The sequence below is a fragment of the Myzus persicae genome, unplaced genomic scaffold, assembly GCF_001856785.1.
Source record: "Myzus persicae strain clone G006 unplaced genomic scaffold, MPER_G0061.0, whole genome shotgun sequence".
Classification (NCBI taxonomy): domain Eukaryota; kingdom Metazoa; phylum Arthropoda; class Insecta; order Hemiptera; family Aphididae; genus Myzus; species Myzus persicae.
This window is the reverse complement of record NW_019104189.1, coordinates 454,231-584,442: the sequence shown is the minus strand read 5'-3', so window position 1 is coordinate 584,442 and position 130,212 is coordinate 454,231. Positions and strand designations below refer to the sequence as shown.

Below are 130,212 nucleotides of genomic sequence, written 5' to 3'. Positions count from 1 at the left end.
ATCTACCAACTAAAATATAACTTGGTCAAATTCACCCAGACTTCAGAGAAAAAAATTATTAATTTGTATCTCATCATTCCTATCGGAATAATACAATCCATAATATTTATAATATTTATTCACAATAACCGTAGTAACTATGTTCAAAACAAAATATTATAATATTTAATATGAAATATTTCAGACTTCGAATACGTATGCACATAAATACATTGTAAATACAAAATTGGTTTAGTACCAATTCACAATATACGATGATAATTTGTGTGTGGGTGGGCACAATATAACTTAGCACGCTTTCTCTAAATTAATTTCCAACACCTATTATTGTGATACATTATATTGGTATATTATTATTTCGGTGCGCGAGTGTCGTGTCACTATCCTCAGAGGACGGCTGAGATCAGTATCTGAAATTTGACAGTATCGGGAATGTACCTGTACCGATTCATCGGCTAATTAGTGGACTATCTTGAGGTAGGTATAACGGTGCTTGCCCAATAAATTAATAACAACGATATAATGAAAGAAACCCGAAAACGGCTGTGGGTTTCTGCAGGTGGTGAGGACGGGGGCCGCGAAAACGCCATTGTCACAGCAATTTTAAATCGGTCGACACTCATCGAATGTACAATGTGTCTGCCCCGCGCGGACGGTTACAAAATAGGACACCGTGAAAAGGGGTCATAGTAGATAAGATAATAATATTATAATAATTCGTGTCCTTCGCCACCGGGCCGAAAGCTGCGGCGATCGCCATGTCATCGACGACGACGATGGGCACGTACTCGTTCAGCCTTCTTTGTACATATAATATATATATACCTAATATAAAACTGTATGTATCGGTGCCTTATAGATTCCTTCAAAGGTCAGTATAACAGCAACAGTGATAACCGTACTGGATTTATGCGTACATAATATGCAAAACAGTCAATAGAGAAAACTGACTTAAGGGGTATACTTGAGGCTAGAAGCCGCTAAACGGAAAACTCCTTATCTGCAAGTAAGTGGATATAACATAATATCTAATAATGCAGACCTTAATATTGTCCATCTATGAGTGGAGAAAAATAGAAAAAAAAAGTTATGATTGAATGCAACGCCTACTTTTTTACTTACACTGACTTTACACCACTACTTCAACATCTTTAGAGTACCTAACCCTCATTATATTATTATAGCTATTTTCCCTGTGTATTTAAGAAAAAAAATATTATTCTTCTCATAATGATTTGTTGCAGTAATATTATAACACGATAGTGTGATACATATTATATTAATTTTAAATATAGACACATTTATAAATATATTATATTATACCTATACTTATTTTGTGGCATCACAAATATCAATCATTGTCGTGGGTTTGCCCAAGGACGACCTAAAAAAACATCATGGGCGGGTGATGGGTACTTGGTAGTCTTTAAAATATTGCCGATCAAATTTTGAAATGCCGAATTTTTTATGTCTAGCAAATTCACCGAGTGCTGATTACAGACTGAAAGTCTAACATTGCTGCCGTCCGTATAGCAAATATGCTGAGAAAATTGCAAATATAAATAGTACCTCCTTACATGTACATTACACTCGATATGCATACCACACTCCGTGTAATACCGTAACTAAAAAAAGGCGGAAACTATAAGTGCATATTCCATAACGATTAAATAAAATAGAAATACTCGATGTATCGTTGGTTCCACGTTGCATCATTACAGGGTAAAATTTCGTCTTGCAAATTAATAGATACTAAGTAACTATTACAACTATTACTATCTATAAGTACAAAGGAAAACACACGTATCACTTATTATACACATAGATATCTACCTGTTAATTATTAATTATTAACGATACGTCAATACGTTATATTATATTATGCTCTTCGGATAAATGTTTCACGCTGGACGTTTAAACATGGGCGCGCAGCATTACATCAGCAAGTAAATCATCAATAGACAATTATTTTTATAATCACTGTGTATACAAATACAAAGCAGGCAAGTGGGAACTATATACTACAGAATACTACTGTACTGTAATAAGTATAAATCAGTCACTGCATCATTGTCTTATATGCGGTGATAAAAACTGATAAATGATAATGGTATTTTAGACATTTTAATACTATTGTTAAGTTTAGTTAGACTGTAATTATTGTACGAGTTATACAACATTATTTGCAATTCAATTATAAATTCAATTACTCATGACGACGAAGCCGTCGGGTATTGAAATCGTACACTCAAATAAATCGTATTGTAAAGTTAGGTTACAGCTTTATAGATTACCTAATAATAACTACTAATTGTTAGTCAATTTATAAAGACGAATCCCCGCGGCGTATGGGTATATTTCGGTACAATAAATATGTACATGCATAATGTGTACACTTACAGGCATCTAAACTGGAAAATTACTCACTGTTTTGTCTAAATACTTTTTTTACAGTGAAAATTTGAAATCGGTCACAATATATTTACTTTCAGAGAAGGTCACACGTGTCAAGTATAATGTAAGTTTTGGAGACTTCCTCCGTTCAACACGTATAAATAACGGTTGGCATTGGATTTAATTGGACAATTAATAAAATTTGAGTATAATTTAACGAGGATTGCGGAGAAAACAACACATTAGTTCTAAATGCGTGAGGAGATGTTCCGGGAAGAATAGAAATAATATATTTTTTTTCAAAGCAAAAAGCGTTGTAAGATCTATTGCATAAAAGATTATACACACATTTAATAATGTCTCTCGAAGATTTGGTAGAGATTTGGTAGGTGAAGATAACTATAAATAAGTGGATGATAATAATAAAAAAAAAAATACTCAGATAGTGAAATTCACAGACCACACTATGTTTAAATTATAGAAACTAAAAAAACAATAAGTATTATTTTTTCTTTTAAATGTCACTGACCTAACCATTATAACCATATAGAAATTAATAATATGTTAATAGTTTTACAAATAGTAAAAAACAATTTCCGAGTGTGAATGGGTGGGCGTGGAATAAATTTAACATATTTCACAGAACTTTAAAATAATAGGGCACCACTACAAAAGTATAAGAACAATAATATAATAGTTCAACAAGTAATAATAACATATTAACCTCAAGAATGGAAATCAATTATTGTTTTAGGGAGGTGCGGCTTTCTCGTTTCTCTTTATGTCGAGTCTATGTTTTCTTTTCATAATAGGTGAATAACTATAATAAGTATCCTCTTGTTCCTGAACTAAATGCATGTGAATTTCGTGTATAGATAAGTTCATTTTATTTCATCGTTTTCAATTATTTCCAAAGAAATATTCTTTTAAATAATATGATATATGCCTACCTATAGTTAGTAAGCGTTTATTGTAGAGACTTATTTTTGTGGCAAATATACATGTTACATTCATACAATTGAGTAAGTTAATAATTTGCATTATACATAAGTCACAATCAACCATTGGGTACATAATGTATATTATTTTATTTTATCAGCACATTATACATTTTAAATAGAGTGCTTTATTTTAACTCATAACTAATTAAACAAATTACCTAAGTTAAATTACCTCTAAAAAATTAACACTTGGGCGACTATTTTGCATTATGCGACAATGTAAATATAATACGTATAGGGGGTTGAGCTAGTGTCAGGGTGAATCATGGCCGTGTGTACTTGAATTATATACAGTTTTTACCTATGCATTATACATATTTTTTGTTTATTTATTACAGCTTCAACAATAAAGCAATTAGCCAGGTGAACAATTTACATTTTATACTTTATGTTATAATAATATTATACTCAATCGTCCTAAGAATCATACAAAGGTAATTAGGTAATAATAATAATAGTAGTAGTAATAGTAATAGTACGTTTGTGAAATACGAGTACTTTAATTCGGTTGTACAAATTGGTTTTTTGAAGGAAATACATTAATAAAGTAAAACTTCTTATGGATAAAATATCTTCTAGAATCGTGGGCTATGGAAAGATATTTTTTTTACATTTTATAGTACCCATACAAATCGAATCCTATTTAATATTAAAATATGTAGGTTCCCCTTACCTATATTATGTAACTAGTGACTATCAACATTATTCGAGCTTATGACTGTGCCCGCTATTGCAGTAGATTATATAAATGATAATAATATAATATAGATTGTCTTTTTCCTAATGTCGAAAACAATATAATACATATGTTTTCTCGTCGACGATTTTTATCGTCCGGCAGCAAATGTTGTGCTATTTTCACTGTCAGTGTCAAAAGTCCAACAGGTTGACGCCGAGGTGGAGATAAAAACGGGGTCGTCGTGGTGAATTCTTCTATAACAATATAATATTATTATCGCGAGCTTGTGAGTGTACCAAAATATTGACACCTGTTATAAACAAAAAACCGTGGTCCTATTGTTCGCTAGCGTCGGTTCGATCCATATAGGCCTGGCCGTCGGACTGCGACGACACGCGATTAACGAAATATAAGTACAATAAAAAACTAATTTTTTTAATCGTACCGAGATAATAATATTATTATGATCGTTTTAATTTCTCGGCGAAGTACGACGTCCTTGTAAAACGATTTCGGCCGACATCGCGGCGCTCTCATGATCGTAATAATATGATCAACATAATGTACGCATACCTATAAAGGTACGCATATATTTAAATATTTTACGCTCGTACGTTTATCGTCGAATCGATCTACGATAACTTGGGAACAACATCGAACCGTCGTACATCACACATGTAATACTATATATATTATACTATAAATTTAATAAAATATAATAATATTAAGTTATGCTTTAGGTAATGTGCAGGGTGTCTGTCCTTCTGCAGCGGTCCATCTGTGAGGACGACGCGAAGGGCGTATTATGCATAATATATATATATATACCTATTATTAGGATAAAATAGGAAGTCCGGACGATCAGCCAAATTTTAACGATAAATACGCGTGTAATCGTATTTTATTTTTTACGTGCGGACCGTGTCTGATAACCTAACGATTTAGGGTATAGCATAGATCGTAATCTGCAAAAGTTTCTACGCAGAATTCACGGCGGAGACGATCGTCGCGTATTACATGATATTATTACATTATTGTGTTATACAATATAAAGGTATATTATACATATAATATTATGTTGTCCTCGGCATGAACCGCTCGGACGGCGCCGCAGAAGAACCCCGTGATTTGATTTAGAGTCACCTGCTGCAGTGAGTGTATATTATGTTTCACGGCAGCAGCCGATAATAATACGGTTCGTCAGTTCTCGGGTACCTATACGTATATATTATGTATGTACGAGACCATCGAAATACTTTATATTAATATGTGCACGTTTTAAAATAATAGTACACATTATATCGTAATTTAAATATTTAATCTGTAATAATTATATGCGCGCGAACGACCATATCATTAGGTACGCACTATATAGGTGTATCATTATTATTACTATTACTATTATTGTATTGTCTTTGCCGCCGAACGCAACAACGATAAAATAATATCGGCACTGCAGTTATATTCTCTCGCGCAGTCGCGGGTTGTCGTCGCCGCTGCGATCTGTGCGCGTCCATTAATCACACACGTGTCGGGTTCGCAGTTCGCAGGTCCTCAGGATAGGCGCAGGACGTGCCTATATAGGAAGCGCGCAGTCATTTTGTTTACTCGGGTTCTAGGCCAAAACGATTAACCGCCACGATAACACAACGCAATTATTGTTGTTGTTGTTGTTATTATTATCATTATCGTCATCGACTTCAACCGTACTGTAGAGGTATACCTATTACCAGGTTATGCGTCCCGCTGCAAATGTATAATAATCTTATTATATATACGCACAATGTATATATAATATATAATGTATAGGAGGTACTCGGCGTAGTACACAACACTTAGAGTTTCTTTGCGTTGCCATTATGCAGGTAGGTATGGGTAGGTACTTGCTGTTATTAAAATGTATATTATGTTTTCAATAGGTAGGTACCTATTACTCCATCACGCCTACTACATCATGATACTTGTGCGCTGTAGTGTAGAGTAGTAACGTATTACAATATAGGCAGATACTCGTTATTTTCGACTATCTATGTGTACATAGTGATGTATACCATGTATACCATGAACATACTATTTAATGTACACGCACGTCACTGTGCACCAAAGGAACTTTTTGGAAACAATCCGTGGTCTCCAATGAAAATGGGTGAGGTCGAGTGCCGGACATGCGTCATCGATTATCGTTAGTGTAGGTGCTAATATACTAATTATATAGTTATATATAAAGTCCGGTAAATAATAGAGGTACGTGAGTAAGACAATAACTTACATATTGTGAAAACGCTATTTTCTTGCTGCTGTTGTGAACGATTTTAAAATTCGTGCTTAACTCAGAAATCCTATCTCTACACTGCACTACTGCAGTAGACACCAACTATGTTTATCTGATTACCAACATTACATATATATATATAGTTAGATTGTTATATAATAATTAATAACGATAGTATAGGTAATAATAGATGACGATAACTGAAACTTAAAATTAAGACTTGGATTTAAAATATTGTTTTATTTGTAAGTACTAAACATAAATTGCATATTATTATGTATTTCAGTCAAGAAAGAAATTATGTTGAAGTGGGTTATACAAAGGGGTGTCATTCATTTCGACTAAAATAAACCTTGATCAAATAAAAAATGAATAAAATAAAATAAGAGGACGAAACGAAGCTTAGCATTTCTACCCCCTAGGCAAAAATTATTATTGATATCTCATCCAAATAAAACCGTCTTGATGAATCTTTATGAAGATTGAAATTTGTATTTATTATTGCCTGAATGGTGCATTTGATTACGTTTAGTGTTTCTAGATGCTGTCATTAAATTATTATGATTAATTAAATTAATTACTCATCTACACAATAAAAATATTTTTATTATTACTAATTATTCATTAGTCATAAGTCATTACAGATACTTATATTTTATTTCAATGTACGTTAAATAATAATTTGTACTCGATATTACTGTGTCTTCTCTATCCTTATTGTCATAAAAATGACAAAATCTTCTCATATTCCCTTATTTGGTATTAATTTGTCTCTATAACTGTAACAGATAGGTATACCTAACGTTTTAATAATTACCATATTTCATTTTTATCTATTCTTCAAGAAGATAAGCCACGACAGTAATAATATAATATATTATAACGACGATGGATGAAGAAATTATAAAATAAATTTGAAAAATAATGCAAAAATGTTGTCATCATCCGGGTATCGAACCACGGGCGTTCATTACTTGTTGATTAAAAGTGACTAGTTTCACGTAGAACGGATTTAATAGCCATTTTTTCGAAAACTTACTGGACATGAAATGTGAAAAAGAGATGTGGGCCTCTAATCTAACTCTCCAACGGCACTTACACCTCCTACTACAGTTGGCTTCAGAGGGTTTAGCTTTCGGAGAGCTTATTTAGTATCAACACCACATCTTTAGATCGACGACGCCATCGGACGCACAAGTGTTTTAGCTATTTTTTGAGTTTATAAATACACAATTTGTTTGTTCTCCTGGCAACAAATTAAAACGATTTACTTTAATATGTATCTACCCGGGAGTATAATATATTATCATAAAATGATAATTAAAAACATATAAAGTATAATAGTAATAAAAAAATATTATGAATATCTGAACTTTCTATAGTTGGTACTTACTTTTGGGGGGTAAAAATGATATTTACTCGTTGAGTAATGTGAAAATTCTCAAGAATTTGAAAACGTGGTATTTAAGGTTATTTCTATATATTTTGAGTTCCTAACTGCATTATTAAAGGTGGTAAATGATCAATATCTGGACAGTTCACCATAATATGTCAACTATTATGCCTTATAAGCTTAACATTTTATTGAAATTGAATAATGGTTTTATTTTTATAATTTGTTCACAATTGAAAAAATCAAATTATTTAAAAAAAATACTTAGTCCAGTTGTTCTAGTTGTAAATTAAAAAAAACTGCATTACTGGCCGAAAAGGGAACCACCTATACAAAGCAACGTTTATTGGATTTAGCTTGGTATTACATAATATCTTTACCCTCATAACTAATAACAAGCTGGACTGTCCGTGCAGCGTAAACACAATCATATACCGTGTGGAGGTCAGTCACCGGAAACGGATTTCCGTGACCAAAAACAATATAATCTAGGGTACCTAGTACTTACATCCTTAGAAAAGCGCATAAGTCACAGGCGTAGCTGCGACAACATATAGCCATATAGGTACGCCACTTAATTAACGCAATATATCTAGTACATCTATCAATTTGGGAGGAGGCCGATTCCGATCTCAAACGTCTTCTAATAAGTATGTAAAAGTTATCTCATTTTTTTAATGCTCACGTACATGCAATTATATGAGTGTCGCTCTTAGTGTCGTGCAAATTACTTTTTCGACCTTTATTTATTTGTAGAATTTATATAACATTAAAGTAATCACACAATTTTGTTCTTCCGCGTTACATGTAGCTACTTGCCATTGGACACTCAAATTTATATGAATTTTGAAATATACGTAAAATAAATTGACCGTGAAATAACAGTGTATTATGATATAAATATTCGCACCGGGATTTGTACTTCGTGACTTAAAAATGGAATATTTTCTAGAACCGTCAACAACGTTATATTAGATATATGCTATGGTTATATTATTTTAATATAAAAATGCTTTATATAATTAATATGATCCACATGATAAAGATAGGTATTTACTTTATCTTTATGACAAGATCATTGAACACGAAAGAATTTTACTTAAAAAATAACTTACTTTTTTTTTTTAAACAGTGGCATATTATACAAGGTGATTCACCAAGCATGCTCGCCCCCATTTTTCCTTTAATAATGAATTTATTCAAATTCTGATTTTTGGAATTTTTATATAGGTATACTCAAAGACCATATTTTTTTTTAAATTGATGCATTTTTTGTACTACTTATTAGTAATTAAGGAGTGTCCTGTGGAGGTACAAACTTCTATTTTTCAAATGAGAATCCCTCTCTTTTACTGCAAATTAATTAATGAATAATTTTTCGAACATTTTTATGTATCACATTCAAAATTTGAAGGAGTAGTTTTTTAGTTATTAAAATGTTTGTATTAAGGAATCTTAATAGTCCTTAAAAAACTGGTTTTGAGTACATATAAAAAAGATGTGAAATCATATCTATAGTGTTTATTATACTTGAGCAATTTTTAGAAACTATTAATATCGATAGATTAATATAAATGACTACAATGATTTTCAAATCACCATAATCCCCATATCTAATGAACTCATTCTTGAGGACCTTTTATCCTTAGAACACAAAGTTAAATAACTTAAAAACTACTAGTACGAATTTTGATTTTGATACCAGTCAACAATATCAGAAAAATGATCTACTGAATAATTTATATTTGAATAGGGGTGTTATCATTTGAAAAACAGAAATTTGTATCTCCACACTCCTCAAGTATTACAAAAAATATCAACAGTTTGAATGTATGGGCTTACAAATAAATTTTAAAAAGGGGTTAAGAATGCTTGTTGAATCACTCTGTATACGTATTTTTTTTAAGTAATTATCTGTACTAAACGTATATTTTAGAAATATTTAAATTAAAAATAAATTGTGTATTGCAGTGTTGCAATATTTTAACAAGCCAAAAATATTTGTGGGGTTTTAACAAAATATCTCATAATGTATGGACTACAAAATAATATGTTATATTTAACACATTATTGTAACTTGTGTTTTATAGAAAACTGAACGCTATTCATTTTTTATATTAATATATGATTATAAAACACATAGTAATAATATTGTCAATAAATAATTTTAATGAATTCAAATTTCATTCAACAGTATAAATAGGTATATGATGTTAGTGTAATAAAAAGATTATCATGTAACGGGGTAGATTTAAAAACAAACCCGTTAAAATTAAAAGCATCTACAACAACAGCATAAATGTAATATTATGTCATATGTTTAAAATGTAATTTATAATGTTAAATGTGTTATATTATATTATATATATGACGTACAGTATTGTGTAGGTATTCATTCAATCATTATATTTTTTTAATTTACTTTTAATATACAGTAGTGTTTTAGTTATTACTTATTACTTTTAGTATTAATATGTCATGGCTCAAGTTCATCAAATAATTGTAAACATAATTTTTTGTATCTAATTATGAATTAGTTTCTATGTAAATAAATAAATGTGTGTAATAAATAAGAGTATAGCTCCTATACTGAACACACGCCATACCTACATGAAATAAGTTAAGAATAATAACTTCCAAATGAGTTTTTATAAACATGTATCAGCATATAAGTATATAGATACCGGTCTCATAGTCGTATACAATTTATATGAATAAAGTTGATGAATGATATGTTTATTGCTCAAACAATTTTAGGTAAGTTCAAAATATATTTCGACCGAACAGTGAAGTAAATTTTGGTGCAGTTAGTCGGTGGCGACCGATTTTTTAGTATAAAATATAAATGTAATTTATGTGTAATAACACATGACTCATTCGCATTTACTACATATTATTAGGTATATTATTAGTAATTACCATTATCTGCACAGGGTTATTACTTATTATGCGACCTATGTTTATCCACAACGATAACTCATCAATTAATTGTTATTATTAATGAATTAATAATATTATTCTAAACTATGATAGTTATATTACTTATACAGTTTTGCAAATACTAATTATAGTACCGCAACTAAAACGTAGGTGTAGGCAGTGCAAGTTCTATCGCATCAAATAATATGGACCTTATATTTATATACCAAAGCCTCGGTTTTATTGTATCCATTTGTTTTTTATAAGTATTTATTATATAAAATATACAAATAGCCAGCCATTAAGTTAAAGAAAAATTGTGTACCTATATTTCAAAAATGAATAGTTTCTAATAATAAATTCCTATTATTACCTATTAAAATATTAAATATTACGAATGAAAGTATACAATGTAGGCATACTCGCTCAACTATGCAGTATATTATACAAGTAACCTATAAAATATTTTTCGTTATAATATCATCGGAGGAGTTCAAGAAAAATAAATGTTTAAAATCATAATAGAAAAATCGCTCAATACATCATTTTGTCCAAGACATTTATATGAAAAAACTTACGAACAATATTACAATATATGTTACAAAAAATAATAACCACAAATATGCCTGCCCATATAAAAAAGTCACACCATAGCATTCGATAAATATAACTCTGGTTCTCGTGTATATTTATAAGTTGACAGAGTGCGTTTTTAAGCGTGTAAGAATACCTCTTAAATAAAACAACATACCTATATTGTAACTTATATAAACATCGTATACGGAACCCTAAATCGCACACCTGTCGCCGACCGAAACATGTGCGTTAATGTCTGCGTTGTAATTTCTTTACTTGTCGTAGAAATTATACTTTTGTTGTTATAAGGTTGATAATCTATTAAAAAATAAAGCGAAAAAATTATTTGTTTTACTCCCGAGTAACCATATTGTTATGTTTCTGGAATTTCAAGGTGTGTATATTTGCTAAAAATGGTAATTATTACAGAAATAATGCGTATTATATTGTATACGCATTGTGCAACAGTACAACGTACTATAGTATGCAATATAATAATATATATAGTTGGTAGTCTATAATACTATAGGACGCCGACAGGATAGGCACACATAAAGTACGACGTACGTGGACATTGGATAGTAGATGAATTGAGACACTAAACGCCATTCAATTAATCATAAAATTGTATAGAAATATAGTACGCCGTATACCTAAATCCGTGAGATAAAAGGTCGAACGATCATAGGTATTATTATAATAATAATATTATGAACGACCGTCACGACGGAAGCGCACCCGATGGCTGGAAGTACCCACATAATATAACAATTATTATTATCCATTAAATAAAGTATAATATTATTATCTTTGATATTATGCTTTTGATTTCCTATATTACATATATTATTCTATGGGATCGTCGGATGTACAATATAATATATAAGTGTGTCTGTGTTTACAGTGTACATCGATATAAAATCGTTAAGATATAGATGTGATGAAAAATGTATGAACTCGAAGGTCGTGTTCGACACGATTTAATTGGCCCTGGAGGCAGTTAACGCCACACAAGGCACATAAAGTATAATATTATAGCACTACCGCCGCGTACTCGAAGAATACATATTATATTGTTGTATAATTGTCACATGACGATTTTTAGACGTATTAAAATTTCATTATACGAGTACGTATGAGAAAAACTATTACATGTGCACGCAGTGCGTAATTAATAATTGTATACATCATCATATTATTGTCTTAGTCATCCGCACCATGCCCTATTTTACCGGTATATATTATGGATTTAGTGTTATGCTTACTACGACTTAAGAGTACCTTATTACAACTGGGAATTTTGATCACTTGGACGTATAGTTATCGGTATTTCAATCAGTAGTGCATCAGTACGCCGCAACAGAGTCGGATCGGATGATTTTCACCACCCCCACTATCAATGAATACGCATATTCGACTAGAGCAATTCACACTATTAATCCCATACGAATATACAATTAATACTACCCTCGAGTTTTATCTATGAAAAAATTATAATATTTATTTGATTATGCTATTCTATATACTTCTTATATTTATACGACCTGATACTGCTCGCATTCACACAAAGCTAGTCTCATATAGAGTTGGCATTTTATAACGGGCAACGAAGTGCACGAGATCAGCTAGTATTTATATAAAAACCATACTTTGTCTATTTATGTAAAACTTACAAGTGTTTCCATTTTACATAAAAATAATAAAAAATAATTATTATAAGGTGTGTGTTTTGTTAGTTAATAAAACACAAGCAGCATTAGGTTCATCCATCAATGTAGTGTTCCTTTGTTTTTTAATCTTATTCATAGTATAAAATAAATGTTTGCAACTGTGCGTCTGTGCCTATATGTTGACGCGCATATTGGGTGTATATTTATGTTGAAAGCGAATGAGCCATTTTTTTCAAAGTACTTATTAAATAAGTCTGGAAATGAGTTCCAACTTAGATATTTTATAATAAGCAATTTTATTATTTAGAAATAAAATAAAAATATTTTCCGATGTCATTAAAATTTGGCTTATGTGTTATAAGGTTCTGAGCTAATGGCTATAGTAGGTATATGATATAAGTATGTAATATGTTTATACATGCATCCATCGTGATATAAATTATAAAGTTGCACAGCTGTATAGCAGCATACGTATTTTTGTTTACGTACAGACATCTTAACTGCAGTAGGAGGTATTTATACAAAAATCGAAACTAAAATTGTTATTTCGTAATTATTTATTTAAATTTGTAATTCTTATTTTAAAGTCGAAAAAATAATATTTCGATTTTAAGTATCCTAGTATCGTAATCGTATTATAATCAGGTACATAATATTAAGAGTACATTTTAGAAAAAAAATATGATCGGGAATTTAAATCTTAAAGTAATACAATTAGTAATTGAGCCTTAGAAACTACAGGAACCGTGGCACAATTCATAAAAAATTTAAATGTTATGATTTTATAAGGAACAAAATATACTACAACGGTTTGTTGGACCGGATGTGGAGTGGGTTGAAACTCGGAATCATTGGATTCTGTAAAACCCTGAACCCGGCCGTCTTCAAATTCGGTTTGAACTCGTCCGTCTTCAAATCTGGTTTGGTATCCTAATATTATATAAAAACCAACACCAAGCATTAGAATATCGATAACGTAATAATTATTTAATTAAATATTAATTGGTATTCTTCAGGCACCATGGATACCATGGCATCAACTATGTGTGCTAGAGACAGAGACTATACTAAATATTATAGGCATCACAAGAATTAATTATGAAAAAATTGTAATTATGCGTAATTATTTTTAGTAGTTGCACATGCGACATCATTGTTGATTCGAAGGAAAACTATCTGTATGTGTGCATAGTAGTTAAAGAGCACAAGGTTAGGTCATAAGTAAATTAACGTGTGGTGGTTGCTTGAAATGGGAAAAAAAAACAATGGAAAACACGAGTAGTGGACTGCAGTAGTGGAGCTAGCATGTGAACATATATTATTATTATGGAGGACAGAATGATAGGTTAATATTATTATGTATTGTTTTTAATTAAAATAAAACAACCGTAATTTACTTAAAATAATGAATGCAGCAAATGGATTAAAAAATATCAATGTATCATTATATCATCCATTATCCAAAAACTAATATATAATATGTTTATGACAAAATTATATTTTATTTTGATATAAAAAAGTATAATATGAGTATTGAGTATACTTCATTATCATCGGACCCTCGGACAGAATTGAAAAATGTATTATTATACTATCTGGTAATGATATGTCAATTGGAAAAAAACAAAAAAATAAAATACCCATACAAGCCGAACGAATGCAACTGTGGGTGAAACAACTGCAGAGCCTGAGTATTGAAAGGTTATATAAATCAGGTATGGTATAGTGTGAAGATTTCAATTCTTGTGTATTTTAAGACTAAGCGGTGCTCAAATGTTGAAGATAAGAAAACTGATAAAATAAACTTAATTTCTGCACATGTCGATCTACATTATGACCGCATATCACCACTTTAATAGCCACAAAAAAAAGCAACTAACATGCATGAACATCGCTTACCAATTGTGTATGTTCCTTTTTGACTCCAGCCGATTTCCCATACACTCTTAGCGACTTTTCCCTGTTGACACTAGTCCAGTTGGACACTATGTTGTACATGGTGATTTTTTCTTCTTCGGATGAGTACTCAATGTCGTCTAACACGCGCAAGAACATTTCGTGCAGGTAGGTCGTTATCTTGGTGTCTTTGTGATTTTTTCCCACATAATAGTTGTTGAAGACACGGTATAAGAAATAGTACACCTTCCTAGAACAACAATCTCACACTCAATACAATAATTCATCATCATATTCATTATGCATCCCATGCGAGATGTATAAAATCTGTAGAACATAATGTGTATAATATAATATTTATATAGATCGAATTCATCAATCTAGTATCTGCATCGAAGTGTATGAAATACAAGTGAATAAAATAAGAACGAAATGTATTTCGATAAAAACGCTGAAACTACAAAAGTGTTAAATCTTTCAAAATTAAAATATCAACGTGCAATACGTTTCACGAACGAGAATCATTGCTCATCATGCTATCTATTTACTTCAGCAGCTTATTCCAATACACTAAACATCTGTAATCATAGTATAATATCCGTAAAATACTTTTTAAGAATTTCAAAACATATATTTTATGAACCATATATTGCTTTAATAGTTTTTGTTTTTAAATTAAAAGGTTCTTCACTCAGAACTATCAGCTTTAAAGCTTTAAATACGGTCATAAATAAAAGAGCATTTCAGTACCTATACTTGAAATTCGTAAGTCCGCAATTTTAGAAAACCCTTTTAAATAGATCAACGTTTTTCCTACATATTTTTTTATCAATTATGCATGTTCCCATAAGTGCCTACATTTTCGTAAGGTAAACATGTAGTAAAATAATATGTGGGTATTCACCTGAAGTCTATGACGTTGTTTGTGGCGTCCGGGAGCGTCTCCGGCGGCGGCGTACACTCAGACATGATCAGAAACGCGCTGGAAAAAAGTTTGAACTTGTCGTACTTGGACGGGTCCCTGTTGTAGAACATCTCCAGGTACTCCATCCACTTGAGCAACACGTCCTTGGGCTTGGTGCCACCGGCCAGGAACAAGTCATCCATTTCATTGAGATTGACGAACTGCATAACCTTCATGTCCGTGCACTCGATCTCCTTCCGACATTCAATTTCAAGTTGACGCAATTTAAACTGCACTTGTTTGAGCTTTTTGGTAGGCACGTGTCTAGTGATACATGCCAGGTTACTTATGCCATACATGTCGATGGCTTCGGCCAGCTGGAGCTTTTCATCTTCAGTCCAGCCTTCATGCTGCAGGCAGCCAGTCTGCCAGGCAAAAGAAAGTTTTGGATAAGAGAAGAATAATAGTTATGTAGTTAGGTATTTCGCATTTGGCCATATAATAAATGTAACACAAACAACACAAAAACTGTGACACTATAGGGTAGACAACTTTTCAATTATTATTTTGTGTGTGGCGTATAGACGAATTCATTGGTTTTAAGGGTTAAATAGGTGTAATAAAAAAAAGTATGGGTGAAAATTTAAGGTCGAACGGTGAGGGGTGAAAAAAAATGCTTAACGTGTGCTTATAGAAGAACATAATAGTATTAATATGCGTATGTGTATAGGTACTAGGTATCATGGCATACATTTGTACTTGCTACACAGTTGACGGGTATTATGTATGGGCGTGTGTATAGTTGGCTCACCGATTTTATTTCTATCAAGAGTCAAGACTAATATGTATTAGGAAGTATATTATAGAATGTTTCAGTAGCACTTTATTTATAAGTACTTCGTGTAAGAACATTCTATACATTAAGAAGGGTCTAGACATCGATGTACGCAACTATACAATTATATATAGGTATAGCTAGAACAATATAATATACATACAGTGTGCAGGTCTAGGGCCAAATGTTTGGGTTATAGGCTTATAACTGTTACATATTTAGTTCCAATAAATGTAGGTGTGTATGGCTAATGCAGCTATATTACTACTAGAATATTTGAATATACAACTAAATGAAAACCCATAATTCAAGTATTAAAATATTTACGAACATTGGCTATCAAAGAGTCTTAGCCTAACTTTAAGCTTGCTGATATTAATATAACAAAACACAAAATTGTATTTCAAAATTATCGAATTCAAAAAAATTGCATTGTTTATGTTTATGTAGACAAATACAGTGAGATGACTTCCAGAGCGGTGGTACATTGTATAATATATATGTAGTAAACTGCGAGGTTGTTAATTTGATGCATTCTCTTGGTTTTTTTTTTTTGCTTTGGAAAAGAAATTGAGTTTCATCGAAATGTGTTATGTATATTACAGCTAAAGTGTGCACACAAAATCATTTCTTATGTTGAAAGGTGTAAACAAATAACTGCAATTTTTTTTCAATTATTTTGTTTTAAGAGACCAATAACCGAACGTGTCCACATAGACTTCGAATTACAAACAAGTTTGTTTCTTAAGCGATTAATGAGTTGGTAGATATGTAAATCAATAAAATTTAAAAATGTTCATAATTTACTTTTTTCATAATTAATTACTTTATGGACCTAACCAGACATATAAACATTGATAATGATCTTATACCATCATGCCTGATAATAAGACATCGCAATTCACTTTAAATTCCAATATTAAAGATAACAACACACTGCCATTGGTTCAGCCGAACATAAATTTGCAAAGTTTTTATTTGAAGTTGTCGTTTTAAGCATAATATTTTTAAATTATTGTTCACTTTGATAGGTACATAGGTATATTATAGATGTTATATTTTGTATCATTTAAGTCATATACAAAAATATACATAGGTACCTACTACCTATATGTTTATACATATTTTTAGAAAATAATTGGAACCATTTTAGAACACATTTCTTGACAGTTATTTATAGATTCCAACGTAATGCATTAAATTCTCAACCCTGCAGCTTGCACTTGATAACTCTACAATGAAATGAAGAATATTATACATACGTGTGAGTCGTAATATTATATAGGTTTGATAGCATATATATATTTTCATGGCCGAGTGCAATCTCTGTGATAATGTGTTGTATCATTAAAATTCTACAAAAATCTTAAAGTATATAGCATCATAGCTATACACAACGGTGGCAAATGGCAATACAATTCGAACGTTATCAGGTTTATTGCGATTTACGAAACGCTCAATCGTAAATTATACGATTAAGCAACGAAACGAACGTCGCAAGTGTAAGAGGAAAATGTGCTTAATATAATATGTAGTAGGTAACAATCACAATAATAATGAATGCGTATTATAGTGCACGCATATTATGTATATAGCGAATATATTAGAGATTCGTAAGTTAAATTTTATGAGCGAACAAAATTTGAACTTGGCGATTAAAACGATATTATATACGGTCTAAAACGGGTGCGGCAAAATGTGTCGTAAGAATTAGGATTATAACAATAAATACCCAAGCACGGTACATCGCATACGACACCTTATTATTATTATTATTATTATTATTACCATCTTTAACTTACCCATTTTATTCGTAAGTACAATGCGGTGGTCGTCACGGTTGTCAGCCTTTTCGAATTGACATTTAATATGAATAATAAATTATAACGAAAAACCCCTCACCATTTGCAAAATAATATGACTCGTATAACTTAACGAGTCACTGGCGATACTACATAACATATTGACCATAACGAAAAATTTCAAAAGAAATTTAAACATCTATCAATACGTATTGAGTTTAATTCTATAAAATTAAAAAAAAAACAAACAACTACCTATAGATGTATTGTATAATCATTTGTTGGTTGGTGACAACAATTCAAAAAACAATCATTTTATATGTACACAACAAATTAATAATCGTATAAAATGTTCAAGATTTAATTTTTAAATAGCTTTCAAGTTTGCAAATAGGTAGTCTGTTTTGATTAATGGGTTTCGTCACCAGATGGGGGTTTAGGGTTCTTCCAAAATCAACAAATCACATTTGAAATTTTAAAATTTGCTAGTCAAAAAACAAATGTATACTCAACCCCTTTCAACCCAAAATAAAAATGTTTTTCCTGTCCACGGTTTTGGATTGCGAAGAACATTAAATTACTAAATCTGATATTCGTTCTTGTCCCGATAAGTTTCTCAAGTCAATCTTATATAGTTACCTAACTTTCAACTCATTATAAAACTCAGATTTTTTGAGTGAGGCCGTGCATATGAGCTTTAGTTGCAGATTGTTGACACTGCTGAGTTATCCCTTAGTATAATATATTGTATATTGTTATATATAAATACAAATATATACCTTATATAATATGTGTATTATAGAAGAAATCCAAAATAAATATTAGGTGAACATATTGATATTAATGAAAAAAAAATGTACAGATACTATTTGAAAACAATCGTAAAATTTAACGACATTTATAATGATAGGTACCGGGTTACACTTGAGGACACGTCATGCATATTTCAATGGATCACAATAATAATTATTATTATTACGAAATATTATTATATTGTTTTTAACGTACATTTCCGGTGAAGCGGTAGTAGGTACTTAAAACGCTCAACAAATTTAATTTACTAATAATCTCAAGCGGAACTCCAAAGTCAGGTTTGAATACGATGCTCTCTATAGGAGACCGAATTCGATTCTAATTATTATTTATGAAACAAGGGATGTCCATCGAATTTTTGATACAAATTTACAAATCTTGTTTGGTATTCGATGCCGAATTACCGATTGCAGGGAACTATTGAATTAGGTATTTTATAATATATCTTTCTCGCAAAAAATTAGACACCAAATTATGTAATCAAACTGCAAAACTGACGAACTTTTCAAATGCATTTATTTCTTGTATATCCATTGTGTATGATTGCAAACTATATTTTAAATAAAGTATTAATAGTATTAAACGATAGAGGTATTACACTTTAGGTAAGGGTATCTAAATAAACTGCCTTCTAGAATAAATCTCAAAATTCATTCAAACGCCCCCTTCCCCAGACAGAAGATATACAGACTATAAAAACTGTTGAAAATCCAAACCTGCCGATCTCGGATAAAACAATAAAACTATGAAACGTAAGTACAACATATTATTATATTTACATACACGGCACTACTGACTACACGACGTGTCACTCGATGAAGTATGGTATAGGCGTATAGCCGGTATAGGTACGTACTTAATGAATAATGATGTTAGAGACAATAACCAAGACCTTTTTTGAAATTATAATGATTCAATCATTATGATTATACGAAGATTTTATTATAATATTATGTGCATTATACAAAAATAAAAATAAATAATAATAGATATTTATGTGTATTGCCTACTGAGCACGACGAATTGCCTATACAATACTCCCGAGAACCAAGTTTTCCGATATCTGTAATATACAATATTGTGCAGTTTTCCGACATTTCACCACAATCACGCTCAATCCATCGTATGTATGAATGTCAAGACCAGTCGCGTTATCATTATTAGTATTCTATAAAGACAGAAGACAGAACTAACAAAAGACGAGTTTGTAGGCTTGCAACAACCCCAAAACCTTAACGTGTTATCAGTGAAACAACGATACTGATACATCTTTGTAATATGTATAACTATTAAGTATTGTAACCGTAGAACTAAGTAAAAACTGTTCAAAATTTTTTTAAATGATTATCGACAAGAACAATGTATGCGTCACGATACTGTTACTGTAGGTATTTGTTCAAGTGGCAATTGCACATGTAGGTACACTATTCCTCGCGATTAATAATTAATATAATCATTTATAGCTGCAGTGTTATATTTAAAAGTTTGTACTTTGTAATAACACATTCAGTTTTGGATCAACCAACAACGCCATCATTATTTATGCAATTTAAGGTTAATTAATTCTTATTTAACTTTATTAAACTAACATGTACAGTTAAAAGGTTTATTCAACAAGCGATTATTGAGTGGGGAGTTAGGGCGGAGTGTTGTTTACTGATATAGTGATATAACTAATTATTACAAAAGACTAACTGCAGAATATGCGGGGGGGTTAGCACCGGCAGTTTCTTGGATGAAATTGAGCAGTTGGCTAGAATGGAAATTCAATACTTACAGCCAAAGCACAGTTTTGGCTAGGTACAACAATTAGATGACTGTTTCAAAAAAATAAAAATAGTTCCCTAGTATCATGGTTTATGATAAAAACATTTATTTTATCCAAGAGAATATTGATTTTTAATTTTAAGACAACGTAATGTAAACACTGTTGCCGCACCAATAGTAATTAGTATTACCTACTACACAATAATGCAATAGCCAAATACAAATTACCTAATAAATGGAAATTACTGTGATTTTATTTGATATAATAAGTACAAGATTTTGACATGATTATCATATTATATAATAAGAAGTGTCCTAAGGTAATTTGCATTTTACTTGGAAAGATAATGAACACTACATTATCGGAACATGGGCTTTTGATCTATGAATAAAGTACTACTTTTATGGTGGAATAAACCAAGTATTGAAAGAAAATACAAACAAATTGGATGAATTATTTTATTTGAATTGAAATCATTACATTTGAAACCATACATAATATAAATAAAAGTGTGTAAGTACCTACTTCTTCTTTAAATTATATATAAGTATATTATAACAATTATATTGAGTATATTTTTTTCAATCACAAGAATTTACTTAATTGGTTTTAAAAAAATATGAAAATGATAATAACATTAAAATTTGTTAAGCTTTTAATTTAAAATTCAATATAATTCTGTACACATTTTGTATTACAGTAAAAAACATTACGACTGACATTTATTACAACTAATTTAATAATATTATTTGCTGGAAGAACCCCCTTTTTATGGGCATTATTAATATGTAAAACAATAGTTGTTACTGTAATACATTACTAATAAAATTAAAATTACAAAAGTCACCATTACTTGAAAGTACATCAAAATAAGTTTTAATTTGTTTTCTATTTTATACAAAATACTATTAATCATATTACGAGAGCATTATCACAATTTACAATCAGTAGTATAAGGTAAAAAAAAATTAAGGTCTAGCATACAATAAACATGCTTACAAACTTATATATTTTGGTTCTAAGACAGATACTACAATACAAAGAAAAAAATCTATGAATAATTGTAAAAAAGAATACAATATATAGTTTTTTTATTAATTACATTTTTATGTTTTTCTTCAATTGATTTCAATGATGGTACCATGAATAAGAATCAATTTGTACCAATAATTATTGTAAAAACACTGTTCCGCCAGGTTAATTAAGTAAAAATAAAAAAGGACAATCAATATAAAATTGGTTTTAAATCACTGATATTGAATTCAGGTTATTTCGTTTCATTCAAACTTTAAAATATGTAGTCTGGTCCAGCCATGTCAATGGCCCATCTAAACTTGTCTCTTTGCGTTTTATTGTATATCTTCTCAATAGGAACATTGAACTTTTTGCACCAAGCTACTGATATACGCGGATCCAAATAATTCAATTTAGACGTACCTAAAGCAATTGTCTTGTTTTCTTCCTTGTCAGTTTCTTGAACTTCTAATTTAGTCAATTGTTCTTTTAATCGTTCTAAAGCTTTTTTCCTCTTTTCTAACTGAGCCTTGGAATGCACACTACCGTCTTTCACATCTCGCTTGGCTTGTTTATATTGATCCTTAGCTTCTTTTACAGCTGCTCTTTTAGATTGAATTTTTTCCTTTAGATTTCCCATTGACTTTTCGTGTGTTTTTGGTACAGCACGTTGATGGTTACACAAAATAGCAACTGCACGATTCGCTCGATTATATTGTAAGATTTTCTCCGCAACAGACACATTTGGATCAGTTAATTTTTCTAGTTGTTGTTGAAGTGTCCATGAAGCATTGAATGTACGGAAAACTTTTGCAGTAAGTCCATCCATAAGTTCATGTAAGTGTTGATTTAATATTGATGTGTTCAAACGATCAAATAAATCATCACTACCTTTTTTATTTTCCATAAATATCTTCAAGTTTTTGAAAACTCTTTTTTCTACAGGTACTTCATTGTAATATCTAATGGAATCTTTACCAAGGAAATCAAATACAACTACATATTCATTGCCATTAAATTCTTCATGTAATTGTATGTGTTCCACACGTAAAGAGCAACAGCCTACAGTATCAGCTTGGTCTTCGTCTTTTTCATTTCCTGCTCTTAATGCCAATTTATCAATGAAATACAAAGCAACTGATCTTTGTCTTACATGCATTTCACGAGATTTCCAGTCATTAATATAATTTTCTCTTATCTTATCAATTGATTTCGCCAATCTTCTAGCAGTCTCATACTTTTGCCAATCTTTTTCTCCCTTAAGTTTAGAAGATGGATTTAACATAACATATTTAACTTGTCCTTGCACGTTTTCTATCCAGCTAGCAAGCCAGGTGACACCACAGTCATGTCTGACTTCTTTCCATTTGTGACCAGGTGGAGGTTTAGGTATATTAGAATCTTTGCTACAATTAATTAAGACATCCTCAGGTACTACCCGTTTTTTTAACATACCCATCTTAGGATGTTCACCTCTTCCTCTAAATAAACCAGGTGGTTCAATTTTAAAATTACCAATCTTTTCTTTATGACCATCAATAGTACAAAATCCATACTCTTTTTGCATAGCTTCGTTTTCTTCTTTTATTTTCTTTTTTTCCTCTTTACTCATAGCTTTACGTTCCTCTGATTTTTTAGTAAAATACACATTCATCTCTTTAAAGTTACATAATGAGAGATCAGATATTAACTCCTTTTCTTTGGGTGTCATAGTTTTGCGCCAGTCTTTGAGAAAGTTTTTATTAAATACTTCTTTTGTTGTATAATCATGTTCAAGCATTTTAGCATAGAATGTCGCTACTTCTTCTGCTAACTCTGAAAGAACTACATGCTTACCATTATAATAAAATTTAACATTACTCGGTAAAGGTTCATATGCTGGAGCAAAAACAGGTCCTTTATGTTCCAAAAACTTCCATTTAACACCATCATCTTTTTTCTCTTCTTCCCACCATTTCCATACTTCTTGCGGTTCTTCTTCCTTTTTTTTCTTTGGTGTACCCTTAACAGGACTTTCTTTTTGAGATGTATTATTTTCTTTTTTTACTTTATGTTTAGAATCTCTAGATGAATGATTTCTATCCTTTTCTTTATGCTTACTCTTATGTTCTTTATCTTTTTTATGTTTTTTGTGACTGCTGTTGTGTTCTTTTTTAATATGCTTTGTTCGAGCGCTCAGAGGAACATCATCTTCACTACTTTCAGAATGCTTGCGTTTTCTGTTTGATAAAGGTATGTCATCATCAGACGCTACTTCTTCCTTTATAGAAAAATCATCATCACTTTGTTTCCTCTTGTGGCTAGACATATTAAAGTCACCATCATCAGAGAAATTTTCATCCTTAATACTATGATTTAATTTGTAATCTCTTTTAATCTGGGTATGATAACCTGAATCATAGGGCTCATCTTTGTATTCTCGTTTAATTTCTTTCTTGACACCATTTTTTTCATGTTCCTGCGGAATAAAAAAAAAGTTTAAAATAATATTTTAAGAATGATATAGGCCCCTTTTATCCAATTATAGTTTTATAACCAAACCAAATGTATACTATGAAAAAAAATATTTAGCTGTAACTTATATATAGGAATCATTAAGTAAAGAATAAAAAGTTTATAATCAATAGTAATAATTAAATAGTGATACAAAAAAAAGGCCTTGTGTACATTATTTAAAAATGTTACCTTTGATTTATATAAAAAGCTCATGTACACCTATTCAACTTGATCGGTGTTCAACTGAATAGACATGAATCACTCATAAGAAAATTGAGATGATTGAATGTTGATGTTGAGAGACAAAAATCAAAAGATAATATATAAAATCTTGAAATAACCAAACACTTGTGAGGACTAAAACACTAAGAATGATAACTGTTTAAAAAACATAAAAATAAAATATTAAGCTGTTAAGCTGATAACTCCTTATGTAGTCAAATTAATAATAATAGTAGTAGTTGAATAGGCGTATATGGAGTATATATTTTATTTTTAAATTGTATCATACACAATTCATTAGCTATTATTAAATAAAAACCCCAAAATGTAACCATTTGATATGTTTACAGTAACTAAATATCTATTAATTAATAACAGGGTTCCACAAATTTATTTTAAAGTTCATTAATATATTATGGACCAATAAATAATGAATGATTAGTTCATAAGCATCTCACAAATGATTAAAGATTAAATAAAAATGAATATTGGCCAACGTGACTTAGTATTTAAAACATCATTCATACACTTATTAACAAAGTTTCATACAATATCAAATGATAATACAAATTTGTCTGCAATATTGTTACCTAAAATTAAACTATTCAACTAAATATGGGAAGAAAAAAAAATAATATGAATAATAAACATGAATGTGTGTTCAATCAAAACTAAAAAGATGATTTATTATTTATTTTAAATGACACTCAAGTTTGTACAATTTCAGTAGCACACTAAAAAAAAAAATTATAAGTTTTTATAAAAAAAAACCAAATAGGTACCAATAATTAAAATTGTCGTTAAAAACAGGAATAAAGTGAAAAAAATATCTAGGAACACCTTAAGACTAATTTGTGACAACTGACTAGAAAAAATTATAACTAATATGTTGAGATCTAATAGTTAATAAAATTAAAACAAAAGTAGGTACTATGAAGAGTTAAATCACTCTAATTCATAATAGTCTTTAATAATTTCGTTCACATGAGAAAAAACATTTTTAAAATCATTGATATTTGTATTATATTGAATATAATGATGTACAAATGCTTTATGGGAAAAAGCCCGTTTGGCTAATTTTACTACAGAGCTTAAAGCAGAAACATTTGTTGAGTTATTTGACAACACACTTAAATATTTGGAACCCATAAAATGTCTTTGTTGAAACATTTGTAAAAATTTATGTTCCTCTAGAATATGTTTAGAAAATGATAAAGTACTTAACTTTCCAGAAAAATTTAATTTATCAACATCATTGGAAGTATCACCTCGATATACAACAAAATTTCCAAAAGACACACAATGTGATGAATTTAATGAACGTATAGTTTGATTCACAATTGCTTCCCATCTTGGAGTTGATTCATATGAAGAATATTCTTTTCTATAATTTGGAGATGACTGTAATCTTAAAAATTTATATTTTTGATCATGTACAAGTGACAGAAAATAAGGAAATGTTTGATGTTCTACTGGTTGAAATATAGATATTAATTGTTTGCTGGCTATTTGATTCAAATCATCAAATGAAACTTTGATTTCTGAACGCCCAGCTTGACAAACTTCTTGTAAAACAGAATTATCAAATGAAAAAATACAATCTGATATACTGTACAGTTTGCTAATAGTAAATGAAGTATTATAATTTTGGATAGCATCTTTTGACTGATATGGCATGACAAAGACTACAATAAAAGAAATTTTAGGAAAATCCTGTTTTAATTTTTCAAGTATAAAACATGCTGATCCAGCACAACCACCCGAAGGTGATAATATTATTAAAAAATATTCAATTTTATCAATTTTATTTATTTCAAATCTCAACCGACTAGAAACATCTTCAAACATTTCAGGACCTTTGACATAATAGCAATATGACCAGTTATTTGTAGTTCCTTCAATAAAATTAAACCCTAATGCATTTTGTCCAAATCCCCAATTACAATTTTTTGATTTTTTTAAAGTATCACCAATATTTGGATCTCCTATATCAATTAAAATTGACCTGGGCTCCAAATAACCACTAGATTTTAAATCAAAGAAATAAGACTCACTGGTATGTTTATACTCTTGGTTAACTTGTTCAGTAACAATGGGATCAAAAGTGTTTATGTCATTAAAAATAGTGGAATAAAGACTATGGGTAAAACGTATACCACAAGTACCAAAACATATAGTTAGAACAGACATGGCTTTGTTAAATTAATAAATAATAATATATCGATAAAAAAAAAACATTTTTTAGTAACTAACCCTATCACGCTTCTTTGATTTTTCATGTTTCCGATCACTGGACTCTCGATCTTCTGCAAAAATACAATAACAATAACAATTAAATTGGTATAGGTAACAATAAAAATTACTAAAGAAATTAATGGTCGATCAAATGAAAATGTATAACAATGAATGTAACATGGAAATAATAATATATGCAAGCATTTTTATCGATGTACCAATAACGAAGCCTAATCCCTATATAGATAGTAGGAGAAAATAGATATATTGTCGAGTATACCTATTGTTGAGTAGAATTAAAGATTTACACAAAAAAAAATGTACATAATATTATATAATGACGTTAAGGCTGGTAAAATACGAAAATAGCACTATCAGTCCAGTAGCATAATAATTTTACAGGCCAAAATCAGGTAACATCGGAGGTAACATAAATTATTTTTTAGTTTGATGAACTAATGTTATCTAAATGATTTTTATGTAACTATTACCCGGGCTAGTACCTAACTAGTATATTTGGTATAAATAGGCAGTAGATATCAACAACTAACAAAAATAACTGAAATTTGTATTTACAATAACTTGGTAGGTATTATTAAAGATTATTAATTACCTATTATCTTATATGTAATAATATAGTGATAAAAGGTACTTAATTAATAAATAATAGGTATTGGCAAATTTTGAATGAAACTTAAAAGTATTTTATTTTTATGGTGCAAAATTTTAAAATTCATATTAGATGAACATGATTCATACATAATAGGTATATGTATTTCAGAATAAAGTCTAAGAAATTATGGGTAATTATTAAATAGGTAAGTACCAGTGGCGCACAGAAGTATTTTGAGAGCACATGCAACTAACAAAAGTGACCCACCCACCCACCCAGTACTAATTGGCGAGTTACTATGGAATGCAAATTAGTACTCGCAGGTACACACACACACTAAACAATGTAGGTATTATTTTTCCTATAGGTACCTACTGTTTACAAATTGATGAATTGACTCATATTTAGATAGGTAAGTAAGAATTAAAAACCTACCTAATAGTTAAAAATCTAAATCTAAATCTAAATAAAGAGGTAGGTACATTAAATTACACTTAATAATAATTAATAAAGATAGATAGGTAAGCTACTTCTATTTAAAATAATTTTAGATTAAAAATAGATTAAATTTATATTTTAGGCAAAGTACCACACCTGTATAATAAAATGGAAAATTGTAACAACGCTTACACACCCGAGCAACATAACAGTATACATTATCATACAAGTATTTTACACTCATCAATTTAGGCAATCCATTCAATGTCAATAATTGAGGAAGGATATGATGTGAACATGTAACAGTTTGTCGTTTTGATACATCAATATAAACACAGCTTAAGACATTTGTATAATATCCTTGACTGGATTGCTTAATCACAGACAAAGCATGAATCACCAAATTTATACGCGCAATACCAATTGTCATTTTATTTTTCAAGTAAACACCAAAGCACATGAGGATGATATAATCTACTTAGGTCATCAACCTCAATCTTAGAACATAATAAAGTTAAGAACTATAATATAGATATTTAAAATTAACAAATAAAGGTAGGTATATTGAGCATTAACATAATCTCATGAATAGAAAATATAGGTAGGTACCTCCTACCTTGTAATAATTAAATGTTTTTAGTTTTTACAGGGATTTTGAGGTTATGGTTCAATAGTTTTTATAATAGGTAGAAAATAAAATAAAGAGGTACTTGTAGGCATAGGCGCCTTTAAAATGTTAATTTTGTATTTTAACTATCAACTAGATATATTTACTTGAAAGTTATGATCAAAATTAGTAAGTTACAGAAGGAATAAAAGTTTGTGTGATAACCACTGGATGAATTTGATACGAGCCTAAACCAATTGAGTACTGAGAACAAATAACACTTATTTGAAGATGGCTCAAAAATTATATACTAAAATACTAATATTTAGGTAGGTACCTAAATATAATTATCTTGTATTAATATATTCCTCAACAATATCCAACAAGACAGAATCGACAAATAACAAAATGAATCAAATCAGAACAAAATTTGTAATTCAGCTTGCTTTCATAAATCACAGCTGATTTGAAGGTAATCCAAACATCTGTAATGATTTAAAGATCTATAGGTATCCAGGTACCTAGTCCATTTACTAATCGACAAAATAGTGATCGTCCAAACGATCTGTAGGAATTTGGAAATTATAGTAGCATACTTGATACCATGTCCCATTATGTCATAGATAAGTAGTCCATTTGTAACTGAATGTGTGCAGTTAAGTAGGTAGATAAGTAGAAAAGAATTATGTGCAGTAAATATATAAAATTACAGATGACTTCCTGCTGTCTAATAACTTCTTAGAGTGTGCAAATGTTAACCTAAAGGTACAACAGAGTTCAAAAATATTTCACGAGGGTAAAGTACATCGGAAAATGGAAGGTAAAAAGGAGAAGAAAACAGAAACACGATAGTGATTTCCTGCGTGAGAGACGGACACAAGATCATTAGCAGGAGCATGTTTTGGTCTCCATAAAAGTATGTCCGTATGTAATTATAATAGTGAGGTGAAAAATAATCGAATAGTTACCGGCCATGTTTTCTGCTCACGTGGAAGACGAAACGAGGTAGATCTGCTGTAAAGCTGCTGACGTCGCGTTTTAGGAAGAATGCCGCCGTTGATGGTGCAAAGTAGTAATATATATATTACTAGGAAGTTAGGTGGTTATCATCGACGAGTAAACCGTGGAACCGACAATCAAAATTCGCACAGATCCTATCGATTCCGTGACAATGATAAATTTACTGTAGTAGGCACTCTACAATAATGATAAATTTACGATATTATTAAGTAGTCCAGTGTGGTCGTGATGGCAGTTGTACTGTTGTAACGGTGACGGCGAGGTGAACGATATGTATGAGATGTGGTATAGACGTGTTAACTGCAAAACGACGAAATCGCCGAACGGGTGATGGTGGTGGTTCGTCGGGTTTTTAGCAGAGCGGCGTCTGCCGGCTATAGAGTCATGCGCTGCGATCACGTCGGTTTTGTCGGACGGAAACCGAACGCATAATATAATGATGACGACGATTGTCGGTTGCGATTTCGATGTAAATACAGTAAAACAGCAACCTCGGACCACCGACAGACGCGCAAAGAAACTACACCACCGGTCGGGAACGCCGCACGGGTAAAAAATAAATCGAAATCGGAGCGTCTGAGAATGTGTGTGTGAGTGAGCGTAGTGTAGTACCGTACTAGTGTGTGTGTGTGTGTGTGTGTGTGTATGTGTGTGCGTGTCGTGAACGATTCGGACTTGCACGAAAATTCACGTACACGATACACACAAGTCACAAGTACGCGAGACTAAATAACGGCGGCGTCGGTCGGTGGCGACATAGAGACGGTGCGACCAGTCCACAGCCACGGCAGACGAGTGCATTGACTTTTTTTGTTTGATCATGCGACCCGGCAACGCTGCTGCCGCCGCCGCCGCGCAACGTTGCCAAAGCTAAATAAAATAGGCGGCAACGGCGAAATTTGTATTTTACGCGTAGTCTATCCGCCCGCCACCAGCCTCATCAGTCGTTGTCGTTTTCGTACGGAAAGTCTATTGGTTCTATAGGTACTCACAATCTGAGATCAAGATTTTTAAGAAAGACATTTGAGTGTATCGGTTCAATAACTAGCTTTCAAGAAGTTACATGAGCGGTATACCACAGAAACGTACCAATCCATATCGGACTTCCATATACGAATCGGTACATATCGAACTTTTCTTTTTGAAAGTCGTCTATGGTCATAAACTAAACACAGTTTTATCTTTGAAATATCGAAAATCGTTGTCATATGATTATATTTATTTTTTATGTATGAATAGTAATATTAATTTTGGAATAATATGATGACAATTTTGAATACTCTGTGGGTTCCGGGATGGTATGAAAAACAAAATGGCAGATGTGCTATTGATACCATTATCTATGTCGTCGACGACGGGACTTTGATAAGAGATAACGATTTTATAAACGAAAACGACAAGCACGGGCTAAGGACAAACAGCAGGCAAAAGCCTAAAATAATATTTCAAAATTCAAAATTCTTGTTATCCCATTTATTCTCCCGATTTCTCGTCGCATCCCGTTTGGTGCTTAGTCTTAATCAACATGTTTAAAATAACGACTGCTGTAGGATTTCAAGTCGTCTCTGCCCTGCGGTACGGGCAAAGTCCATGTTACATCGCACTCCAATGTCTTGGTAGGTTAGATGCAAAATCGCAGTTGGGCCCAAAATGCCGGTTATCAAAATTTCTCAATAATAACGTCAGCGACCTATGTTGTACACACCATTCGGTTCGGTGTTATGCCAAAAACAAAGACAAGAAAAGCAATAAAGGTAATAAGGTATAATAATATCACGTTTCCAGCACATATTTGCAATGATTAATACCATAAGCGAAATTAAAAAATTTCATCAGGACTGACCAAATGATAAATATGGGAAAAAAATTCCAATTACAAAATAAATTTTTTATATTAATTTTAAATTTTATTACTGAAGTCAGTATTAGTTCAGGACATGAGCCTGGCTGGCCTCATCTGTCGTTTCACCTATGATAAATGTCCATTATGCAAATATCTAATAAGTAGTGAATGTTGTTTGTGTATTTAGTTTATATCCATTTTTAAGGTCAGAAGAAAGTATCCATTGATGAGAACTTTTTGGCTGAGCACTTCAAATACAATACCATGAAAACTGAAATGGAAAAGGCTGTGGCTGCATTAAAAAATAACTACATCAAAAATCTGTCCTTAAGATCTTCTACAGGTATACCTATCACAATAAAAACAATTCACTGTATTATGTTATATTATTATTTGTTATCCTTATCATTAACAGCAAACTGACTTTACTTGCAAGACAGACAAACTTGATTGACCCGTGAAATATTATATATATTATTTTCAATGAAACTAAGTTCTTATTAAATGGAATGTGAAATGTGGATGAACTATTAACGATTAATCAATAAGAAACAATGTAGTACCCACAAAATACTTAACAACAATTTAATCTTAAACTCACATTTTAGGAGCATTGGATTCACTACCAGTTACATTTGAAGGCGATGAATATGTTATACAAGACTTAGCACAGATTGTGAGAAAAAATCCTAAAACAATAATTTTGAACATGACATCATTTCCACAAGCAATTCCATCTGTTTTGGAATCATTAAAAGCTTCTGGTATGAATTTAAATCCCCAACAAGATAAAACTTCTATATTTATACCAATACCTAAGTAAAGTATTAAAGTAAAACATTTTGAAAATAAGTAATTTTTTTACATTTTCATATTTTAGAGTTACAAAAGAACATAGGGAAAACCTAAGCAAAGGTGCAAAGGCACTTTTCATCAAAACTAAAGATTCTATTAAAGAATTACAAAATAAAAATATCAAACTATTAAAAGACAATGATGCCTTGGCGACTGATTTGGTTCACACTTTGCAAGATCAGGTACTTCAGAAAATTATATGCTTTCAATTTTAAATCCTTTATCCTTCTTTACTCCATTAAATAAAATTATGTACATGTCCTCAAACAAATCAAAGTTGTTATGTTTAAGATATGATGAGTTTGAAATAACAAGAAATGCACAATATTTCCTTAAGTCTTAAACTTATTCAAATTCTATTTATTGTTTATAAAAAAGACAAAAAATTTAAAAAAAATATTTTATAGACTATTATAATAAGTAGGTTATAAAATATTTGTATTAGTTAATTTTATTTAACAACTACACCAAAATACAGTTAGTTATACTATGTATACACATGATATTATTTAACAATAATAGTAAATAGTAGATACTAACAATTTTAATTCAGAAAAAATGTATGCGTAGTCAGTTACCTATTAAACTTCAGTAGCAAACAACTTTGATGACACAAAAAGTTCTACAAATGCATTTATATGATTAATAAAGCAATACTATTCTTCTTTTACTTAACTTTTACAATGTTTTAATAGTTTAACTTTAACTCCAGTGTTGAGGTTGATAGAACTTTCAGTTTCTTATCTTTATAATGTTTATTTTCTTTGAAGATATTTGAAAATTAATTTTTCTAGGTATATATCAGAGCATATGATAAGAAATTTAAGAAAATTATGAATAGTATTTATTTTTTTGCTGACAATACTATAATTTGTAGGTATCATATTAAAGATATATTTTATATAATCATATTTATGATTACCAAATTTATTATTTTGTATCCTAATCATTCATTCCATCTGCACATCAAAATGTACATTTTGTTATATTTTTTAGTTTTAGTTTTAATTTTAATTTATTAAGTTTTAAGATTATTAATGTTGACATTTTGTTATAAATTGAATGCATAAACAATATTAGTTGACAAAAAATAATGCAAATTTTACAACATTTATAATAGTTAGTTATGTATAATTTTAAACTATACCGTCACAAGAGTTTACTATTGTCTATCTGTTTAATACATTTGTATTGAAGAATTATACTCCAATATTTTACATCAAATTATATTTAAGTAATTTAACAAAAGTAATGCTAAAACTGATAAATTGAATCATTATTATATTTAAATTAAATTAAATATCATTATAGAATCTCTATAATTATTAATGAAGTCATTCAATTAATATTTCATATTTTTAACATAGAATTTTTTTTTCTAACCAATTTCTAAGAGGCTAATTTTGTAAGGCTTTGTTTATTGCCATGGAAATGAAAATCAACAATAAAAAAATATATTATGCTGTTAAAATATTAAATATATTTCTACTGTGCTACACCCAAAAACATATTTCTATGATACCTCAAGTTTCCTTACAGAGAAAAAATATCTAGTAGCATGCTACTTATAATATAAATGTAGAGTCGTACTCAGAGTTCAGACCTATTTGTTCGAAGGCCTGGCCAAAAAAAAAAAACTATTGTTTAGGGTCCCGTAAGATTTAGTTTGCCATTTAGGGCTGAGTACGACCCTGTATATACGAACAACATTTTTTAAAATAATTATTTATACTCTTTTTTTAAAATGAGTGCGCATCAGGCAGAGGACGAAATCTGGTTCTAAGTTACTTATCCTCCCCACTCTGCAGACCACTGTTGTTGACACCACGCACCCTGCCATATGCGTGAGCAGGGTGCTTTCTCATTTGAAAAAGTGTGTAGTACTAAAAAGTGTTATTAATACTAAACTAAAACTTGAGATTCAAAAAAAAAAATCTATCTGAATATGGTGTTCGTAGTTTGTTGGATGTGTATAACCTGCGCGAATGTTTGGTGAATAATGATGTATCAAAGTAATAAGTGTATTCTTTGGTATTTAAATTTAAGCTCATTTTACTATATAATATTCAATCAAATATTTTTTTTTTATAATATTTGCAATTAAAATATTTAAAAATTGTTTAAATTAAAAGAATTTTGATTAAAAAATACTGTCCTAAATCATTCTTTGATCTTCATTATTTATATATTTATATCATTATTTATTTATTTGTATGTAATATATAGATTACTGCATTGGCTGATAAATATGTACTGGAAGCACAACGAATAATGGAGGAAAAGCAAAGTGAACTCAAAGGTGATTCATAGTGCTTTTAAATTTACTCAATATGTAATTTAATCACAGTAGTTTCATCTACCAAGGTTCAGCCCAAAAATGATTAATCTCTTTTGTTTAGTTAGTTTTATACTTACCTGTTATTCTATAATCTACAGTGAAAACCAGTTTCAATGGTTGAATAATGTATGAATCATCAATACTGTACATTATTGTTCATTAAAAAATTATATGCATGGATGTATATTGTATATTTGTATAAAATATAAAATATATTTGTACATGTTTTATTACCATACCTACTTGTTGTCCATTGACAACCCCTGACAACAAGATACTTGTTGTTATACACAAACCTTTTTTATCTCTATCCTTGTTTTCTACTCTTTGTTTTTGTTTTATTTTTGTTATTATTTTTATTCAAAAAATGGACTAGGTACAAGGTATTATATTAAAGAACAATTAAATTAATACGTATAATATTGATCTACATACAGGATACACAGTACAAATAACAATTCTAGGTGAGTAATAATAATTTATAAATTATCACTATCAATTCATATATTATTTATTAAATTAAATACGATATATTAAAATTGATTAACCAATGTACGAAACATAAAAAAAATGATTTTTTTTTAAATTTTCTTGAATATTAGTTTAGTTTTAACTTTTTTGCATAAACATGAAACATATCATGAGAACTAATTGATTCGCATCTATTTACAAAAAACAACTGATTAATTGAAGGATGTCTTAAATTCTCGATGAGTAAACAGTAGGTGCCTAAGCCTAATCAATTGACATTGTTTTACAATATTATATTTTAATCCGTTTAATACGCCGGTGTAGGTATTTAATACGCCACTTCGCCAGTAGACCTTGAAGGTTTTAGTTCAAATGAATATTGGGGGGCAGACAGGTGCTGCTGGCAAGATAGGTACCTACCTACCTGCCGTCATTGAACCTCAACTTGTGCTCGTAGCCACAACAATGTCGTTTAAGTATAATGTGTCTTTGAAGAATTTAGTGTACGAAAGTGCTATTTAGTATTATGTATTGACGTCGAACTTTTCCATTTTCAAATTTATAAAATTGTAAGTAATTTCACAAATTATTTTATTTATGTATAACCAATATTAAGTAGGTACCCATATTTAGACTTATTATTACTTCTTAGGTACCTACCTACTTGAATGTCCGGAACCCGAGTGCCATATATAATCCCTTTAATATATTTTTTCAACTAAATTAAATACCTTAAGTCTTAATATAGGTATCATTCAATACCTACTGTACTTAATGTTAACTAATCGTAAACATTTTTTCGTTACATTGTATTTAAAAAAGTATTATTTTACAGGTTCCTACCGTAATGTATTTACTAATTCAACAATTAGTTATTATATACCAAAGAATTCGATATAATTTCCAAAATTTGGGTTATAATTAATAGTATGTACAATGTACCTATGTAATAAGTTATTATTACTGCAATAACTCATTGGTACAAAAATAAAATACATTCGTAAATATTAAAATTTAATGTATCAAGATGACAAGATATATCTGATAAATTTATTGACTATTGAGTAAAAATATTTAAAATATATAGGTACTTGGGTTATTCATGTGTAAGAGATACTATTGTCTATTATAGTATATATTAGTCATTAAACAATAATGATATAATAACATGAAAATGCGAACTTGATATTTGTATAATATTGTATATACACTGATTTACATTAGACCTCGGCAATGTTTGCGTTTCCAACGAAACCGTCATGTCTGACCGCAATCGGTGAAATGCAATGACCTATTGGGTAATACCCAATAAATATTGTGTAGGTTACGGAGTGCGATTCAAATAAGTTTTTTATTTTCACCTTCAGCGATTTCCCGGCAATTCTATAGTTTCCACGTGCAAAACTTATAGGTCATTGCAGAACCAATGTTCTACAAAAAAAAATACCCAGAGGCAATGATACGTACAAATTCCCCTACACTTTTATTGTAATGAGTAGGTGATATGCAGATTCGAAGAAAACATAATAAAATAAATTAGTTCCTCATTTCATAGAATTCTTTCTGTTATTTATATATAGACGAAAACACTCCGGTTATACTAATACAAAAATATCGTCAATATCTGTCTAAGCAAAATGTGTTGCATTCTGTAGTAAAATAATAAGTATATGATTTTACTCTGATCGGTTTTGGCGTTTTGCTTCGTATTTGTCACATTGTAATGTGCATATAATGTTGACATTTGACGGTTCTAAAATATTGAGGGGTGATAATATTAAATACCTTACCTAATACCTACATATTAGAGTAGTTTCTTTAGTATTTTTTAATATTTATAATTATTCAATCCGACTTGGAGACATGCCAACAGGTATCGACTACTTACCTGTGTTCACAGAATTGTATAGTAATCTAAATACGAAAATATTTTATTAAAAACTGTGATTATAACTCATGAGTTACGATTTTTTAATTCTTATAGCTATATTAACTATTATTAAGAAACTATTTAAAGTCGAGTTTTCAAAGTTTGAAAAGAATGTTCCAAAAGTCTAACGTAAGCCCGTGATATAGATACTTTTAACAATTAAAAATTAAATAATGTAACTTACCTATCTAATTGTTTTAAGGCCTATAAATTTAAATTATCCATTACCTTAGGTACATTATATTCTATTCATTATTTATGTTAGTTATAAACATAATATATTTTTGAAATCATCCGAGCAAACAGTGACGGGTCTAGAGACTTGGGGGGGGGGGGATAAGTCATCATTTTCAGAAATCTTTCGATGTTATATGCTTTTTTTTTATTATTTTGTTTTTAACAATATACAATTTATTTAAAAATACGCATTTGAGAGGGGTCCTTGGCCCTTACGCCCCCCTGGAGCTACCCCTGCTTCCTAACCATTGACTTATAAGCAGTGCTTGACTCGAAAAAAAATAGTGAAGGGAGTCGGCTGATATTGGATAAAAGAGCGTCCAGATAAAATTAACCGTCACAACCACCTCAAAAAACAATATTACATTTTTTTTACAAATAAATTATACAAAAAGAAAAGAAAAAACATTTATTAATTATTTTAAAAAAAATTGACCGATTATTAACAAATTAAGCATTAAATAAGGTGCATACAATTTGATATGCACTATATCTTGCATAATACAATTTCTTATCACCGTATTTTATAGTTATGAGGATTTTAACAATTCATTTTTTTTTCGTAGGTACCTACAAAGTAAAAATATTATTATGCCTATTATATTTTGCATCAGGAAAACTGACAATTTACTAATTTTTCTACAAAAAGTTGAGTTTCCAACTGAATGTTTCAAAAAAAATAAAACGGAAAAAAGAAAAGGGACTCCGACCCTCAACAACCCCCACCCCTCCCCCAAATACAGTACCTATCATAAGTCTGTAGAAAAAACAACAAATTTCAAATATTTATTGTAATCTAACTAATCATAAAGCATACATGACACATTATTTGTCATAAAACCAAAGTTATAATTTTTATTGTAAATTGTTCGTTTTTTTTTTTATTATTATTATTAAAAACAATTATAACAATTTATACGAAAAATTGCAATAATTTATTTTAATGAAATAATTCCATATAAATAAATGATAGGAATAATAAAATTAGAACGTCCAAAAATGCTGTTAAATTATTTTATGAGTAGATTAGCCGGCTAGCCACCCAAGTACCTACCAGTCCTACCAGTATAAAATATTAATTTAGTCAATAATCAGCCTAGATATACCTATATGTCTATAAAATACCTATAGAATTTTCGATTTTATAGTACATGAGTTAGGATCCACATAGATCCTTCATTTTATCTTTATCTGATAATAATTAATTATGAAAATGTAAAATCATTGTCACATCTGCTCAGTAATTAGTAATTAGTAGGTATACTTACAAGGCGTTTTTTATTCAGCACTATGTGTACACTATACCGTCATTTGTATATTTTTGCCGTGTGATCATTATTTTACGAATTTCTAACACTTATCTACTCGTATAAAAAATAGTGCAACTGTATTTTTAAATTTGTTGAAGAACAACTGATTACTTTTAAAGCTCGAAAAGAATAAAAATATTTTTAATGTATAAAAAATGATAATACAAATATAAAACATATTTTGGTAAAAATTTCATGTATCTCCTCCTCAAACTTCAAAGTACCAACTAAATTCACTTTCCTACCAACAAAGATGCTGAAGTCTGAAATAGAACATTTTTACTGCTTCGAAAGGTAATGACACACAACAAAAAAAAAAAACATTGTAAACACATTACATTAATTGCTCCGATAAAAATCTAAAAATTAATTTTTACAATTAATGAAGATCTGTAAGTTATAAAAAAAACTGTCTTTAAACTGTTAATACTGTCTCCGTGAGTTCGTTCCTCGCAAAAGCATTTTCATGAACAAATTGCAGGTGATTTGGCATAATGGCGTCCATTTTAAGTCATCTAAAAGTCTACTAATGAATCAAATTATTTACTTACATAATATTAATTAAATTATAATCTACAATTTATCTGCTCCAGCGATATAAGCGATGATTACATATTCCTGTATTATAAATTATAATGGAAAAATTGTTTTATATATACATATATATAATAATAATATACAGTATGACTATGTTTATAAAATATGGAAAGCCTACACATAACATTTGTTGTTGAAGATAAGGATCTTAATATAATATTTAAATAATAATTTATAATACCATACTATGCGAATATGCGATGCAGAGACAAAACTAATAAATTAAATTTAATTAACGATGTTTACAAAAAGGCATGTTATCAGGAATTATATAGTGTTATATTGAATCAGTTTAATCTGGTACTGAATATATATGTATTACATAATAATGTAATCGATCCCCACTTCACATTATGGGCTTTCTGAAAACACTGAATTTAACCTATATAATATTGCTTGATAATAATTACTGTAGTAATCATTCAAAAAAAAATACAGAATAACAATTGTAGATATATCTACAAGTTGATAACGATAAATTATATTATATTAGTCTGCAAATTTTCATAGAAATGTCTTTATTTTATTTCAATACCATTTACTATTTGTACATCATTCATTTTCTATATGATTTAATATTTATATTTTTTCGTGAAGGATATGTAACATTAACATTCAAAATGATACAACGACCAAGTGTTACTTTTTAAAACCATTGAGGCAATTATGACAAGTTATAATTAATTATTTATTAATTCAAACCAGTTTGACATTGAAAAGCTCACGTTTAAGCATTTGACGCATATTATACGATTATTATTCTAATATTTTTTTTCTCAAATGACTTCGGCATTATGTACTTACACCAATTTCACATTTTTTCAAATCACTAATTATCATAAAATAAACTATAAATAACAAATTGTTTAATGAAGAGTTTATACATGCGGTGTGTACCCAAAACAAATTATTTTAATTCCACGTAAAAAGTTTTAAACATTTCTTACAATAATACCACGAGAAGGACAAACGATTATTCATTCAGCTAGCTTGATGCATTTATAAGTAAGCCAATATTTACTTATAATAATAATAATTATTAAGTAATTATGTACAAATAGATTTCTACGTATTACATAGATAGGTATTGAGGTATAGTTAAGACACAATATAACTGAATAATATATTATCTATTACAGTTTTCACAACATCAACTGTCAAATATTTAATAGATATTTTGATATTTAGATCTTAAGAAGATAAAAATGAATGAGTACATTAATTAGAATGTTGAAATTATTTAAGTTGTTTTAGATTCTGAGAGGAACGATGAATGTATTGATTGTACAATGATGTGTGTTTTTTTTATTTTTTATTTTTTTTTTGTGTTTGTCATCACCTTTTAGGACAATAAAACTGCTTCGATTTTCTTCAACAGCAACTTTTCTGATTAGAAAGTGAATCTAGTTGGTACTTTGGGGGGTCAAAAGTAAAAATTTCTTAGTAGTTTTCAAAAGCGACGTGAAAAACAAAAGAAAAATTAAGGAAAAACGGGAATTTTTACGCAAAATCGATTTTTGTCAAAATTGATTTTGGTTTTTGGTGTAACTCTAAAGCAAATGACCATAGATGCATGAAATTTTCACTGGTTGTTTATATTTGCATTTTCTATGCACGGTAAAATTTTGAAAATAATTCGACTCTTTTTGAACTGTTTACGGACATTGTCAGTTTTCAATTTTTTTTTCTATAAATATCAATACAATTTTATTTGTTGGTTAAAAAAACTTGAAAATTTAATACAAGGCCCCTAGTATATTGTTTCAAAGGCATATGAAAAAAATTAAAAATCCTTAGTCACAGTTTTTTTTTATAAACATTTTAAGTTCAAATATTGACAAAATACGCAAAAACGACGAAAATTTGGAAATTATTTTAAGTTAGAAATTCATAAAAAATTTTGTTTTTAAATCTAAGATTTTAAAATTTAGTACAAGATTCCTCATAAGTTTGTCTACCTTTATCAAAAAAATTTTTAGAAGAAAGTCAAATTAAATTTTTATGAGCGTTTGAAATTCATATTTTTACATTTGATATTCACTCGATTTCTCATGTAACGATTTTCTGTTTTTGTTGTAATTAAAAAATTAATGGCTGCAGATACTTGAAAATTTCATTGAATGTTGATATGAGTATTTTCTAAACACGATAAAATTTTGAAAATAATTTGACTCTTTTTGAGATGTTTACGGACATTGTCAATTTTAAATTTTCTTAGTTTTTTTTTCTATAAATACCAATAAAATTTTATTTGTTGGGCGAAAAAGCTTGAAAATTTAATACAAGGCTCCTGATATATTTTTACAATAGCAATTGTAAAATATTTAAAATACATAGGCACAATTTTTTTTTATAAGCATTTAAAATTCGAATTTTGACTGAGATATATTGGTATTAATATGTCTTAAACCAAGACTGACATACCGTCTCCACTCAGAATCGTTTTTCTTATACAATGATATTGTATCATTTAATTCAAATTTAATTCCATCCATTATACAGTGACCCACTTGTAACCTACTGTACAGCAGAGCGACATCCACTTACCCGCTTTTTGTTTTTTCTATTACATTAAGTATATTAGATAAGAAATATAAAATTAAAATTGTATTGAATAATGAAATAGAAATTAATATTGTTATTTATTTGCTACCTATTCTTCTATGACACCCTAAACTGCTAAAGCTTTTTTATTAATTTGCTCTATTATATTCGTAAAAAGATTAATAGGATGCCAGAATTTTATCTGCCGTTAAAGCAAAAACATATCGTGTTCAACTTACTGTTCAAGAGGAATATATATTTTTATTTAGTTTAACTTTCAATAATAGTACTTACGTAACATGTTTATTACATGTATGATGCTGCTTGAGTTGGTGATGGTAGATATTAGTTAAGGCAATTAGGTAAGTTTAGGTACAACAAGATAACTAATTATATACATTTTTAGCTACTTGGGTCGTTTAAATCGTGTGCCTAGCAGATATCATTATGGTTTCAAAAACGGGGTTAGACTAACGGGTGGTTCCATTTTTCTCTAAAAACGAAATACCGTTTTCCTCCACTGTTTATTTAATACAAAAAAAAATTTGGTTTCTATTTTCCTCCACATTATTTTCTACTAAAATTATGTCTATTTTCCTATTTTCCTCCAAAATTTTAGACAATGTATTATTATATTAAAATGTAGCATTATAATCAATTTTTATTTTTGCTATGTTTAAACTTATTATGTTAACTATTTTACTATTGTATTTATTATTTATTAGAGGAAAATGAAAAGTAGAGGAAAATGGTCAAGATTTTTTTTTTAATACTTTGGAGGAAAATTAATGGGCATGGCCCTTTTCCGCCAAAAACGAAAAAGGTATGATTTCCGTTTCCGCTAAAATTAATTTTTGTGAAAATACGTTACAATACGTTACAAAATTTGTTACAAATTCTTATCATTATATATTATATTACAAAAGATAATAATACACTTGTAAATCTAATAACTTGTGTAGTTGATGCTCAACCAATAAATAAAATAATAATAATAATAATTATACATATTAATTAAATGCATATTATAATATATCCATAATATTTAACTAGGTATTTAAAATTATAATACACGTATAGGTTAAATATAGTCTCTATAGAGTTCTGAAAAAACACATATCGTTATTTTTAGATGTTGCTACAATAAATATAAATTATAAAACAAGTATAAAATGTGTATAAATGCTTTTAAAAAATCAGGTCTCAAAAATCACATTTGTAAGTTTAGGTCAAGTTTCAAAAAATTATGCAATTAAATAGAAAATAAGAATTAAACAATTATTATATAATTATTGTGTGCGAATTATAAATAAACTATGATATAGGGTACTATACTTTCTTCTGTTATCGACAATTATAAACAATCACAGAAGATTATCGCTGTACATAATATTGTTATACCTATTTTATACATATGACTAAATAATATATTACTTAAAAATTAAAACCATTGGTTTCCAAACTTTTTTAGGTAAAAATGTCTTTTGGCGAAAAAGGCAATTATACCTTAATATTGTGAAATCTATCAAGAAAAATATTTTAATTAGTTTTGATGTGCCATTGAAATTTAGCCAACTTGCCAATTCTGGCACCCGTGCCATAGGCTCGCCACCCCTGTTATAGACATTTTAAATCTTTTATTTTTTTTTTTACTTATGTTGCTTAAAGAATTGTTTCTTGATCAAACACCTTGGCAATTTAGTACGTGGTTTCTTATAATATTTCCTTACTGCAGTCTTACAATATCAAAAATACATAGTTATAGACACTATTTTTTTTTTTATAAACAACGAATTTATTTTTATCACGTATTTTATATTATTTTCCATACACAATGACATTTTCAAAATATTTGTATTGATTTTCAGTCATTTATACCAGAAAATTATATAAAGGTAGAGACTTATATGTTCGTAACAATAACACATGATAAAATATAATAATAACTCTTATGCGGAATATTAACAAATCATATAATACTTCTTACCAATAGAAATAGGCTTCTTATACACTACTCTCAGCATTGTTTTCCGTATACCTAGGTACAAAGATTTATCACTGAATTCAAATTCAACACATCCATTACAGGTATTACAGCCTACAGAGATTTGGTCCAAAACTCCGACCTACCTCTGCAAGGCTGAACAATTTCAAAAATGATTTCATCATTTTTAATATAACTAATCTATGCTGTTAATATTTTTTTTAAAATCGACTAAATATATTTATATTAGCAATGGTTGTTCGAAAATGACGATGAACATTTTGTATATAATATACACGTAGTAATAATAAGCTGGTAGCCGATGCCCGGTAGATATTGCAGTATTGCACTATTGCGTATCAAATATAGGAAAAATACTTGATTTATGTTAGATTATATTACCAGTGACTCATGATTTATTCGTGTAGGTATATAGTATTTACTCAATGTAGTTGCATGTATAGTAGTAGGTACTGCATATAAACTATTTAGGTATGGTGTATATAATATATATTCAGATTCAGTTTAATTATTTTTTCGTTATTTCTATTTGATTGTAAAAAATAAGAACAATACGTCCCGTTATATGACCTTTTTTTATTAAGTAAGTAAAAGTTGGTTTTAATCAATGTAAATATTTGTGGGACATTTAATATTGCTCGCACACTCACACACACACGCACACACATATATTATATATATTATATTTACGAGACCCAACGCTTCAGGAATTCATAGTTTGTATTCATTATAAAGTGTATAATACGAATGTTATATATGTATTATATATTATGTTATAAAAGGCGTATCACATAGTAGGTATGGGCAATTAACGGAGACAGTATTGTTTAAGAATGAGAATCAATTCGTATTATTATTAGTACTATCCTACTATACCTATTAAATATTAGTATAATAGAGTTAAAATTATATAGGTACTTGTAGGTATTGGATTTAAAACAATTGAATATCACACTACCTATACTAAATTTTAAATAATTAAAGACGTTTCACTTTGATGTTATAGGTATCTCTGAATTTGTTTTTTTCTATTTTTTTACAGTTGTACTATATCTAGTAAATAGTGATTATTTTATTACAATCGATAAAATTGTGAAATCAATTATATTACCTATTCGTATATCGTATACCATAAAAACGTTAAAACGTATTGCACTGTTTTTGTGAACAATATGTAAGAATAAAATCTTCATAAATCAAAATATAATATTTTTTAGACAATACGACCTCTTGTATTAAGTAAAACATAAATACGAACCGACTTTCAGATAAGCAGTTTAATATTATTCTTTTAGATTTTATCATTCATAGCTGATTTTTTAAAATGTTTGCCTCAATACGTGGAACAATAACATATAAATGATGAAGAAATAAACAAAATAATATTAAATTGAGTATTGACTGGTAACTATATCTGTGCAATACCTACAACCATATCTCTACTGAGTAAATATTCTAGACAAATTACTTTTAATTGAATAAATCACTGTTTTCAATGATTCATCGGATAATCAAAAAAACACTACTAGAAAAACAACATATTTTAGTATATATTTTTCATACAAAAACCATAAGTAACCATTTTAAGCATACAGTCAATAACAAGTATCAAACTCTAAAACTGTCTTCTGAACAATTTGTATATTTTAAGTTAATGTACGATGTTATGTATTATGTTCATCATATCTATGGTATCCACATAAAAGTATAAAATCGTATGGTAAATAATAAATATTATGTTTTAATTATTATAATTTGTCAATTTAATGTGTAACTGATACAAATCGTCGAATCCGGTATGTCATCAAAAACACAAATAGAGACGAACGCGCGATTAAGCCTGCAGTTGACTTCATAGCAACCAGTACCTGAAATACAATATACTTTTACTAATACAAATTTCACCTTAAATTATAATACAATGGCGATATATTATGTACAATTTGTGCAAAATGTGTAAGGTCTGGTGTTCAATATAACTATTAATTTTAGTAAAATTACAAGTGCTTTAATTGTGCCAGAAACTTTTGAGAAGAGAAGACCGATTACGTGCAAATTACATGATGATAATATATATGACATCGGTTATTGTTGTTTTCATTTTAGTACCTACACTTCGCATAACTCTGAAATGTATATACTGTGATGGAATCTATAATATATCTATCATTGTGCTCCATATAATATAGTCTATTGTATTTAACTAGTCTGCCTCGACGAAGGTTAATTATAACGTATGTATATAATATGATGGGTATTGGTTAAGCAATATAATAATTACTGTGTTGTCGTGTAGAATATTACATGAACGATTGAAAGAAACTGACTTCACGTGGGGTTTTATAACACGATTGTCGTTCGGCCTCCAATTCGAGGAGAAAAAAATTTAACCGACAATTAGGACGACAGCTTTACTGCCACTCGATGTAATACCATGATAAGCGCCGTGCGTATTGTCGTCGAAGTCTCTTTGTACGCCAGTCAATAATTGTGACCATAAACGCGAAAATAATTTTATATCGTTGACTGCAGATTGAAACGTTATTTTTTCCTCTAAATTGCTTTTTATTTCATATACATACCCATTACCCACACACTTATCAACAGCCACTTGTTATTACGTCATCGTCGCCACTACATGCGTATATTTTATGCGCTCGTTATATTTTTTACAGATCGCATTCAATTTAATTTTTTTTAACGCAACGATATGACGTATAAAGGTACAGACGGTGTTTGATGTTCGAGTGGACATGTGCACAATACTGCGCAGAATAGTTTTGTATTTTTAAGATTTTATTAATATATACTATATGTATAAATGTAAATTCGTTCCATTAATTATAATTGTATTATATTATATATAAAATATATATAAAAAAACCAACTTTTGATCTTTTAATTTTTACCACCATAATAGAAATTTCTTTTTACCGCTATTTATGATATATGATTTCCATTTTCCCCGTTCATATTCATGTATTAACATCTGTATTAAAGGTATTATGTCGTATATGAATGGAAAAACCATAGTTATTTTTATTTCATATAGTAATAATTCAAATCTGCTGAAAATGAAATGTGTTGGTATAAAAAAAAGTAATTAAAATGTACATCGTACATCTTGGTGGATGAACTGTCAGATGGCGGTAAACAGTGAGGTCAATTCTAGCTGTAAACAGTTATTTTCTCAGTTTTAGAGAAGAGCATCTTTCATCGCGGTGAGTCAGTAAAACAAACAACATTCTTATGACGTTTAGGTATTATAATTATAGCCTATAAATATTATTTATGTATATATATAGGGTGAATGCTGATTATTTAAGCAGTTAGCACACATTTTCTTGAAAAGTATCAAATGTCTCAAAATATATTTTTTAGATAATTTAAAATTATTAGGAAACAACTTTATTGAAAAAAAAATATTTAAAAAAAATTACTATTTGTATATACCTATTATTTTTAATATTTTTGCTTTTTAAAATATCAAGGTTCATTTCTTATTTCTTCATATTCTGCTTTGGAAAAAAGAAATAAAAAATGTATTTACTTATCGTGAATATTGCACCTGTTGCCGCTCTCTCCTTATAGTTATACGGTATAACTTATACCACAAATGTTTAGCATAGATTCAAATGCATAAAATTCATCATTTATACGACATATCATAATATATACAATATATATTCATATCGATCGTAAATATTTAACAGTTCCTTAAGCATTAAATAGTGTCTGTATTTGCAGTTATTGGTTCATTGTATATTATATTTTTAATGAGCAGTTAAATTTGTAAATTTTTTCGGTTTTGCAACCAGGCGTTGATTTTTTATTATTAGATGTGTATATGATAAAATTAATTTCACAGTCATGTAATTTATTTTGAAATAACGAAAATATTTAAAAATGACAATGTGTCACCTATATTTAACTAAGTTTAAAAACAATAGTTCTGAAAACGATGAAATAACAATTTATCATAAAAAAATTAACATAATATATAAGTATATTAATAATTAAATGTTTACAATAATTATGTTTAAGATAAAATATGACTACTCAAAACCACTGGATGAGATTAGCGAATCTTGTGAAGACTAACAATAGTGCAACAATCAACAATGAGAAAAATAGGCTCAGTGGGTCAAAGCTATTGGCTGACATGAGAAATGGTGGAAATCTTTCAAAATGGGAACCAGAACTCTGTATAAAAATGCTACAGTTACCAGGCGTTGACAATTATTTGGCGATCAAAAAACTAATAAAAAGAGCTGACAAGTAAGTAATTACTTTTACTCTCTCAATATTATGCGTACCTACTTCTATTGTGTTGAGTATTAATCGGATAGTTTTTTTGATTTGTAAGGCCTAAAATCTATTTTATTTTATATTTTATTTATACCCAATTAAACGGAACTTAAGTTAATTGCGAATGTGAAGTGATCAAAATATTTCAATAATATTATTAGATTACACCCTATTTGTCATCGGTATTTACATTATTATCATATACATTTTATATTTATAGAACAGGGCTTTCAGTTCATACAATAAACCGGTCACACCTATAGTAGCGTCCTCAGAACTTAAGTTCGGCTTAGGTTTTTACCTAAGATTACAGAGTACAGACCCGGTGCTTTAACAACATTTTTATTTATCTAAAAAGTTGTTTTATGTAAATGGTTAAAACAAATTAAAGTCAAGTACTCAAGTGCCAATTTAAGCATAAGTTTTGAGTATTAAAAATAGTTATCTATTAATCTCCTTCAGACCGTTATAAACGATTATGGCAGACGTTTATCAATGTTCTTATATCAGACAAAAATACTAGAACTATACCTACGATTCATGATTTTATTAGTTTTAAAACTGATTTCATATCTATTAAAAATGACCAACAATTAAGCTACTCTTTGTTTGGATTATGATGATAAATAAGATTTTATTTTGTACAATGAAAATATTTTAGGGGGGATTAGAACCCTTGAACTATTAGACCTACTCCTGCGTACTCCACTGCACACCTACATAGTGTTAGAGCTCTAAAAATGCAATTCATTTCAATATTATTGTGTCTTGTCAGGTTACCATTCATAAATATAAAGTATTGACCAAGATAATAATAGATATTTTATAACACTTACAATATCGATCATGCATTAAAATATGTACCTTTAGATACCATGATTCACAAATAACCATAAATATATATATATATATATTGAAGTCCACAATGATGTATAAAATATAAAACATTATGTTCAAATGAGTTAGAATTACTTTTTAGTTTATTTTTTCTACCTATACATAATAATATAATGAAATATAGTATGAAAACTACATATTATTGCATTATAGTTTATTAGACGAGTGCGATTTTACGTTCTAAAAAAATAGTTTAAACGGATAAACTGTTTAAGACATAATGAAAATTTGATTTTACATTTATTACTTTTTTGTTTGTATAGTTTTTATAACTTTTTTTTATAACGTTAGATATATTTAACGGGGAACCAACCGCATAAGACTTGTTAGTGGGTGTTTGATTATGAAATATATTTTTTTCGATCTTCAATGCAAGGATATAATCGTTAACAGTCAAAAAATAGATTAAATACATCGAACGAGGACACGTTAGTAAATAATATAACATCATACATTTTTTTTATGATATTCAATCTCAATAAAGTCATTACTCATTAATACTATTATATTAGAAAGTACTTCCTACTCAGAATTCCCACTTTTAATTCTATGCTTTTTAAAGCAATACACTTATCTCATTAATATTTTAATTAAGATTAAATTAGACCTTCGTATTGTCTCGGTTTTTAAACCATTACTTTTTCAAACCAGCAAAATAGTGTTGTAACGAAAGCATACAAACATCTATACAAATCGACAAATCATGTTGCATATACAAAACCTTTTAAGGCAACTCCAATTCGTTATTGTCCTGGTAGATTGTAAAGAACCATTATATTTTGTATATAATTGCGTGTCTAAAAAGTCTAACCTAACAAATCAATAATCGCTCGAAGATTTTCAATTTTCAAGTACTGAAATATAAACGGTGTTTACATCATTATCAAAGTTTTAGAATATTGAATATATAAAATACAAATATACAATCATAATATTACTGTAATAAATAATTTAAATAATTTACACTTACTATTTTTTTTTAAACGTATATTTTATTAATAATAAATAACTACTTCTTACTTCATGTGTACTAATGCTAAAACATTCAACTGTGAAAATATTACCATTGTTAAGATTCTCAGAGAAATGAAAAGATATAAGTAGGTACTTGCTCAATTTTCATACATTTGTACATACCTATTTTTATTTATTTGATGTATCAAAAATACTGGTCGATTGAAAAATTACCAAATCAGTATCCAAAAAAAAAATTATCAATCTGTGATTTATGTTTGACTTTTGAATAATAAGGGTGGTGCGAGTTGCGAAGTGTAATTTGTATCAAAAGAAATACCAAAAATCGTAATGACAAAACGTTTAAAGTATCGAAATACTGGTACACCGATTGAAACCGGTATCAAACCTTAGAACTGAAATAAATAAACATAAAATTTAATTTAAAAAAAATATATATACTAAACAGTTATATATCTATATGTCAATGTGAGATGAAGTTACTTTCTGCAATTACATGGGTGCGAACATTTCCATAAGCAAAATCATTTATTTTTGAAATATTATTCTTTATGTTTTCAAATATTAAAACAGTTCAGAAAAGTAAAACTCTTTGTTACGATTATTATGACCAATATTATGCGTTAAATTGGACATTTCGGAAAGATAGCAACTGCCATATGATTACGTGATCGTATTTGCTGTTATGTACATTATTGTTATTTGTTGTGTAGGTATACCTACTTAATTTTAGAATAAAATTCTTATCAAGAAAATAGACTATTAAAATAAAATTATATTTGATACACTAGGTAGTGGTACCTTCTTAATTTATGGCTAAATAGTTCTACGAGTTGGACTTTCGATATCGTAACGTACCCACGACCAACGCGTTTTATTTAATTTGCTGTATTTGTTCATTACATTAGTAAAAGTAGTATATTGAAATTTATGAGTATGTCTAGTTATGCTTGCGGAGTTTAGAGGATGTGAGAACAAACGAATTGGTTCTAAGGATAAATACTTACAATGGTAAGTTTAATTATTTATTTATAACATTTATCATGGCTTGTCCCTACATATTCGCTTTAAGTTAAATCACAATTAAATTGTAAATCAAAATCATATTTTATTTTTAATAGATAAGTTTTGAACCGATAATACATCATTTTTCAAGCAAACAGTAGTTATCGGAATTAAATAATATAGTACCATGGTGTAATGCCTTCAAAGTGTAGAGGAAACTCAAAACACACTACAAAATTACACTTTTTGACCCTAAATGAAAACATATGTAGAGAATGTTATAATGTTTATAATTAATACATTTTAATATTGGCCAAAATTACATAACCTTATCAATTTATTCATTGACTTAAATAAGTAAATAATTGAAATGTATGTCTTCGAATAATGCTTTATAGTTTTTGTTGGTGTGATAATGTCAATATTGTGACACACACAATTTTGGAAAAATAGTAGTGGGTATTTACTGCGTTTAATTTTTTTTCTAAATTCCGTAGTAAAATTAAATTATTTTAATAATTTATCAAATTTGAATAATAAAATGGAAAACTTTAAAATCGATACTCATTGTATTGTTAAGTCATCAGAGACTTAAAGTTAGACCACTCTTTATTATTTGTCTATAGGTGTAGTATGTAAAATATAAATATTATAAAGCATTTATGATTGATTTGTGATTATAAATTTCTATAATAGTATTTAATTTCCATCAAAGCATGGCAAACATTGTGATTTTTGTTTGTATTATATTTTCACAAGTTAATTTCTAATTCTATTTCCATAAATTATACTTTATTATTGTAAGATTCGCTCAATTTCATATCAAGCAAATGTAAATATTAAGTACCTTGAAAATGGTGTATGATTTCCACTTAACGTTTAGGTACTTAACTATAATGTTATCATCAAGGCTCGGTTGTTCAAAAACAAACATTTTTAGTGCTTTTTTTCTCGTATTTCAAGGTTATTTGTTGTTATTTTGCTAAACTGGAAAATTTCCATTGATACCACCGTTGTTTTATGATCACTCCTCAAAAATTTGGTATTTGACTGTTGTTCGGCCACCTTTTCGTTGTAATAAATGTACCTACAAATGCCGCTGAATTATTTCTGTCTATTTTTATGTGATTTCCGTCATACAAAATTATATTTTTATTTTTTGATAATACCAAAATAGTCTGATCATGTGTTACTTTTTTTTTAAATGATGCGCTGTCTTACGCATGGTGAAATCGGTTACTGCACTTAATACATGCAAATGATCTATGTATATGTTTGTCACATAATAGTCTTCATGACAAGGTGTATGTTAGATTGCAATATAAATCCATCAATAAAGTTAAATCTAGTGTAGAAAAACCTTTTAAAAAAGCTTTTTTTTGTAATAAATTGAACATTTAAATTATTTGATTTTACATATTTTAATGTTAGGAATTATTTCAATAATAAACAATAATAAAATTAAGTATATACATTTATCGCTTATTGAATTTATTCATTATTCTTTTATAAGTTTTAACGACGAAAGTTAATTGAAACAACTTACCTTTTTATAAACATTTTAATTTTAGTATTACTTATTATAAACTTTAGAACATTTTCATTTTACATTATCTTATACAGAAATCATCCATAGTTGAAAAATTATGACATCAGACATGTTTTAGTTTATAATATTTAAAATTTAGCTTGATATCAAACATAGGCAAACATAATATTATAATGATTTTACATAATTTTTATTTCTTTTTTATTTCTTAAATTTGTATTCATGTACCTACTTATAATAGTAATTGGATATATTACATATGGTGATTGATTGGCTTAAATTTTGTAAAAGTCTTGTCAGAATTATGAGTAATATTGTATGGTCTATACACAGTTTACTGTTTAGGGCGATGAGTCATTAAAATGACTTAATCCTAATCTTAAATCTGTAAACATGACGATGGTCCTAGTGGTAAGAGCAGAATATTACTGCAACATCGTCGTGAAAATACTCGTATTCGTTCATCAGAATAAATATTTATTGCGGATGGATGTTTTTTGTTTAAAAATATAATCACTATAGTTAATATGGATACTCAATATTTCATGGATGGTAACCAGACCTAAAAAATGTAGAAATGAGTTAAACAAATATATATTTATTTAGAATAGTATCTTCTTATAAAAATGTATACATTTAATGCTATGTATAGTTATAGTGAGATTACTTGAGTAAACAAAGTAAATACAAAAAGCAATAACATCGATTTATCAAAATCGCAGAAGGAATTTAAAAAAAAAATTATAAATAATCTATCACTATACCTACCTACTATTGGAGGAGCAATAATTTAGTAGTTGGAATTTAAACTTTAATCTTATGCATTTTTAAGTTAGTTAGCACTATATGACAATATACGCCTGTGCCAACATTTTGGTACCTACGGTTCTTCGAATAAATGTACCAAGTTACAGGCGTAAGATTAATTCAATAGATACAATATTATTTTTGTGGAATATACTTATTTTCTAAAAATCATTGAACGGAAAACAAAACATCATAAAAATAATGTACATAATTTTGAAATTTGAGCGGTGTAGGTACATCAGAGTGTTTATTAATCTACTCATACTAAAATTATTAATAACTTATTGTAAATGATTTATTTGATGAAAAATTAGAATATTACAATAATAATAAATAATTTATGTTTCTTGATTTTATATCAGGCTATAAATTATTATGCATGTTTTTAGCCGCGTTTGTTTAAAATGTATAATCTAATAAATAGTGAAGTTTTAAGGTTCTATAGTAATGTTATCGTTTCAGTTGTATACATACTAAAAATATTAATCTAAAACAATTATTAATGTTAACTGTAAAAGGTTATAAAATATCCATTAGGATATTTTACATTTTTTCATGACGCAAATTGGCTCGACGTAGGACGAATGTAATAGGTTTTCGTTTATAACCGTGTCGAATATGTAGTTCTCAACGCATAGATTATTGTTAAATGAGTTATTGCGTACATGCGCTTGTCAGTCGCATAATTTTAAAAATAAGTTAATTTCAATCTACGTAAAGGAACGTAACTTGACGTATTGTTTAGAAGATAAATTCCTGCAGGTTAAAACCACGAAAACAAATGACCATATTTTCATATTTAGGTCGGATTGATATTCGATACCTTGGGACTTGGGTTCCTATACTCTATAGGTATTCCGTGTACGTGAAGATTAAAATCAAACGAATAAAAAAATCGATCAGTGCCTGTATGGTTGCAATATTATTTATTTATGCAATCATGCATCTATTATAATACAACATAATAGTTATGACTTTTAACTTTTTTAACCGATGAATATTTGTTCTCAAAATTATTTAATATATTTATATATTTATTATGAAATCTCGTTTTTCGATCGAGATGAATCCTCCGTGTACCTATATACCGGATGTTCCGACGGTAGACGAGTGCGCCCAATATGTGTCGGTGTTTCGTGTATACCGTAATATTGAACACGATTCACGTTTCGGGGGATGGAGAACTATCATTGCGTTAATTTCCGGTCTCCGTCGAAACTCACACACACACACATAATATAAATGGATATTGTATATAATATAATATATTGTGTACACTACGCGCATGGTAGCCGCCGATAATATATCAACTGCAGCGGTAATAATAATCATATCGTCATCGTACGGGCTGCAACGCGTCCGCCGCCCATTGTATTAGGTACTCCCGACCAAAATTGGTGGCACAACCGACATGCAAGCAATATTAAATACATATCATTACGGCATAATATTGTCAATACGTATATAATGTAGGTACTTTATTATTATACGTACAAAGTGAATCTTTTGAAGGTATGTAATAATATTTTTTTCAAAAAGTCTTAACGTTTTTGAAAATATAGTTTGCTACATAATTTGAGTTCATTACAAAATAGTATTTTAAAAATAGCCTGATATTTTGTGAGTTACCCTTGCAATATTACTCCATTCAGCTCGTATGAACTTTAAATACCTACTTATTAGTTATTACTTTATTAGTTAAAAGTTATTATTTCATTAGTAATTAGCAATTACTAATAAAATACTTCAAAATTAGGTTTTTACTTATTTAAAACCTCAGAAAATATTCTGCTTTGGAATATGAAATTAAAAGTGTGTGCCGTCATTTTAAAAATATTTTATTTCTTTTGTTGGTAATGGCTTCCAAATATATAAATTTATATATATGAAAAATACCAAAAACGTTAATGCTATGAGGGAAATTAGTGAAAACTGAAAACCCTTAAAAAATCTCTTTGTATGTAATAATTAATAAATAAAAATATATCATTGTAGTTATTGTTCATTCGGTGTATCATAATAAACTAGTATCGTACATTTATATGCACATCTATATTATACTATAGCTGCACTATAGTCTACATATAGTGTGCATTTTTCAAAAACAAATCGCTTTACACAAAAACATCTCTAACACAGTTTTGATCTTTTGGCATGCAGCCAAAACTATTTTTTGATACTGTTATATGTTCGAGAGCTACTGTTATGTTGTAAATTTCTAACAATTACTAATTATGTACACAGTTAGACAACAGTATATAATTATAGTGAACCCATTAATTAATAATGCTAATCATACTAAGCTGTACAAAAATATTATTATATGGACCACCTACGCATCATATATATATTATGATTAGCAAAAAGAAATGTGTGAATTTGTATATCATTCGTGGCGTGTATAGACAAACTATAATAATATATTATCCTGTTGTTACTTGTTACTTGGTAAGAACTTGCCTAAATTAATAATATAATGTTATTGACACCAACAGCAGAGTTGGGCACTTGCGTGTTTAACGCGGGCCACATGAACTTGAAATCCGCGATGTATTTAAATGATAATCTAAAATAACAACCTAAACGTTTTGCTACACAACGTCGTCGGAGTACTCGGTGATAATCCTCACGAACCATCCCCTTCCGCTTCCACCATATACGATGCATAAAAAAAAGAGACCAGATGTATAGACGTCGTCGAGTATTACCTCTATAATATATTTTATATCATATACATTATTATACGTCAGCTCCACGACAATGTTCGCCAATGTAAGCGTGAGTGGGTGGCCAATTATCGAGATCGTGCCGGTCGATATTGTATAATATTATGTAGGAACGAGCGGGATTGAATTCAACAATGACAATAAAATAAAAATACAATATAGCGAGTGACTGTATTAAGCATAATAATATAGTAAAATATAATAATATTATATTATTAATATACATTTTTAAGTATAGAAATCATTGCGCAGCCTCCAATGTTGGGCAAGTTACTTTTTAAAAGTAACTAAGTTACGTTACAAATTACAAAATAAAATAGGTAACTAAATTACTTGTTAGTTACTCAAGTACAAAAGTAATGCGTAACTTTACATTTTTACTCAAAAGTAACTAGTTACATTAGTTACAATGACGTTACTCTTATGTTAAATGAATGATAACATAATTATGAATTGTTGACAAAAGCTCCGGACCTACCAATAGTTATTAATGGTAATCCGTACGATTGTCTGTCAGTATGTCGATGATGTACATATTTCATCAGGTGATCTAAAAATAAATAAGGTAATAAACTATAAGAGTTGCTGCCTGTATAGGCTGTAATCGATGTTTATAACCAGTTAAATTGAAAATAATATTAACACAGAAAAGTTTTTTTATATAATTATATTAGATTACACTGGAAAAAATGTTGTGATTACATAAATACCTACTTACATTATTAGTATAATTACATTTTCTGAAGCGGATTCGAGGGGAAGGACTGCCCCGTAAAGTAGCACCACGGTATAACCCCCTCTCAAAAAAAAAGTTAAATTTGTAATGTAACGCGTTCTTCAGCTAAGTTACTTGTAAATAATTAACGTAGTTACTCTTGCGTTACCCAAAAACAAAGTAGTAGAACGAGTAACGCACGTTAAGTTACTATCCAACTCTGGCAGCCACCACCATCGCATATTCGTGAAAGATGCACTCACTATAATATATAGCTATAGCCCTCTATTGGTTGTACAACTGTTGAGCTGTCTAGCATAATATTATATATACAGTGCAGGGCCACCGTGCATTCAATATATTTGCCAACCTAAGTACTTATTGTATTTATTTTTCATTCTAATAATACTTTATTTACCTATTATTATTATTAATGTGTTGTGATAATAATATGATGATGGACGTAAAACCTGAAGACCCCCTATATTGCATTAGCCAGTGACGTATCAGAAGTTTGACCGAGAGGGGAAAGGGTGATAATAATTTTGATCCCCCCCTCCCATATTAATTAATTACTTGAATTTTTTTTTTTACAATCGTATTATATGTTTTTTATTTTATTTGATACTTATCTGACAATTATGTTATTATCTATAGAAGTAGTACATACAATTATTGAATTATTTATATACATAAAAAAGCCGAGGCCTCAATCTCAAGAGGAGGGGCTAATCCACCTATCGGTCGCCTTTAAATACTCTTGTCTATGTTGCAAAAATATATGTATTATATACTATAATTATCATACGAATTATTTCTATATTATACCCATAGGTGTAACGCTGCAGTGTACTTCATTGGCGTACATTTATAATACAATAAACATGAACATACACAATAATACATTTTACTATGATAACAGTATTATTGATAGTTAAAAATCGACACTTTATAATGCTCCATCTATAGGAAGTTGTGTGAGTTCCTACTTCCTTACACGCCTAATTTTATCGTTACATCCTGAATTCCTAAAATGTATATTTGACTTATATTAGTTCTCTCGAGTGACACTTATCTTTAGTGATCGTTTATGGGAGCATATAATATAGTGTGTGTGTGTATACTATAATATAGAACAGGGCCAATAACAATTCCGTTTGCATTAGTTCAAACTTCTAAGTTCTAATTTTTTAATCACAAATTACTAGTTAGCTGTATTGAAGTTGACACCGGTTTTAATTTATATGCTATTTATTATTCAACTATGGATACCTTAACCTATAGTTTCAAGAGTGCTATTAAGTCAAGACTTTAGCATCTATAATATAGTCATAAGCCGGAATGTTAATTTATAGTTATTAAGTAGGAGGAGGGCACGATCGGTTAGAACACCCATGTGTGGCGAGGATTTGTCACTGGAATTCGGGTGGTCACCCATCCGGGAACTAGTAACACGGCCTGATGCTTGACCACAGAACACGTCGCAACACTAGGCCAAAATATAGTGTTATAAACTTATAAATGCTCTTTGTTTATTACTATTGACTATTGTCGATCAAAACTTAAATTTATATTATATATTATAATATAGGTATACGGAATGATGCATTTAACTATGACTACTTTATAATGTATATGAGCTGAGTAATGCGGATCACAGCTAGGGTTGCCACCTTTGAAAGAAAGCAGCCCCGGAGATAGGCCGATAAGCAAAAAAAAAGGTCATCAGCTAGACGCTAGTATACACACCAGTACGTGGTAGTATAATCTAAAATCTATAGCTTAGTTGAAGTGAAATGATAAGTAATGAAATGCAAACAAAAAAATATTTATATAATCAGTAATCACATATTTTATCATTCAAAATTACAAATTATACTATAAAAATATAATTAAAAATCCCAAACAAGAAAAATTATTTAAATTTAAAATCATACTTCACATTATTTGTTGCACATTTTAATAATTGTTACCGGAAACTAATAAAAAAAAAGGCATAATAATAAAAACAAGTCTATTTAAGACTATAAATCGTAGGTTATCTTATCTTTATCTCCGACCCGGAGAAAAATTCTCTGAACCCGGAGCCCGTAGATTTATACGTAAACCCGGATTCTCCGGGTGAAACCCGGAGAGGTGGCAACCCTAATCACAGCATATCTGTGTGCACGAGTACTAAAGGGGTAATTTTACTTGACTCATCTTTATTTATGTTTATTAATTAAAACATCTACACAATCACTGTCCATGATAACAACAAAAATGATTTAATTTTGTAAAAACACGTATTATTATAAATAGGTACTTTACATTTTCAGAGTTTAGACTATACGTACAAAGTAATAGTTTTTTTTAAGTCACTGAAATTGACTAAGAAAATTAGTGTAGGCAGTTAAATGTACCACTCCGTGTATAAATGCACGTGCAAGCACTAATTTCGTTTGAATTGCGTTTATTGTTGTTTTTTTTTGTTATTCACTTGATTCTATTGTTTCAATTCAATTGATAATTACGTAGAATGCACTTTAAGTGTGTAAACTCTGCAATTCATTACGAGCAGGCGCAACAGCAATATAAGTGACAACTATTACCCCTTATTTTTAGCCTTTATATTATTTTATGCATTACAGTAATATGCATTCGTAGAGTGTGTAACGTGAATATATTATATTACCCACGTTATTGTATTCACGTTGTTTTGTTTGGCAGTTTTTTTCAAATTCAACAAGTATATAGGTACCTATACTCATAACCGCGAAACTGTATAATGTGGTTGAGTGTTTTAGCTGTTCCCTCTACTCTCCAAAACAAAAAAGTCTTTCGCCATTCCTCAAAGATTGGCTGTATACTTGTTTGCTCGTTTCAAAATTTGACGCACGAGTACCTATACCGCGAACATACTAGTCCAGGGCCTCGGCATGCCCGACCCTCGTTTTTGCAAATCGTTATGATATCATTATTAGTATTCAATATTTACGTATGACTGTGTATGAAGTTTATTTATTGCGACATATATATTATAAATATGCAAATACTAAATGGTAAATAGCCATTGCGAATCGTGTCAACGAGGCGTATTGTGTTCGAGTCTTGAGTTTCGCGAATTTTCGTTTTCAATATCATCGAATATTGTCCGTTCGGATTTCAACAAATTGATTTTCGTGTTCGACAATCGGCATTATAGCACCTATGTTATGACGTCACGAATACCTCCTACAATATTACGTACCGTACACTGCAGTGCTAGCCGATGATATTACACCTACGTCGTCGTGTAGACTGCACAATTATTGTTATATTACCATCCTATACCCGTACTCGAGGCTTTATGAGCCTGTATAAGTCAGTATGTTGTACAGGTGTTTTTTTAATACTAAAACATTAACTACAAATAGTTGCAAGTCACTGCGCATATTTATTTAATATTATAATAAATCGCGTTGCGTCAATATCTACCGTGCAAGACAAATAGTATAGCTATTCGAATACGTACATATAACATACGCATGAGCGGATACTCGTTTGTGAATCACGAAATCCTGTCACATCTCACATAATATTATTTATTATAATATAACGCTTACGGACAATATACATTACATATCATTGCTTGTAGGTACCTATTTCATATCTCAATAAAAAAAAAAAAATACTGAACGTTGAATAATGAATACGGACACAACTACAAAAAAAAAAAATCCCAATGCAGTTGTAACTGAAGACTTGAAATATTTATAAACATAAGTGATTTAACGATTATGTGACTCAGTCTAGTCCTAATATTTTATCCTAATTCGTTCAGACTTAAACACTATCATTAGCCCGCTCATTTTTTTTCTTATACACAGTTCTAATTACACTTCTTGCCAAAGGCACTATCTCTTCTTGATTATTATCCATAAACAAACATTAATCAACTATTAAAATATTATAATCACTGTTTTATACTATGACTATATTTTATCTTAATTACTGTCTTTAGATGTGTTATACCATTAACTTTAATGTAATAAACTATAATAGCATGTATCGTGTTACTATATTGTGTTATATTCTGATCGTCAAACCGTTATTAATTGTCCAAATAAGTAACCTGCTAATTTTTCAATGAAAAAAATTTAAAAATACTGCGCATTTTAGCTGAAACCCACATATTATTTTACCCCATTATATTATAAATGTGTGATCACAGTGCACGCGTTGAAAAGAGCAGTCCATATTATTTTAAGCGTACTCTAACAACAACTCTATGATAATATATTATATATTCACAATCTAGTAATACGTATTCATGTGTTATATACTTACTATGTATACTTATGTAGATATGTACTTCACCCGAGTGAAAACGAAAACCAAATTTCGGTATTGTTCAAACTGTATTATATATAAAGTTGTATAATATAACTGCAGTCTGCAGTTACATATCATTCGAGTTGATTTTTCGGGGTTGTGAAAAAGACTTAGATCTGAGAGGACTTGACCTTCTGGCGGGCCTGGCCTATCCCCTGCATTAACATTATTCAAATAACAATTTAATATTAAACATGTATGTTGAGGATAATATATTCTTAATAAATATAAATGTATTTATTTCATCATAATTATTTTTAATTTTAATATTTTATAAATTTCAATCGATAACATAATATTTATGAAAACTATTCTTATACAGTTATTATATATTTCTGAAGTGTACGACCCCTTGTGAACCTCAGTTTATGCCTCTTATCTTACGATGTAGCTGGTTTGAAATGCATTTATGTTTTCCGGTTTCGAAATAATCGACAGAACGCGTAAGACGTACAAAGAAAATAATATGTTCTTTAAAAATGTGTGACATTCTCCCGACATTATATTAGTACAATATTTTTCAAAACAATCGTCGTTTTTCGATCGTTAGTAAAATGAAAAATACTCAATATGTGATGTGTAATAACATAAAGAACTTGTGGAATAGCCTATAATATTTGAAAATTAAATCGAAAATAGTTTATTCGGCCGTAGACATGCCATCGTACCGAGTGAAGTGTTTAAATTGTAAACTTAGGCGCCAAAAAATCCACTTGTACGGTCCGCTTAAAAATAGGCTTTTAAAACGTATCTTTATTAATGGGCTTTTTATCTTCAATTATAGGTTTTGGCGCCTCTGAAATAGAAACATACAGTCAATTACGTCAGTATGACAGGCGGCACATAATAATATCGTTCAAAAAGTTTCGCGTCTCGTCATAAAAAAACTCGTACATATATTATTATAAATGCGCTACTCGTTTCAAATTTCGATAACACAGAGCGCCTACACCCATTACAAACTATTTATGGCAATAAAATATTATATTGTAATTATAAATAATAAACAAGACTAGCTGATTTTTGTTTAGACGCTTATTAAATGTGTAATACGTATAGAGTTAGAACGTTTGATGTCTGAAATATTTCTTATGACCGTGAACTATATTATTGTATTTTTTCTAATTGATTCAATTGTCTTTTTATAATAGTTCCGGAATAAAAGTAGATACTACTCAACTCGTTTAAATATTATAAGATGATACATATTTTTCGGTATCTATATGTTCGATTTTGTGTCTTTGCTGCAGGTTAGGTCCAGGTGATAGTAGCACTATATTAGCAGCGCTCTATAGTAGAGCCAACAAGTTGGAACAAATTAATATGTTTTATCCTAGTTGTTACACTTGTAACTTGTTAGTTAATGTATATATTATTTTTAGTAGGTTGATTTACACTTTTTGATGTGAATTAATAAATGAAGAATAACAATTAATAAAAACAATATTAGGTTTCAAAATGTTTTATATTTTCTCGAATAGCTCTATATTTTACCTAGATACATACCTATATTATATAGGTACGCGTATGACGATAATTCAACGACATATTTTGAGGGGGCAAAAATCGATTAGAGGGACCGTTTAATATACGACGAGTTTCTTTCAGTCATATTATAATATGACAATATGTTATTTTACGACACTACCTATGTATATTATTTTTATAATGTTCAATTCTCGGCGAGCTCGTATGTGTATAGCATTGTTACAATACATACATATTATTATAATATCCTTTCGGCGGCGTTGAGGGCGAACCCCGTTCTCGTGGTGTACGTATAGATATAATGCACAATGTATAATGAATAATGATATTATCATTATTGCTGTTGTTATTGTAATATTGTGACTATATATTATTATATGTTGTTCCGCAGTTCGTTTTTAAAACGCGTTAAAACGTAAAAATCTAATTTATTCCACTTCCGTTTTCGAACAAATACTATATACGCGTGCTCGTAATGTTCAAACACGTATAATATACAACCGGAGTGCATTTTAAATACTGTCCCGTTTTACACGTTAGCATAATAGTATATACACATATATATTATTATATTAGTTTCCACGAGCTGTTACTTCAGCTGCAGCCTGCCGCTACCATATTATAGTGTTTTCGTCGATGATAAAATTGAAAGAAAATAAACACGACCGGTTACGGCAGTAAAATCAAACGGGATTTGGGAGCTCGGATAAGAGTTACATATAGGATAATCGATAATCGTATACCCTTTGAATTACAACAGTCCACGTGACTAATTGTGACAACACACACACGCGCACTGTTTACAATTGTACATAATATATAATAGTACGTGTATATTTTATACGCCATACTCAATACTCTTGGTGGGCCTTGATGATTTACGAGACGCATGAAAAACGCCAGATATATTATTATAATTGTGTACGATGTTTTAAATATCGAACGAAACTACGACGTAGGTCGTGGTACACGATGGTCGTTGCTGCATATGCGCAATGTTGTCCCAAAAAATAAATCATGGTTGGGGGCTGAATTTATTAGTTTTCTGACTTGAAAAATGTTTTTTCTCTCTGCTCGATAAACTGTGGCTGGTATAACACCGTGTTATTATGATGTGTAATTATTAATTATACGACCATAATAATGATTTCTCGCTTCCCTAATGCGTCGTCCGTGTGTCGAAAAAACCCGGTTTTGTCTTGTACCGAAATCCCACGGGTGGTGACACAATACAAAACATGCGTTACTCGGTTACACAATAAAAAATTGTTTTACTTCTTGCTGGATACTATTTCGTGTTTCACTATACTTAAAATATCGATGAATTCGATTTGAGATTTACGTCGCATACAAGTTATATGATGCATAATATAATATAAGTGTCACTTGATGATGTTTCATTTAATCAATAATAGGAAACAATTCATGACTGGATGGTACCTAGACCTAGATATTAGCTTAACAAATGTATCCATCTCTATAGTTTTAATTTCCAAAATACATTATTATAAATATAATTGTTTGCTACAAACTACAATTTATCAATTATTAAAAACAAAAAAAAAATAATACGATTACTTTGTTGCCCAACTGATTTGAACTTCGTGGAATTTATAATATTTATCCTTTTTGTCAACAGTAATTTAAATTGTTGAAAATACTGAACATCCATCTATTCCTATACTCTTTTTGTTAATAAATTACAATAATACTAGAATCTAATATTGACACGATAGTTCGAAATCCACTGATTTAAACACTAAACACTTTACACGAATGACATATATAGCGTCAGCTTGCTTAGTCTCACTAGTGTTATAACACACGATGCCTATATATATACATATATATAAATACATATATGCCGTATACTTCTATAGTTATATTTATAACTCACAAAATATGTAATGATAATAACAGCATGCGTGTGTGTATGGTTTCGTCGAACCTTTCATTCATATTTCATCATTCACAAGCGATGTTCATCGTTTTTTTGACATTTTTGAATCTATCGAATAACCACAGTCGGGGGTGTGGGGCGTGAAACATGTGCGATCCATATGAGTGCTGCTCCGCCGACCAGAGGGGGCGGATACCCACCCCCGTCGTCAACGACAGCTAGTTGTTATATGTGCACTGCAATCACGTGAACTTCAACAGACACATCAACATCATCTACTACATCATTTATTATTATAAAATTTAAAAATACCGCGTTTTCAGAAATAATAATGAATGAACCGAAAAATGTCGACGACAAACGAAATTGTATACATATATATATAGTAGCTTTGACAGTTGTCTCTCATTCACACACACACACTCTTCCTCTCTATCTCTCGATTATAATAATAATGCGCGCTCCGACCAAAATTATATTTTACTCCAAACGACCGTGTCCGTGTGAAGTGTTTCGAAAATGTGTTGTCTTAATTGATATGGTTCGTATAGGGCTCGGAATTCTATGCGTAAGCATATTTTCTGTAAATATATATTATATTTTGTACACAATAATAAATACAAATTAGTATTTTAAACTCGAATCGAGACCTAATTACACTATAGTGAACTTAATTTTATTTGGCGTATTTAGAGATATTCCAGTAACTGAAGAACATATAGTATAGTGAGTCATTGAAATTGCATTTGCAATTTTACTATCACTTTAAAACGTGTAAATTTTGTCTCAAAATTATTATTGCATATTGTAGTTTAGCTGTGGAATTGAACGCTTTTCGTAAAATTGAATGCAACAAATACATTATAAGACTGAACAACAATGCTATAAAAATATATTTTTTTTATAATGAATATTTTTTATATGGTGGCATTAAAATGACATGCAGATATCCATATCGTACACGCTTTTTATCTATCGACGGTTCGCTAAAATTGTATTGACATTCCTGATTATTTTAAATGCAAATAATATGGGTGGTTAGAACTAATATTATATACGCTCGTCGGCTTCTCGCGATGACACCGAAGCGGTCCGGTTTTATCTCATCGTGATCGCCGAATGTGCCACCTTTTTAAAAGTTGATGATACCTACCAAAAGAAAAAATTCAAATTGTTGGAAAAAAAGCACCACTCTCGAAAATATTTTTGGTAAAAACATCCATTCAAAATTTTTATTTTATTTGCCGTATTTTTATACATCAATAGCTCAGAAATGCGTGCTCGTATTCGACACGTTTTAAGTTCATACATATATTATAATTCAGAACCTTAGTCTCATGAATAAGGTTGGGTATTCCAGTAAAAATCAAAAGATATTCAATATACCAAAATTAACTCAGAGAGAAAATGAATTAAAGTTTATATATCTTACTTAAAACCGTATTATACATAATATTATATAAGGAAATTTTGCTCGAAATGAAACATAATATATGAAAAACAATATTATAGACGCAGTATACGTCATAATTACCAAACCCGTAAAATACCTTTTGATATCGATAATATATAATATATTAGTATCTGACATACGGATATCTAAGCCACGGAAACGGATAAAATTACTTGTAATACAATTTTTAAAAAAAACCGCAAAATAATAGTTTCAAAATCAGTCTTATTGTTACTACGAGCGAAAAAAATTCATTCACTGCAAATTTGCACGCTGACATATTATTAATGTACTATGCTATAGTTTTGGACTGGGTTAAACTCGTCGTACGGATCCTGCGTGCAATATATGTTATAGGCGTTACACTATATTGGTGTTCATCTTGTTATTATTTTCGTTTACGTAACAACATAATTATATTCTCGTGCCAACTCGCACACTGCACTATACTGTAGCCACATAAATTAGTATTATTATTTTGCACCTGTTGCTGTACAACGGCCTGGTCGTGGATCGCGGGGGACGTCGATAGTGATATGAGTACTACCCATGATAATAATAATAATTTATTGTGATATTTTACCGTTTTGATAACGTGAATGTTTTTTTTTCCATAACCGCGCGACTACTTTCCCTGTATATTATTAAGTTGTAGGTTAAACGGGCACGTTAGATGTTTTGAAATAAAACTGATTAATGGCACACATTGCAGATTTGCGTTCGTTTTAGGTATAATATGCATACTGCATAGGCACCTAAATTTAAAATAACTTATTTTACATTCGTACAGTTTTTCATCTTACGCGTCACAGCAGTGTCAGACAATCGATAACTATTTCGATAAATCACATTTTTTTCCACTGAAGCTATATACGAGCGTACACTAATTCACAGTTGGGTTTTCATCAATCCTTGGGCTGATTAAACGGAATTCAATATCTATACAGCCTTGATTAGTTTTTTTTTTTTTATCAATTTCCTAAAAAATTAGCAATTAACTCGTAATTTATACCTATACACGTCGTAAATTGTTATCCGATTTAATTGATATCATAATAATAATAACTGTGGAGTTCTATAATTGCATATTATACTCTCTGTTACTCTGTACCTACCTTTAAGGATTGCCTATACACACTATTAATGTGCCATAAGTCATATTATATTACCGCATATTTAATTATACACACACTATATTATGCATTTATTGTAATCCTACGGAATTATCAGAATTGTATTAATTGAGTAGGAAAACACGTCGACCGTATATACATATATGTGTGCTGATATAAGTCAATAGTCATAGTCCATACATGCAAAATATTTTATTGGCGTTGTTATCAATTATTTAAATATCACGATAGCATATTTATTGTATTTTCGGGGTATTTATAGTATTAACTGTATGATTATGTAAAATGTAAATTTGACTTAAATCAAATAAATAATTACGGACGTACATATCATTATATAATATTATTCACACAGTAAATAATATTACTATGTTAGTATTTTACACGATACATTTTTGTATTACCCATAATATGACGTATTTTTTAAATCATTTGGAGCTGAAGTGTCTAAAGAGTCTCTACACGTGTGACTTCAAAACATTTTTGAACCTCAAAACCACTAATGATAAATTCAGTTAATACTATATGATAGTAAAGTATATTATATTAGTATCTTATGAGTTCGCGTTTAATGAAATCATAATGTAAGCACATATTTCATAAAGACAGATCGATTATTATTAGTTTATTCTTCTCACATAAGGACTTTTGTTAAAGAATGTTCGCCATTATAGTCAATTTAATTATATGTGAACCTTTAATTTTTTTACTATTGTTACTAATGTTGTATATTTTAATAGTTCTGGTAGAGTTAAAACAAATACTATAAAACATACGTTTGTTTTGTCTCAGATTTTATAAACAAAAAAAAAAAATCATTATTTAAGAATTCAATATTATGCGTCTTAGGTATTTTAATTTGTTGTTATTATCGTGTTTAGCTGATATTGTTGTGTTTAAAACACACATACGATTGTAAATTATAATTTATTTTAAAATATTGTTAAGTTCAAATGAACTCAAACACAAAATTTATAATTCTTAAGAATTCCAACTTCATCTTGAAACATGTACCTATATACTTAGTAAAAAAATTACAAATTAATTATAAAATAAAAATCGAACAATGCGTAAACAACGAAACCCTAGTACTTTTGTATAATTATTATATTATTATACCATTTGTTCTAATAATATAATAATATAACATATTACAATATAATGTATGATGCATTACTCAATAATAATAATAATAATAGTAAAAAATGTATAAACATTTGTTCTAAGATAATTTAACGCTGACTAAAACCAACAATAATACTATAACTGTTAGGGAGGGGTGGGAGTCAATCTTGGCTGATGTACACAAACCGAACCATGTGTGTGAACGAGTTTTAAAATCGTCGTGTGCCTCGCGTAGACAAGTCTTCCGAGCGCTCCGCATTATTAAAATAATATTATAATATACACGCGTTTAATTGATTTTAAATTAATATATTTTATTTATTATATTGGCCTTTTAGTATAATAATTATTCTTAACCTTAAAATTATGTTTTATTTCGGTGTGTGTACGTTTTAATTTTTATTAAACATATCTTGTTATAATTTATTGTATTACTTATTTATTAATTTTTTTTTTTAAAACCGCACTTGTTCGATAATAACATTCCACCTGACGATGATTATTGTTATCATTCGTTTGAATTTGAATTCGATAAGATATGTCGTGTGATTTACACAGGCATAATGATTAAATCGAACATGGACAATTGCAAGCTGCAAAAATGGCAAGACAAGTAATATAATCTTTATAGATATATACGTAATATAGATAGATCGAAAATTTGGGTAACCTTTAGATAATAATAGTTTATAGTGTTCATAGCATATATGCACACAAACTACATTGTAATGAATTTATATTTTATGTATAAAATCATATTGAACTTTATCAATGTTGTGATGTCTAAAATGAATATGGCAAAATATAGTTCTATATTATTATATTCTGTGATATCCCAAATCCAACGATTTCGTGCAAGCTTACGAACATAAAGAATTATCAAACGTAGGTACACAAATCATGTAAACAAGAATACAATTTGTTCAATATTTTTATTAAAATGGAAAAGTGTAGGTACTATCTGCATTCAAATTTACAATAATCAAATGTGATGTGCAATAGAAATATATGGTGACATGAACGAATGGAACCTCCAATGACACAACTTTGAGTTCTCAAATACGGGGGAGGTGGTTTTTTTTAAAAATATAATTTTAGTTTTAATGTAGTATGATGTCACGGTGTCAATTTAAGTTCAATTTTTATCGTAGTTCCTGAGTTAAAATGTCATATCGTCTTCCGATCGATTATTAACACGAAATATTATAATTAATACGTTTTGGTATAGAATTTTAAAGTCAGCAAATACAATCAAATGTTGGCAATTTCACATATTTTATACGATATTTATTAATATAAAAAAGGCATAATTTACATATTCGTTCAATAAATTCTGTTATTTTATTGAAAAATTAGAAAAGAAAAAAGTTTAGTGAAATAATTTACCAACGACTCGCCGTGGTTGGTAGTAATATTAATTTTACATAATTTTTTTTTAAAACTAGTATCTATATCTGAATTATTAAAAAAGGCGTTACAAAAAATGTCCACTTCAATGTCATAGCAGTTATTATACTATTTACTAAATTATTGTTTATGTATATACATTTTTTGGTCTTCCCGCGATGCCTGCCTAGTGCATTATTATTATACATCGTGTAATTAATTTCTACTTCATCGTCATCATTACTGCATTAATTTCACCATTATAATATCTTGCTCGAACCCTTGTTCTATTAGCACGACGATAGTGTCATAATAATAACAAATTCAGGACAATGACGCGTGAGCGTTGTTCTAAAAGAATTCTGTAAACAATTAAAAAAAGTAACATGTATTCAAACGAAAAATCAGATTACAGGTGGTTATACCTACTTCGCTCTATGCACACGTATAATGCATTAATTATTATGCCACTAGATATTGCAGATAGTTAATAATATTATATTATTCATTATTCGTATAATACGTAACAAAAATGTTAAGGTCTGATTATCTTTTATTAGGCACCTATGTACCTATTTTGTAGGTTTAAAATCGTGGAAGTCTTGTAATATATTGTATAAATATATTGTATATTCAACAAACAGTAATAATGATATTAAGTTTGGGAATTATGGAAATTAAAATTAATTATGTACCTATTAATAGTTAATATAACTACAGTTGTCCTGAGCGTTTTTAATTTCTTATGTTATATTTTTGTCACTGTAAGTAAATTTTAGTTCACATATTTTTAACCAGGAGATAAGCAGAAAGATATATATTATCATTAAAAACGGTTATAAATATCGCTAGGTATATCTATAATGTGAGCACATATTTTATTAACTGCAGTAACCTACCATGCACCGATTGCACCGTGATACACATAGGACTCAGATTAAACAGCGATAAATAAATTACCATAATTTAATATTATGTTGTTAAAAAATAGATAGATTAGTTTCGGTAGAAGACAATAGCAGTGCCTATATGGCATATGCATTATATTTTATAAAACGCAAGCATAGTATTTTTGAAATCCACGCGTACCTCAATTTATATGTACCTACCTAAATACCTACATATACAACAGAACTTAGGAGCTATTATAGCATATAAGTATTTGTCCCTTCACTACTTGTTTTCATTTTTCACCACAGTGATTACGCCATATTTGACTGAAAACCCGTCCCTCCAATATTCTTATTTTACCCTTGATGATAGATCACACTTTTTTTTAATTTGTATCTCACACACAAAAATTACCTAATATAGGGTACACATCACCACATATTTGTATAGTAATTTTGTCCGTCAAAAAAGTAATGCGAACATACTTAAATAAAAAAAATGTATTTTATTAAAATGTGTTATTTCATAACTAAAAACAAGTATGAAAAGGTTTAAAAAAAATAAAAGTCTACATCATATTATGGTAAACAATTATTGTTTGGCGCATAAATGATTATAGGTATAAATGTGCGTAATAATGTATAAACATTTTTATGCGAAGGACAAATGTATTGCTGATCAAATACTGTGTGATTCCCTGGAATGCGAATACAGTCAAATAATAATTTTTAGGCGAGCATTGCCGGTCAACCAATGTGTAATTACCACGGTAAAAAATAAAATCATGCTGTGAAGAAACAAATACTTATGTAGGCACCTACCTACTAGTTACAACTCTCGGCAGCCGACAGTCAAAGTCTCGGAGTCTCATTTAAAACGTGTTGAAACAGTTCAATATGGTTTTCGGAAAAAATTACAGTGAACACAAATTATGCGTATACCGCCTATATTGTATTTGAACCGATTTTGATAGTATATGTATGTAGGTTTATGTTATGCAGGAAACTACTACTTTGCACGCGGAGATAAAAAAAAAAAGTACTTCGTTGTAAAAGTAACTTTTAACATGATATTTACACGCACAAATGAGGCGGGTGTCGGGGTGCTCCTTAATGAGAACGTCGACTAAATTCTGTATAGAAAGTCGTTAATATGCGTGTATATGTATACTGCAGCCGAAGTGCAATGCGGTATTTGACATAATATAATACACATTTTAATACCATCGTGTTTCTGAAAGCACTAAATATCCATACGTAAATATATTATGTTTGACCAATGGCGTTTTGTATGACTGTAATAATAATAATAATATATTCGGTCGTTGTATTTTCGTAATTTTTATTATCATCGCATTTTTATTATTATCATATAATATTTTATCGATGACTGATGAGTTTAGGTATAATAGAAAGTGATGGTCGATGAACTCTGGGAATATTTCTTGAGAAATCTAGTTATTCAAATTCTTTTTACGAGTAATTTACTACGATTTTAACATGCTATAGGTGCAATATAATAATATGCGCGCGTGCAGTGCAGTGTTTAAGTCTTCGGCGCAAATAAATCCTAATTAATCGCGGTCTAGGCGTTTCCTCCCAGCACACACACACACACACACACACACACACACACACTATATATACTTATATATAGGTATGCCATATTATTATATTATATCGTGTTGGCTACCGTATGTAACGCTTTGGATTTCGTTAACGACACATTATTATTATAATAATAATATATTGGTACATTAGTTTTATTTTTTTTATTCAAACCTCTCGAGCCGATCGGCTGCCGAACGGGCGCCTGCCTGAACGTCGTGGTATACGTATACACATCGGAAAAACAGCCTTATATTGACGTCGTGCGCACAGGAGTGGCCGGAAGTCGTGAGGGCAGACGCACATGCGAACGCTTTGTATATATTGAACATATACACATAATAGTAATATTATTATATGTGTAACTATCCCGGGATTTATGACCCACAAACCGTAACACAAAGGGGCACCCGCGTCCAACAGAACAAAAAACGCATTCACGGGAGCGAGGATAATAATATTATTACTATTATTATTTATTATTATTATTATTTATTATATTATTATATACTTGTTGTTGTTGTACCCGCATATTTAAAACGAAAATCGCACTGGTATTATGGCGCTCGGAATCGACGCGGCGACTGTCCAGAGTTCGATGTGTAGGCATAATATTATGCACAATGATCAATTTACATGGACGAACTCATTTTTTGAGTCAACTTATGTGGGCGTTGAAAAATGTTTAGTATAATACCCATAGGTGGTTTGAATTATTTACACAAAATCTTCGTATTTAGGATAAATACATTTTTCTTACTAAATTGTACTGCTTAGCGATAAATTAGAGTTTTTTTTTTTTTTTTATTCTTGTTGTAATTACAGAAAGCACATTTTCAATCCTATGCCATCAGAAGATTATAATCCTTTTCGGAAACTTTTTACGTACAAACATATTTTAGTCTAGTGCGGAAAATGATGTCAAAGTATATACCGACCCGCAACAATTGTGGTCCGATGTACTAGTATGCATCATTAATAATTTCTGAAACTTTTAATCACAATAATCTACTCAGAGAATGAATTATGTAGGTAGACACTAGCCGGTTAAATGGACCACTTCTTATCGACACTCCGGGCCGGTTTAAAAAGTCGGCCAAACTGTGCCACATAATTATATTATTATACTCGTGCCGTGTTATACTTATTATAACTTACATATCACGCGTAGGTCCCTCCTCCCATAATACCTGTATAATAGATCTGCGCCCGAAACGACCATAGTCCCGACGTCTATGCACGGCGGCCGCCAAGTCCTCCGGAGTAACGTGCTGCAGTTCAGGAAACGACCCGATCCGCGACAACAACAACAGCAGTATACCCATATTATACTAGTATAATACCGACAACACAGCAGTGTAATAATAATATGATATTATAATAACTCGATTATATTGTTGTTTTCACCCCGGAGCGGATCGACATTTTTGCTGCGGTAGGTAGGAGCTGTCTACAATCATATTATAATTACACGCCCGTGTACATATTATACAGTCATTGTCTCTGGGTGAAATATATATACATATAGCATATATAATATATATATATATATTATATTGTTGTCATCGGAATACGCGTATATTATGTTGTATACATATCATATATATATATATATATAAATTATATATATGTGACGTCACGACGACCGCGACGACAACAGAATCGTCTCCGGAGGTTATCATCCGAGACGACGACGCGAGCGTTGTGTTGTTTTTAGCGGCGTGCGTACTATGTATTATATGGGTACACCATGATCCACGATATCTACCCGCCTCACTCGCCTCACTACTTACCCACCCATTCCTACCTACCTGCTCAAACCTTGTGCCTGCGTCGATAACGGTAAACGCGTACGAGTTTTGGACTAGGATAGGTGATGCGTGATCGAGCCCTGGGGTGGTTATGTGTATATCACAATAAGTCGGCGGTCTTGTGTATAATAATATTATATAGAGCCCAAAAGCCTCGGAAAAAAACGATTTTTTCAATTCCTTCAATTTGCAGGTAGCGAATTTGTAGCGAGAAGTGCCTGTAAACTATACGACATGTAGTCGAACAATACTCGTATAATATAATATTATTATTACAACGATGACGGTGAGCTAGCTATGGGTACGTAGCTAATATTATTATATTTACACAGTGTATTCAATATAATAATTAATAATACACTATACAGGTATATCGTTCACTTTTTGCTACTCATCGAACATAATATTATACACAATATAAGTATCTAAGTATAATAGCGTGGCACATTAACAGTGTAATTGGTCAGGTATGTTGGTGATGGTGACAGGGTGTTTTTTTCAGAGTTTGTTTTTTTATTCAGAACATTTTTTACTTTGTAAGAAAACAAATAATATCGTATTACGTGACGTACACTAAGTATTATAGTCTACAATATTATTTTATTTTTGAATTATTCATTTATTTTCATCTCAATGATAGTAATAATTCAACAACCCTTATTTCAAAGTTTCGTATTCTCGGATAGAATAGTTTTCTCTAATCACGTTTTCAGTATATATAAGAAACTGCAACAGTTCAATAATGATTATGAAGGAATATAATATATGATGTATTTTAGTCAAACTATATGGTTCAGTCGCTTACTCAGGGAGGGTGTTTCAACCTTGGCTGTACAATCCGAAAATATATTAGATGTGTCAATAGCCCACTACCCTAACTGTAACTAAATATTAAACTAGAACACCTCTCTTTACCGAACCCCTATGAGCAATGAGCTTTAAGTGCACCAACAATTATAGGTATCGCTTGATTGATTTATCGATATTTTAAACATACAAATCATGGTCAAAAAAAGGCACTTGGCTCCAAAATATTAAACCCAAAAGTTTGATTTTAAGTGTACGAATATTTTCCGAAAAATTCTATAATGATAATAACTGAAAGCGTTCAGTGATTAAGATAAAAATTCCTATTCACGGTTGTCTCCACGTTTATATTTGTTAGTTATTACTTATTATAGCTTAATATATTTTAATTTTATCATATTGACATTATTTTACGATGTATTAATTCAATCCTATGAATATTTTTAGTGCCCAGTAGTTGAAGTATGGATGTGATATCATCGCATTCGATTTCGGTTCACACATCATTTCACCCCTAAACTTATTTTCCGAAAGACACAACCCATTTTGAAAATTAGTTATTTTGAGTAATAATAACGACATGAGGTAGTTATGAAAAACAAACTGTACAAAACCATACGGTTATCTTGTTTATTGTGTATGGTGAACAAAAAATAAACATCCTTTAATGTATTTTATTAGAATTGAATAGGAGGGACACATCACACGTGGTGTAATATTATAGTGTTGACATCCCTTCACATTCAATTTGGATCACTTCGACCAATGCGCATCTGTGCGATCCCCTCCAATCAAACCATCTCGACGGAGCGTATACAATCGTAGTTTTCATTTTGGGAATAATAGAACTTTAATGCACATACATACATCACACGCACTATATTATGCTTATAGTGGTCGACTGTACATAATACTACACACATTTAACTACCTGCAGGTGAACACACGTAGTTAAAAGCAGTGACGCGAGCGCCACATAGCATGGTGAACCTGGAACACTATTTTTAGTGCGTCCGTCGTCCTAACAAGCCAAAATATTCGGTGCCGCCGACGTTTCTAATTTTGTTCCATAATTCTTACGCGCGACAACTGCCGGGACTCCTTTCCCAGAATTCCTCTCCAGCGGCGGTGGTGGCGTCGCGCACCTCTCTCTCACCCTCTCTCTCTCTCTCTCTCTCTCTCTCTCTCTCTCTCTCTCATTCTATCTCTCCCCCTCGGTCTGCTATGCGGCGATATCACAATATATAGGCGAATATATATTTATAAACTCACCTATGCGCGCGTGTGTATATAATTTATAATATCATCACACCGCCTGCGACACAGGATCGTTTAGAGCTCGGTTCGAGTAATAATAGTAATAATATCGTCATGAATAATTATTGTCTACTCCTGTGTTTATATAGGTACGTAAATTATGGTAAATGTATAGTATTATCATATGATTATTATTATAATATTATATCGGTGCGTGGGCACTGGGCGTATAATGATAATATGCACACGAGCAGCATTAATACGAAAATAATAATAATATATTATAACTGGTATTCCGCCGCCGCCCAGTTAAATAAAATGATTAAGTTTACGCACAAACACACACACACACACACACAAACTCGCACTGTCCGATTTGCTGTCGTGCGTGTGTCGTCCACGGCGAGGGCTGAACCATCTGTGCGCCCGTCGCATACTTGGCTTCGGTCAGGAATTCGTTCCGTTTCCGCTCGTTTTCAATCGGCCGATGTGTATTTTCGTTACTATATATTATAATATTATAATATTATAATAACATGATGTTGTGCGTAAGAAGGTACCCGTTCTATACTGCGTGAAAATGACCTATATAATATTATTATCTATTTTTCGATATTTTCCATTATATGATTTTTCGTCTTACAACACTATGAGGTATCGGTCACAGTCGACTGCGAGGGATGACGAAAAAAAATGCACATCCTACTTTTTGGATATCCTTATAATAATTTAAACATTTTTTCAACGTGAAATTGCCTTGACGCAAACGCCATTATTTCGCGAATCGTCCAACGATTCACTTACATTTGTATTATACACATATTTTTAACATAATATAAGTATAATAAGTATATAACTGTACAGTTATCATAAAATGCATGAGTTGTAGCGAAAATCGAACTGATCAAATCAAAATTCTATTTCTGCGATTGTTGGAGAACTATGAATATAATTTTTTCATGTTATTAACATTTTTGAATAGCGTAGTTACTTTAAAAATTGTTTGAACCTTCAGAATATTTTTAAACTTTAGCTTAGACTAGTACGGTTTCAAAAGAACTTGCTCGTCAAGTTTAAATAAATAAATAAAAAGCTTGGTTATTTTTTGAGACATGAACATTATTCATTTACTACCTATTTAGATATTATTATTATACTGCACATGGTTTTCGAATGTTTAAACTTAGTGTCACGTGCCTGCATGACAAAAACCATGGTTTGTACACCTAATGTCCAAATTCCTACATGTAATGTTATAAACATTAGAATTTTAATTATTATGTGATAAGAAGTTTAGGTAGTGTGCAACGAATTAAAAAAAATTGTTTATTTACTAACATTTAATGTCAAAACAATAATTACTTTAATACATTGCACGTTTACTTTCCAGTGCCTAATTCAAAGTGCATCACAATAGTAATACTATATTGCTCGTGTATATAATATTTATTATAGATACATATACTATATTAGTGTTTTGTTGTTTTAATATTTGTGTATAACGCTGGTATAAGGGTAGGTATCATTAATATTTGAACAAGGTATCTACAACGATTAAAAAAATAAAACCTAAGGATTTTACAGTAGAATAGATTATAGATTAATAATAAAACTAAAGCAACGTTGTGTGACATCGTGTTACAAAACATTGTTTGAAAGTTGACAAAGGTAATCATTTTTACACAAATCAGATTTATGTGTTCTCGAATCTTATTTCCTGTAAAATTCTTTAAATACTTAATTTAGGTATGTATTATTAAGTCGTACACGACATTCGAACCGTCCAATAAAATATATCCCTTATGTGTGCGCTCGTCAACAGTTGAACAGCTGTATTTATACCCTATAAATCATAAGCGACGGTCTTTGTTAGTCCGTGACAAGATAAAATAATAATTGTAAGATAATTTATATTTTGATTTGTGTGTGTCGTTTCAATTGGAACAAATAAGACGGTGGGGAGTGGTGGCGATCAGAAATTGAAAATATCCGTTTAGAAAAATCGTCGACTCGACTTAACGAATTAAATTAAATTGAAATACAATTGGTGCGTCGCAGTCGCCGCAGTCGCAGGCCAGGCGATTATTTCATGCGTGTAAACTTTTTAATAGGTAGTATTTGTTCAAAACACGATATTACAGTATAATATGAAGGGAGATAGAAAAAGAAAAAGAGAGAGAGAGAGAGAGAGAGAGAGAGAGAGAGAGCGAGAGATGCTGAAGACCGAGACGATGACGCGTACAATGTATAAACATTGTATTTAAAAAGGTCTGTGACAGTTTCGTCGTCGTAACACCGTCGAATTACGTTTTCGGAATGTCATTAACATAAAACGCGTTTGGTAATGGCTAATAACATTATATTATATAGTAGGTATTATGATGACGAGCAAAACGAATATAATAATAATAAAAGAGTATAAGACATGTTCGTGAACTTCAAACGCTACTCCGGTGGACGGCCATTACACTATATTATTAGCTATATTGCACGCCGTTTAACTCCAGCACTATTTCCTATTACTATTATAATAATGTTCGTATAGCTGATGCACGCGAGTCGGGTATAGAGTTGGTATACACATTATCCCGTGACGATTATGTAATTGAAACTAGACTGGAATTTTAAAAGTGACGGCTCTCGGATGAGCTATATTTATTGCCGGACGGGGATTATTCTAGGAACAACCACGTGCTTATTATATTATTATACCGTTCACAGGAACGAAGATGAAATTTGTATCATACATAATAATAATAATAATAATAATAATAATAATAGACGTGACGTAAACGGCGTACCTATAACAGCCGCGTGGTGTTAAAAACAAATCCGATTTATGAGGAACTGTCCGCAGAGACCCTCGCAGTGAGCGAGAGCGGCCAAAATATTATTGTTATTATTATTTTACTGTACACTGTGCATAATGCTATTATTCGAGGCACCGGTCGTCGGGTAATTTTTAGAGGCAATCCTGATTTAGAAATAATATAAAATGTGGTTCTTCTTCTTATTATAATTATTATTAGAAGCATGTAAGATCGTTCTTTAAAAAAACAATGTATTTAACATTTAAAATATATAGTTTTATAGTTATTTTTGTGACATCATAATTAAAAAAAAAATTAAATAAAAAAAATTAATATACGGTAAAAAATAAAAGGTACAAAAATCCAAAAACAATTCAAGTTATGGTTTCATGGTTATTTTCTAAAATTAATAATATAATATGTATGTAGTATCAGCATAAATTGCATATACCTACTATTATTAACTATGATAAATATTTTAAATGTGCTTGTATAACCATAAGATCAAATAAATTATAAAGATCATGAAAATGCTTCTCAAAATTAATGCTTACGAAATCAAAATAATTCAATGAGTCAAGAGAGCTAAACGCTGGGAACAGTTGATAATCCACCCACAAAAAAAAAAATAATAAATCAAAATTCACAAGTATAAACAAAATAAACTTAAAAACTCTTTGTGATTCGAATATAAAATCAAGACTAGTGATTTTGAAAATTGTTTAAAAGCTAGCTATATCTAATCTTGTAATAATTTGATTAGTCAACTATCCGTTTATACATAAAATAAGTTTTAAGTTAAACTATATTATATAATTATGAATTGGACTGTTCCACACTTTTACATATAATGCACAATTTATAAATGCAGTCTGCAATTGAAAAACATATAAACGTTTAATATATTTTGTATCAGTAAACGATATAATTGTTATAAACATGAATAAACTTTTGAACGTGCCAAACGTCGACACCTCGATGATGGTACAACAATGTTAACGATATTTTCTGTGGTGGACTAAACGAGTATTATGAAATTATCTAATTTAATGTTAGACAAGACTGATAAGTCTCACTGCGTGATTTGGGACTCTTTGATGACGGGCGCCGCGTTAATGTCTGAATACCTTGTGACCTGTTAAAATAGTGGTTTTGGGCATAACATTTTTTTTGGGAAATCCATTAATATAGTAAATTTTGATCAATATGAATATATGATTCATTAATATTACAATTTATGGACTATTTATTAAAGTAATTAAATCTAACATATTATTAGTAGGTAGCTTGAAGCGTTGAATGTACGTGCTCCTAAGGGTCCAGAATTCTCAAAACTCAAAATAGGTTATCGAATTTTTGATTCTACTCTGACTATTGTACTGACGTGTAAAGGAAAACACAGTTGACACCCTGTATATTGCACTATCATCATAGTTACATAGTAATTATCATATAATATCACCGTTACCGGAATCGTTTCGTATTTTTGTCGACACGGAAAATTCGCCAGGGTGTTTGTTTTAAACTCGCTCTAATACAACACGTACCGAACTCTGTAATCGTACACGCCGCCGCCGGGCGTTATTATATTATGCGTCTTCCCAAGAATTAACGTAAGAATGCACTATTGTCACAAAAACTTTTTATGAAAAAAAAATAACAATATACATATAATACGATTAAAATATTGTCAACTCAGTTTTCATTGAATTCGCCGATGGCTCTCAATGAATGCTTTTGGATTGTGTAGTTGATTTTTTTCACAACAATACTCATTTTTTCCAAACTATTTGTCGCTCGTTTTTGTGTATTGTATTTTTCCCATGCATATTGTGTTTTATTATATTATTGTTATTATATTTGTCAAACGGATTAGGCTATTATTTAAATCAACAATTTAGAGACTATAAAACGATGAAATAGAATTAAACCTAAACAAATAAACGGTAATAAAAAAAATTAAAATATTAGTTTGCCGTTGGTGTGAAAATCGAAAATTATGTCTACATGCGTATTATTATATGTATTTATATCATATTGTATATGTATTTTGTGTAAGGCCTCGAACGTGTATGCTAATAAAAAATAACAATAATAATAATTATTATTATTAACGAGCCCAGAAAATGTGCATGTGGACTATGACTGTTGTCGAGACCATTTATACAACATAATAATAATAATAATACACGTCAAATTGTTTATAGATGTTAATATTGTGTTATGGAATTTAATATTCCAGCATCGAATGCACACGATGTATGGTGCGGTGTACATCCGATTTTATGGATTATTAACTTAAATATTATTATCTCATACGAATTCTTTCGTATACAGCGTTCCATGCCAGACGATAATATATTTTGATAGTGGACCATCAAGGTTATTTTGAAGACGTACAATATTGTAATATTAGGTGCACATTATAATAATATGCACTCGGATATCACCGAATTTCTTATCATTTGGTCAACAGTAATTCTGTTACAACATCAGAATTACCTACGGCATGTATATTATGATAATTTGTTCGCCACAATAATGACGTTATATTATACTTATATATATATATGTACTATTACATGACTAATGTATGCACGAGATTGAAGTTGGCCGGTGGCAGGTACATACCACAGTAACATAACGGTTGGATAACGTCGTAACGTAGTATTCTATGTCAAATCGTTCCCGGTTGTGTAATTTGTTTACCTCCACGCAAACACATCACACATGTCATTATTTTTAACGAATTTCGTTCACAAACATAACTATTTAAATTTACAGGAAATTTAATACTATTTTTAGGCGTCTATTATGTTATGGTTTCGGTAAATAAATATTGTTTACCCCGTGTAGTATTTAAATTCTTTACAAATATGAAGACGACACTGCGTATATACCAAATTAAATGACGTCCGTTCTTCCCAATGGGACATCACGCGTGTATAATTTATGTGAAATACGTGTATTTATTATAAAAATCTACTTTGACCGCAATATATCATATTATTATAGTGTATAATGTTTATAGTTTTACGAACTATACTGGACTCTGTGTTGTGATCTCCAGATTGTATCTCGTCCAGAATATATTTCTGTTTTTTTCAAAACTAATTCATTAGAAATGTCGTTGTTTACGAGCTGGTCATATTAATGTTGAGTTATGTTCTGTTCCTCGGTCGGGTTATTGTAAATTGTAATATTATTAAATTCTAAGCGCCGATGTAATATTATATGTTAACGTGATAACCCGTAAACCGAAGGTCCTGTAGAAATTAGTGTAGACAATTTTTGGTTATCTAAGGCTCACCAGATCTCAACCCACTTACCCAGGACCCGAGACCCACCACATAATCGTTGTAACCCACCGAAAATCGTATAGCGTATGTTACTGTATTATTGGGCCTCCGTCCGTTGTATATATAAATACATCAAATAAATCAAATAATCTCTTGTGAAATTCTCTGTCTTATCTATTAATATCCGTCACTGCAATATAGATAATAATAATGTTCAACGCATTGCTTTACCGTACACCAACAAATAAATTAATCGATTGCGGTTTGTTTTCCTGCGCCACAGGAAATGGATCGAGGAGTTCCTGCAGAGAGATGGCCTGGGCACGTTGTTGAGCAGCTTGGGCGCGACGGGCGGAAAATCACTGACGGACACAATGGACCAGTTGCAATGCGTCGAATGTCTGCGTGCTGTCGTCAGGTCTCGGACCGGATTGAAATACATTTCCACCCATCTGGAATACTCGTCGTACTTGGCTTCGGGTACGTCTTCACTTTTGATTTTATTAGAATAATATGATATTGCCATTTATTTATACTTTCTACACAACAAATCATTCATTTTTTATGATCTGTTTGAAAAGTTCAATGATAAATCAGTATAATAATTAAACTTCTAAGATACGTACATAATAATATGGAAACACAGTTTTATATACATCGATACACTCCGTAAGAAATGCAGTTTTAATTTTTAGATTCTGAATTGAAGCAAAAGGCAAAAAAAAATTCAGCGTATTAAATTGATAAAAGCATATTAAACAAGAGTAAAGTTAGGGATGGAACAATCACTGTGAAATATTGTCATATACCTAAAGTGTTTCACCTAGACAGATTTTGTCTATTTAACATTTTTCAAATATGATTTTGAAAAATGGTTAGTATATTATGTTATAATATAGAGATCAGCAATTATGAAAATTCATAATATTCTTCGATAAAAAAGATTGAACTGTTGTCTTCGTATTACTCAAAAAATTAAACATTATTGAATTATGTACATATTTTAAAAGTCGAATTACTAGTTCCCATAAGTTTGTATCTATATATTATTGCCTACAAGTTAGTTAGAATGAACGTTTTAATGATCAGAAAACAAGAAGGCGTGTAGATGGGTAAAATCGATATACACAACACATGTAATATAATCAGCAACTTATAAAACGATAATATTATTTTTTCACTTAATTTGTAGACAAAAGTGCTACATCATAGCACGAAGACTCAGTTTCACATTATTTATTTTTTTCAGCTCTCTTATAAGTTATAATTATTTACAGATGACTCTGCTAAGTATATTTTTCTAAGACCACATCGTGAGATCTTAAGCGCTACTGCACTTACGGGAACTTTGATCTCCGTTCTTTTTTATTGCTCGGTTGGGCCCCTAAATATTTTTAGTCTATTTCGGTTACTCTCTACACGTGAGCCTGTTACAATGATATAAACTATGTAGGTACACCGTTATTTCATTTCTCTTTCGTTTTATTTTATAAAAAATCCTATTAAACGTTTGAATTATTAACATGTGAAATATTATTGTATACAGCGGCGGTATAGAGTACATTATTGTGGATGATAACACATTTAAATTTATTATTGACAATATAATACAATTTGACAGCTATATTTTAGAGTGCGTTTCCTATTTATATGTGGTATAACGATGCGTGCATACTAATTAAGAGCCTGTACCAGAGTGCTGGGACGACCTTTGTCCCGTGTACAAATATATTTGTTTGCGTAACATTTAATGTTATTATTTTATCATTGTATAGACGACGCGGTCAATCTAAATGCGACAATTATGTTATAAATTGTCGTATTAAGGTAAACTTTATGCAAACTACGTACATGCATGAATTCGCAACTAGTGGTTTTATCGCGATCGAGTAAAATTCGTTTTGAACAAATAACTATTCGGATTTGTTATAATTTACATGATAATGCACTACATATTTATATGATTTAATACCATACGCATAGGTCGTTAACACCACCGTCCAAACTAAAACGATATTCGCCTCTGTTAATGAACAAATAACGATGTGTTACTATAATTTATTTTAATTTTTAGCAGTACTTGTATGCAATAATACAACCGTAAAGCTTCAAGTGTACGAACTGCTGTGCGCGTTGTGCGTGTTCTCCTCGGACGGAATGATTTTCGTTAAGTCTGTCTTGTCACACATAAAGGTAAGGTTCGACGAACACATAATAATCAGGTGCCTAAATTTTTTTTGTGCCTATGGACTATAGTAGTGTTTTGGCCACGGTTTAACGACACGTACGGTTTTATTCGGTGTATAGATGAAACAGGAGTTGCGACACGATTACGAAATCGTAGTGATGGAACTGCAGCTGGCGGATACGTTCGCTTATCAAACGACTTTGTTGGCTTTCGTCAACTGTCTGATACTCGTCGAACAGAATCCGAGGAGGAGAACGTGCGTCAGAAACGAACTGATTGGTGCGTATAATATATCATTATATATAAATATTAAATATAATAAATAATGGGGATATTATCTTTTACTAACGTGCGGCGTGTTGAAGAATACTTTTGAAATGCATTTTAAGTGTGTTTTATATGTGTTATACAGAAATGATTATTATATTGCATGTAAACATTGAAACATCATGAGATAAGTTTTAATAAGAAGTTGAAAAAAATCTTTCAAGTTTAAATATCACAATATTTATAAGCATTGTAATATTATATAATATTATAAATCATGACATATTATGTAGGTACATCTAATAATAATTATTCACGAAAGAATTCTTGATGAATGGGCAGTAAATAAACATACAATCTATCGGAAGCATAATTTAAGTAACTAAGTACACCTCTACTTATTTAACACATATATTACACTCAAAAGTCAGAATATTATTATTAATTTAATTTTAATCAATATTTTTCTCGAATAACTTATTCGGTACTCGAATACTTTACAACGCTCTGTTAAGTTCACGGATTGAGGTGCACCTATTTTGTTCGCTCTTCTTGTTCATATATATATACATGTACTCGTGTATTCATATACCAATATTGTTCAAATATGTGTATTATAGCTCTTGGACTACGGACGGCTATCGATAACATGGAGGGTTACGAAGATGACGCATTACAAATACAAATCAACGTGTTCGAAGAGCACCAGTTGGCCGACGAAAATCAATTACCCCAGAAATCGCACCAACAGCTATTTAACGAGTTAAGATCTAAGGTAAAATTACAGTTTGTCTGCTCGTTGTCTTACTAGATTATAATAATATCTATGCACTGGACAAAATACCGCTGATTAACCGACGAATTAAGTTTATAAAGATTAGGTATCTTAAATTCAAATTCTATGAAAAAATAATTGCACCTATATTAATTGCATTTTAATGGGTACTTAAATACATGATTAAATATAATATACTTAAAACTAATTTTATAATTTATGTTGTATAGTTAATAAAATAAAGTTTGAAACAAATAATCGTGGATAATGAATGAATCTCACTGCTAACAATTGTTTTCATATTTAATTTGTATTTATGCAAGATCAGTAATGTATCATCTTAATTATTTAGTATTAACAAATTCAATGAAAAAATAATTCACATGATAACTATAATCATTTATATATTTAATTACCGATTATGATGTTATTATTTTGTTTCGATTGATTAATTGGTTATTCATTCAACAGATATCAAACACGTTATACGACTCGTATTTGAAAAACATTTTACTTCAAATGTCTGAAATGGATTACAGTGATTCAAAAATGTAAATATTTAAAAACATATTATTTACAATATCCATAATTTTAACTTTTAAAATGTATAAACGCTTTGTGTTATGTTTTAATAGTTAAATATTTTAGTACTAAAATTTGTTGGTAAAGTTGATAAAAAAAAATTAGGCACAACGAAGCATTAATAAAATAAATCGTAATTATTTTTCAGTAATGACATTTGGAATTTGATCAACGAAGTCATCTGTAATGATCCACGAACAATATTGGATATATACAGGAAAATTTCAAAAACGCATTCTACGGGGTCTCAAACTGACGAGAAAAGACTTATTAAAGGTTTATCCCCGAATGCCCGACGCTGCAGCTTAAATATACCAAAAGATAAGCGAACCACTATTAAACTTAAAAGACCGTCATTGCCCGCGCTTCCAGTCGTCAACAAATTAGCCGAACACACTAATTCGAACCGGCGCCATATTAAAAACCCTATTCAATGTTCTATATTTACTCAGACAGACAGTGCGTGTTATTGTGACGGTATCGGACGTTCTGTAGTTGACAGTAATCCCGAGCTGAATAATAACCGTCCAAATTTATTAGACGTGAACTGTGTAAAAAGTGATGATTGTAAATCGCTGGAATTATCATGTGAAAGCTCAGTAATACCATCTCCGCCATTTCTGTCAAACCTTTCAGGAATTCCACCTCCTCCTCCATTTCCAATTTCAGCAGGGATTCCGCCCCCACCGCCGCCACCGCCGCCGCCACCACCACCATCATCTTCATCAACAAATATTCCACCACCGCCTCCACTTCCATCGACGGGAATATCATCAGTACCACCACCACCACCACCCCCTCCTTTAACATTCATGGCACCACCACCACCTCCTTTGCCCGGAATGGCACCTCCACCACCTATTTTGCCTGAAATGGTACCTCCACCACCTCCTCCTTTCCCAGGATTGGGGTCTCCAGAGCCACTTTCGGTATCAGGAAAAGCTACTCAATCATCAACAACATTGGTATCGTCAATGGCATTGTTGGGACTTGGTACGACTATTACGAATATTACTGATGGTCATCGGACAGTACCTACAAGAAGAACAAATAACAATATTAAATACTACTCATTACCAAAAACCAAAATGAAGACATTGAACTGGACCAAGGTCAACAACCAATATTTAGGTAAAGTTTAAGCAATTTTATTTAAGCACATTTAAATACTTAATTGTTTGTTTAAATTGTAATAGTTTATTTTGCATTTTCAGACAATTCTGTTTGGTCTTCGGCGGACCCTCCTAACTTAAATATAAACTTCAGGAAAATTGACGAACTTTTTTGTCAAAAACCCAGAGCAAAATCTTCACCTGCTGTTTTATCGCCAAACGGTGTTTCTAAAGCAAACGTTGTGAATATATTAGACAATAATCGGAGTTTAGCGATCAACATAATGCTGAAGCAGTTTAAATCCGGTGCACACGAAATTTTAGAAGCTCTGCAAAATGGAACGACTATTCCTCTTGAAAAACTAAAAGGCCTTCAGCGGGTTTTGCCCACAGACGAAGAGGTAAATACGGTAATCTAGACGATTTGCTTGGTGTTAACTTAATATTTAAATGTTTCGAATTTTTAGATAAAATTGATAAAGAAAAAAGACGCCAATCAGTCTATCATCGGATCTGCAGAGCTTTTTTGTCTGCAACTCAATAGCATATCCAACTACCAGTTGAGAATAAAACTCATGATCGAGGTAAGTTACAGTTTTGGGATTCCGTGATGATTCGTGAACAATTTGCATTATTTTACTGCATAAAATAAATTAATAAATATCTATATTTCATTTATTTTTAGAAAGAAGAACTACCTGTCGTAGTATCTGAAATACACGGTCAACTGGACAGCATCAAAGAAATGTGCGATGACCTGATAAAAAATCAGCCGTTTAAGCAATTCTTGTCGCTTGTGTTGTTTATTGGCAACTACTTAAATGCTGTAAGCATTATATTTATGGAATCTAATAAAATTTTGTAAAAAATAAATGTCAAAATATGAACATCAATTAGAAAAATATTTAAAATAATTAATATAAAATTATAAACCAACCATGTTTGAAACCAAATTATAATAATATTAATAATAGTATAAGATTGAATGATTAAAAACAAAATTATTATTATTTCAAGTATGGGAATTTTAAGTTGTTCGAATCCCTAATTACAATACCCACAAACTTTGTAAAATATTTTCTTATGTATCTATAAATAGATTAAAAAGATACTTTTGCAAACAATTTATATTTGTTAATAAAACTTTTTACTAAAATTCTTTTAAATATTAATTCTGATATTAACATATTAAGTTAAATAATAGTTTGGACAGAGTGCCTACTAAACTATAATTATAGATTTCACTGTCCAAAAAAAGTATTAACTTTAAAATATTTGATCAAGTTTATTTTATGCATCCGTTGCTAGTGCAATATTATAATATTATTATTATAGAGTATCGATTATCTTATTATTTATTTGATTCAACTATATTTATATATTACGTACCTTGATAATTATAGTTACTTTTCCAAGTTTATTTTACATATAGTATATAGGATTGATCAACATTTTATCTAGATAATTATTTGAAGAATATTATGTAGTCTAAGGAAATTTTTTACATTTAATATTATTTGTATAGTTTTCAACAATAATAATTTGAATAATTTTTAAACATGACTACCAATAAAATAAATAGGTACTTAAAATATTTTTCTCAGAACATTCTAATATATTTATAAAATATAATAACTGATGATTATTCGAATACGTTTTGCGTTGAATAAAATGCTTTAATCTCCAGTATTACCACACACTCATGTTTTTGTTACTTTTCGCTTGTTCACAACGTTTTATTTTTTCAGGGAAGCTATGCCGGCAACGCGAGCGGGTTCACATTGGACACGCTGCCCAAATTGCTCGATACCAGAGCCAACAAACCTAGAGTTACTTTCCTCCATTTCGTTGTCGAAGTGGCGCAGACGAACAATATGGATGATATACTGAGTTTCACTAAGTACACTGCGGCGCTCAGGAATCTCTCCAGGTAATAACAATAACAACGGTGTACTGTGCACAATTGAAGTGCGATGCGCAAACACGGTTTTAGTTTATTTATTTGTTTCTGTTTTGTATCCAATATCATAGGATATCTTTTTTGTCGTTGGAAGACGAAATCAACATCAAAACAAAACAGATCAGGAGGTTGCATTTAGAGTTGTCGAAACAAACGAAAAAACAGATATCTGCTCAATTCTCAGGCAAGTACAGTTGTGTAAATTGTGATTTTTACAAAATGTCGAGTAAATTGCCTATATTGAATCCCTTATAAAGTCTCGTGCTACGAATTTTGTACATAAACGCCAACAAAAGTATAATACATCTTGTCATACAATGAAACGCCAGCGGGTGACTTCGCGTGACTGTCGAGTCATTATTATTAAATTATTTATAGTTGGGATATGCAGTAAAAGAAAAATAATCTTGAAAATTATATATTTTAAACGGTTTTATTCACTCGGAGTAAACATATGTGTGTACTCCGTTCACGAAGAGAATTGGTTAATGCTGGTTACTTTGCCCATCCGCTGAGACCCGAATAATAGATGTATCAGTCTACTTTTGGTGCCATGGCCGGGGTACAACGCATTTTGAATTTTCTTGATGAACAGAGTAGTATGTTTATGTATATCAATTAAATTAAATGTTTTTAAAATGTTTAGATTTTATGAAACAAGCTGTCATTGATATTGAAAATTTAAATAAGGAGTATAAAAGTGCAACGGAGGTAATTCAAAGAGTAGCTGTCCACTTCGGCGAGGACATAAATAAATTTAAAATCGAAGAATGCTTTGCTTTGTTGGGAAATTTCTTCGAGCGAATTGACGTGGTTGCTAAGGTAAGGTCATCTTTAATATTATATAATGTTCGAAATCACTTAATTAGTTAGGTAGCTTATCGTGTACTCGATAAAACGCAATGTGAACGGACAGTAGTCCTTCGGAAGACTATTATACTATTGTCTGTTGAGTATAGGATGTTGTAATATATGTAACGGACCTTATAGTTTGAGATCTAATCGTCATCAGTCATCACTCATCATTCACAGTATAACAAATTGCTTTTTTTATGAAAACAATTGAATGGTTTTTATGATGTTTGCCACTTAACAAATTATTGTTGATTGTTTAAGAGATAAAATAGTAATGATTCAATAAGTTTTCAAAAAGTATGGAAACTTTTTGAATACCTGTGTACCTACCGACTTTGCTTAATACAATTTTTTTCTTTGCTTACAATAGGAAAATACAAATCGCAGAATTCAAGAGGAAAAGAATAAAATACTCGCCGTTAAATTGGAAAATGAGAAGGGCGTCTCAAATGTTAAGAGGCGGGCCCGAGGATCAATGGTACCCAAAGATGAAGAAGTATGCATAGTGGATTTGGTATTGCGAGACATTAGGAGAGGATCGTTTAATTTAAGAAGCGTAAAATCTGAAAGTGAAAAACACATCTAATACGGCATACCAAACACGTGCAACGTGCATATTCCACACCATTTATGTTATTTTATATAATAAAAAATTCCAGAAAGTTTATTAGGTACAACTATTTTAAATACAAAAATATTGCATTATAAGACTTTCTACCAAAAACTATTAAAAGTGTCAATCTTAGCAAATATTATCATAAAAGCACTGTAGTTGTAATTTTCGTCTTACAGTTATTTTATATTTATTTAATTTCTTTACTATTTTTTTTTATGGATTATTGTTTTTTTTTTGACTTTAATTCATATACTGTTCTTACCACTCTTTGTTCTTTTTTTTGTATACGATCATTTAGTATTATAATCAACACCTTATTTATACATTTATATTAACGTTTACGATGTCTCTTTGTTTTTATTTTTTATATACTCTTATCGAGAATATGGAAAACACTAAAATATTGTATACTAATGGTTATGTAGGTTTTAATCTTAATCTACTAGAATCTAAAAATATTCATGTTTATTAGATAAGTTATGGATTTTATCGTGCCATTATATGAGTTCAAATGATTTTATTTTTTGATAATGTCTAGTTTTTGAGTTAAATATTACTCAATTAACTTCTGAATAAACTTATGAGTTGTGTTTAATAGATTTCGTAAAAAATTAATGAGTTTTTAACTCGTACAAGAATTGCATGTTCATATATTACACGGTTGATGAAACTTTGTGTCAAGTAATTACACGAAAACGTTTGAGCTTTTTTTGTTTTCGGTGTTAAAAATAAAAAAGACCAAACTATTTGGAAAGAAATCTATTTTTACAGTTACAAACTTTCTCTTCATAAAAAACAAATTATTATCCTCGTCTTAAGATAAACATAAAGTTCTTTTACATTAATAAAGAATATAAAAAAACTTATTCAAAAACTGCATTTGAACACTTCATTTTTAATGTATACAAAATTATATTATAGTACAAATAAAGTATTAAAATACGTACCTATAATCGAATAGATTATAACAAGGCTGGTTTTTAGTATTTTAGGTATTAATAAAAATAATATATTACATTAAGTATTATAAATTTATATTGAACATTTTAATGATTTTTGACTGTATTAAATACAAAATATATATTAAATAAAAATTATCATTCAAATGATGTAATGATAAATATCTAAATAAATAAAGAATTAATAAAATACAAATATAACTATTATGATTACATTTTTATGCTTGTCATAAGTATATCATAACGCATATAATAATTATATATTATTAAAAATTTGGTTGTGATCAAGTTAGCTTGGTGAAACGATTTCAAATTTGACGTACTTATTTAACCAAAGCTAATGTCTAAGTTTCATTAGAAAACCTATTTTAGAACGTGTAAACAAAAAAAGTGGAGATGAAGTATGTAACAGCTCTACTGTACCTAGTAATTGAGTCGGTAAGTTATTGTAATGTACGTATGTGTAGAATTAGAATTCAATGATAAATCATTGAATACGTAAAACGATTCTGAACGAAGACCTTCAGCCTTAATTACTTAGTATATTTTAATATTTTAATTTTACTATTTGTAATACGGTAAGTTAAATTAATTTTCTCCAGAACAATTCATTTTTTATATTATTAATGTTCATTAATTGTTATAGTACCCAATACATAATTATTATTTTATTTAAAGTAAGGTGCCAACATTATTGGTTATTACCCTACAATTGTACAACGTAAAGAGAAAAAAAAAATCAAAATCAAATCAGGTTTAGAGAAACAGAATGAAATATTTGTCGATGTTTATAATTTATTACTTAAATTTATGGCATAGAAAAATTTGTTTATTGCTTCGGTGTTTTCTTCGTTCAGAGAAGTCGCGTTGGTAAATATTTTCCGTGCTTCGGCGTATTTTAGACAACTAGTAACGATATGGTTGTTTGAAAGGTTTTCCTTGTCCGACAACCACAGAACGGTGTGAATAGGTTTGTAATATCATATTTAGTCAATTGCATGAAATGAATGTAAATGTTTTTAAATAATTGTCAATTGTCATTATGATATTGTGTAGGTATATAAAATTATGAAGTTTAATTATACTAAAATTCAAATCTTCAGAACAATATTGTTTAGTTTATATTTTGTATTTACAAAAAAAAAATTAAAATCGTTATTCTTTGTTTATATATTATCTAATTTTCTACAAATTTAGATTTAAAATGTCTACCAAAAGAATTGTGGTTCTATATTATTTAGATTTTTTAGTTACAGTATGAATTATTTATGATAAACATAGTATTACATTTTCGAGTCGTAGCTTAAACATTTGAATACATTTTTTACAACCAAATAATTTTCAAATTTTCCTGATTTTAACGAGTTTTGTCAATATTTGAATATAAAATTCTAATCGTACAAAAAAATCGTTCCTATCTGTGATTAATTTTTTTAAATGGCTGTATATAATATATCTTAGGAGGATCATTGTATTTAATTTTCAAACTTTTTGATCAAGGAAACATTTTTTAATGATATTTATAGAAAAAAAATCAAAACTATCAATATTTTAAAAACGTTGTCATGTTGAATAGAAAATGTTAAAATAAAAGTTCGGTAAAAATTTCAAGTACATACGGTTATTCGTTTTTTGAGTAGAGCAAATGATTTTGTCAAAAACTAGATTTACATAAAAGTTTTCTTTTTTTCTTAATTTAGAAAAGTACAGAATTTTTTATTTTAATAAAAAATTGTGCCTTTATATCTTAAATTTTTTAACTGCTATTATAACAACTTATATGAGAAATGTTGTATTATATTATGTTCAAACTATTTTGCCCAACGAAAAAAACTAAATTGATTATTAAAAATGTCTATAAATAGCACAAAACAAATCGAAATTTTTTGAAAATTTTATCTTGAGTATAAATAAAATGGTAATACAAACATTCAGTGAAGATTTTAAGTATTAAAGTTTATAGGTTTTTAGGTTACACCAAAAAACAAAAACTGATTTTTTTTAAAACTTTTTGACATTATCAATTTTGTTAAAACTATTAAACTTTCCCAACAGAAAAAAAGTGAAAATGAAGTAGAAAATCAATGCATTATTTCGACTTCCTACTAATCATATTTTACACTGTACACAGACACAAAAAATAAAAAAAAACACATATAATTGTAAAACCAATCTATTCATTGCTCTTCTCAGAACCTAATATAATAATAATCCAAAATTAAGAAGTTTGGTTTGGTTAAATAAACTGTAGTCTTTCAAGCAAAAGAACCATCTACTACTCAGCTACCAGCATGGTATTATTATGGTTAAATTACATTTTAAGATAAATACAGTTTTCTTTTAAATCCTATCATATATCCCTTAGTAATATTTGATAAAAAGTTATGGATTATAATACATGTTTTATCGAAATACTGCAGGGTGGCACTGTTACGGGAAATACTTATTTTCTCAAAAAGCATTATTGTTTTTGGTTGAACTATTTTAAACAACTTCAAATTATTACAAAACATAATAATTCTTACAATTTTTTTTTATGTTTTTACTTATGTGAATTTTAGATGTTAGAAATACATTTTTAGTATTTCATATTCTGAATAATAATATTTTTTTGAAAGTTGATGGTCACGAAAATTAAATTTTGAACGAGTAGCTAATTAATCAATAACTAGTTATAATATTTATAGTTTTGATGATTGATGAGCGGTGTGAAGTAGCACAATGGCAGGGAACACACAAAATGTTTGTTCACTGAACTCCTTATATTGTGTGTAAAATATAATTCTACAAATGACAAATGTTATAGGTACTTGTTAAAAATACGAGTGTTTACTCTCTAGAATCACGTTTTACTATATTGATTTATATGATGTGTTATATAAACACAATAACATTATAATCAATTAGATTAAAAAATAAGATTAATAAATTAATCTCGGAAATATTTTTCTATTATTTTCATAATTATTGGTAGTTGCTATTTTTTTTTCAAGTGCTTCTGAAATCTTTTAAAAATATAATCGATAATTTATCAGCGTAAACTTGTTGATGCTCAGTATAGATGATAATAAGATTACGAACATGAAACCTTGGTATGGCGTCATCATGATAATATGATTAGGAAATTTGTCTGGTAGGTATTAATCATAACATATTTTTATTATTATTCTCATTCGATTTTTATTCATACAATTTGTACTAGAAACTATTTAAAAAAATAACGATACTTTTAAGGTAGGCATAGTTATTCAGAACGAATTAATTATATTTACACGTCTATCCACTACGAAATTTAATATCTATTATACATAGATCAACACAAAGACGACACTGAAACTAGCGTGCCGAAATAAATGCTATCAGAGTTTTATTTAAACGAAATTTACAGTATAATAACTAATAAGTAATTCATTATTTGACTTATTTAATGACTTTCAAAACAATATGTCACATTAAAAAATAAAACAAAAATCTACTAAAATAAATAACTGACTCATGAATTAAAAATATTTCACGGAAAGATATATTTCACTTCTAAAAGACGACTCGAAAGAAATTAAAAAATGCTTTTAGATCTGAGTACAGTACACAGTAGTGTGTGGCTGAATTGAAAAAAAATGAATCGATTGAATTTAAAAATTAAAAATATTTAAAAAATTCTACACCTACCAGTTTTTTTTAAACGAAAATATTACGATTTGTATTTTCAAAACTAGTAGTGAGATACCTAAGAAGTAAGAAAATATATACGAGTTCACTTTAAAGTAAAAATGAAATTGACCTTAGAATTGACCATTTTCACATAGAAGCGTCTCGTTACCTTTTCAACAGTAGTGACACACTAAATAATGATCATTTCGCATCCTTTCATACGATACGCACACATGAGCTTAGAAATTGGGAATGACTTATGTTGACTCCTCATGAACGGCTGGTATCGGATTCAATATTACTGAGTGCAGACACCGTGACACGATTTATACAAATTCGTTTTGTTGTAGTAAAAATAATAATTATAATAATAACGTCAAGGCGGGTGTATAAGGTTGGTTCACACAACAGTTCAAAACATAACTCTTATAAAAATATTCATTAATATTATAATTATAGGTATACCTATTTCTATATTATTATCTTAAATTAGTTGTTAAGTTGTGTAACAAAAAAAAAAATTACATTTATTGATTGGCGAATCATCAATTGGCAGACTCAGCTTACATTGGACAAAATATGCTATAACAAATGCAATTGCTAATTAATTAGTTATTGTGATTATTTGTTTTCAACTATCGATAAACACATACATATATTGTGAAATACAACAAATTATTATACCTACCTAATTTGGTAATTTTTGCATTACTGCATTTTTGTATTTCTAATTATAAATAACAACACTGACAATCAATTCTAGATGGATTAAATACTAAATAATAATCCTATCATAAATCATATTAGCGTGGTATAATACTCATATAAAATTATTATCGTTCGTGTTAACGATGTAATAATACAGAAAACAGGACTTCATACATTTGTGTAGGAATTATATAGGGCGTATATAATATTATCCTATAGTTGTATGACATACTTACATATTTCAGTGAACATTTTCAAGACCTCCCCATCTGCGCATTATGTGCTCAGGGTGATTCACCAAGCATGCTCCCCCATTTCCACATCAATAATTTATTTATTCAAATTCAAATTTTTTTATTTTTAAGTTTACTCCAGTGCTAAATTTTCAAATGTAGGTATTTTATTCTGCTTTGATTATCACATTTGTATTATCTTTTGTAATTCGATTGAATCGTATTGCCGCTCGATATCCGATGGATATATTTAAATATCTTTATTTTCTTATATTCTACTTATTTTTTATAAGCTCTCTGATATTATTATAATTTACGGGTACATAAGATAAATTGTATTATATTGATGAGGAAGAAATGTGACAAATTGTAACCTTGCACGTATGGTAATTATTACTATAGCTTTTGTGTTATGGATTACCAGAAAAACCAACGTTGAGATTGCAAGATGGGATGCAACAACAGAAGTAGTTGTTCTAGCCTCGGGGCTTCAATAATTTGTAACAGTAAATGCTATGGAAGCACTTCATGTCAAAATAAATAATATTGTTTTTTTTTTTTTTTTATAAATATTCTGTTCTGATAATAATTAAAACAAGTTTTTTTTTGCAATAGTTTTATATATTTTTTTTTTTGCATATTTTGAGTAAAATAAGTTAAATGATACGACACTATCCGACTTAATATGATAATGATGGTTACCAAGGTTAATAACCGGTATATAACATTATTCGCCGTTTAACATAATTTACCGTAACATTATTATTTAAATAAAAATTTAAACGAGTAGTTATTGAATTATTTAAGTTTAAATACCTACTGAGGATAATATGTTTTAAAAATATAAGTGATTATGGTTTAAAAAAAAAATAGTGTGTAAAATGACTAATTAATAATAATTTATTAAAATTTTATAATTTGTAAAAATTGTCCCGAGTATTATAAGTTCTAGGTAGGTTGCTATTTCAATATTACACCACAAATCTATTTGGCATTTAGTGTAAAATCATTATTTAGAGATATACCTATTAATATTATTTAGTAGGTACAATATAAGTTACACAACTCAGAAACTACAAGTTCGAATTTTGATTTAGATATGAATAAAAAGTAACCTGTTTAACTATTTAAATTTTAAAGTAGAAAAGAGGTATTATATTTTGAAAAAATAAGTTTTTAAGGGCACATGACACTTGTTGAATAATAACATTTTAAAAATAGAGTTTGCATAAATAAGGCTGTGTAGGTATAAATTTTAAATATTTAGGATGTGCCTATTCGGCATCTCGTCGTGAAGTTCAAAATATAGAAGACCATTTGAAAAAAAATCAATGTTGATAGTGATTTCAAAATTATAATAGTGCTGTTTTTACACTAGTGTAAAATTCTATTATGTTAAATAAATTTTAAATTCCATTATTTAACACTTCATATTAAAATCTCAGTGATATATTATCGATATCTAACTACAATGGTCAAATGGTTATCAATTATTATTACAATTAAAATGTTAAAAATATGAAAAAGATTACAATAGCTAACATCAATTTAAGTTCTAATTATGTCTTCCAAGGTAATGTGATCAAATAAAAAACACAACAAATTATAGAAGACACGATGTAAAGGCAACTTTAAAGTAAAACAAAATAGAGGAAATAGAAAAATGTGTTACAATACCATTTACCTGAGTTCACTTATTAAAAAAATACTGTGTGTCATGTAATATGTATATCTGTATTCTATAACTCAATAATATATAATATTCATTTATTATATTAGTATTGAAAAATATTCTACGATATCAAAATTTGTCAGTGACAATTTTAATGGGCACTATATTTTAGGTTTGTACATGAAAAACACATTAGCTAAATGAGTGCAACCACCAAATGACGCACGAACGACGAAGTGAATAAGTCTTTAATATATTATTATATTATACATTTTAACCGACTAATAACCTCATTGTTAAAACCTATTAAATAGTTTTTGAAAAATATAAATATTTTAAATGAAACATAATCAGTCCAGGTGGTATTTATAAGTGTTGTGTATACAATTTTGTAACTGTAATTTTTATTATTATTATTATTATTATTAATATAACGCCACTGACACAAAAAACCCTCCTTCATACTAAAACTTGATTTTTAAGCTATAGAAGACGTTAAAAAACAAAATAACCTAATTTCCATTTGCCAATGTTCTACATTCTATAGACATACATTTTATGAATCGATGAATGTATTGGATTTAGGTACAGTTATGGATGTTTAAAAAAAAAAAAATTTATCATCCACATTTTAGAGTAGTGAAAATGCTTCAAACTTCAATTCTGAAGGTGGTTTCTGGGGAAAATTGTATCAAGTTGATCCCATGCAATACCGCTGGATGTGTTTGAATCAACGACGGGATATAAAATAATTAACATTTTTATAGATATAGATTCAAAAAAAAAAATCCGGTTAACTATTATATAGTTACCTGCATGTTATACTATAGTTTTTAATCTTTATTATCGTACTTAACGATTATTATTACGACTGTTGTTGTTCACACGCGGATGTAAGTCTTATGATGATAAATGTACGTAATAAATTATATATGGGTAAATTCTCATTTATTTTTTTCGCCGAAAAATATCGCGAAGGTCGCTGGATGGTTGATGGTTAGACGATGAAGTGAGGGGTTAAAGTAAGATTAATACAATAATGTTTTACTATTTTCCGATAATATATTAATTTAAAATATGTACCTAGTACCTATACTATTATAATGATTGCGATACAATTTATTTTTTGTTTCTGTTTTTGATCTCAATCGCCCACCACCGTATATACAATAATATGTATTATACTATGAACCCATTGTAATTATGCATTACTCGTATAATATGCTTTTTCGCCTCGACCTGAATCAATTATCACTACGGATCTTCGACCTTTGACCTTTCGGCCGAGGGAGAGAGAGAGAGGGATAGCGAGGGAGAGGGCTATTGCTATCAGTCTGACGGAAAAACCGAAAAATACGCGTATACCCCGTATACACACGCATGAGCCAGGAGATAAATTAATATAATATTATATTAATATATATTATGATAATAACAACCATAAATAACAAAACAACTTGTGAATAACAACGATAGTAATATTATCATCGTCGTCTTTGCATAACATATAACAACTGCTGACCAGTTTTAGTGATACTGCCGCAACCACCACCGCCACCACCGTCTCGTCATCATATCACTACCACGGCCACGATTTATGTAGTGAAAATACGTATACATTTATTGCAAAAAAAAGGTTCGGATGCATTGTAGGCGTATTCCGTACTAGATTAACCTCGGCCGGTCATTAAATCATGATATACAATATATTTTATAATAATATATATATATATATATATGTGCGTGTATGCATATACTAGCGCGTGCGAAAAGCCCGTCCGCAGACATCGTTTATAAGACAGTGCTCGGCCGACGAATGTTCGCAGTCTCAACCCGAAGATTACTAACAGTCTTCCAACGTCCGCTAAACTCGTCTTGTGAAGAAACACTACACGCTCACTCATCAACATGAATCGTCTGGTAATTATTATTATAATACCTACTTATTATAAATTATATCGTTATACAAGCAGCGTTTATTTAGAACCGTGTTTGTACCAAGTCTGTTACGATTTTCGGTGAAAATATCCGAGTTCATTCAAAATATTATTGTTCCCACACGATTATCTTTTAAGCTCGTTCCTATACAGTGTTCAGTACAATAAAAATCATACATTTTAATAATACATACGCATTGTAGTACCCGTACTATAATGCTTTGAATATTTTTATTTAAATATTTAATGCATAGCATGAAATATTTTAAGAATCTAGTTACTGTCTTTAACGTAGTTTTCAATATTTCTCTGCAGTCTCCTGTACCAGTCATATTGTTCGGATGTGGGTTACCTAACGAATATGTTTTTAATATTTTTATATTTAAATGTTTTGAATAATTTTTTATTTTGTTCTCGTCGCCGAGCTTGATACCTCGTCAGTTAAACTTAAATCATGTACTACTCACTCATCGAACAACCATGCAAGCCACAAATAAACAATCTGTTTCCTCGACCATTTCAGCTTTGTACCTACGTTTTGATATTCTTTTGAAACACAAATTAAAATTGTGACTGCGAAAGAAAATTACTTAAAAAAATTGTATACCAGGCACGATTTTGCAGTTTTATTATAGTTATTTCATTACCTACGCGAAAGATTTTTAGTTTTTAATACATATTTTACGTAGATGATTGTATATAATAATAAAAATAATAAAATAATTCAATATTTCAAAATAAAATTGTATTCAAAGTTCAGTGTGATAGCTAAAAATAAATCTTTTTGAGTGCGTAATATATATGATTTAATAATGAGTTTAATATTTAATTGAATTTTGACATAAAATAATTCATTTTTAGAAAAACACAAAAATTATTATACATTTTACAGCTTATTTTAAATTGTAATAACAAATTAATTCTGAAACAAACGTTTTTTTAAAAATAATAATATGAATGAATATTTTGTTTTAGTTTTTAATATTCTTCTAATATTATTATTGTGATTTAAAATTTTAAAAAAATTAAATATTATATGATGCATTCAATTTCTTGTCAATGCTTAATAACTTATAGAATTTTTCTTTCACCATAATATAACATATACAAAGGTAATTTATTTAAAGGCTCATCATATATTATTATTGTTTTCATTCAACTACCACAGTCATCATTGATTTTCATCAATGCCGAGCATGTTTTTTTTCTCTAATTATTAAAAAAAGTATTATCTCCTCTCTTCTGATGGTATTGTTACACGGCGATTTATTTTTCATTAACCTTCTTATATTTAAGAAAACAACGTTTATACTCTGATATCGTTGAATAATTTACCTACCATAAATATGTACAAATACACCTATCCTATGACGTAAATAATTGATTAAAAATTTCATAACTTAGATGTGTGTACAATGTACAACTATTACTATTGATTGACTATTAAATTTGTTATTTAAATGTATTTATTGTCTTTTCTAGTCAATCGTATTGGTTATCGCATTGGTCGGTTACTCACTGTGTGAACCGGGATATGGTGGTGGTTCACAAAATAGTGGAAATCAAGGCGAATACCAACAGAGTGGTCATGGTGGCAGTGGAAGCCAAGGATTTGGTAGCAACCAAGGACATGGTAGCAACCAAGGATATGGTAGCAACCAAGGATATGGTAGCAACCAAGGACATGGTAGCAGCCAGGGACATGGTAGCGGCCATGGACATGGTAGCAACCAAGGATTCGGTAGCAACCAAGGACATGGTAGCAATCAAGGATATGGTAGCAACCAAGGACATGGTGAATACCAACAACAGGGACAAGGTGGAAGCCATGGACATGGACAACAATATGGCAGTAACCACGGTTCAAACAATCAAGGACACGGTGGACATGGTTCAAATCACCACGGACACGGTAGTGGCCATTACTAAAACCACAATCGCCAATCGTAAATGCCATCCAAATCCCACTACATCACGTACTTATGACTTAAACGTCGTATTTTAATACAGTTGTCGACTCGTAACATAATTTATTTCATTATTATTTATACCTAAATTGTAAATTTGTTCATAATACTGTACCTATACATTATTATATAAGATTTCGAATTGTAAAGATTATACTCAAACAATTAAACATTTTTCTATAAAAAACTAAAGTATTTTTTCATTTAAATAATTTATAGTTCGGAACAAATAACGATCATAGACCATTAGATGAGAGTACGTTGTGCACGGTCGTAGTATAATAAATTTATAAGTGCATATTACTCTACATATTTGGACATTAAGTATTTCTGCAATAGGCTATGTTATTTACGTGATTGATTCAAAAACTATTGTTTTGTCAAACAAATATTAAAACTGTAAGCAACATTTTTAAAAATAAATACCTTAATCGATATATTATTATATTATACTAACCTAAAAAATATGGTTCTTACCGTAATATTTTCTCACTTGTAGGTAATGGCTGCCTACAGGGGCTTTTCGATTTTATTGCATCTTCTTGTATATTTTGTCTTTTGATTCTTATCGTGGTCAAATGAAAAGTTATAAACCATCGATCATTTTGTATTTATTCTCCTATAAATAATTTATTTACGAACAAGTCGAGTAAGTGGCTTTTGTACTTGGTGTACTTGGTTACATTAAACAATTAATATTCCAAGAAGTGTTATAGATTTTCCAATTAAATCAATATTCAAAAAAGATTGGAAATATAAGCAAACAAGTTCCTATTTCATAGTAGATAAGCAATGCAATAAACAGATTAATGAATTATATTATTCTGTTTAATATTGTATACCTAATAAACTAGTTTGTCTCTAGAACCATCGGAGGAGTAAAATGTTCTTCATTATACAACATGTATTCTATATTATATAGTATGAATTATTCTAACAGTATTTTAGTAATTTAATATGTTAATATTACTATTATAGTTATTGAATATAAATATTATTCATAATCAATCATATCAATTAGTATATTATGTTTCTTTGGATACAAAATGTAACGATTGTAAATAGTATAAAGTACGAGTACGTCATCGTCTGACGTCTACACAAATAAAATCGTTGCCATCAAAACCGTAAATATAAATAAATCTATAAAGCCCGGTGACAGTATTTGTGCTGGAACCAATTTTGAAGAGTGTGCAATGCACTTAATACATAAAGCAAGTTAAGTACACAATATTAGGTGTTTGAAACTTTTAATCACATACTTTTAACACATTGCTTAACGAATTTATCTGCATAGTGGCAATAATAATTTTGCAATTCATGATTGTTCATAGAAAACTTAATATGTAACAGCTACATTTATCACATATTATAATACTTATATAGGGTTCCAAATTTGAAATATACCAATGAAATTATGAAAAATAATTTTTCTTCTTTTAAACATGGTCGGTTATAGATAATTAGAAATAATATTATTTTGATTATACTCAGAACACATTGATGATGAATAACTTATTAGATAAGGTTTGCGAAATACTTTAATACTTAATAGAATTTCATGCATCCACCGTTTTTTTTTAAGAGTTACATCCAAAAAACAAAATCGAATTTTTCGAAGATCGGCTTGCATAAAAATTTCAGTTTTTCCTTAATTTGTATTTGTTTTTATTGACGCTTTTGAAAACTACTGGTAACTACCCTCCCCCTCCCCCAAGTATCAACCTCATTAAATTTCCTTCTAGAAAAGATGATGAAGTAGAAAAACTCAAAACGTAATGACAGATACAAATAATAATAATAATAATAATAATAATAATATAACAAATACATATTATAATAATTATCATCATATATAGTACCTAATAATTATTACTACATACCTAATAAGTAATAAGTATTCGTTGTTTATTTTGGGCAAAAAATTAGTTGAACATTTATTTATACTACTTATAGAAAAACAAATTAACTAGTTATAGTCATTTTAACACATTATAAAATATATTCTTGGAAATAGAAGCAATAATAAAATACTGTCTCCTCTCCGGATCGTTTTTCATTTGCAAAGATTTATTATTGAATTCAAATTTAATACATGCATTACAGTGACCACAATGAGGAAGGAATACTCGAAATACACTCAAATGCATTAGACTGAGCTAAGAGTCTATTCCCCTAATTTTTGTTTTTTTGTCAAATTTATGTTTAAATCCTTTATAGAAGTATAGCCCTGTGTGGCGTAACTATAGGACCTTTTTTTAGGGGTTTTATGGATATTTGTCAATAATGGCATATCATGTATTTCATAAGTATAGCTTAAATAATTAAGCATTTATAAGTCTAAATGTCTATCCTGAAAAAAAAAACAATTCACTCATTTCTCTTAAACAGTTGTCGATACAGAAAGTGTAGGTACATAATATTTTTAGAAAATATTTTATATTTGGATAAATCCTATAAGTTTAGCAAAAGGGCACCATTGTTGTCCTGAAATTCAAATTATTATATTTTTTCACATTTTCAAATTTGTTGACACCATATTATAGACAGTCTCTAATGAGTATAACTGATGATGACTTAAAACTAATTATGTATATTCTTAAACAATTATTGTGGAGGTTGTTTTGTACTAACGATAATTAAATATAGAAAAGAACAGTATGGAGAGTGATAATATATTACATACATCACTCTCTTCATAGTTACGCCAGTGGCTCTACCACCTGGAATGTGTTATGCACATATGCGTCAACGACGAAGTTATAAAATAATGTAAATTATTATACCTATATATTGATCGAAAACAATTTGAATAGCCATGCACCTTCCTATAGTCTTCATTAGTGCACTATATAATATCGGTATAAAAACATTGCTACGTTATTATTACGAAGAATGTTGTTGTTCACGCGTACATGTATGTTTTGTGATAATGTATGCATGTGATAAATTACATAACGTGTGTAAATTCTCGGTTTTTTTGACGAAAATATTGCAAAGGTCGTCGAATGGACAATCGATGAAGTTAGAGGTTAAATTATGATTAATACAATATATTATAAATATTTTTCGATACTTAGTATATTATTTAGATCATATACTATGGATCAGTAGCGCATCTATATGATTTTTTCACAGAATTTATTTTAAAATCATAGATTTTAACAGACATTTTTGGTATACAAATATTATACATTCATATTATTAAATACATGTTAAAATGCGTTCAAAATATTGTCTCCAGGAAGGGGGGGGGGGTATAACCGCCGGTAGATACGCCACAGCTATGGTTGGATGTATAATATTGGATGAATATTAGATGCTTGATCTTGAGGTTGATGTGTGCATGCGTAAGACGAACCGTTAGTCGTTACGTGTTTTGCCATTAGTAACTGATTGATTTATACTTGTATAATATTATTATATAATGTCAAATAGACATTTTTCGTCGTTCATATGCAGTTTTTGTTTGTCTAATACAGAGCCTTGTCACTAATAACTTATGCTTCAAATTATCGTTTCACGAGTCCATCAAAAGTATATTATCTAAATTCTAAGGTGTATTATAATATTTTATGTGGGTGCCTACTTATTATGATGATTGCGATAAAATTGATTTTTTATTTCGATTTTTGATGTCAATCATAAAGTGTCCACCACTGTAAACACAATATAATATATTATACTGCTAGTATAATATGATTTTCCGCTTCGACCAGAATCAATTATCACCACAAAGTTGCATAGAGCGTGAGAGTATGTTAGTAAAACAGAGAGAGGATTAGTGAGAGGGAGGAAGAGTGCGCTCATTATCCTTCTGGTGGAAAAACCAAAAACACAACCAATTCTATGTATTAATATTATGTTTCCATTTACCTTAATATTTATTATTATAATAGTATTTATAACCATTAAAAGCAAAGCAAAGTGTAAATAACAACAATAATATAATGATCATCCTGGTTGGGATTTTATAGCACTTAAAATTGCACTTAATTCGTATTATTTCATCACTTCGATGATGTCGCTGCTCGCGTAGCATCGTATAGACACGGTCAATGTCCTTATTTAATTTATATTAACTTTTAAAGTTAAACAACGATTAAAATGTTTTTTTTTTTAAATACGGCCAATTTGTACAAAAAATTAGGTTAAAATTCAAAAACAAATTTGATGATAACTCTGCTATTCCTAAAGTACATTTTTTATAAAAAAATATGCAAATGCTATAAAATCCCAACCCTGTTTAGGTATCTATGTTGTCGTCTTTCAGTTTTTGCACAACATAAAAACTACTGATCAGTTTTGGTGATGTCCGTCGCAACCATCACAGACTCATTATCATTACCACCACTTCGATTTATATAATAAAAATATAAGTATATATATCGTATTTATCGGTTTAGATGCACTGTAAAGGTAAAGGTACCAAGTGGAGTGCCCATAGGGGGAGTGTTGTATTCCCCCATTGACTCATAAGCTTTTGTCAAGTGGTTTAAAAGTTACATGAACAGTAATATAGAGTCCACTCAAGTGCTATTTATTAAAGACATATCAATTCAAAAGGATAAAAAAGCGACATTTCTTTTCATGTACGCGAAATGTATTCGTTTAATATAATAGAGACTTGTTGTTATAATATGAACTTCAAATTATTACCTGGAGATTTGTATCCATAGTAGGCACATGCATGGATTTTTATTTTTTTTTAATTAGATTAACAAGTATACTAGAATGGCGTAACGTCTTAGCTCAGAATCGTGTTTAGTTTGCAAGTACATTTAACGTATTTATCGGTTTTGGTGCACTGTGTAGGGGTATAACCAGTGGCGTACCTAAGGGGAGATTAGGGGTTATATCCCCTCATTGTCCTTTTTTTCTGTCTTTGGTATTACCAACACGACTTATTTAAATTTATTATTACTTATAACACTACCCCTTCCTCTTTCCAATTGAAAATTCCTGCAGGTCACGCCTCTGAGTATTTCGTACTAGAATAATCTCGGCCTGGCATTAAATCATTATACCAAACAAATTTTATAATACGTATATTAAGATGATGCATAATATACTTGCGCGTGCGAAAATCCTGTCTGCAGGCCTGCTAGTTTATAAGACGGTGCACGTCCGACGAATGAACCCAGTCGCAACCAGAAGATTACTAATAGTCTTCCAACGTCCACTGAACTCGTCTTGCGAAAATACACTACGTATTCATTCGCCAACATGAACCGTCTGGTAATTATAATTTACAATACCTATTAAATGATATCGGTGTAGGCGACGTGTATCCCTAACCAATAATCGTGTTACCGTAAATGATTTTAGGCGAAAATATATAAGTACCTATCTATATTCAAAATACTATTGAACTCGATTATATTTTAAGCACACTCTTAGACAATGATTAATACCATATGAATTATAGATTTTAATAATACATAATGCAGAGTGTAACAGAAAGACATAACAAATAAAAAAAGAAATTTGACTGTTAAATATACACAAATATGTGTAAATTATATGAATAGTTAATAATTAAAAATATATACTTATGTCAGAAAATTCCTAAATATAATATTTTGAAAAAATAATAAGTTAAAAAAAAAAAATTTGATATTTTAAAAAATTATAAAATAAAGTTTAACTTAAATTAATGTTTTACCATAAAAATTTGTATCTGTATTAAAAAAAAAATAGATTAAAATAACAGTAATTTAATTTGTCAGGTCTGTTCGTCCCACTCTGTATACTTAATTATTTGTAATATAAATAATTATTGTATAGCATTAAACTATTTTTAAAAAATGTCCTAATGCCTAAAAAAAGTTTTCAATACATCTCTGTAGTTTCTTATAAGTCATATTCTGATGTGGGTTATCTGGCCTATCAGTAAATGATGTTTTAAAAATTTCAGATTCTGAGCGAAGCGATGAATTTATATTAATTTATAATGTTGTGTTTTTTCTCAAATTTCAAAGGCTTCGGGGAAAACAACAAAAAATAAGGGAAAACGGGATTTTTTAAGTAAAACTAATACTAAAAAAAAAATAACTGATTCATTTTTGATAGCGTCTGTTTTCGGTTTTTTTAAAATTCGACAATTTAAAATTGTTATATATATAGTGTATACTATCATATCAGTTACAGTTGTCTTATTTATTAGTACACACTTCTAAAATATGTTGTGCACACTTCCAATGTCGGACTTTACGCTTTGTGTTGGAGTTCACCAAAAAATAGAAGCTGCATATTACAATTATTATTATCAACAATTATTATTGTAATCTTAATCGTGATGTGTACGTCAAAATAACACATTAGTGCGACGGTAACAGCAGCGATGCGGATAACTTTTGGTGCTCGGGAGAAAGGGAGTGATAGGGTTCCGTGTCTCCTTGTTGGCGTGACGGCAGTACCGGTTATCGAGTACTTTCTGAACTCCGACCAGTAGTTGAGATAAGGTAACGCACACCCGCGGTATGTATCCCCACATACATTTCTCTTGTTTGGGTGAATTTTAAAAAAATTGTTTATTTAGTGCAAACAAAAAATTATCGAGGATTCGTGATTTTTTCACAAAATGTCTGTATTAGTATTTTTTTACATTATAAAATTATCATAATATTTTGACTCTTTGTAAGCTTTTTATAGGCATAAGATATTTCAATTTCTATAAGATTTTTTTTTTTTTAATTATTGTACGTAAATAAATGTTTGCTCTTTTAATAATTTTGAAAATATAATAACAGTTTCCTTATATATGTTTTTGTTAGTGTAATTAAAACAAAAATGACTGAAAGTTCACATTAGTTTTTTATAAGTCGAATGTTGTCCACGTTAGATATTCCCCCTTATACTAACGATTTTTCTTGGAACGATTACATGATTTTGTTGTAATTCAAAAACACATAAAAAAGATACCAAATTTTAATTAGATTAGCATTACCTATACACGATGTAATTTCATAGACATATTAAGATAATATCTTTTTTTTTAATTTTTTACTATAAACATTTACATTTTGTTAGGTAAGACAGCTTGGAAATGAAAAACAAAGTTTCTCATAATTTCTTACAGTAGAAGTTAAAAAACATAAAAAATACATATTACTTACAATTCTTTTTTATAAAATTAAATATCAACAAAATTCATGATAATCACCAACGTTTTCAAATTATTTTGTAATTCAATATTTATAAAATGTTAAACTTTTAAAGCTTCTGATTGAACATTTAAGACAATGTTTCTCTTGGGTGTTTCAAACACTATCCAAACAATCCAAAAATTATTTAACCACATTTTTAGTAGAAATATCCATTACATTACCCAAAAATCTTAAAAATATGTAAAAGCACATTTTTTGATAGTTATTAAATGTTCAAATTTGTACGCATTTAGATAGGTATTTAAGCGGAGAGTAACGATTTTAATTATTTTGTTATTATTTAGAAATATTATTCATGGATACTTGAAACTTTTAAAGTATATAAAATGAAATGTTTTCGCAGAAGTTAATTCAATCCATTGTTTTACTAATAGTAAAATAAAATATGTCTTTAATAGTACCTAATAATATCATAAAATATACCATGGTAATATAAGCTGACAGACTCTTCACTCAGAATCGTTATTTGTATTCAATAATTTTATATCATTAAATTCAAATTTAACAAATCCATAACAGTGACCCACATAACACCTAATGTATCAGAACTGTACCATTTTTTATTCATAGGTTTTGAATCATTTTTCTTTCTGTACGATCCTCGTCGTTGAGCGATATGACACTTAAGAAAAGCTATAATATCCCTAGGGTTCTTTCCACTTAACATTCTGTCAAGTGCATATAACTTGTATCAACGCATTGTTTTTCTTTTTAAAAACAATACACTTTTCGAAAGTAACACCAGGCAATTAGTTCCTGAGAAGGAGAGGGGGGAGGGGGGTATTTATGAATCTTACAGACGGAAACATACATTCAACAGGCGCTAAAGAGCACAAGATGCAATTTCATTGTGTGAAATACTTTTACCCTGTAATATAAACTATACTTAGATGATTATATGCTATAATGAGAATAAGCATAATTTTAAAATTAAATAGTATCCAAAGTTCTGCGTGATAACTAAAAAAAAATGTTTTAAGTATATATAATATATATTATGTCAATTAATATTCAATAATAATAATATTAAAACAGTTATTTTTTGTATTGCTTCATATTGAGTCCCGACGTAATTTAATATTTTATTGTTGAAATCTTCATTAACAAATATACTTATTCAGTAAATTCATTTTCAAACATAAAACAATAATAATTAAGTATTATTACATAATTTCTGTTGTAACTGTTTCACGTCGATGCATTTTTTATTAAATTATATTTTAGAAAATAACGTATATTTTGATATCACTGAATAATATACGTACTATAAATAGGTATCACTACACCTATTTTATGACTTCAATAATTTTCTATATACATCATAACTTACTAGTATAACAATTAACTATTAAACTTAAAAAAGGCTATTAAATATGTTGTTTAAATACATTTTTTATCTTTTATAGTCAATTGTATTAGTTATGGTTTTGGTCGGATATTCACTGGGTGCACCGGGATACGGCGGTGGACACCAAGAACAAGAAGAACATGGTGGACATAAAGATAAATATGATGGACACAAAGAAGAACATGGAGGGCATGAAGAAGAACACGATAAACACAAAGAAGAACATGATGTACACAAATATGATGGACCAAAAGAAGAACATGAAGGACACAAGTATGGTGGACATGATTTTGGTGGACACCAAGAAAAGCACGGTGAACATAAAGAAGAGCACGATGTACACAAATATGGAGAGCACAAAGAAGAACACGGTGGACACAAATATGGTGGACACGACTTTGGTGGTCACAAAGAAGAACATGATGTATACGACTTAGGTGGACACAAAGAAGAACACGAAGCACACAAATATGGTGGACACAAAGAAGAACACGATGGACATAAATATGGTGGACACAAAGAAGAGCATGGTGGACATAAAGAAGAATATGATGTACACAAATATGGTGGGCACAAAGAAGAACATGAAGGACACAAATATGGTGGACACGACTTTGGTGGACACAAAGAAGAACACGATGGACACAAATATGGTGGACATAAAGAAGAACATGGCGGGCATAAAGAAGAATATGGTGGCCACAAAGAAGAACATTGTGGGCATAAAGAAGAATATGGTGGACACAAAGGACATGAACACCACGGTGACCACAAAGAACATGGCGGACATGACTTTGAGGGACACAAAGGAGAATATGGTGGGCATAAAGAAGAATATGTTGAACACAAAGAACATGAACACCACGGTGGACACAAAGAGCATGGCAGTCATCACGGTTCAGATCATCACGGACATGGTGGTGTTCACTACTAAAACTTCATTCGTGTAATGTCATCCGATCCCCGTTGACCACAATTTTCTGGGACATATAACTTAAAATCATATTATAATTCATGTAATAATTGATTCATAATACTATTTATTTCATAATTATTTATTTTTAAATTGGAAATTTTAAATTTATCAATTTTGTTATAGTACTATCTGTACCTAAACATTATTATTTAAGATTTCGAATTGTAAAGATTAAGGCATATTTAATTAAACATTTTTCTATTAAAAATATTTTTTTACATTTACATTGTGATCACTAAAATAAGTTTAATGCGATGGAAGAATTAATATAATGTAAGTCCTTACTCCTTAACGCCAACACAACATTTGACTACTTATACTAGTAAGCATTCAGTGACCCATTGACCAGAGCAGTTTGTGATTACAGAGGTAACAATTGTCACCCATCGACTTGGTACCTCCCTCGGTAAGGCACAGTTATTGAACTGAGTGTGAATAAAGGCAATAACTATATATTAACAATTGCTGTCTAACATTTTTCCGACCACATTTTTATTTGTTGAAATCTTCACAAGATTATGTAACCAATTTATAAGAAATTTAAACCAAAATTATTCGAGATTAATAATTTAACTCAAATCCCTTAAAATACGCTTACTTTTGCTTTAAATTTTTATTGGTAATAAACCATCAACAGTCGTGCTGGGAACTCGAGTGTATTTATTAAGCATGCTTGACATAATTGGACATTAAATACATGTTGATTGGTGATGAAACATCGTATTAATATAAACGGTTAAGTTCAATAAACGTCCATTGAAATAATTTAACGAAAAATAGTTTATGATTAATAATAACCAGGACGTTTTGGATTGTCACCCTTAAATTATTGTCGCTCAAAACTCAAAACAAAGTTGGATTTGGTAAATTCATAGTTATACCTATAAATATAAACATAAATATATTAGTTGTGTGTAACGTAGTATAAATATAGACACTTAGTGGTTGATTCATTTAACGAAGGACACTCATTTTTAAGAGTACTTATGTTTTAAAACATATTTTTTTTCCCCATGGTTTTAAGTCGTTACAAAAAAATCATATTTTTAAAAATTGTTTAACTCTACTATTGTTTTATGTTTCTCGCTTTGTTGAATTAAAACGTACAGTTTTAATTTCATTTTTTAAAGAAGAATATTTTTCTGAGTATTTCGATAAGTAAATATCGAATTTAGGTTTAGTGGTTTATGAGTTATAATTAGGGCAGAGGACTTGTAGCTTTTAAAAATCACCCAATATGCACTTAAATGTACAAAATTTGCATTTTAAAATTATTTTGCATATATTATGTATTATTATATGCATTAAGAATATGCATTCAAAAATAAGATTATTTGTATGAATATATTTTATTTAAATTTTAATGCCTGCAACCGACGTCCCCGTGGCCCGTACTAAAAATAATGTATCTTATTCAGTGAACAATTTATATCTGTGCAAAAATAAAATTAATAACCGTAAAATACATCTAATCGGAAATCCCGGAGACGTGTCTCTAGAAAAACATGCTTGTGGAAACAGTCAACAACCATATTAATAATTAATATGATCAAAGTTTAAAATGATTTAAAATTTTTTCAATATTATTTTGGTTGTATATTAAATATTTAAATAAAATAAAAATGTCGACGGTAAAAATATTGATAAAATGATAAATTATTGAAAATATGCATATTAACGTATAGATTCGAAGAAATATGCACTAAAACCAAAAAAACCTTGAAATATGCATTTATATGCAAAATAAAATTTCAAAACTAGCTTTGTTTCAGCATGAACCGTATTTGTTTCTTTAACTGCTATTTTTGTGATCGTGCAAAACAAATATACAAATGCTACAAGTTCTCTGCCATAGTTATAAATATTTAAAGTGTATAATATAAGAGTTCGATTTGACCCATGTTTTTTGGGGTAACCACATACCACTTCTCTTCTCTTGTCAAAACTTTAAATATTTCATATAGGTAATTATACCTCATAAACAACTGCCTGAAATTAGATTTTTATGAATTAAAAATAATCTACTTTGGGGTATAAAATTAAAACTGTATGTTGTAATTCAAAAAAGTAAAATATTAAGAAATATTAATGTATAAAATGTTTTAAAACATGCATACCTATGTTAAAAATGTTGAATTTTACCAATTTAAAACCATGTAAAAAAATGTTTAGTAATGAGTGTTTGATGATAAAAGATTTCCTCGGTATTAAAAACAAAAACATTTTTGCTTGAAAACTATTATAAATTAAACCTTAATATTGAAAAATATATGTTGCACATTGCATACCAAATATTATATTGTGGATATTATATTACGATGTTGGTATTACTTAGAAATTAAAATGGTTCTTATTAGATTAAAAATAGGCAAAAATGTAGAACCCGGGGTGATGGAGCGACGATCTTGATTTTAGTTATAGTTAATCTTAAAGACATGAAACTTTTTGTTATTACATGTTAAGTATGTTTTTATTTTATAAATACACAATTTAATATACAATTAAGTTTCAAAAATATTTAGACCGAGATGAATGCAAATTATATAACGGTATTATGTTCAAACCGTTCAAAGGTGCGTCAGTAATGACTTATGTAAATAAAAATAAAATATATATCATTTAATATAATAATGATCATTATATAATAGCTATTATATGCGTTGGTTTTGGAAAAAACTAGTTGAACATTCTGTATCCCTAATATAACAAATAGAAAAATATATCACCAATAGTAATATAAATAAGTTATAAAATATATCCTTGGGAACAGAAGCAATAATATACTATCTCCGTTCTTGATCGTTTTTCGTTTTCGACGATATTAAATTATTTAACGTCGTGTAATGACACTATAACAGTGACCTACTCCACGAGATAGGCGCACAAAAAATACACTCAAAAACTTCTATATATCAGTCTGGTAAGGGAGACAGTTTGCCTATTTTTATTTTCATACAATTTTATGTTTTAATCTCTTAGATTTAAAACTTAATAAATGCATTTATCCTTTACGTTTTACATTAACTAACACAACGACACATTTTAGTAACACAACAATCATTTTTCTTTTCATTGAATTCTATTATATTACTCATAAAAACGTTATCATAACATATTATTAATTAGATTTATTCTTATCTAGGTGTACCCAAACCCCAAAACAGTACATTATGCAAGAATAATCACACGGTTATTAAGTTGACGTAATTTTTACAGATTTCTCTAAAGTCTTTGATAAAGTCGATCACACAATTCATATCTCTATACTCCGTGGCATTAGTATTGGTGACTCTGTTTTTTTTGGATCTCTTCTTATATTTTTGATAAGAAACCAATAATCAAGTATAACATTTTTAAATCTTTTCCTTTTACAGTATTATCTGTTGTACCACAAGGTGCCCCCATTGCTCCTATTATATTTCTATTATTTATAAATGATTTAAATTTGTTTTATTCTAGAAAATTACTATTCGCCGATGATATGAAATTGTTCCGTCTCATAAAAAACAGTAATGATACATCTTTATTACAAGATGATTTAAATACTTGAACTAATTAGTGTGATATTAATAGATTACCTTCCATTAAATTTCGATAAATGCAAAACTATGACCTTCACAAGTTCTCGTAACTCAATTCATCACAACTACAATATACGAAATCACTCTTTGCTTTGTGTAAATTAATTTTGTGATCTTTTTTGTCATATTCCAATATTCGAATCTGATCTAACCTTTAATCAATATATCCAACATATTATCAATAAATCTTCTTCGATATTGCAGGATTCATTACGAGAAACTGTAAGGACTTTCAAAACCATAATACATTAAAAACTCTATTTACGTCCTTAATGAAATCTAAGATTGAATATAACCCAGTAGTTTGGTCTCCTTATTTAAATACGAAAATTCAATGCATTCTCAAAAATCGCTGTCTCATAAATGAAATGTTATTCGTGTACCTCATTCATCTCATCAACCATTGTTAAATACATTTAATATTCTAAGTTTATCAGACAGAAGAAAAATTAATGATCTAATATCTTTTTTCAAACTACTAAATGTTTTTTTCTTCTGTCCAGAGCTATTAAGTTTTTTTAAATATTTATGTCTTCAATTTAGAACTATATTATCGATTATTACTACATTATATTTAAATAATCAAAAAACAAATTATGCATTATCCGCTCCTATAAATATTATAATGCTATCTATCTTTAATGTTGAACAAATTGATTTTTTTAATTTTAAACTAAATTCTGATAAATCTTTCAATAGTTTCGTAAAACAACATTTTTATTATATTTGTTTCTGTGATTTATAATTATTAGAATTATATACGTAGTTATTTATTCTATATTTAATGCACCTACTAAGTTATGATTATTATGTAATTGGTTTCTTATCCGTAAATAAATATAATAATGATAATGATGTGATTTGCGCCAAGACTTTAGACGACATTATAAAATAATATAAATTATTATAGACATAATAAAGTTAGAGTATCGATAACAAAATTCGATTAGCCATTGTATCTGTCTTTATTAGAGAGCTATAATATAGGTGAAAAAAAATACTGTATAAATATTATGTTGACTGTCGTTGTGCACATGCGGATGTAAGTGTTATGATAATATATTAAGCACGTAATAAATATTTATTGGTAAATTCTAGGTTTTTCGCCAAAAATATTGAGAAGGTCATTGAATGGATAGACAATGAAATGAAGGGTTAGTAATGATAAATACAATATATTATTAATACTATCCTATAGTTTATTACTCAGACCATATAGTATGGACCCATGTGACTCAAATTTGACCAACATAGACGACATAAAAGTGACGAATTACTGTATTAGATGCTTGATGTGGGCATACGTGAGACAAATCTTCACATATTTAGCCATTGGTTACTGATTAGTGATTAATTTATATTTCAAGCTGTTTTACAAGGAATTCCGTGCAAAAGATTTTGTTTTTACACTTATAGTATACATTTCATGTAAAAAAATGCTTATACCATATTATTTCTACTAATATGTATTATAATCATAGTAAAACAATAATATGTAAGTATGTAACCAATGGCAACCATTTAAATAATCACAACAATTATAATTATTTTCAATGAGCTAAAAAAAATGAATATGAGACCTACCTAAAGGGCCTGAAAAAATAAGCAATTCCAAGTCCAAAGAAATTAATTGATATAACTTATATTGAAAACGGCCGAGTAGTTTTGAGTATATTAACTTCAGATAAATTAACACATATTTTAACATATTATAAATGTATTATAAATACATAAAACCGTATTAATCGGTAACTGAACGGGCTAGATAATATATCCTGTAATCTGTCTTATGATTTTTCGTATATAAAAAAACATTTTAAGTCGATGGCCTTGTTGGGGTTTCAGTCACCTCAAGTGAAAATCGATTAACGATAAACTTCGTCGCCGCCTAGGTAGGCAACTGCGTAGGATCATTCACAATATGCGAGCAGCTTATCAGGTAGCCAATCCAGCTGCGTTGGAATGCGGACACTACGATGAGCGACAGTAAATTAAATGAGTATTTTACGTAAAGGCATAACATCACATAAAATAAAAATCCAGAGAACATAAAATATAAACCATTTATAAATAAAATAAATTATACGTAAATCCAATGAAAAGCATTCAGTTTTTCCAAAATTTTAAAATTTTTGAAACTCTCTTTCCGTGCATAGGTCCTTTATTCCGCTTATTACTAACATGTGCTTACTATAACTATTATATAAGCTGTAAGCTGTTTGCCAATTGCAACCATTTATAAACATCGAACATTTTTTATTTTCATCATACATCTCAAAATCCTTACTTGGACCTCTACCATGCAACTTTTTCAATTTTTTTTCGGTAAAAACCTTACTTGTACTTTTTATGAACATAAAAAAAAAAATTAAATAAGCCAAATCGGAAAAGAAGTTTTCAGTAACGGACAGCGTTTAATTTTAATTTTAATTTATGATTTATTTTTTAATCTGTAAGACTGTAGGTACCTAACCAATGGCAACCAAAAAAAAAAAAAAAAATGTATGTGCATTATTTCTAATTATCACACTAGTTGTATGTATGCAAGAATATATATCAATTAAAAATGATAAAAAAGCAAGAAGCAACATTTTTCTTCATATGCACACAATTTATTCGTCTATTAGAGAGACTTTTTGTTAATATGTGCTTCAAATTATCTGGACAAGGTTATGCATAGTATAACCAGTAGATGTAAGGTATATTATAAAAAATATGTGGGTACCACTTATTATAATGATTGGGAAAACATTGATTTTTTTGTTTGGGTTTTTGCGCTTAATCGTAAAATATACCACCGTACATACAATATAGGTTATATATACCTATATGCTTTTGTACCTCGACCAGAATCAATGATCACCACTGCAGATCTTCGTTTTTTCTGCATAGGGTGTGAGTGAGAGAATGAGAGGGAAGGAAGGAGAGAGCACTGGCGAAAAACATGGTCTTTCAGACTTCAGTCTTTGCATAACATAATAACTGATTACCAGTTTAGGTGATTACCACCTCAACCACCACCACCTCTTGATCATTACCACCACTGCTGAGATCTAAATTGTTAAAATACAAACTTATCGCGAAAAATGTTTTGATGCATTGTAGGCGTATACGGAACTGAATTTTAATCTCGGTTGGCCATTAAAACACGGTACACAATACAATTTATAATAATACATATTACGTTATTATGATGCATATATACTTGCGAGTGCGAAAGCACGTCTTCGAATATCGTTTATAAGACGCTGCAGGTCAGGATAACGATCGCAGTTGCAACCCGAAGATTATCACTAAAGACTTCCAAAGTCTACTGAATTCGTCTTGCGAAAATACACAGCACATCCACTCTCCAATATGAACCGTCTGGTAATTATAATTTATAATATCTATTAAATGATATAGTTAAGGTGACGTGTACCCCTAAGCGTGTTAATAACGTACGTCCTTACCTAACTTACCCCTATATGATTTTAGATCAAAATATACGAGTATATTCAAAATATTATTGTCAAGATATAATTATTAATATAATATTAATTAAACCTTATAAGCTGTTTCTTGTTTTCTTATATAGTAAATAATACCATATGTACAATACATTTTGGTAATGCCACTAATGCTTAATACCTATAGGTACTTGAATTTTTTTTTATAGGTTATCTTTATTTTTATTTTAACTCTGCAGTCTTTTATGAGTCATATTGTTCTGATGTAGGTTATAAAAAGTAATGGCGGTTTTAAACATTTTTTTAGATGTAAGAGTAACAATGAATGTATTGATGTTACATTGACGTATTTTTCCATCTATATTCTATTATCAATGCCTGGAATAGTAAAAATCAGTATCTTTTCTGATAGGGAAGTGAATGTAGTGTGTACTTTTGAGAGATAAAAATTTTAAATTTACAGTAGTTTTCAAAATCTGGAAAAACAAAAAAAAATCAGAAAAATTGTAAATTTAGTGTTACCCAAAAAATAATGGATACTTTAAATTTTCACCTGATCCTAATAAAATATTCCACGAGCCATAACATTTTAGAAATGTTGACTCTTTTAAGCTATTTTTAGTCATGAGAAATCTTAAGTTTTGAAAAATTTTTTTAACCATAACCGACGAATAAGTTTTTGCTGGAATCAAAAACGAGAACATTTTCAATTTTTTTCAAATTATTTAATTTTCGCAGTTAAATGTAAACAAAATACATCAAAATCCCAAAAATCAATGATAACATTTTAAGGTTTAATAGAAAATTTCTCGTAAATTATTCTGCCTTAAACAAACAAAAATGTACCACAAAGTAACTTTATTTATAGTTATGACTCCATGAGATATGTTTGATTTGTATAATTTTTTTTTTGATTTTCTAATTTATTAGATATTTATACAAGTATTGCTGACATACTTTCTCCCCTTGGAATCGTTTCGTATATTATGATTTATCATTTAATTCAAATTAAACACATCCATTACAATGACATACTCAACAACTACTGTACAACAGAACGGTACCCACTTGTCCACCTATTTCATTATAATATGTCTTAAATAATTTAAATTTTTGTACGATATTCACTGTCTAGCGTTATATCTAAACAATTAAATTTAAATTACCAACGGTCCACTTATCGATCAATCACGTAAGCCATAAATAAACAAATTGTTCCCTCGACTATTGTAATTTTATACCTATAATTTTGTTTAACCTTTTAAAATACAAACTTAAAGAGCGACTGCAAAATTAAATTATTTGAAACAATTGTTTACCATGCATGTTTTTGGTGTTTTATTTAAATCTTAATAACATAGGTATTTCAGGAACATGTGAAACATTTTAACTTATGAAATACAAATTATTCTTAGAGATTAAACACTATAATGATAATAACACCAATTTATAATGTTTTAAAATGAAATATTATTCGGAGTTCAGTGTGATACCTAAAAATATATTTTTTAAGTTTATAATAAATTATAATAGAGTATTCATTATTATTGTGATTTTAAATCAAATAAAAATAAAAGATAATGATGTATTCAATTACCTATCAATAACTACACCTAATAACTGCAGATATTATATTTTTCTACTATCATTTTTGAGCTATCATAATATTATATTAAGCTTTACAGAGTTAAATTTTTTAGCAACTATCGCTAATTACATAATACTATTATTTTTATCTAACTATCATAATCATTATTGGTCTCCATAAGCTCCGTACATGTTTTTTTTGCTTAAATTGTTAAAAAAAAGTTTTTGGTGTCATTGTTACACAGAGATTTTTTTTAATACATTTGAGGAGACAACGTATATCTCTGAATATAATATACATGTCATAATATGATTAGGCACCAGCACACTTTTTCTATGACTTAAATAATTTTATAAGCAATATATGTTCAGTTGTTATTTTATTAAATATTGATTGATTTATTATATGTTATTTAAATTTATGGTTTGTCTTCTACAGTCGATCGTATTGGTTATCGCATTGGTCGGTTACTCAATGTGTGCACCGGGATACGGTGGTGGGTATCATGAATATAGTGGACACGAAGAACATGAGGAACATGGTGGACACAAAGAAGATTACGGTGGACACAAAGAAGATCACGATGGACACAAAGAAGAACACGGTGGACACGAATATGGCGAACACGACTTTGGTGGACACAAAGGAGACCACGATGGACACAAGGAAGAACACGGTGGACACGAATATGGTGAACACGACTTTGGTGGACACAAAGAAAATCATGATGGACACAAAGAAGAACATGGAGGACACAAAGAAGAATATTATGGTGGACATAAAGAAGAATACAGTGGGCACAAAGAAGAATACAGTGGGCACAAAGAACATGGACACGGCTCAGATCATCATGGTCCAGAACATTACGGTCCAGAACAACACGGTCCAGAACATCATGGTTCAGAACATCACAGTTCAGAACATCATGGTTCAGTACATCACGGTTCGGAACATCATGGTCTAGATTTTGAGCATGGTTCAGATCATCACGGACACGGTGGGCATGGTTCAGATCACCATGGACAAGGTGGGCATGGTTCATACCATGGCGTTGGTTACTACTAAGACTTCAATTGTATCGTCAATGCCATCCAAATCCAAGACCATTTTTTGGGATGCACAACTTAAATGTTGATATGAACTATGATATAGTTGTTGACTCGTAATATTATTTATTTCCTTATTATTGATTCCTAAATAAATTGTAAATTTTCTTATAATACTGTACCATATATAATATAGTATTTTGAATTAAAAAAATTATAATTCAACCAATTAAACATTTTTCAATAAAAAAGAATACTATATTGCATTTATATAATTAATAACTAATCTTTCCGATACCTTAAATAAGTACAATGTGATGTCTAAATTAATGGCATTCGTCGACGACGCTAAATACTAAAAAGCTTACAGTTAACCAGAGAAAATAAGTGAATACTGTTGTGACAATTGTCATCCATCGACCTTTGACCTCGTACATTACTCCCTGGCACGGCTAATGTGCTGCAAGTGTGAGGAATAGCCATAACTGCCGATCGCTGTTTAAAGTTTTGTCACACGACTACGCGAGTAGTTATAACGACTAACCCAGGTTACAAGGCAGTGTGTATGACACGAATCAAAATACGACGGAATAAAGATGACTTCATAACGTCCATCACGACCCACAGCTATCACCTAAATTCAAGGCACACCATTGTCAGATTGATAACCCACAGCTTTAAAATCATACATCTCATTAATTATGTAATTATTATATTTTTTTAAACAACACATAATGTATAAAATATAGATATTTTAGGAATTTATCGTTCTTTACTAACATATAGTTAGTATTACATACCACGGTTGAGTCCCACAGAGCCCCGTTTATAAAAAAAAAACCTTTAAAACAAAGGAAACGTGATGAAATGATCATTGACCGGCAGATTAGGGCACGTTACACTGTCGTGGTTATAATAAGAGTGTATTATACATATTAAATACCTCTGCATATAGGCTAATTATGTTGTTACAACAATGGAATTTTCACTGCAACAGATTCAACTACTGTCATTTTATCAATCAAATATTAAAATTGTAAGTTGCAATTTTAAAAATACCAACTTTCTTAAATTTATTGCCATTGTTTACACCTATCTATAATATTATATCGTACTTAACTAAAATAATATTTTCTGACGTTAATGGCTGTCTGCAGCTGACTTAATAGCCACTCTGTACATCTCACCGTTTTGATTTTTATTGCACCACGAATTAAAAGTTATTATAATCACTGATCAGTTTGTAATTTTTTTTCTGGAAATCATTTTTCCCAATAGGGTCGGCCAAGTAGCTTTGGTATTTGGTAAAGATTTAATCTTCGATAAGTAACTCAATGAACTGTTATATATTTTCTTATCAAATCAATGTGTTTGAGAAAAGTGTAAATTATAATCATAGTAGCTGTGCAATGAAATAAATAGATTTAAGAATAGTATGCTGAATTAGTTAGTATACTTTTTTTTTTTGTCTTCGAACCATCGAGTAGTATGATTTTCATTATAATACACGTCGTGTTTTATATAGTATGAATTAATCTAATAGTCATATAATATATTTAGCATAATATATTGGGCAAAAACTAGTTTATAATTCTAAATAAATATATACAATACTATACTATTATAATTGATTGATTATAAACATTATTCATAAATAAATAATAATACTATTAATTAGTATAAACATATTACTATGGTTCTTTGGAGTTTGGATACAACAAACAATTTTGTATACGTCGTCGTCTGACGTCTACACAAGGAAAATCAAAGCCAACAAAAACGTAGGTAATTATATATATTTTTTTACGAAGTTCAAGGTTATAGATAGTCGTGAATAAGGCTCCACGCGTAGTAGTTGGCCATATACATAGACCGAAAACCCGTTTTATTCCTATATATGTATAGATATATATGTTTATATATATATATATATTGATGTTATAGTAAGACCAATATATAAATAACATATATCTGTGTATACGTATATACACTATACACACTTGAGGATGTTACCATATTGTAAATTATATTACTGATGTATAAAAAAGAACGATTCATATGATAGGTATACGCTAAATATATTATTAATTATTATACATAGGTATATATTATACGGAGAAGCGTCAAATAATAATAATATACAATTATTATAATATGCAAATAGGCGTGGGAAGGCCTTGGCCAAACAGTGGGGATTTCCCCGCAGTCAAGTTTTTGCACGTATAATATTAGGTAAAACAATATAATTATGCATCCATCAAGTCTGCAGAGAGCGCGATTAGTATTCTTTTTGTAGATGACCCGTGTTCGTATGTATAATAATCTATGTAGTTGGTTTTCATTGTTTAAATCTCAGATCAATGGTCACTCTTTACAACTAGTACTTATCAGTGGCAGTACGAGAGGCTTATAATTGTGAGATAATAACTGTCTCACTGCACAAATATTATGGCTGTGGGTGGGTGGGTAAAGGGAAATAACTGGATACAAATATATGATATGCATTTACACACATTTTCCAACTATCTATTTTATATTATTATAGTTTGTATTAGGATTTAGACAATAATTGTTATTAGTTTACCGACACAGATAAAATAATTTTTCAACACCTACAAATAATGATATCGATCTTGATAATATAAGTTCGGTTAGTTGTTATCAAGACTCACTGATAAATCCAAAAATACTATATTAAGCCGTGTAGAATAAAGAGACAAACGAAAATTCAAATGACGTCCAGAAAAGGATCACTGGATTAAATTATTGCGCTGCAGTCGTATTACTCGCATTAGTTACATTAGTCCCGTGTACAGCATATAATAGGAATTCAACATTTTTTTGTTTTACGTTTTATAAACAATGTCTGTAACAATGAATATTTATAATATTGTACAGGTGGTAAAATTATGCATACATTATAAATAATATGAGTATGGTGTATATACGTATTATAAAATACGATTTGTATTAAAACCATACATAAATATTAATTCAACTATCTAGCCGATTAATTTTCTTTGTTCGCTTAACAATTTATTTTAAAATTATTGAAATATCTTTATATTGTCTAAAGTCTTTCTTATTTTATAAGTTAATTTGAAATAAAATAAATAAATGAATAAATATTATTTATTTATTTATTAACGGGCTTGGAGCCCAATAGAACAATACGATGTATAATAATAAATAAACTTGAACAATATAACATAAACATTAAAGTAAGCACAGTTTAAATAGTACATAAATAGTATAAATGGCAATAATAAAAGATAAAATGGTAAAAACAAATGATTTACAAAATGTTAAAGGAAGCTTATACTCGTTACCCATGCGCATAATATGATGAATGTTATTATTTCTACCATAGTTTGTGTTGTGGAATACACAGAGGTAAACCTAGTTGAGTGAGAGAGAACTTTAAAATGAACGAGTTTACTGATAAATCATATTCTCCCAATTATTTTTAATTGTTCAACAAATAATTTATAAATATCCTGTAGGTACTATTAATTACTCTGTACACAATACAATTTGAAATAAAATATATATTATTAATCATATCCATATTATATATCTGCATGTACTTGATTATGATTTATATTTATAAGTATAACAGTTAATTTGTTAAAAATATTTCATATTTTATATATTTTATACATTTTAGATTTTGAGTGGGGTGATGAATGCTATTACAATGCTATGTGTTATATTTTCCTATTGGGCAATAAAAGTGCTTCGATTTTCTTCAACAGCATATTTTGTGGTAGGAAAATGAATTTAATTGGAACTCCGGGTTTTCAAAAGTAAAAAATTACCAACCGTTTTCAAAAGTAGCAGGGAAAACGGGAAAATTGGTTTTCGACAAAATCGATCTTAGTTTTTGGTGAAACTCTAAAATAATTAACAAATTACCTTAAATAAATGAAACTTTTACTGAATGTATATATTAGCATTTTCTATACACCATAACATTGTCAAAATATTTTTACTCATTTATTCGTTGGGTCAGAAACCTTGAAAATTTAATACAAGACTCCTGAATATTGTTACAAATTACAATATCAAATGAAAAATATTACAAATGCATATTGACGATTTTGTTTTATAAGAATTTAAAGTTCAAATTTAAAATGTACAAAATATTTTGGAGTTAAATATTTATAAAATGTTGAAGTTGCATACCCGAGGATCAAAAAATTGAAACAAAGTTGCACACAAGTAAGTAAATTTGTAACCAAAATATCTAAAAATAAATAAACACATTTTTTGTATAGTTATTTTATGTTGAAATTACATATTATTAAATAACCAAGAATAATGAATTAATGTTATTTTGTTGTTTTTAAAAAATGTTATTCATGAGTGCTAAATTAAATTTTTTGAGTTTATTATTATATTTTATTTACCAACTAATGCTTAATAGTAAAATAAATGACTTTAATCACTGCATAACATCATCAAATATACTAAATTACTAGGTAATATTATAGGCTGACAGACCGTCTTCACTCAGAATCATTTTTCGCATTCAATGATTTTATATCATTGAATTCAAAACACCATTCATTACAGTGACCCACTTGTAACCTATTGTACAGCAGAGCGACATCCACTTATCCACTTTTTACCTTGTGCATACTAAAAAATAGTAACAAAATAATTATTACTATGATTATTCTTACATAACATATGTACTTAACTATAATTTGTATGTATAAATATGACAACATTGTGAATTAAAATAATTATTAAATAACAATAATTGAGACAATTATTGAGAAAACAAAAAAGAACATTTTCAACCAAGAATACGATACCAAGGACACGGATAGTTCTAAGTATGTTAAAGTGAGAAGGAAATGTGATTTTGTTTGGGGGGGGGGGCAGTTTACCTTAAACCTTTTAAAACCCGGAACTCAGTTTACCACAAAAAAGGTGTTTCGAATTCAGTTTACCATCTCCGTCCATTTTACTGGGTTATACTAGATTTATTTGGATGTAGGTACAAATTTCTACTTAAGTATTATTGTATCAAGTTTTAGCGATGTTATATTGAAATATTAAAGACAATCATCAGAAACAATAATTAAAATGTAACTCTAAAATTGAGTTATCAGTGACATATTATCACGTTTATCATATAATATTCTTAATCTTCTGTAATCTCGTACTTAACTTAACCAACATTCAACATTCAAAGTTTTATTCAAATAGTAGCTTAAGATCTTACATAGTAATATTTGAAACTAAAAAACCAAATTACCCTATTGTCTTAAACAAACTAAAAATGAATTATTATATTACATTCGTTAGCTGCCTTTAGCTTTATAAACTATTAAGTTATAAAAAATATTTTTTTCTTTGCCAGCAAAAGTGCTGATCTGACCTAACTCATATTAAACAATTATTTAAGCACAATTTCAAAAATACTCCCCCGGCTGAAAAACGACAATAGTGAAATTCGTCACGAATGGGTCCTGGATGGTAGTAATATTTAACATGATCGTTGCATGTAGAATCTATAGTCTTTCAGTCATTCAACAAACAGTGATTTTAGCTTCTCATAACGGTGACGGATGAACAGAAGATCACGATAATTGCCAAGATAATTTTGTAAATGGAGTTAATAAAAACAAATTTTAAGAGATATTTACTTTTAACAACTGACATTCTTGTGTGTAGCGAATTGACGTGTTACTTGTAGTGGAGATTTTTAGAGTTTATCTGTAAAAGTATAAATCAAAAGTAGTATTCAAAACCGTGTACATCGTATTTTTTTTGTCATTCACGTGAAAATAGAAAAATCGCTAGGGGGCATAATAAAAATTTGCTAATAAATTGAAACTATAGAATATAAGAATTTTTTCATAATGTTAGACTATATTAAAGGATCGTATACCATGTACAAGTAATATCAAAAATTCGTTTATAAAAATGTTACAATAACACGTTTTATGACTTTTCGTTTTACTGATTTACGACTGAGATGTTAATTATGTATATCCTTGTGATGTACAAAAACGCTAATGAACACAATTTAATGTTTAATAACAACACTTTAATGCATCTTTTTATTTTACATAATCTTACTAGTTACTTAGCATACTAACTGTTCGAAAACAATTTTGCAAAATCATGTTGTCAATGTTGTCATTGGAAAAAAATAAGATACCACCCTAGTCTCTTATTTTTTTTTTTAACAAGTATCATATAGAGAGTTCCGTATCAAGTATAGTCTATTATGTGTCTGTTATATGGTATCATCGGATAAAATGTGATTAACTGTTAAAGAAACTATCATATCTAATATTAGTACAAGATCATATCACATAGATGTTGTGGGAATAACAACGATGTAAGGATGTATCATATAAAATATGAACAAAATCATAGTTTGAATTTATTTTGTAGTTGTGATAAGATTATTGAAAATAATTAATTATTAGTTATTGGGGGCCTACAAGCAGTATTTTAGTATAAATTAAGGTGTCATATTAGTTATTACTAATAAGTTATTAGGTATACAATGTGATCTGATGTTTTAAAAAATAATAATTTTTAGTTGTTATAAACAAAGTTTGGAACTTATTATAGAACTAAAATACGTGCAGATTTGTTGACAAGTGTTTATAAAATAGTACGTTTCACAAAAAAATGTAAACATACAAACTTAAAAACATAGAAAAATAGGACAAAGATATTTTAAGACATATTATTTTTTAAACATTATCTAAGAATCACAAAGAAAAACACACTATTGGTAGCTTATAATACTTGTTGCCTACAATGTAGAAACAGCTTTTATTATAAAATAAAAAAAATTTCATTATTTAAAAGTTAGTTGTAACATAGTATTCAAAAATGATTAGTATACGTCCCGAACGAAGAAAAATAATTAAAATATGCAGAAATTAAATGACATTTTTCTAATTATTTGAAATTCCCAGATTACAACGTATTTGCTTATTTCTTCGTTGTATCTTATTTTATTCAATACAAGTATGCAATTTCTATAAGTCCTAAAATTTAGTTATGAAAAAAGTTACAATATAACTATGTATAGTTATACAAATTAATAGTTGAACCAAATACTCATTTGTACAAACTAATTATCAGTCGATAGGATATTTTTTTACTTCTATATTTACTTTTGTGGTACTAGGGTAACGGACCAGTAGTTATAATATAGTGTTTTGAAAACTTATCAGCACAGAAAGACGTGTATTACAAAGAAATGAAAATGTAAACATTTAATCTAATACACATAATGTTAAATTTCAAAAAATTATGTTATTGTAATTTCTGAGTGAAAATATTAAAACAATTCTGAAATTTCTAAAATATTTTAAATTTAATGTAATAATTAGAAAAACAAACATTAACTTGTCGAATCAATATATTATTACAAAATATGAACATTTTTTTGTATTTGAAATAAATAACTAATCATATAATGAGCGAAGATGCACAAATAACAATGATATAGCCTGCATGTAAGTAAGGCATTATAGTAAAATTTATTTCAATATTTTAGATAGTTTTTTTGGAAAACCTAACTACAGTTATACCGTATTCTTGTACAACACTTGGAGTGATTTAGTCGCTGGTTTTACTCTCAGTTTCGGCTGCCGTTTGAATGCTGATGCTGAATGTTATTTGCAGGCCTTTACATTAATTCATTTAAATAAACGCATTAGCTGTTAGCTTAAGTGCTCAATTAGGGTATCCTACGTATGGTACAGTAACGGAAAAAGATAATAATTTACTGTTGTTGTTGTTTTTGTTGTTATTATTCTTGCCGGTATAACTGGTTTTACATGACATGGAAAAAGTGGATCGTATTCGTATTAACTCAACATTTTAATAACATAATATTATAATTTATAATACTGTTTATATTATAATATTATAATACCGATGCGGAAAACATATTATTGTCCATCTACGTTTCGTGCAAACTATTATTCCGCGATAGTGGCCAGTGGGCTTTACTCTGAGTTTAGTAATTCATATTTTCATTAACTATTCATGCGGCGTCCGAACAAGTTGTATTCGCTACGAATCAACACACAAATCCAGTATATACCTACATTATACACATATTTAAAAACATTTTGCAACTATTTTGTACCATTATCACAACTACATCACCGAATACCTACTTACAACATAATGCATATAATAGTTGGTTCTCAAAAACAATCGTTCGAACATTTTTTTGTACGAGATGTTAATATAATCTATTTTTTGAGAATCGTTTGTTAAACATCAAATTTTACACTTTATTATTTTATTCGAAAATACTGTAATAATATGCACACAATTATTATACCTATTATTAAGATATCGCCAGAGTCAAATTAGATTGTCTCATGGGACAAAATTTTGAAATGTTAAATTTAGGTTTGCAAATGTCTAATCTGTGCAGCTCGTTATCCTTTTAGAATTTATTACTATTTATTGTTGTCTGTTGAATCGAAAAATTTAGTTAAATATTGTTAAAATAATTTAGATCATTAGACGGTACGTGTTGGGGCAAAAGAGATAAAGGTATTTTAATATTTAATATTTACATATTTTTGTTCGTTGTTAGTTATATTATATCTCAACCATGACCGATAGCTAGTATATAATAATATTAATACGTATACTATACACTATTATACATGCAATACATATAGTTATAATTTTTTAAATATAGGTAATTTTTAAAAAACCCAATTTGGAAATTGTTTCGTTTTTGATTATTGTTGCCAGCAGATAAAATCTATTTTATATTCTTATTATCAGGGCTGTGAATTTAATGCACTTAAAAACTATTAAATATGCACTAAAATCTGACAAAATATGCTCTAAAAATTCTTAAAATATGCAAAAAAAAAACTACAAAAATTCAACTTTTAATTTTATTTTTTTCATTAGTATAATTTTTTTATTAATTTTACTTTAAATATTAGTATTTTTACTTCTTGGTACTTATAAGTATTTGAGTTATAGATCTTAACTAGTCTTGGTCTTCGTCGTATACAAGATCTATTAAATAAATATGAATTATATAAGTAATATAATTAAATATAATATAAATATTTTACCTTTAAAGTAGTTATTGCATTGAACAACCAATGATTTCTAGATTTTCGAACTTGAAAGACCCCCTGTTTGGTGCCAACAACGTTTTATATAAAGAAAAGGAGCGTTCTGGGTGACGAAGTTATTGGGGCAAACTTGAAATACCTCATGTCGCTACTGGTTAAATCTTCTGGTATATCTAAATATACGTCATTTATTTCGCCACTTAATATTTTTGAAATATTACACATAATTTGAAACCCTCTGTTTTTGTTGAGTACTGTTTGTAAAAATAGAATAATTTCGATAAAACTATAAAAATTATAGTTTATACGATAAGATTGACCGAAAAAATGTAAATATTACGAAAAAAAAGCATTTAAACAAAAAAATTATTGAAACATGCTTTTATATGCCCTAACCCATGAAATATTCAAAAATATGCAAAATAAAATTTGGTATTTGAACTGCAAATAAGTCAAAACAAATTTTGGCCGAATCC

At 29.3% G+C, this 130,212-nt stretch overlaps 6 protein-coding genes and 1 pseudogene across 12 annotated transcripts; 5 read left to right on the top strand and 2 right to left on the bottom strand.

Moving 5' to 3' along the window:
- Window positions 1–21,813: 21,813 nt before the first annotated feature.
- On the bottom strand, window positions 21,814–30,359 carry LOC111039776 (DNA topoisomerase I, mitochondrial). 2 transcript variants are annotated; one of them, XM_022323405.1, is made up of 4 exons: window positions 29,809–30,359; window positions 29,516–29,744; window positions 26,908–26,960; window positions 21,814–24,394 (listed from the first exon to the last, which is right to left on the bottom strand). In XM_022323405.1, the coding sequence occupies exons 2-4, from the start codon at window positions 29,520–29,522 to the stop codon at window positions 22,211–22,213; spliced, it is 2,244 nt and encodes a 747-aa protein (XP_022179097.1). In that variant the 5' UTR covers window positions 29,523–29,744; window positions 29,809–30,359; the 3' UTR covers window positions 21,814–22,210. The 2 variants fall into 2 exon arrangements, with proteins under 2 accessions (XP_022179097.1, XP_022179096.1); XM_022323404.1 differs by lacking the exons at window positions 29,516–29,744; window positions 29,809–30,359 and adding an exon at window positions 28,097–28,415.
- LOC111039777 (tubulin delta chain-like) lies at window positions 24,615–26,901 on the bottom strand. Its single transcript, XM_022323406.1, has one exon. The coding sequence runs from the start codon at window positions 26,842–26,844 to the stop codon at window positions 25,600–25,602; it is 1,245 nt and encodes a 414-aa protein (XP_022179098.1). The 5' UTR covers window positions 26,845–26,901; the 3' UTR covers window positions 24,615–25,599.
- A 422-nt stretch (window positions 30,360–30,781) lies between the features above and the next one.
- Window positions 30,782–34,783, top strand: LOC111039779 (ribosome-recycling factor, mitochondrial). The gene is made up of 5 exons (XM_022323407.1): window positions 30,782–31,321; window positions 31,616–31,753; window positions 32,019–32,229; window positions 32,291–32,447; window positions 34,492–34,783. The coding sequence occupies exons 1-5, from the start codon at window positions 31,093–31,095 to the stop codon at window positions 34,573–34,575; spliced, it is 819 nt and encodes a 272-aa protein (XP_022179099.1). The 5' UTR covers window positions 30,782–31,092; the 3' UTR covers window positions 34,576–34,783.
- Window positions 34,784–35,479: 696 nt separating this feature from the next.
- LOC111039752 (inverted formin-2-like) lies at window positions 35,480–91,228 on the top strand. Of its 6 annotated transcripts, none has more exons than XM_022323363.1 (15): window positions 35,480–35,643; window positions 47,742–47,975; window positions 82,283–82,479; window positions 84,077–84,192; window positions 84,307–84,466; window positions 85,075–85,229; window positions 85,701–85,780; window positions 85,960–86,942; window positions 87,026–87,324; window positions 87,391–87,507; window positions 87,609–87,749; window positions 88,672–88,853; window positions 88,955–89,067; window positions 89,530–89,705; window positions 90,109–91,228. In XM_022323363.1, the coding sequence occupies exons 2-15, from the start codon at window positions 47,749–47,751 to the stop codon at window positions 90,322–90,324; spliced, it is 3,162 nt and encodes a 1,053-aa protein (XP_022179055.1). In that variant the 5' UTR covers window positions 35,480–35,643; window positions 47,742–47,748; the 3' UTR covers window positions 90,325–91,228. The 6 variants fall into 6 exon arrangements, with proteins under 6 accessions (XP_022179055.1, XP_022179052.1, XP_022179054.1 ...); XM_022323360.1 differs by having other exon boundaries at window positions 84,074–84,192; XM_022323362.1 differs by lacking the exon at window positions 35,480–35,643 and adding an exon at window positions 46,628–46,918 and having other exon boundaries at window positions 84,074–84,192.
- An 8,120-nt stretch (window positions 91,229–99,348) lies between these two features.
- Window positions 99,349–111,198, top strand: LOC111039759 (hornerin-like). Its single transcript, XM_022323378.1, is given in 4 exon segments — window positions 99,349–99,497; window positions 100,997–101,453; window positions 106,598–106,719; window positions 110,057–111,198. Coding segments are annotated over 4 exon segments (1,467 nt in total). The 5' UTR covers window positions 99,349–99,485; the 3' UTR covers window positions 110,933–111,198.
- A 3,075-nt stretch (window positions 111,199–114,273) lies between these two features.
- LOC111039768 lies at window positions 114,274–115,270 on the top strand (annotated as a pseudogene).
- Window positions 115,271–117,794: 2,524 nt separating this feature from the next.
- Window positions 117,795–120,719, top strand: LOC111039767 (protein catecholamines up-like). The gene is made up of 2 exons (XM_022323389.1): window positions 117,795–117,924; window positions 120,031–120,719. Exons 1-2 carry the CDS (start codon window positions 117,913–117,915, stop codon window positions 120,655–120,657), a joined length of 639 nt encoding a protein of 212 aa, XP_022179081.1. The 5' UTR covers window positions 117,795–117,912; the 3' UTR covers window positions 120,658–120,719.
- The last annotated feature ends 9,493 nt before the right edge of the window (window positions 120,720–130,212 follow it).

Bases quoted from the DNA above. Each gene is read 5' to 3' on its own strand.
- LOC111039777 (XM_022323406.1), bottom strand. From the start codon at position 26,844: ATGTCTGTTCTAACTATATGTTTTGGTACTTGTGGTATACGTTTTACC.
- LOC111039776 (XM_022323404.1), bottom strand. From the start codon at position 28,400: ATGTGCTTTGGTGTTTACTTGAAAAATAAAATGACAATTGGTATTGCG. The intron at 26,961-28,096 runs GTGTGGTACTTT...GTATTTTTGCAG, and splicing joins TTTTCCATTTTATTATACAG to AAGATCGAGAGTCCAGTGAT. The intron at 24,395-26,907 runs GTTAGTTACTAA...TTTATTCCGCAG, and splicing joins AATCAAAGAAGCGTGATAGG to GAACATGAAAAAAATGGTGT.
- LOC111039779 (XM_022323407.1), top strand. From the start codon at position 31,093: ATGTTTAAAATAACGACTGCTGTAGGATTTCAAGTCGTCTCTGCCCTG. The intron at 32,230-32,290 runs GTAAAGTATTAA...TTCATATTTTAG, and splicing joins ATATTTATACCAATACCTAA to AGTTACAAAAGAACATAGGG. The intron at 32,448-34,491 runs GTACTTCAGAAA...TGTAATATATAG, and splicing joins TTCACACTTTGCAAGATCAG to ATTACTGCATTGGCTGATAA.
- LOC111039752 (XM_022323360.1), top strand. From the start codon at position 47,749: ATGACTACTCAAAACCACTGGATGAGATTAGCGAATCTTGTGAAGACT. The intron at 87,508-87,608 runs GTAAGTTACAGT...ATTTATTTTTAG, and splicing joins GAATAAAACTCATGATCGAG to AAAGAAGAACTACCTGTCGT. The intron at 88,854-88,954 runs GTAATAACAATA...CCAATATCATAG, and splicing joins GCGCTCAGGAATCTCTCCAG to GATATCTTTTTTGTCGTTGG.